The sequence below is a fragment of the Pelodiscus sinensis genome, chromosome 26 (genome assembly GCF_052426305.1).
Source record: "Pelodiscus sinensis isolate ZL-2025 chromosome 26, ASM5242630v1, whole genome shotgun sequence".
Lineage (NCBI taxonomy): Eukaryota > Metazoa > Chordata > Testudines > Trionychidae > Pelodiscus > Pelodiscus sinensis.
In genome coordinates, this window is record NC_143077.1 from 9,302,953 (window position 1) to 9,443,100 (window position 140,148).

The window sequence follows — 140,148 nt, forward strand, 5'->3', positions numbered from 1 at the left end:
GGGGCTGCTCCGGAGCTGACCCATCCGGCCTCAGCCTCAAGGGAGACCTGCACAACGCCCCTGAGAGTTCAGGCACCTCACTTCACTGTATATTAAAAGTCATGGACTGAATAGAGGCTGGGTTTGTGGCTTATTATAAGAATTAGCGTTTCCAGGTGTCCGGTTTTCTATTGGAACGCCGGGTCAAAAAGGGGCCCTGGTGGCTCTGGTCAGCACTGATGGGCGGACTCTTAGAAGTCCAGTTGGTTGGGCGTGTGGGAGGGGGACAGAGACAGAGCTAAGACTCCACTTGGCTCCTGGAAGTGGCTGCCAGATCCCTGGGGTCTGTAGGCTCAGGAGAAGCTCCCTGAGCTGCCCTTGCACGCACAGGTGCTGCTCATGCAACTCCCATCGGCCATGACCAATGGGAGCTGCAGGGACAGCACCTGCGCACACACGAGCAGTGCAAAGAGCCTCCCTGGCTGCCCACCATGAGTTTAGGGGCTTCAGGAACCTTGCAGCTGCTTCCAGGAGCCACAGTAAGCCCCTCCAACACCTCAACCCTCTGTCCAGCCTGAATTCCCCTCCTGTTCCTAAATTTCCTCCAGTGCCTGCATCCCCCACACCTTAACCCCCTGTCCTAGCTCTGAGGTCCCTCTTGCAACCCAAACCCATCATCTCAGGCTCCGTGCCAAATCCCAAACCTCAGCTAGAGTCCCCACCCATCCCTGCACTGAAACCCCCTGCAACAGCATGGACCCTCCTCCTACACTGCAAGTCCCTCATCCCTGGCTCTAACCCAGAGCTGGCATCCCCATCCGGAGCTCTCACCCTACCCTTCTGCCCCAGCCCAGTGAAAGTGAGAGAGGGTGGGGGATAGCGAACAATGGAGGAAGCGGGGATGGAGTGTGCAGAGGTGGGGCCTCAGAAAATTGGCAACCCTAACAACAATTCGTAACCTACTAACTGCCTTTTTTGACCTATGGCTACAGAGATATTAAGGGGCCACTTCGCCATAACTGGTTCCTTAGAACATGTACTAACTAGCTGTGCTAAACTATCTGTTCAATCTGATATTTAGCTGTGTTACCCATACCATCTTCCCCAGAGCTGAGGAAGAGCTCTGTGTAGCTGAAAAGCTTGATCCAATAAAAGATATTACCTCACCCACCTGGTCTCTGTACTAGCCTGAGACTGACATGGCTACCACAACACCATTTACACAGTCAACACATGATTAATTTGGGGAACTCCCTGCCACAGGATCCCAGAGAGGTCAAGAGTTCAGGACGATTGATACAGAGAGCATCCGCAGCCCAACAGCCAGGATTACACACAAATCCCTTCTAGAAGCCTGGGAAGAATCAAGATGTTCCAGCTTCAGAGCCTAGGCCAACCAGGGCTTCTTCCTGTGAACCACCTGCTCGCGACTGCTGTCACAAATGGGATTCCGGGCTAGGTGGGCTAGTGATCCGATCCAGTCTGACAATCCTTGTATTCCTGAACTGCTGTCCGGGCTCCTTGGGCTGGAGCCATGGCCAGTGATTTCGGGGCAACGAGTGCAAGTGGCGGCACATGCATGAATGTTCCCTGGAGGTCCTCCTCCCCCCGCCCTATGTGGACAGTGGGCCTCACTTTGTGATCTCATCTGGCTCCCAGATAGGTGGCGATGGGTGATTCATGTCAGGTGTGGCACCGGAGCAGCCTTTCCTGTGAAGCAGCCTAGTAAGCAGCTCTGCATGCAGCTTGTGTAATCTCTTCCCAGCCTTCGCTCCCTGCCACTCCTCTGGTGAATCAGCTGCACGCAGAGGGAAGCAGCACATGAGCACTGGAAAGCAATTGCATCATGCAGGGTGAATCATGCAACAGGCAGGGTGCCAGCCTCCCTCCCTGCAGCCTCTGCCTCTCAGTTGTCTGAGGGACAACTTCCAAACTCTCAGGAGCATCGGCCAATTGGTCCCCTGCTCCTGATTGCACCAGCCCGCCACGCGCTGCAGGAGAGCTGTGGATGGAACAGAATGAGAAGATGGGCAGAGAAGATGCTCTACTGGATCTGCATTACCCTGGGATATTCCACTGCCCGGTTACGCTACCGCCTCGTACCTGCAGGGGAGCAGAGTGAGATGCCATGTGAGATGCCAGGGCTCACATTAATGAGCGTCAGGAGAGGGTGGCAGAGGAGGGGAAGGAAGCTCTCATCTGTGGCCCAACATGCCGTGTCCTGCTTCAGTCCAGACCAATGTTCCCTCTCACTGTTTCCATCCATGTGCAGAATAAATTTTGCCATGTGCACTGAGGCATGCTTGGATGTGCACCACCAATAGAAACACATGCTACTTGCTGTGGGCAGCTGTGGGTGCTCTGCTAATCAGCTGGGCAGCATTTAAATCTCTCCTGGGTGGACAGCCAAGTGCTCAGCTTACCGAGAACACTGGTCCAGACCCAGCATGGCTAGGGAGACCAACAGCTCCCTCCCTTCGGGCTCTTCCCAGAGCCTTGCAGGGCTGACACCTGGGCTGGCCCTAGCTCTCCCGACAGGGACGTGCCTCTGAGGCTCTCAACGCACTGTACAAAGGCGGAGTAGTGAGGGCCCCTGGGCAGTGGTTACTGTGTTCGTCTCCCTGGTGCACAGGCCCATTCCTGAGAGCAGAAAGCAGATGGGACTGATCTCTGTTTGAAACCCCTTCCTGCATGCAGCTGTCTCTCCGACTGGCCCACAGTCTGCACAAAGAGCACGGCTAGTCATTGCCCTGGCTTGAACGGAACCTAGCCAGCCATGCTGCTGAGAGAAGGGGCTGCTGTCTGTCCTGATGTGGGTCCAACCATCCCTCTTCGTGGGAGCTACCTGGACACGTTGCAAACTGGCTGGAAACGTGCAGGGTCACTGTCTTTTGGAGCTCGGTCCAGAAGGGACCCCAAGGGGACTTGAGACTTGCCGGTGTGTAGGCTGCAGCAGCTCTGGTCTTCCCTGACATCCCATGCTGCCGTCTCAGGTGTTTTTTTCTCGTGCTTCTTTGGGTAGCCCTAACCCCAAGAAAGGCATCCTTCCGCTCACGGCCATGGCTGGCTGCTGTCTCCCCAGCTGAGGCAGGTGCAGAAAGTGAGCTTTGGTGCCTAACTGATCTTGTTCCTGTTGTCCCTGCGGAGAGCTGTTTCTAGACACTGCTGGCCCCAGCATGGGAAGGGACGGTGCCACTTTCAGAGCCTCTCCTTATTCATTCAACAGCAGCATGGCTGGAACGGGAGACGGTGCGGAGGGAACAAATGCATCACTGGTGTCTAGGTTTCTCTTTCTTGGCACACACGGACTGGGAGACACAGGCTCTGTTCACCTGGACACTGACAAAACTGCCACTTGTCCTGAAAATCAGTCTATGCCCATATGCACCTCCTCTGCCCCCAGCCAACTAGCACCCATCTACGCAGCCCAGGCTATAGTTAGGATACAGGGACATTTGTTCTCTTCTTCCTGTGCTGTCCAGAGCTGCCAGGATGTTACATCCCTGATGTCATGGAGTCAGGTTGCTGTGGTGATTGGCTGATGCACCCTGATAGATGTGCTGGGAGGGGGGTAGGTGGGTCTGCAGTGCCAGTGCAATGTTGCAGTGCAAAGCCCCAGCTCCACATAGGCACTCGTGCAAAGGAGTTTCGAGACACACACACTCTCTCCCCCCTTCTCTCTCTGCACATGCTCACACACGCCCATGCTGTCTTGCACCGCCACACACCAGCTCTTGCTGACTCTTGCACACTCATACCTCCAGCACCCCAGATTGCACGACTGGCAGGCTCTGGTCAGAAGACAGCCCGAACTGGAATAGCAGGGGTGCTGCAGGTGGGGACAGAGGTCCCTCCAGAGCATCGGGAGTGGGAGAATTTGCTCTGCTCCTGCCAGTGCTCCACTGAGCACCCAGGACACCAGCTTCTAGCTTCATAAGTGCCAGATTCACATCCAAATCCTTTATTAAGTGTATGAAAAAAGGAGGCTCTCGCCTGGGCCCGGGTGGAACCATCGAGCGAATCGGGACGATTCACATGCAGCTCGTTCTGTTTCACGATCACATCATTAGAAATCAATGCCCCAACCCTGGCCCTGGTGCCTCACTGCTCCGTCGGGATGCCAGCTGGTCCCCCCCTTCCTGGAGCGCACGAGACTGCTCAGCATCTTCAACAGACACAGTGAGCTAAAGAGAGCCAGAGAAACCTAGACACTGGAGGAGGCACCAGCTTCCTCCCCCAGCTCCCGGGAGCCCTTTAACTCAGAGACGTTCCCACTGGCAGCACCAGCCAGCTCTTGAATGGGGTGTCTAAGTTTTCCAAAAATCTGTGATTCCTGCTGAGTCAGGGCATTTTCCATCCGACTCTCACTAGCTGGAGAAAAAAATGAACTGCCACACTGGGTCCGATCAAAGGTCCATCTAGCCCAGTATCCTGTCTGCCAACAGTGGCCAGCGCCAGGTTCCCCAGAGGGAATGAAAAGAACAAGGAATAATCAAGCGATTCCTCTCCTGTCAGCTTCTGACAAACCGGAGGCTAGGGGCACCATCCCTGCCCGTCCTGGCTAATAAGTATTGATGGATCTTTCCTCCATGAATTTCTCCAGCTCGTTTTTGAACCCTTTTATAATCTTGGCCTTCACAACATCCTCCGGCAAGGAGTTCCACAGGGGCATTTTGTGAAGAAAGACTTCCTTTTGTTCATTTTAAACTGCCTATTCATTTCATTTGGTGACCCCCAGTTCTTGCATTATGAGGAGTAAATAATGTGTCCTTATTTACTTTCTCTACACCATAATTGTATAGACATTGATCATATCCCCTCTTAGTTATCTCTCTTCCAAGCTAAAAGTCCCAGTCTTAATAATCTCTGCTCAGATGGCACCCATTCCATACTGCTAATTACTGTTGTTTTTGGAACCTTTTCCAGTTCCAAGCTGTGACGTAGGGGGGGCTGTCTGCTCTGTAACCCGGGGTTCCTCTGCGCTGTGATGTGTGATTCCCACTAACTCACCCACATGTGTATTGGCCCGGACACCTCATCCCAGTCTGAGCAGTTAGCAAAGCTCTTCCTAGGGGGAGAGACAAAGGGAGGGAAGCGGAGACGAACACCTGGCTGGGGGGCAGGGTGTGGGAGTGAGGCAGTTTCTGACTGGGAAACATGAAGGGAACAGACTAAGCTGAGTGCCGGGGGGGCGATGGACCCCCTAACCCAAGGGGGCTGAGGCATCCTGGCCCTGACTCCTGTAGCCACATCAGGTCTATGCTGTGCTGTATCCTGGAGGAGCAATAACCCCTCTTTATTCTACTGGCTGGTGGAGTCTCATCTTGCTGCTCCGGGGGTGCAGGATTGGGGGGTGGGGGCCCGACGTGCCGCCACACAAGCTATCTTTTTTTTTTAAAATGGGTCAAGCACATCTGCACGCAGTATTCAAGATGTGGGCGTACCACGGCTTTACAGAGAGGCCATAAGATATTTTCCGTCTTAGTCTCTATCCCTTTCTTAATGATTCCCAGCATTCTGGTGGCTTTGTTGACTGCCAGCCCGTAGCATAGGGCTTAATGTGTGTGGGAGGGAAGAGGAGGGAGGGGAGGTCAGAGCTGGACAGGGTGCAGCTGGATGTGTCTGGGGCATGGCTTTGCCTGCTGCACAGGGTGAGCCATGACAAGCTATGTCACAGCCTACTCGGGGAACTGCCTTCTAGGGGTCAAGTCTGCTGCTGGCAAGCATTGTGGGGGGCTGGTTACCCTGGGCCATGTGGGTGCAAACACTGCTATGGGGACTGGGCAACGTCTCGCCCTCTGCATGCGCATTCATGGCTGCAGGAGGTGCGGGGTGCTGGGGAATTTGGCCCAGCACATATTCCAGGAGGTGGGATGTAGCCTCCCCTGAAGGCCCAGGAAAAAGCCTCCCATTGCCCATGCTCTGGCTCTGGCATAAAAGGGTCCTTCTATTATTCCCCTCTCCCGTTATAAGCAAGCATCACAGTATCCCACCCACCTGCCAGAAGGAAATAGGCAAGCTCAGCTAGACACTATTGACTTTGGTCTGCGTGTCACTAGAGAGCCAAACCAGGCACTGGGGCACCCAGCCCAGCTGGCCAAGGAGTCACTGTGAACCTCATGCACCTAGCCTTAGTGATGGGCTTGGAGAGCTCCAGGGCTGTCAGCTATTACACAGGGCATAACTATTTCAGCAGCAGCTTCAGTTTGTGCATGAGAGAAGGGGCTTCATCCCACGGAGCTATGAGCAGTCTGTGCTGCCCATGCTCACAGGGAGTTCCTAGGGCACAGAGGAGGAAATCAGAGCGGAGCAAGTTTTCAGCCGCCTAGGATGAAAGTGCGAACCGGGCAAGGGCTGTCCAGGAACCTGGAGTGGATTCAGGCAGATGCCAGGCAGGTGGCTGCCTGAGTCACCACATTCCAGGAAGGAATTCCACCCAAGAAAGCATGCCATCCTGCTGCCAGGCCAACACACTCCAAGAACACAGCTCTAGGAGTGGACTGGAAAAAGCTGGAGGAGGCCCAGACTAGAAGTTCCCTTCTCCATAGGGCCTGCGGGAGGAAAGATTACTAAAGGGGAGTAAGGATACCACATTAAATGGAGGGGAAGCCTGGGCTTTCCAAAGCAGCTTAAGGGCTTGTCTACACTTGAAAGCAATTTTGATGAACACAGGGTGTTAATTTAAAGTGCAGTAGCTGTTTCTGACTATGTGGGGATTCTCTTATTCTAAAGTCTTATATTCCAGGTTATTTTACCACATGTTCAAGGTAGGTTAGGCTAACTAGGAACAAGGCAGTTTTATCCTGAACTAAGGAGCTGTCAGGAACAGAAATTAAAGCAGAATAATTCCATGTGTGGACAAGCTTTTACATTGGTCATTTGCAGGCTAGATGCACACATCCCACATGGTTGCTGTTAATTACATTTTGGTTTGTACCTTCCTCCGTTAGGTGTGTCAGTTCTGTATAACACAGCGACTTTCCCATCCGGTACAACATTCCAACTTCATCTCTCATGGCACCAATCCCCCGTCTCTCCCTTCCCCCAGGATAAGCCACAGACATGTCACTGGATGACCTCAAAACAGTGGGCTCCAGAAATCATGATGGCTCTGTGCTTTCATTTAATCAAGCAGCACATCACTTTTGGCACCTGATTGCTTCCTCCTGCCCTTTGGTCAGAGTGTACAGTCATAACACAAGTTAGTCTGTAACAGGAAAAACTTAAAACACAACAAATGGTCTGGTAGCACTTTAAAGACTAACAAAACATGTAGATGGTATCATGAGCTTTTGTGGGCACAGCCCACTTCTTCAGATGACTGGAGTGTTGGAATAGATAAGGGCGGGGGGGGGGGAAGGGGGGGGGGGGGAAAAAGAGGACATTGGGTAGATACGTTTCAAAGGGATAACCGAGCCAATCTGTAACAGAAAAAACTTAAAAGGTATAACTAGTGGGGTTCCGCTAGGGTCTGTTTTGGGACCGGTTCTGTTCAATATCTTCATCAATGATTTAGATATTGGCATAGAAAGTACGCTTATTAAGTTTGCAGATGATACCAAGCTGGGAGGAGTTGCGACTGCTCTGGAGGATAGGGTCATAATTCAAAATGATCTGGACAAATTGGAGAAATGGTCTGAGGTAAACAGGATAAAGTTTAATAAAGACATATGTAAAGTGCTCCACTCAGGAAGGAACAATCAGTTTTGCACATACAGAATGGGAAGCGACTGTCTGGGAAGGAGTACGGCAGAAAGGAATCTAGGGGTTATAGTGGACCACAAGCTGAATATCAGTCAGCAGTGTGATGCTGTTGCAAAAAAAGCAAACATGATTCTGGGATGCATTAACAGGTGTGTTGTGAGCAAGACACAAGAAGTCATTCTTCCGCTCTACTCTATACTGGTTAGGCCTCAGCTGGAGTATTGTGTTCAGTTCTGGGCACCGCATTTCAAGAAAGACGTGGAGAAATTGTAGAGGGTCCAGAGAAGAGCAACAAGAATGATTAAAGGTCTAGAGAACATGACCTATGAGGGAAGGCTGAAAGAATTGGGTTTGTTTAGTTTAGAAAAGAGAAGACTGAGGGGGGACATGAGAGTCGTTTTCAGGTATCTAAAAGGGTGTCATAAGGAGGAGGGAGAAAACTAGTTCATCTTGGCCTCTAATGATAGAACAAGCAGCAATGGGCTTAAACTGCAGCAAGGGAGGTTTAGGTTGGACATTAGGAGAAAGTTCCTAACTGTCAGGGTGGTCAAACACGGGAATAAATTGCCCAGGGAGGTTGTGGAATCTCCATCTCTGGAGATATTTAAGAGTAGGTTAGATAAATGTCTATCAGGGATGGTCTAGACAGTATTTGGTCCTGCCATGGGGGTAGGGACTGGACTCGATGACCTCTCGAGGTCCCTTCCAGTCCTAGTATTCTATGATTAAAAAACAACAAATAGACTATTAGCACCTTAAAGACTAAATAGTTGAGAGAGACTCCTCCCCATCCTCCACTTTTCCTCCCTCCTCCCCCTTCCCTTATTTATTCTTGGTTCTGGACTTCCAACACTCCGGTCATCTGAAGAAGTGGGCTGTGCCCACAAAAGCTCATGATACCATCTACAGTACATATTTTCTTAGTCTTTAAAGTGTTACCAGACTTTTAAAAGTCATAACACAGTTATCCCTCCAGGACTCGCAGGCTTCATGCTCCGAAAACAAGACAGAAAAGTTCTGAGCTCATCTGCTTGCTCAGCCACGTTCCAAAGGGCCCAGGCAGTGGCCAGTTCCACACAAAAGTAACATCTTTCTCAGCCAGCCACGTGTGTCGTGTCAGGCTGTATTACTTCCCAGGGCCTTGTAGTTGATTGCCTGCCAATTGCACACTAACAGTGGGGGGCAACCTAATGCACTACCAATAAATACACTTCCCATTCGCACAACTGCATACACAGCCCCCCATTGATTTTAGCCTCCCACCCCCAGTAGAGACTGACTTTTCTCTCAAACTCTATTAGGGATGTTGTTAAATTACAGCTGCACCAACAGGACTTTGAATGAACAAATTACAAACAGTCCCACAAGAGCTAAGGCCTTCAAACCACTGGGGAAATTAACAGATAGGGCTTTCGAAATGGAACACTTGTTCTTAAACAACATCTCACTTAAAAAAAGCGGTCAGTTGCACTTGAACAGGTTACAGCATAGACAACTGGAAACATTCCCTGTCTCCAATCCCATTCTAGAATTTAGCTAAATACAGAAGTGTCGGAGCTAAGGATGTAACAGGTTAACCAGTAAGCATTAATCTTACCAGCCTGCTTACCTGGTAACTGGTTAACTGGAGGGGCAGGCCCAGCTGGAGACAGGCTGAGACAGGCTGGCAGGACCTCAGTTGTGGGGGCCTGGAGCAGCTCCTGCCACAGGACCCTACCTGCTCTGCACCAGCCCCCCACAATTAACCAGTTAAATGATTACTAGGGAGCTGTGACACCTGCTCGCTGCACTTGCCAGCCCACAAGATGGGGGAGGCAGGCAACCCTGGCTCTCCCCACAGCTACTGGTGAGAGCCCGGCTGCAGCCATGCCACCATAGGCTGCTTCTCCTCCCCCCTCCCCGGATCTCCCTTTTTCCCTTCCCCCACCCCTGCCACACCAGCCCAAGCCCTCCTCCTCTCTCCGTCCTGCAAGCCTGGGCTCCCCTTCTCCCTCCTTCCAACCCTAACCCCCTGATTCTCCCAGCTGCGGCCAGGCCCAGCCCTCTCCCCCCAGCTGCAGGGCAGTTGGGCCAGGCCAAATCCACGCATGGTCAGGCCCAGCCCTCTCCCCACTGACCTCCGAGCATGGAGGAGGAGAGAGGGGGTAGGACGCAGGCCCCATGGCTCAAAGCTCCCCCAAGCACAGGGGAGGGTGGAGGGAGGAGCTGCAGGACACAGAGTGACGCATGATGTCACTCTGTCGTCCTGCAGGAAAAGTTTTAATATATAGTAAGGAAAATTATATTATTTAACTGGCTAACTTTTTAATGGGTATTTATATCCCTAGTTGGAGCAGAGTTAATGAGGCACTGCCTTGCCATTACTATGGGAATTACAATAGTACCTAAAGGGCCTTAGCAGATGCCAGTAACATCTGGAGTAGCATAGGAGGGCAAGAAATAGAGTGATTTAGACTATCCAGCGGTTGGGATGGGCACTTCTAATCGGGACCTTGGAACACTCAAGCAATATTTCCAAAGCAACCTTTCTTGGCAATGTGGAAGCTGCTGGGAATATCATTGAGCAAGGAGCTCACATTAGTGTTCTGTTTTATTTGCTAACTCTACTTGATCCTTCTGTGCTGTAGCAGCACAAAGCCAGGGGTAGCTGGGGATATGCTGAGCTTCTGAAGCCTGCTATCCAGTGGCCAGAGTATGACTGGGGGATGGATTTCAAGGAGGGGATGGCTAGAGAGTTTTAGCAACAACTCAAGGAGCCCTCTGCATTCGTAGGTGGTAAGACTCCTAGACCACATCGAAACCTACTCAGCTGGGTTGTGACGGACAGAAATGGTCAGGCGTGGAGCTCTCATTGCTTCCCATAGACATGATCACCACCACGCTGCGAAAGCCAGTCAGCGTAACCCATCCCCCGAGGGATTCTGCCACCAGCACTTTCACACCATGTCCCTGCTGCTGTCAGCAGGAAGTGCTGCAGCCCCCTGCACCTGGACGCAGGCCTGAATATGCACAGGGGAGCCAGGCTGCATTCAGTGTCTGGATTATTCCTGTGACATTAATTTTCAATCAGGACACCAGACATTCCAGGGTCCAACTGGCCACGGACAGGTGGCACAGCTACAGTTTTTTTGGCCATGACTTACGGCCTCTCTGACCTTTTCCACTGCAAAGACAGAACCCCATCTAGCATTTGGATAACACAAGATGAGCAAGCCGGGGTCGGTTTATAATCTAATTGTCCCTGGCCCTCTTGCCTATCTCCTGGGCTGAGATTTCCATCTTGCTTTTCCATTCAGAAGTATCTTTTCAGTTTTAACTTCCGAATGGAGAGAGAGTAGTCAGTTCTCACATCTTAGCGGGTGAGCCAAGATAAATGTGATAATGGAAATAATCCACCAGCCATTGATCAAAAGATAAAAATACAGCGATGGCCCAAGCTAGCAGGTTAGTGGGGTTGGCAAAAGGCATCAGAGAGGCATAATAATAACATAGAAGGAACTTGCTGGTTTGTGGAAAAATGTTTTATTTGAAAAAAGTTTTCTGATCAATCTAAGCATGAGAAGGGATCCCAAATAGGGTTTTCCTTGTCTTTTGTTACGAGAGCAGTGGAACACATACCAGGAGGTCTCAAAGGCCTTAAATTTTTTTTAAAAAAATGTACAGATTTCTGCATTTCCTCTCACTCTAACACCAGCATCTGGAAGCTACCTTAAGAAATCAAAACCAAATCTCTATAACTGACAGGAGGAATTTGAAATAACCAACCAAACAGGAGAATCTCTCAGACATGCTTGTTCTTTAAAACCGCAGCAAGAGAGACAGGAAGGTTTCCTGTACCCAAGCGGGAGTGATGTTACAAAGGTGTTGAAATCCCTACTTTGAGGCTGGAGAGTTTACTTGTGCTTTGCTGTAGGGAATTCCTTTCTCCCTTTGTCTCTGCCACCAAAGTAGCGTACTTTGTGGATCAACTGCAGCTGCTTCTCCACTGTGGCCCTGATATCCACTTCATCAGGGATATGGACGTAGCGAACATTCCTGCCCGTCACAAACAGGTCATCCAGCTGGGAGACTCTGCCTTGTCTGTCTGTGAAGGTCACTTCGGACAGGCGAATGTTCATGAAGGCATCCACATTGGTGATGCGGCCCACTGCTGTGCTCTCGTCGCGAAGGTCAACTGTGGTGATATAGCCATGGATGCCTTGGAGTAGGATAACCAGGCTGTTCTCAGCAATGGTGCGCTCTTTGACAGAGTGGCTGATTTCCATTGTATAGCGCTATCCAACTACAAGGAAAAGAGCAAGAGAAGCCTGTGTAACACTTGCCGAATTCACCCCACGTTAATGCTCTCTAACAGGTCCTGCTGCTATCTTCTACAGCCTTCTCTCTTGGCTAGTCCTGAGTTCTACAGATTTTGGGACAGTTTGTAGGTCACACTTTCTATAACAATGGTTTATATCACTAAAGCTTTTAAGATTAACTTAGCACAGGTATATGGGGCTGCCTGACAACCGGATTCTTCTGGTTCTCTCTGCAACAGGGATATCAGGGCATCTGTAGAAGCTTTGGACACACAGCCCTGTTAATGTGCTGCACTCCTGCCCTCTAAAGGCCAAAAGCAAGCTGTCTCTGTCCCATTCATTCCTAAGCCACTCTGCTGAGAAGTCAAGAATGAAGCATTCAGTGCCTCTTTGTGGGATTTTTTTTTGTATGTACATATCAGAAGGCAGCAAGGTCTAGAAGTCAGAGCAGGGGTCTAAGAGTTGTAGTCAGATTCTAAAACCAAAATGGACTACTTCGAGCATCTAGTCCAGGGCTACTCAATTTTAGAAGCTCCGGGAGCCACAACGACGCTCACAGCACATGCTGAGTGCTGCAACTTAAGCATGGTTGCGTATACATGCAAATATATGTAAATAGCTTCTTTCACACTGATGGGCATGAATACAAAGATTAAGGCAAGACTACACAACACGCAGGCCCCATTTAAGTCAGTTCTGCTGATATTAATAAAATGCAATAGTTACTCAATTTCCTCCCATATGACAGCACCTTTAATGAGCAATGACAGTCCAGGAATTTAACTATTAAAATGCATATCAACAGGAGACCATTATATTGACTTCTTTTTTGTTTTGGCTCCCACCCACAGGCCACGTGTTGAGTCCTGTCTAAACCCAAACCGCACCACAGAACGCAAGCAAAGATGCATGCAGCCCATGGGCTGTGTATTGAGTAGCCCTGATATAGTCTGACCTCATGGGTAGCATGGGCCAAAATAATTCCTAGAGTAGCTCTTCTAAGGAAAACATCCAATCTTGATTTAAAGTTTGTCATTGATAGAGATCCCACCACAATCCTTGGTGAACTGGTCCAGTGATTAAAAAAAAAAAATCTAACCCTTATTTCCAGTTTGTTTAGCTTCAAATTTCACCCACTGGATCAGGCTGGCCTTTCTCACTCTCCAGCTGTCATCACCAACCTATCGCCTCACTCTGCAGACACAGTTAGGTCACTAAGCTTGCCTGCATCTCGATTTCTCCACCTATAAAATGCACCTTCCCTCACAAGGAGGATTAACTTTTGCTCAGTGTCCACTAGGAACCGGACCCAGCAACTCAGCTTTTTGCATGCAGGCTGCCGAACAGCCAACAGCGGGTAGTAACAGTCTCTCACCACCAACCCATGATGGATCAGAAACCAGACTTGCTAGTGCTGTGGAAGGGAAGCGGCTGGTACCACATCACCCACCTTGAGCTGCCCCCCCCCCCCCAGTAGTACCACGCTAACACATGGACCCCCTGCTCCGACAATGACCCCGGCACACAATGCTCCATCACAGCAGTGCAGCCCCCCCCCCCAAAGTCTAACTAACCCTGAGTCTCCCAGGCCCCCACTATCCCAGCCTGGGCCACCTGTGCTGCAGGTGCAGGGACCAGGGCCTGGCTAACCCCGCCCAGCCTGCACCCGCTGCACTGGGGGAGGGGGAGGTGCAGGGGCCAGGGCCTGGCTAACCCCGCCCGCCTGCACCCGCTGCACTGGGGGAGGGGGAGGTGCAGGGACCAGGGCCTGGCTAACCCCGCCCAGCCTGCACCCGCTGCACTGGGGGAGGGGGAGGTGCAGGGGCCAGGGCCTGGCTAACCCCGCCCACCTGCACCCGCTGCACTGGGGGAGGGGGAGGTGCAGGGACCAGGGCCTGGCTAACCCCGCCCAGCCTGCACCCGCTGCACTGGGGGAGGGGGAGGTGCAGGGGCCAGGGCCTGGCTAACCCCGCCCAGCCTGCAGCCGCTGCACTGGGGGAGGGGGAAGTGCAGGGGCCAGGGCCTGGCTAACCCCGCCCAGCCTGCAGCCACTGCACTGGGGGAGGGGGAGGTGCAGGGGCCAGGGCCTGGCTAACCCCGCCCAGCCTGCACCCGCTGCACTGGGGGAGGGGGAGGTGCAGGGGCCAGGGCCTGGCTAACCCCGCCCAGCCTGCACCCGCTGCACTGGGGGAGGGGGAGGTGCAGGGGCCAGGGCCTGGCTAACTCCGCCCAGCCTGCACCCGCTGCACTGGGGGAGGGGGAAGTGCAGGGGCCAGGGCCTGGCTAACCCCGCCCAGCCTGCACCCGCTGCACTGGGGGAGGGGAAGGTGCAGGGGCCAGGGCCTGGCTAACCCCGCCCAGCCTGCACCCGCTGCACTGGGGGAGGGGGAGGTGCAGGGGCCAGGGCCTGGCTAACCCCGCCCAGCCTGCACCCGCTGCACTGGGGGAGGGGGAGGTGCAGGGGCCAGGGCCTGGCTAACCCCGCCCAGCCTGCACCCGCTGCACTGGGGGAGGGGGAGGTGCAGGGGCCAGGGCCTGGCTAACCCCGCCCACCTGCACCCGCTGCACGGGGGGGGGGGGTGCAGCTGTGAGCGCCCTGCGCGTGCCAGGAGGAAGCACGCACAGACCGCGCCACGCGCATGCGCCCACCACGCGTCCGGCAGCGCGGCAACTGCCCCTGGCTAAGAAAGCCCCGCCCACTCAAGCCCCGCCCCTGCCTGGGCTCAGATCGCTTTGGCTTTGGCCCTGCCCTCTGAGGCCCCGCCGCTCCCCGGGCTCCGGCCCTCACTCGCCAGGACCCCGGCTCCACACGCTCGGGAGGGGGTGGCCGGCGTCTGTCTTACCCGCCTTCGAACGGACCGCGCGCCCAGCGCGCCTGCGCAGTGAGCAACCGGCGCGAGCCAGGCTTTCAGCCCGCCCCTTTCCACGCGCGCGGGGCTTACTTCCGGGGCGGGGCACCAGAGCAGAGTGCGGAGCTGAGAGCCCGCCTTCCCGAAGCTGCCCCCTTCTCGGCAGCGCCTCCCCCCGGCTTCCGCCATGGAACCTTCCGTACCCCCTCCAGGACGAACCATGGAACCTTCCCATCCCCCACCTCCGGGCATGGAACCTCCCTATCTCCTCTCCTGGCGCTGGCCATGGAGCCTTCCCATCTCTTCTCTGCCATGGAACCTTCCGATCTCCCCCCCCCACGCGCGGGCAATGGACCCTCCGATCTCCCCCCCACGCGTGGGCAATGGACCCTCCGATCTCCCCCCCCACGCGCGGGCAATGGACCCTCCGATCTCCCCCCCACGCGTGGGCAATGGACCCTCCGATCTCCCCCCCCCACGCGTGGGCAATGGACCCTCCGATCTCCCCCCCACGCGCGGGCAATGGACCCTCCGATCTCCCCCCCCACGCGCGGGCAATGGACCCTCCGATCTCCCCCCCACGCGTGGGCAATGGACCCTCCGATCTCCCCCCCACGCGTGGGCAATGGACCCTCCGATCTCCCCCCCCACGCGTGGGCAATGGACCCTCCGATCTCCCCCCCCACGCGCGGGCAATGGACCCTCCGATCTCCCCCCCCACGCGCGGGCAATGGACCCTCCGATCTCCCCCCCCACGCGTGGGCAATGGACCCTCCGATCTCCCCCCCACGCGTGGGCAATGGACCCTCCGATCTCCCCCCCACGCGTGGGCAATGGACCCTCCGATCTCCCCCCCACGCGTGGGCAATGGACCCTCCGATCTCCCCCCCCACGCGTGGGCAATGGACCCTCCGATCTCCCCCCCACGCGCGGGCAATGGACCCTCCGATTTCTCCCCCCCCCACGCGTGGTCAATGGACCCGCCGATCTCCCCCCCCCCCACGCGCGGGCAATGGACCCTCCGATTTCTTCCCCCCCCCACGCGTGGGCAATGGACCCTCCGATCTCTCCCCCCCCCCACGCGTGGGCAATGGACCCTCCGATCTCCCCCCCCACGCGTGGGCAATGGACCCTCCCTTTAGTGTCCCCCTCCCCCAGCACAGATCCTTGACCCTCTTCATCTTTCTTCTCCCCCCCCTGCTGACAGGTCATGGAATCTCCCCATCACCTCCCCACCCCCACCGTGATGGAACGTTCCCCCCCAGGCCACGGTAGCTCCTGCCATCCCTGCATGCTTCCCACGGCTGGCACCGCACCAGCCACGGGGCCCGCGCACGTGACTCCCCACGGCAGGCTTGTTTTACGTGGCTGATCAGAAGAAAGTGCCCCTGCTGCTCTCTCGCCTGGAGGAGTGTGGATCCGCCCACCTGGCTCAAGCCAAACCTTTCCAGGGACCACCACTTGCTAATGGGAACTCCCTGTTAATTACGCCTGAGCCATTTTGCTAGTGCTGCAGCTCGGGAGAACGGTTCCATTTAAATTACGAAACAGACTGCGTTTTAACGTTGTCCTGTTAGTTTATCAAACTTTGTGCTAAAGTAAAATATTAATTTATGTGCAACACAAAAGGTTTCAATATTTAATTATGACGGGTGGGGAACCTTTTTTGTGTCGGGGCCACTGAGCCACAGAAAAAATCAGTTGGGGACCACACAAGTGAGAAGCAAAAAAAAAAAAAAAAAACCCACACCTCCCCAAACCCCCAGCCCTTACTGATGTGGCCTCCAACAGAGACACCTCACTCTTCTGGTGCTCCAGCCCCGCAGGGCGAGGGGAAGGATAGGGGGAACTGAGCTTCAGGGCTTTCCATAGCCCAGATTTACTTTTCTGGGTTCGAGAGTTAGTGGATTGTATGGAACGCTTAGGCTCTCGGGTAGGGACAAAAATGAGGGGTTCACTGTGCAGAACAGGGCTGTCAGTGAGTGGTACAGTGAGTGGGAGGTGGGGTGCCGAAGCAGGCTGGGAATAGGGTGTTTGGCCAGGATAAGGAAGCAAGAGCAGGCTTGGGGTAGGGTGTCTGGCCAGGAGGGAGGGTGCTGGACAGTGCTTGGAGTAGGGTGTCTGGCTGGGAGCAGGGAGTGCCTAGGGATAAAACGGGCACAGTAGCGGAGGTCTTTGAGATTAATTTAGATTAATTGGCTAATTGAATAGTCAATACATTTTGCTGTGGCTACAAATTGCTGCAGGTCTGTTGATAAACTTCAAAGGTGAAAGTGGTGCTGGGAACAGGGGACCAGCGGGGACTCAAGCAGTCCCCCACTGACCCCGTGCTCTCCTTGGAGTTTCAAAGCGGCAGAGCCACATGGAGCTCAGGGTCAGTGGAAGTCCCCAGCTGACCCTGGGCTCCACATGGTGCTGCCACTTTGAAATGCTGCATGCAGCCCGGGGCCACTCCCAGTTAGTCCTGGGCTGCATGCAGCATTTCAATGCAGCAGACCCCGAGCTCCACGTAGTGCTGCCACTTTGAAGCACCCTCTCCTCTCTTCCACCACAGCCCCTTTCTGATAAGAGGCAGCAAGGGAGGGGAAAGCAGCTAGTGTGTTGACTATCTGATAAGCTTTTGTTTATCGGATAGTTGACTAGTTGTTCACATCCCTAAAAGAGGGTACCCCTGGGAATAGGACTGGAGTCAGGGTGGCTGGGGGGGGTGTTCAGGGAAATGGGGGGGCAGGGAGGCTGGATGTGGTGCAGCAATGTGGGGATGGGCAAGTGGGTGACCTTGGGATATCCAGCCCTGCAGGGGGCAGAGTCTTGTAGGGGTCCAGTCCATGGCACCATCAGGGGTTGGGCACTGAGGCAGCTTAGCCCCTCCCTTTAGACCAAGTCCCTATGGGTGCAAAGCCATGAAGGGCCCTGAGCCCTCGCCTGTGTCCTGCAAGGTCCTCAGCCCCAGCCTGGCCTCCTCCCACCATTGCCAGATGCAACACAGCCCATCCTGCAGCCTACCCTGTGGGAGCAAGCGAGGGACACGCCACTCTTACCATGGTGACCACGAACTCGGTGGGGCCTAGGTGAGGTGGATGCTCAGCGGCACATGGGACTTTCCCATGGAGGGGGGCAGGAGGCGCTCCTCCATGTGTAGTTCTGTAGCCCACACGGGGCGTGTGCACGTGTGTTTGCATTCTTCACCTCCCCGCCTACCAGCTGGAGTTTTTACTACAGCCTCATGGCTGTGTGCTGGCCACAGGGCTCCAGCGGCAGCGCGGGCTCTCTGCTCCATGGAGTAGGAGGGGGAGGCTGAGCTCCTGCCACGGACCACCTGGGAGAACCATTGCCCTAAATCTATCAGCATTTCACTGGAACTAAATCCATTCAGTGACAGACTGTTTAATTGGTAGCTAAGAGAGGGTTCCCTATTGCTTGCAAACAACAGACTATACATGTAATCTGACTCAAGTTACTTTCAAGTTGTACATTTATAAAGGGTGTAAGAAAAATGCAAGACATTTAAGGGCTCAGTGCAACAGATTTATTGTCATAGAATTTCTAAAGCAGAAAAGCCTCTGCACCCAGGAAAATATTTCTGAAGAGCTCTTATGCAGAAGTCCCCTGTTTTGTGGTGGGAGCAGAAACAAATAGTGAAGTATGGTACTGCACCTTATTGAAAAGTGAAAAAAATATACATTACATACATAGAAACACAAATAAGACACTTTGATAGCAGGTCATTTCTAGGCCTGAGTGCAGCAAAAAAGAGGCTGCTACTATTTAATGGTGAACAGAGAGCTAGCTACATGAATTCAAGCGAACACAATCTTCTCTGGCCTTGACTGGCATAGAGAAAGGGCTGTTCCTTCCAAGAGTGCTTAAAAACCAAGCACAAACTACTATATATTACACCAAGCTTCACATTTCCCATTATAAATGGTACCAAAAGTATCCAGATTTCCCCTTGCAAAGGGTAAGAGCAGAACACTTCCCCTTTCCTTTAAATTACTCAATCATCTAAGTCTAAGGCATGGAACAATCTAGAGTTTTTACAGAAAATGAAAGTCAAATTTTGAAAAGTCACATTTAACATCAGTGGTTTTGGTAGAACATGTACCAGTGCCACCCAGCCTGTGTTTCTGGGAACTGAGACTGGCCTGTGCAATCAGTCATGACACAAACAGGATTTGTAACAGCTCCATGTGGCAGGAGACTAGCAGCAGGTTTCTGTCTGCGTCAAATTGTGAGCGAGTAAATAAACAGCTTCTTCTTCTGCCTCTGGGAATCAGAGTATCATAATTCATCCATCATAGCCAGTAAATCATCTCCCTTGCTTATGCTCTGACTGGGCTGATCTGCCACCTCAAACTCTCCCATGATTCGAGCCAGCTCCTTATTCTGTTGCTGGTCCTATTTAAAAGTAATAAAAATAATAATAATACATTAAAACAAAAACAAAGGAATATCTAAATCCTTAATTTTACAATGATTATCAGCATAACTCTGTTCAGAGTTCATTTTAAGATTTCAGGTCAAAATTTGACCAAATTTAGAACTGTCATCATAGTCTTAGAAAAGCCCTTAGTGTTCTCAATTGTATATACAGGCAGTCCCCGACTTACGCGGATCCGACTTATGTCGGATCCGCACTTATGAACGGGGCTCTCTCGCCCCGGAGCTCACAGGCAGCGGTCAGCCACCTCGAGCTCCGGGGCGAGAAAAGCTGCTCCCGGTGCCCCTGGTCTGCTGGGGATCGTCTCCAGCAGACCAGGGACACCGCGAGCGAACCCGCAGCAGCGGCGGGGTACCCCGCTTCTGAGGCTTTGCTCTGGCAAAGCCTCAGAAGTACGGGACCCCGCCGCTGCTGCGGGTTTGCTCGCGGTGCCCCTGGTCTGCTGGGGACCGTCTCCAGCAGACCAGGGACACCGGGAGCAAACCCGCAGCAGCGGGGGGTCCCGCGCTTCTGAGGCTTTGCTCTGGCAAAGCCTCAGAAGCGCGGGGACCCCGCCGCGGCTGCGGGTTTGCTCGCGGTGCCCCTGGTCTGCTGGGGACCGTCTCCAGCAAACCAGGGGCACCGCGAGCAAAGCGGTCCGGTGCCAGAGCAAAGCCTCAGAGGCGAGGCACACCGCCGCTGCCGCTTTGCTCCCTGTGTCCCTGGTCTGCTGGGGGGGGCGCAGCTAGTGTGCCCCCCCAGCAGACCAGGCTTTTGTTGTGGACCCTGGGGCAGAGCAGCTGGGGCGCTGCCGGTTGGTCCCGCAGCGCCGGTCTGGGCACTACTGGACCAACCCGGCAGCACCCCAACTGCTCTGCCCCAGGCGTCCTGATTCAGCCGCTGCTGGTCAGTTTCAGCAGCGGCTGAATCAGGACTCCTGGGGCAGAGCAGCTGGGGTGCTGCTGGGTTGGTCCAGTAGTGCCAAGGAGCGGTGCTGCGGGACCAACCGGCAGCGCCCCAGCTGCTCTGCCCCAGACGTCCCCAAGTCAGCCGTTGCTGAAACTGACCAGTGCTGACTACAGGAAGCCCGAGGCACAGTTGCTCTGCCCCAGGCTTCCTGGAATCAGCTGCTGATCAGTTTCAGCAGCAGCTGACTTGGGGTTCTTAAGTTGAATCTGTATGTAAGTCAGAACTGGCGGTCAGTTTCAGCAGCGGCTGAATCTGGACGCCAGTTCCGACTTACATACAGATTCAACTTAAGAACAAACCTACAGTCCCTATCTTGTACGTAACCCGGGGACTGCCTGTACTGTAACAAAAAAAAATGTGTTTAAAAGAAGATGCTGTTCATTTCCTGAGAAATTAACCACTAATAAACCATCAGTTGTGTAAATACCAAAAAGAATAATTGTGCAGCCCTCCCTATCCCTAATTGGTTAATGATAACACTGGCCATTGCCTTTTCCTTAAAACAGCTGTAACCCCCTTTTTTCCTCCCCGGGTTACTGGGGAGCAGGTCACACTCACAGGTGTGCCTGGGTGCCTGGTGTTTTAACCCAAAAGAGATCCTGAGCACCCCAGTGGTGATGGTGTTTAGCTTGGGAAAGCCCTAGCCACCCCCTCACTTCAGTCCCTTGCTGGCAATGAATGTAAAGTGGCGGTGCCTCCACCTGGCTGGCCTTGTACACACACTGGTGCCTTGAGAGCCTCCAGGAATATACTCATTCCAACATAAAGCTGGATCTAATTCCAGAACAACTACAAATCATATACATCTAATAGAATACTTTAAAATAAACCATCTTTACTTAACTAAACAGGGATTAACAGATTAGCAAGGAATAGCATTAACAAAACACATAACAATAACTGAAGCTTATATAGCTAGACAACAGTTACTCCACCCCAGAGTGTGCACACCCCTAGACTCAGTCCCAGACACTTGCTTGCATTGGCACGTTGATGTTGCAGCTGTAGTGAGGATTTGGTCCAGGCTAAACAGCAGCTCTGTCCCAGGCAGCACTCTTCCAGCAAGGCCCAAACTTACTGCCTCATGCTGTGCCTATAGGAAGCAGCCTGCTAACTCCCAGTTCCAACAGGTATGTAGTAGCTGCACTTCAACAGCCCCTGCACTGGGTCAATGTCCTTGGCAGCAGCCTGGCTCCCCCTTTGGTTCCAAACTGCAAGGCAGAGTCCCAGACTGCTAGGCCTCTTCTTCAAGCACATGGAGAGAGCCTCCTCTCTCTCACAAGAGTCCCTCTTACCTCTTTTGTTCCAAGGGCTCATGGGAATTGTAGTCTGGATTGTAGCACACAGGGTCTTTTTAGAATAAAACAGAGGTCCCTTTAGTAAGGGGACTACACAGCTAATGATGGAACCTGCCCTTTCAGTTCTGTCCTGTGCAGTTCACAGGACTGAAATCAGAATACAAACACACAGGTGACATACTTAACCACCTGCTTAAAGTTAAGCATTGGATCTGCAAGTGTAGAGCAGCAGGAGCAGGCAAAAAGTCCATCAGGTCGGTCTTCTCTAGCCTATATATTTAAAAAACTTTGTGCTTTGGCAGATAATGGAGATAGTTGCAAATATTTGCACAAATTCTATTATTTTGTAATTGCTAAGTCTTTGTGATCTTAACTGGATTTTGTCAAATACATGATTATTTTTAAAATTGATCAAATTCATCTTAAGGGTAAAAATATTTTCTCAGAAACAGAGATGATCAACAATCTGAAATGCATTGTGCATACCTGGGTTGCTTGTATGTTGATAACTTTGTAAGATAACTCTTCAGGTCTGGTCAGTGCTGCATATCTGGTTTTGAAAGTATAAAAAAGTGTACTTAATCTCATGTATAATAGATAAGGGAATGAAGGAAGAAAAATCTGGTTGGTTATGAATTTACTGAACATCGGTCTTCGTATAGCAACCACTGCATATCTTTGATTCCTGTGTTAACTATGGAGAGATGCTTGCGTTTCTCTAGTACAAAACATATCTAGTTATCTTTAACTTTAACTAATTAGACAATCGAATGCAGTCTTCCTCTTTCTGTCCCCCTCCCCCAGCAAACAGATCTTTTATCAAAGAGATTAGGATGATTACAGCTGAGAGACTGTATTGATTGAATTGTCATTAAGGATATAATACAGCACTTATCTTGTGAAATGTTTATTTGCCCAAAAGGAACTGGAGGGGATTGGTAATGGAATATAAAGTATTTTGCTTCAGCCACAGGTTCAAATCCTATCAGGTCACTAGTGACCAAAAGTCATTACCATCCAATGGGGAATTTGAGGCCTTAGGCACTTAGGCTACATCTACATTGCAGTGCTATTTCGGGATACCAGAGGTATCCCAAAATAGCTATTCTGCGTCTTTTGAGCGTGCCCGTTATTTCGAAATATAACGTGCTTGCTACTCCAATGTCCCTGTAAACAGCTCTCCATGAGGAGTAAGGGATGTTTCGTAATAGCAATTTATTTTGAAATAAGAGCTATTTAGACAGCACCAAATTTGGAGATAAGCTATTTTGAAATTGACTCGAAATAAGCTATGCAATTTGCGTAGCTCACACTGCGTAGCTTATTTTGAGCTATGGGTGCAGTATAGATGCATCCTTATAGTGGAGAAGAGGAAAAAAACAAAAACAAACCCCCACCCATGCTAACTGAATTCCTGGTTGGTAACTTCAAAAAAGGCCAAGGTGTGAATATTCCAGAAAGACTGAACGCTTCTCTTGTACTTGGAGAGGATGCACCAAGGTCAGGACTGAGCCACAATGGAAAGCTTGCCCTGTGCTATCCCTACTGTGTGGAGAAAGGGCTTCAGGCTCCAGAACTGTCAATGCTGTTTCTTTCCTGAGTACCAAAACCACACACAGAAAATTGCATTGGAACTAAGCATACTCTTCCTCCTCATCTGTTGTGAATAGGTTTAATCGGAATCCTGGCTCACTGCCATTGGGTTTCTTGATCTCCAGGCCTCCCATTAATCTAGCCAAAAAGTTCAGTTCTTCTTTAGCAAGGGGGTTGGGGGCTGCATTTTCCTGCAGAAAACAATACTGGTGTTATTGGATGGAACAAACATGAAAAGAAGGACTATACTTGTTTTGCTGGTTCCTGGTACTCTAAAGGTCAACATTTTTTTCAATTATATTATTATTAAACATTTTATTTTAAAGTAGCAATATTGCAGCTGACCGTTGTTTAAGACAAAATAATTCCTGGCTAAACTAAACAGCTGAGAAATCCGTAAAACCAACTTCCAATGGGTCAAACAACTGGTTAGGGAAAACAATAATAACGATTTTAGCATGCATAAAGATCAGGGCAGAGAATAATAGAGGAAAACATTATAAAACCATGGTGTAAGCCTCTGGTATCCTCCTCTAATATGCTTTGGTCACCTCATGGCATCAAGGATACTACAAAATTCTAGGGGGGTTGAGAGAAGGCTGACAACGTACATGCCTGAAAAATTTCTCCTATACACAGAGTTTAAAGAGACTGGTATTGTTTAGCTGAGAAAAGGAGAAGAATAGGAGAGGATGTGAAAAAAGTATATAAAGTAATAAATGGGTTTAGAAAAGGAAGGTTGGTAGTTTCTGTTCTTCATGTTTCATAAAAGAATAAGCGGAGATGGAATAAAACTAAAAAGGTGGCAAATCTAAAACTGATATGTTTTCTCTTAATGTGTAATTAGACCAAAATACTTTTTGCCACAGGATACCACTAAGGTCAAGAACTTAGCAAAACATAAAGGAGATAGAAGGACATCCGACCTTTGTGTGAGATGCCAAATTCTTGGATGCTCCTGACATATGTGTCTCTACTGGTCGACTAACACTGTACCTAGAGAGAAAAACAAAAGAGTTACTGCATGAATGGAAAAACAGTCCATTCCTGGGCACAGGGTAGAAGCCAAAAGATTTTTCTCTGTCTTCATCGGATCCATATATGTTTTCTGGATGATAAAATTATATCCGTATATTCTTTTATGGTGGCAGCAAATAGTTGGAATGAGGAGTTCTAATTCAGTTTTCTGACATACTCAGTGTGCTAAATGCTTGAATGAAGAAAAGTACAAATGGGCAAAAAGTAATCCTAACTTTTCGTTCCTGAATGGCAAAATTACGTACGTAAATATATGTAATCAAAAGTATTCCCCGAATGCAACCTAAGTGACACTTACATGCTACTCACAGAGCTAGTAGTACTAAGCTAGACCTACTCATTTCTCAATTGTGCTGTGGATGTGTTGATTTTGTTATTTCTTTTCCAGGGAAATTTTTACATATTCTTACATAGTTACTGCTAGTTGTGGTGTTCTCCTCCCAGGAGGAGATCACTAAACTAAAGGGCTGTGTCTAGACTGGCATGATTTTCTGCAAATGCTTTTAATGGAAAAGTTTTTCCATTAAAAGCATTTGTGGAAAAAAACGTCTAGATTGGCACGGACACTTTTCCGCAAAAGCACTTTGTGCGGAAAAGAGTCCGTGCCAATCTAGACGCGGTTTTGCGCAAGAAAGCCCCGATCGCCATTTTCGCCATCGGGGCTTTTTTGCCCAAAACAGTTTTTAGCTGTCTACACTGGCCCTCTTGTGCAAAAACATTTCCGGAAAAGGGCTTTTGTCCGAACAGGAACATCAAAGCATTTGCGCAAGAAGCACTGATTTCAGACAGTAGAACGTCAGTGCTTTTGCACAAAATCAAGCGGCCAGTGTAGACAGCTGGCAAGTTTTTGCGCAAAAGCACTTGCTTTTGCGGAAAAACTTGCCAGTCTAGACGCAGCCAAGCTGTCACGTTGATAAAGAGAAGCAGAAGTGGCATAAACAAGCCAATGAGATACAAAGACAGAAAACTTATTTTCCTCAACAAACCAAGAGCAGTTATTTTCAATAAAATCTCCTGGAGGTTTTATTTAAAATGTTCTATGTAGTTTCTATGCAGGATGGTTTACTTACATGTTTGTTCCCAGTTTAAGCACTCTGTCTCCATAAAGATCAAATGAACCTTCCCTTTGTGGACTGACATAATTTCCACCAGTGGTGAATTCAACTCGTTTAACTTCATCTCCATTGCAATTAAACATCCTTAAAGGAATACAAATAAATAATTGTTATATCAAGATATTTAGTGGTACTCTTTAAAGCTGACTTGCTCTACTCTTCATTCTGGAGGAGGGGGAATAAAGCTCTCTTCTATGAAATGTTTGATACTACTATAAAAAATGACCAAAGTTATAAAGGTGTAATTGATTGATAAGTCAATTACAATTGATAAATAGTGTAATTTTAAAAGAGTAAAGAAGGGGCAGTTTGCTTGAACAAGAGATTAGAGAGAGAATACTTAGCCTGTCACTGCCAGATCACTTGTTCCAAATCCTGAACTATATAAGTAATTAATACCTAACAGATGGCCAGTGATCTATGCAAAATGAAGGATAGTTTTAGTGCACTTCCCACTGAACAAATATTCTCATTGCAGTTGGTACCAACTGCTCCTTTGTGGGCAGCCATGCACACTGGGGGAGCTGCTTACATAATAAGTAAGGGTCTAGAAATCACCTGATGAGTCCTGGAACTTCTGTTCCCCATGGAACAGGACCGGATATTGGCAGCACAAAGCGACCATTCGAGTTTTGTACCTTATCCTTTAGAAAGATGGAGACCTGCAAAGAAACATGCCACCTACAAAAATACCAGTCAAACGTCTCCTAATGTAAATCACTTGGAGCCTGATCCTGCATAGTAATTCCTGTCAAACTCAAAGGCAGGCTGATATGTAAAAGGACTCTGGGACTGGGCCCACAATAGTCATATTCTAGTTATGGCCCACAGACTGGCAGTATTAATCTTATTGTAGGTTAACCGAGCATACTCAAATAAATAAAACAGAACCCTTTATTTTATTTAAGAATGTTGAATTCTTGCTGTCAGCCCTCAGTTTCTCATGGTTTCTTAGTCAAGCCTCTATTTAAAAAGAAAAATATTTTCTGGTAGCGTTCGTACATAAACAGGTAGCTTTGGAAAAACTTAAAAAACAACAAATAGTCTTGCAGCACCTTAACAACTAACAAAACATGTAGATGGTAATATGAACTTTCGTGGGCACAATCCACTTCTTCTGGGTTGTGCCCACGAAAGTTCATGATACCATCTACATGTTTTGTTAGTCGTTAAGGTGCTGCAAGACTATTTGTTGTTTTTAAAATTTTTCCAGTTACAGACTAACTCGGCTACCCCTCTGAGGTATCTTTGGGTTTGTGAAATCTGCCAGTAATGAAAAATCAAAGTTCAGAAATCAGTCAGTTTATTAGTATTTAAAGAATTGCAGCTAAGTATCGGCAGTAGTTGCTTTTCATGCCATTCCAGTGAATGGGATGTTCATTTAGTAAAATTTATTGGAAACGTTTCTATTGTGTTCAGTTTTTAGAGCTACAGAGAAATCAATCACATCAATGTAAGTTACAAGCCCAAGCCACATAATCACACCTATTTAAAAATAATGTAATGATAACAAAATACCTACATTTTATTGCCACAAAACTAAACACACAGTTTTTCTTATGGGCTAATGCAATGGGACACTTACCCTGATGTGCATGTCCTGAAAGAAAATTAGGAGTGTTTGCCTGATCAGTTGAAATTCACCAGCAGAGAGACAAGTGTACATCTAGAGAACAGAAAAAAAATTATAAGTATAATATTTCTCAGCTGTTCTGTGAATGACCTGTCTCATCTAGTCAAGTGTGGCCACAAAAATGTCAAATCTGTGTTGAAGATAAGAGATCAATAAAGGACAGTGTGGTAAGCAGTCTTTGTCAACAAACCAATTCCAAATTCATTTCCTACTGAAATCAATAGGACTTACACTTTAATGGGAATTGGATAGCCCCTAAATAAATACATAGCTTAAAATGTGTCAATATGAAAACACTGGAATTCTAAACTCAGTCTCAAGAAATGTTTTCAAAACACTTCAGAGTCTTCCTTCACCATTATTTGTTAGTATATATCACTACTAAATTCCCTTTCAAAGAAATTCAATTTTAGAGTAAAAAAAATTCCTTTAACCGGGATAGTTATATTAATGGTTCCAAAGAGATTAGGAAATGTTAGTAACTGCAAACCAAATCTATTTCCCTCAGGTTCCAAGAAGCAGCAGAAAAATTTGTGATATTCCCCAAGGTTGTAAGAGAAGTTCCACATTCAATGAGCTACTCATCTGCATGGTATTGAGCATCTCTAAAATTAGCTGAAAAAAGGGAAAAAACAAACAGCTGGGTGGTCCATGGTTCATCCAATAATTGGGCTCTTACATCAATTAGCTGCCGAAATGTTTCATCCACTTGGTTAAGAATGTTAGGGGCGTCCCGTACAAAATCCTTGATAGCATCCAGATGATTGAAAGTGACTAGCAGTATGTCTTTGGGTCGAGGACAGAGCAGAACTTGGTATTTGAAAGCCATAGTCATAAGGTCATATAGCTGTAAAATAATGAGAAATCTAGTGAGATCTAAAAACCTAGGTTAATCATCATCATCTGGTTTAAATTCCACTGTCAAGTCAAGTTTAATCTGGAAAGGGACTTTAAAAACTCATTACAATTCTCATATGGTAAGAGCTGTGATTTTTTTTTCTTTTGTAGGTTTTATACATACAAAATTTAACTGTTAACACCTGAATCCAAAGGGTAAAATGTTCACAGAGGCTTCCCACAACCTCCTTAGTTATAGCCACAATTGTTTGCAAGTAGAAATATTCTTTGCAGGCTCACATTCAGGTATATGCACATACAAATTTGAAGGTATGAATCTGAAGGTGCCCAAACAGTAATAAGCAGACACAGTTAAAAGTAAGACAATACTTAATGAATACCCCAAATCAAACACTTTCATACTGCCAAAGAAGAAACACAGAGCTTTGAATCAGTTGTTTTTCTGAGTTATCTTAATGTGTCTGCTATAACAGAGGTATTTTGTAACATCTTTTCTGGGTTTGGAAAGAAAGCAACTAGGAGGACCTTTGTGAGGAGGATTTCTGTCACAAAATGCTTGATAAATTAGAATGATATACACAAATTTTATTGTGATTAACAGTGAAAAGCAGTATTAAAGGAAGCAACAAATGGCTTATAACATCTATCTACTATATATTTTAGAGAGTTTGTAAGTCCATCTGGTCAAGTACTCCTCCTAAATGGTAAGAGCTAGGACCATGAAATTTGGTATGCATCTTTCTCTTATCATAACTTAAAGGAAGGTCAGGGGTTGGTTGTGCAAGGACAATGGGATGTGTGTGGAATGTGACTGTTTCATATCAAACGAAAGGGAAGGGTGTGATAGGAGGGATAGTTATACTCATGTTGCCACAGTGGGGCAGCAAGCGCCCTAGTCCCAGGGTTGGCAGCATGACCCCCACGATCCTGGGGAACAGCTGCTGGCTGTGTGCAGCTCTGGGCTGACCCCAGGCCACCTTGCCATGTGGGCTCTGCTGCCCTGGGCTGACCCTGGGGAGACACCTGCGGGCAGCCTGCACAGGCTGTCCTGGTTGGCCCCAGCTCCAGGCAGTACTGGGTAATTCTTCTAGTATAGAATAATTATGAGATGAAGACATTCTTTTTACCTTATCCATGCTTGCCTGGTTCAGTCTCATGATAGATGCATGAGCCAGTCGGTCGTACACTGTTCTCAGAGCCTTTTTGGAATAGAGTTCCTGTGGTTTAAACAGTTCTTCCATAAACTTTTTATTGAACATGGTTGTGATGATATCATTCATAACTGTAAAGACAAAAGAACCCATCTGGTTGATTTTCTGTACTGACAGTCTTTGGCAATAGCTAATGCTCTATTCTGTTCCACATGGAGGACAGAGACAGATGTGCAAGGATTCATATGAACGATTATCTATGCAAACCACACAGAGCCACGGGGGGAAAATACTGGTATTCTATACCAGCAAAGCACTTCTAGTGTGGATGCAGCAGCTAAACCAGCAAAGCTGTCCTTTGCTACAGTGTAGTAAAACCACTTCCCACAATAGAAACAAACTATACTGGTCAAAGTGCAGTTCTGCCCATATAAATGCATCTACACTAGGAGTTTCCATTGGCAAGCTCTGTGGGTCAGGGATCACCCCTTTTTAACCCCTACAAATGACAGAACTGAGCTGGCAGAAGTCTACAAAGTAGACAGAGCCATAGGCAACAGTTTTGTTTTCCTGATGGGAATATAACTTTTTTTGGTGTGCTGATTTTAAAGTCATGTCTATCACTTTACTTTTTAAATTTAAATTAGAAATGTCTGGTTCTGTGCATAGGCTGATATTGCCTCCTATGTCTATTTAGCTGTAATTCCGCTCCACAGGGGGAGAACTTTGTGGTTCTGAATTATTAGACTTTCACGGTATCATCTTAAAGCAAATTATGGTCAATGGAATCTTTTTCTCCCTTTAGAAATGTAAGAAATCAATCTCTTTCCTCTTTTTAACAGAAGTCTATCAAAAGATTCAAGGTTCCTTGTCTGGAGTTTTTCTGTTGAACAGATCTGGACTTTTGGGTGTAAGGAAAGCATTTCTAACACGGGCCCCAATGGAAGTTACTGAGCTCTTCCACTGTAATTTTCATGAGCACTTCACAAACATGTATTAAACTTCACTGCCTTATGAGGGGATTAGTACCACTTTATATATGTATACTGAGGCACTAAGCTGTTAAGTGGTTTACTCAAGAGTTGCAGTGACCAAGCAAAGAACAGAACCATGGAGTATTGACGCACAGGGCTTTGCTCTAGCAATCAGATTACACTGTCTTATTGAAAAGTCAGACAATGAGAAGAAAATTAGAAGTGGTACATGTGCATTCCACTGTCTTCAGCAATAAATTTGTCCCTAAACTCTGTATTGCACACTCTCACGCCCCAGTGTGGAAAATGCTAAATAAAAGCTATAGAGAGGTAGCCATGCTTAGTCTGTAACTTTAAAAATAACGAATAGTCCTGTGGCATCTTACAGACTAACAACTATATTATATCATAAGCTTTCGTGGCAACTAAGAACCCCTTCTCTATTAGATGAGTTGGAGTGGAAGTTACAGAATCCATATATATAACAGCAAAAGCAGTTACCTGTCAAATGTAAAATACAGGACTATGTAGCACTTTAAAGACTAACAAGATGGTTTATTAGATGATGAGCTTTCGTGGGCTATCACTGTCAAATGTAGGATTGTAATTGGGTGATAAAATTCCTTTGTATAAGAATGGCTACTTTTAAATCCATTATTGAATGTCCATGGAGGTTAAAATGTCCCCTTGTCTGATGTGTGTCCATTTATCCTTTGTCACAGAGAATATCCCATTTGGCCAATATAAATGGCAGGGGGGAACTGCTGGCACTTGATGGCATATATATCACATAAGAGGATGTGCAGCTGTATGAGCTCCTGATGTTGTGGCTTACATGGTTAGAAGCCACTGTTCAGAACAGCTGGCAGTTCTCTCGGAGAAGGCTCCCCCACTCCCAGACCAATCAGGGATGCACGGATGTGCTCTGGCCCTGTCCCTTCCGCCTGAGGTCCCACCTTGTCTGAGGTGACCTAGGGCAACTTCAAAAATTATTGCTAACCTCGGATTTAAATGGTTGCCTTCTCCCTGCTGCCTACCTTTGGAACATAACTGTCCATAAAACATTTTATTTGTCAGTCCTATCCAGAAAAGTTTAGTTCACAGCAGTACAATAAATCTTAATTCAACATCCTTTAGGAATTAAGAAAATCCAATCCAATGTCAATAAGTATAAATCATTATGTATTTTATTTTGCAACTGGTAGACATGAAAAAAAAGCAAGCCATCTGCTCCTATGGCAATACTGACATGAATATTTTACAGCTATTTGCACATGTTGTACACTTTTTGTGCCCACCAAGATCCATTAAGGTCTTCTGCACCTGTCACCGATGCCTTAGGAAAAACAATGCCATTCAAACAAGTAGCAGACCAATCTGATTTAGAGTTGCAACACTGAAAATCTCTTTGTTTCACAATAGAATGCAATGCAGAATGGGACTTGTATATTAACCACACACCACTCCTTAATTTCTGCTATTAAAACCATTCATACTTGTGAAAGCAACAAATATTCAATGTAAAAAGGTCACAGCTGACCCCGGTATCATTTAAATAAATGTAACCATTGACAACATATTCCTGACAGTGAAATGTGGCATTAATTTCTTTGTAGGAACTAAAGAAAATAGCTTTGGATCAAGCAACGGGATCACAGTGTGTAGGTTCTCCCAGAGAGAACATGTTATCCATTTGAGTGTAGGAAAATAATTACAAAAAAAAGCAGAGGTGTGTCAGCACAGGGATAAGGAGACTCCAAGCAATGCAGCATAAAGACAACTAAGTACAGCAAGCAGGACCAGGGAAAGGGATTCAAGTGCAGACAGGAGACATCCCCACAAGAAGAATATGCTATGGATGAGAGAAAAGACAAAGGATTCACAGATGTTTTACATGGTCATGTCACATCATTTATGATGCACACATCTCCATTTCTAATTTAGTTTAACACCACAACATGGCTCACATGCATGACAGGAGGCGAATAACTTTCTGTTTGGATAAAGCTCATGCTTCCCAGATTACATTCAAGTCTGCCAAAGGAATAACCCAAGACCCAAACAGTTACACATTTTTATCTGCAACAAGTTTCCATTTAAAACAAAATGCAGGTACACAACTGCTGACAACCAAGGTTATAACTGATTGTAGGTGTGAACAACAAACATACACACACGTGTTCACATCACAGTCTGCCAACTACTAATTATTGCTTCACACACCAGTCACATTTTACACAGCTCCAACAGCTTCTTTAACTACTCACTGTGAAAACATGAACAATTTTATATTAATGATAAATAACTGAGGTCAATGGAGTAGATAGGATGGGTGAAGCTTGAATCATCATGATATCAATCAACAACAGAATATTGCGATTTTGGACTGCTGACTCCTTGGGGATCATTGTTTTTAAGAGCCGCATCCAGCAATTGATACTCATGTTTTTACTGCATAGTCCTGACACGATGAAAGAATTAAAGCTTGAGCTACATGGAATCCACATTTGTGCTTTAACCATATAAATAAAAAAAGCAGGTGCTTTTATTCTCTGCATCCCATTTTCGAATGCGTTACAACAGAATGCAACAGAGCCTTTTGATAGGCTAGTACATTTGAAATGCTGTAAGAACATGTAACAAGGACATGCTCTCCACAAAAGCACATTATGGAGTCACAGGGAAGAACGGAAACAAACTCTAGGATATTCACACATTAATATGACTTGGACACTGAGATATCATAGTGATAAGCATCTTGGCTAAATGTATACAGAACCCTGAAGGCTTTATTCTGAAAACTGCTAATTGTAACTATTAAAAGGAAGCTGCTTAAAGAGATGTTGGGCCCAGGGAACTGGAGACTAATTAAGATTAGGAAAGGTAGGGGATTAGGGAATTGGGAATAATCTTACAAAAATACAGCTATGCAGAATACATGATCACTGCCTGCATTTTACACATGAATAATGCTCACAGAATTCTTGTAGTCATATGCTTGTATTTCTATAAGGTTAATCAACAAAGACATTCAGATTTGGCTAGAAAACTCTCTAGTGAAGATACCATCTATTGTTATACATTATCTGGATTATAATTAATTTTAAATAAGATACTTTTAAGTGTTGCATGATTATAAGATAATTATTGTTAAAGGACATTGGATTTATTTGTATTTTAGATCTAAAATTATTAACGTATCTTTTAAATAGAAAGTCTTGGTTGAAGAATCACTTGTTTGTGTTCTTGACAATTAACAGAACTACAGCACTGCAGCAACAGGGTTTGGAGTGTATATGTGGCATATGGGTTTGAAGTGCATATGTGCATATGGTTGTGCTGGTCTATTGCATGCAGCTAAAAGATTACAGTACCTCGTTTCCTGTCCACATCTGTCCATTCATCTACATGAAGCATATAAAACAAAAACATTGGTTCAAGTAGTAAGAACAATACTTGCAAGGAGATTAAAATAAAGAAATTGGAAAAATCTAGCTAATGGACTTTATTTTTCACATCAGCATTCAATGATTAACAAAAAGAGGCTGCCTGCCATTTTTACCTTTCACTCACAAACACCAGTGGTGAAATCCAGGCCCTTTTGAGGTCAAAGGCAAAAATCCTACTGACTTCACTAAAGCCAGAATTTTACCCCAAGCAAATGCTCAGCACTTTTTACATGAAGCTGGGAAAGCAAAGGGCTGATGTGTCTGGTTGTTTTAAGTACAACTATATTTATTACTCACAAATGAACAATATCGCATCAACAGTTCTAACTAATGATACCACAATATAGCTGTAACCACATCTCAAACCTAAATAAAGCCCAACTCTTCTGGAACTCAAAATACAGATTCAGCAGTTCCAGTCCTATGTTCTCATTGAGATATATAAGAACTTGCTCTATTGAGTCACTAATTCACACCCGGTGTGTCATTATATTTACCAGTTTTTTTTTTTACACTTACAGCATTGCAGCTGCACCAGTGAAGAACCTGTAGCTCCAGTGAAAATGCTATTTATGCCAACAAGAGACAATCTCCTGTTAGCATAGTTACACTCAGAGGTGGTAGCTATGTAGTGGGAGAATGCCCCACGTCAACACAGTGCTGTCTACATTAGGAGTTAGTTTGGTATGACTATGTTGCTGAGGGGTGTGGATTTTCCAACCAAGCTGGGAGCGGTTGCAAGTACTTTGGAGGATAGGGTCAAAATTCAAAATGTTCTAGACAAACTAGATAAATGGTCTGAGGTAAACAGCATGATGTTTAATAAGGACAAATGCAAAGTGCTTCACTTAGGAAGGATCAGTCAGTTTCACACATACAGAATGGGAAGTGATTGTCTAGGAAGGAGTACTGACACCTTCCAAAAAAGTTTGAAGAAAGCTGTAAACCCAAGTCAAAGGCCAACTCTAATTTGAAGCTTATACATTAAAGAAGGACAGCTGTTTAGGGTAAGAATTTGTACGTAATAAGTTTCTTAGTGAATTAGAATTAGATATGCATTTTCTATTCATTTTAATTTAGCAACTTATTTTTATATGACTGTTTTCACTAGAAACCACTTAAATCCTACTTTTTATACTTAATAAAAACTTGTTTATTATCAAGCCCAGTGTAAATAATTGTTAGGCACAGTGGTTGCTCCCCCAGATATCTATCTTTCATTGATAAAGATGGCTGACCATATCAGCTGTCTTTGTGCAAAACTTTTACACAGAGAATGATGGATTTATTTGGGGTTTTGATCCCTCTTGGAGGGTGGTTTCCTGGGGGCTAAGCCCTTATAGCTGAGCCCTCCCAGAACTGAAGTGATTCAGTATCTGTATTGCTCTGCACGTGAGCGATAACCTCAACTCTGTGCTTTGTTTGGGGGGGACCAGAGGATCTTGCCAAGCAGGACAAGGTAGTGGGGAGTCCTAGAAAGCAGAAAGGTGGGTGTCAGTGGTGTGATCAGCACACTAGAGGGACAATCCAAGGGGACTTTATGATGCACCCCATCACACTAAGTTTTTACTTCCGCTATAGACTCCCACCCATATCAATTCTTTACTGTAATAAATGTAGCAATATACAGTATGTAAAGAAGTGATGATTTTTCTGGAGATGTAGACAAACATGACAATAGCCTTATACAGTCATTACCAGAGAAGTACTTAATATAAGACAGCATACATTTATAATGGTGAGCATAATTAACCAATGGAACAAGTGTCATGGTAGATTTTCCACTACTGACCATTTTAAAATCAAGACTGGATGCTTTTCTAAAAGATATGCTATAATAATTATTCTCAGGAAGTTCTATGGCCTGTGTTATACATGTGAAACTAGATTATCACAATGGTTCTTTCTGGCCTTGGAATCTATTAATCTATTACTGTAATGCTCTGATTAGGGATGTCAGAGTTTAATGGGTTAACTGCTAAACGGGTGCTTATTGGTTAATGATACTTGTTAAATGCTGCCCACCTGGGGAATCGGCTGTCCCCATCCCCCCCCCCCCCTCCCCGCTGCACCTCTGCATTTAAATTTGGAGTCAGCAGGCAGGCTCAGTCCTAGCACAGGCTGGATCTCAGCAGCTGACCCGGTTCTTGGACTGCCTCCATTGCAGCTCTGCATTTGAACTTGGTGTCAACACATGCACTGGGACTGAGCGCGCCTGCCAGCTCTAAGTTCAAATGCAGAACCTGCAGCGGGCTGTAGTACATCCCCAGGCTCAAACTAATGGTTAACTGTGTAACCGATAGGATATTTAATGGTTACATGGTTACAATTTTAAACAATTTTTAACATTGCTAGCTCTGGTTTGGAAATGCTTGTTATGACTATGTTGTCTTTGCGTATCCTTCTGGTATGATATGAAGTATATTCATAAATCCCCTATATAAACGTAACACGGGGAAATGTTACCCAATAAAAATGACTGCATGAGACTAGCTTCCTACTAAACTGTAGATCACTTTGCAGCAGGAAAAGTGACTGATCATTTTCAAAGTGAAATAGCTAAAAACAGAATACTGCCATAAATAAGCATCTTTCAAGTCCATTTTTATGTTGCCGCAATGTCACTTCCTGGCAAATGATATCACTAGGAGAAGAATATTTCACCTTATTTTATACATCCATGACTCATATTTTTTCTCAGAGTACTTGCTTCATGGTCTTCTGGAATTCCTTCAGTTTTCTTTTTTTTTTTATTCCCACCCTCCTCTTCTCCACTTCACAGAGGCCAAAAGCAGAGATATAGATGGTGCCCTCTACATCCTGTTTGGGATGTTCCTGTATTCGCTGGAGGAGCCATTCCCTCCCCCAAAGCAGCAAAGAATGTGTCCTCTGCACACCCAGTAAAGTCTTCCACCTGGGCACATTTTCTCTTAGAACTGTTGATTTCAAGGACTCCATAAAAGATGTGACAGTTGGAAGAAACCTAGATATATAGGTAATGGCTTAGAGCATGACTGTTCCCTATAGTATGGGAACCGAGTATAGAGAAATGGAGTATAACTCTGATCCGCATTCAACAATATCCCACACATCACACTTACATTAGCCAAAAAGTGTTCAGTCCAAAATGTAATTTCTCATCATTTACATCTAGAAGCATAAGTATCTAGTAGTGCTGTGTCTAAAGCTCCATGAAAGCCAAATTTAAATCTGGTTCCAGAAATGACAGCTTGGCAAAATGCATTTGTCACAAGCTATTTTAAAATCAGTTTAATACAAAATTTGCTCATGGAGCCATAGCTATTTAGAGGGCAGTGTACAAAGCCAAAGCAGATATCCTTTTGTACAGAAAGCCAAAGACACAGGATCAAAAAGAGTGTGTGAATTATTTGTTGACTCTCTTAAGGGATGAAGCTAATGAATAACACTCTAGAAATGTCAGACATGTAAAGGAAACTGAGTCTTCAGCCAGACATCCATCATCAGAATTTGGAGATGTGATGCTTCCCTATCAAGGCTCTGGATCTTAGGGTATGTCTACACTACACACTTATTTCAGAACTAGCCAAAAGACGGGATTTTCAGGTCTCTTCTCCATGTCGGTCTTCTCTCCTGAGCCTCCGGTCTCTCTCTCTCTCTCTCTCTCTCTCTCCTCCTCCTCCCCTCTCTCTCTCTCAGCTCTCCTCCGCCTTCTGCCTCTCTCTCTCTCTCTCTTCTCCTCCCCCTCCTGCCTCTCACTCGGGGGACCGCGGAGCCCAAACGGCTGCTTTCTCTCTCGCGACGGCCCAGCTGAGTGGCGCAGAAGTCAGCCAAGCGCCATGGTGCAAGGCGAAGGGGGGCAGGGCAGGGCAGTGACGTCTGGCGTGACAGCTGCTCCAGGCCCCACCCCCTGGCTGTGATCGTCACCGCCCCGCCCCCCCTTCACCTCCCGCCGTGGCGCTCGGCTGACTTCTCCACCACTCAGCCGGGCCGCCGCGGGGGAGCAAGTGGCACAAGCGGCCATTTGGGCCCCGCGCTCCCCATGCAGCACAGCACATTGCTGTGTAGGCACACCCTTAGACCTAGCATCTGATCTACTAGCCAATGGCCAACAAAAAAGCAAGGAGAGGGCGGGCTGAGGTCACCAAGGAGGAGCAAGAATAACACAAGTGAGAACTGCACCTCCCCTATTCCCAAGTACTCAGATTCTCATTAGGTGTTTATATAGCACTTATCAACCTAGCATCTGAGTACCATGATGCTGTCTTCAAATTGCTCAATTTTTCTATTCTGTAGATAAGTAGATATTTTATACATTTGAAGCCCTAGCTCTCCTGGATTCTGGAGGGGAAAGTGTTGGTTCACTTCTCTGCAGTGCCTCCTGACTTGTGGGCTTCCTGCTTCATCTCACTTACAGTCTCTGGTGTTCATGTCCCCCTTTTCAGTGAGCAGTGCCAGCCCTACCTCTGTGGCACAAAGGGCAAGTCTACACTAAAGGGGAAGGTCAACTTAAGATATGCAACGTCAGCTATGTAAATTACATCGCCTACAGCTAGGTATCTTAAATCACTGTCCACACAGCCGAAGGTTGACTGGAGCAAATGCTCCTGTCAGCTCCCTTTACTCCTTGTGAGGAGCCGGAGTATCAGTGCCAATCGAAGCACCCTCACTTCAAATTAGCGGGTTGTCACTAGACCTGCTAAATCGAAACCAGGAAGATCGATTGTGGTAACATTGCTCTTCCACGTAGTATAGACATGGCCAAAGACTGCTAATTAATTGTTTGCTATCTACAGGAGTATAAACAGCTGCTGTACATTTGGGTCAGAAGTAGGGATGTAAAATCCCATTCAATCAGTTAACGGGTTAAACGATACATTTAACGGGTTAACCACTTAAATAGGGGCAGGCAGGTGGTTGCTCTGGCCAGGCTGGAGCACCCGACGGGCCCAGTCAGGCTGCAGTGGCCCCCCCACAGCAGGTGGGGGCTGCTCTGGCTGGGCTGGAGCACCCTCCATCTGCGGCACTGGGCTGGGCTGCTGGTTAACCACTGACATCCCTAGTCACAAGCAAAACGTGCCCCTTTCAAATCATGGGGGAAAGATCTGGGGCTTTAATAAAGCCCAAACAAGCATCTAATTTCCGCCCACGGGTCTCAAGCTCTTCGCGAAAGCTTCCTACTGGCCCCTGGAGAGAGGATTGTGAAGTCTGACTGGGATGTAACTCACATTAAGTCAGCATATAAAAGTTGCCTCCTCTATAGACCTTTGATCTTCCCACATGCTCCATTCCCTAGCCCCTCTCCCAGTTTCTGCTTAGGCTATGAGGCATAGAAACAGCCTCATCAGTCTGCAATACTGGGAATGGACATAGCAGCACCAGGGCAGTTTTTCCAATGGCCTCACTTTTGTGGCACTTCTCCTTGGGACTGATGTGGGTGGTGGTGGGGACGACTCCCCAGGATGCTGTAATGGAGTGGCAGGATGTAGGCCCCCTCAGGAATGCTGTGGGCAAGCAGAGGCCCTCTAGGGATGCTGCAGCAGAGGGGGTGGGAATGCTCCTCTGAGGCGTCTGTCGCAGAAGGGGTAGCCCCCACAGATGCTGTGGGGGGAAAAGGGCTGCGGGGAGGGTTTGGAACCGTCCCTCAGGGACCCTATTGAGAGGGGCAGGAGCAGGGCCGACTTATCCATTAGGCACAGTGCCTAGGGCCCACGATACTTTTAGGGGCCCATGAAAATGTTTTAATTTCTTTTAAAATCAGAAGAAAAAAAAATGAACCTTTAGGGTCAAAGAAAATGTTTTAATATTTTTCTCACATCAGAAAAAAATGAAACTTCTAGGGCCCGCGAAAATCTATTACATTTTGCCGAAAACAGAAAAAAAAAAAAAACTGTTGAAGTATTTAAAGTGATACCAAAAATAATTTTAATATTTTTTTTTAATGGAAGAAGGGGCCCACGAAGGCGAAAGTGCCTCGGGACCACGAAAGCCATCATGCGGCCCTGGGCAGGAGGCGCCCTCCAGGGATGCTGTAGGGAGGGGGCAGTCCTGAGGATGCTGTGTGTGGGGGGGGTGCCACCCCCGGGCTGCTGTGGGAGGAAAGGGGCCTATGGGGCGGGGTGGGAGAGGCCCCCAGGGACGCTGTGTCGAGGGGCAGGAGATGGTCCCCTGTGCTCGCTGTGGGGAAGGGGCAGCCCCGGGGATTCTGGGGGGGGAGGAGCCTGTAGAGGGGAGGAGTGCCCTCCGGGGATGCTGGGGGGGAAGGAGCCTGTGGGGCGGGGGGGAGTGGCCCCCCCGGGGACGCTAGGGGGGGAAGGAGCCTGTGGGGGGGAGCGGCCCCCTCGAGGATGCTGGGGGGAGAAGGAGCCTGTGGGGGAGCGGCCCCCTCGAGGATGCTGGGGGAAGGAGCCTGTGGGGGGGGGGCGGCCCCCTCGGGGATGCTGGGGGGGAAGGAGCCTGTGGGGGGGAGCGGCCCCCTCGGGGATGCTGGGGGGAGAAGGAGCCGGGGGGGGGGGAGCGGCCCCCTCGGGGATGCTGGGGGGGAAGGAGCCTGTGGGGGGGGGAGCGGCCCCCTCGGGGATGCTGGGGGAGAAGGAGCCTGTGGGGGGGAGCGGCCCCCTCGGGGATGCTGGGGGGAGAAGGAGCCTGGGGGGGGGGGAGCGGCCCCCCCGGGGATGCCAGGGGGGGAAGGAGCCTGTGGGGCGGGGGGGAGCGGCCCCCTCGGGGATGCTGGGGGGGAAGGAGCCTGTGGGGCGGGGGGGGGAGCGGCCCCCTCGGGGATGCTGGGGGGAGAAGGAGCCTGGGGGGGGGGGGAGCGGCCCCCCCGGGGATGCCAGGGGGGAAGGAGCCTGTGGGGGGGGGGGAGCGGCCCCCTCGGGGATGCTGGGGGGGAAGGAGCCTGTGGGGCGGGGGGGGGGAGCGGCCCCCCCGGGGTTGCTGGGGGGAGGGGCGGCCCCCCGGCTCTCACCTTTGCGGGCCTTCTCGCCGGGGATGCTCTGGGCCCGCAGCCGCTGGTCCAGGATGTAGAGCATCTCCCCGCCCAGGTTGAGGAAGAGCAGGGGCAGCGTGCGGGCCGACATGGCCCAGGCCGGACAAGGCCGCCCTTCCCCAGGCGGCCAGAAACGCCGACTCCGTTGCCAGGGCACCGCGGCGGGAGCAAGGACCAATCAGGGGGCGACTTATTGACAGCGTCGGCTTCTTAAAGGGGAAGGGGCGGATTTGGCCGACAAGAATCCTCGCGCGGCTCTCCCCCCCCCCCCCAGCGTATAGACACGTATCTGCCCCCCAGGTGTCCCTTGGGCCTGGCCTGCGACACAGAGGCACGAGTTAGAGCGGGAGTGGGGGGGGGGCTTTCCCTGCCCCCACCCCAAATCTTCTCCACGTACCCCTCTGTCCCACCCCTCCCCCACATACCTTCTGCTCACACCCCATTCCCCTCCCATACCCGCCCTCTTGCCCCCCACTCCCCCCATACACCTTCCCTTCCCCCCCACCCACACTGCTCCTCTTGTCCCCATCAGCCCCCCCCCCCCCCCACGGCTCCAATCCCTCTTTACTGCCCACAAAATCCATGTCAGCTACTATAGATCCCCCCCCCCCAGCCTGCCCACCCCTGAACTTCACATGCCCAGCCAGCCCCTCCACCAGTCAACAATAAACACGGGCTAGTTTTATTCTCTCAGCTATGTCCTTTAATGGAAATAGGGCACCCCAATCATCAGAACTGCACTAGGGGCTCTGGGTCTTCGACCATGAAGCGAGATCTTTTGGGCAGTCACACTACAGTTGATGTCCTTTACTAGGGAAGCGGAAATGGTGTGCCTGGGATTTCATCCACTGAGTGACCTCTTCGCAGTGCTCTTTAATGCGGACAGCGGATGTTCATTTCACGAGCCATTCTGCATAGCTCACAGGGGCCACAAAAGCACATTGCCAGTACATCTCTGCAGATAGTTCCCTGTATAAGTCAGAGAAAATGAGAGGGTTATCAGCCATACCCTAAATCCAATATTTTGTAATGTTGATTTGAAATGGTCACAGATTTATGCAGTTGTGTGCTGCAGCTAGGAATTTTGTTTTAATATAAGCAGCTATTTCCCCTTGATGAAGCGTTGTCTGATGCATACCCTTTCCTCAAAATTTGCATCATTTTTAAAATCTACCATCATAACCTAATTAATGTACCATGTACAGACTTGTCCCAAGTGGACTGGAGACGTTTTTCCCAGCCATGAGCCACGTGAGCAGTCTGGTAGAAGGCTGACGGCCAGTAGTAACTGGATTGAGACCACTAAAACTCATTTTGCATCTAAGACAAAGTGCTATCAGACATTAATGACTTTTCATCATTAACAACCTTGACAATTCTCATCTAGGGATTCGGAGGCAAGAGGCTCCAAACCCCAGTTCTCACTCAATTCCTTAACAGATTTTATTTAAATGTGTTAATTGAAGATGGCATCAACCATCTCTCCCAATCCCTGGCTTCCACAGTGAAGCCACAAATAATGAAAGAACAGCTGCATTCCTCACTACCATATATTACTCTACAGTCAGAGAGGGATTCTAGATTTTGTATTTTAAGGACATGGATGGTAGTGTATTATTTTCTGAGGTGTCATGAGTATTTGTTGTCTGACACGAAGCGAAAGGGAAGCAGTTTGTGTGGGCTGATAACAGAACTGAAGACCAACAGTTCTAACTGCAGCCTCCAATTCAGGGAGAGAGTGTGCTACTGTCTTCCAGCCACAGAACATCTCCCCACTTCCTCAACAAGATAACAAAGGGTTTTGTAATGTAACGATTTGTGGGAGAAAAAGAGAAACTGTAGTGTTGGGGGGAGGGGAGGGGAGCGAGAGATCTGCTTATCCCTCTCCACAGGAGATCAGTTATTTGTGATGTTGCATAATAGAACAAACTCATTTATGTTGGCAGGTAAGGAATTAACAGAAGATATTAAACTCTGTTCTGAAGTCAAGGATTGTAACATCGTTCTCTAACAAAGTTCCTAGCAAAGGAGTTAAAATGATTAAGCTGCTGGTCCAAAGCTGGATGAAGTGTGTCGTTTCATAATCAGTTCTGTTCTAGAAACTGAAATGTAAATCTCCACCAAGAAGATGGACTAAGGATTTAACCATCTCTAACCTCTGATTCTCTCATCTGATTGAGCCATTACAAAGGAGTTTCCAATGAGGGTTGAGTTGTTCACTGTGATCAGATAGGGCTTTACTATAGGAAGCATTTCTACATTATGGGTTTAGAACTACATGCTCACTGGGTAATAAGTAGCCTACAGGCTGGACATGGTTCATCCACTTATTGCCCACCCCTGGCTGAGAATTTGGCTATTTAACTTGGAAAACAAGTCAAGGGGTGGTGATTCAATTAATCAAGTGATGGATAATTTTAGAACAAATGAAAGGAATTATATATCACAAAGTATGTGGTGGACTATGGAAATTATTGCTCACAGGAAGGCTGTTTCAAATACCATAGCTGGTTATGTTGCAAGCAATAACATTTGATGTTCTCCAATTATCCATGGTGAGAAAAGCGAAATGATAACCTCAAAACTGAGGGTGCAAGGGAATCACCACAGGGATCAGTACTGGAGGGTCTCTCTCCTTCCCACGTACTGCACTGTGTAATTGCTGAACTTTGTAACGGGGTGGGAGTGGCCTCCTCTGAGAGCACTTTAATCTGCCTGGACACTCATTAATGGATCTCCAAGTCACCATGTTGTTTCAGACCAGTCCCACAAACCAAATACACAGGGAAGGATTGGAACTTAACTTCATTTGCAAGTTAAATTCTTATGCAAATGGTATGAACAGGGACATCAGCTGGCTCGCACACTACCTTCCACATCCCAATGACTTAGCACTTCCACTTTTGGATTGGTTGGTTAATTGTTCTTATCAGCCTCCTGTAAATATTTAAACCATCTACTCACTGACTTTTTTTTCCTCCTCCTTTCCCCTTCTTCCCCCCCTTCCCTTATTTATTCTTGATCTGGACTTCTTACACTCAATTCATCTGAAGAATGGGTTGCGCCCATGAAACCATCTACATATTTTGTAAGTCTTTAAGGTGCTACTAGTCTATTTGTTGTTTTCTGAAACATCAGACATTGCTGGCTAGCTGACTAGGGTGCAAAACTTTATAGTCTTAAACTTTCACCCAGTATAGCAGATATATTTATTCTCAGACAATGTTAGGCATCTCCACAGCAAAGATTACCCTGTGTCAGTTCACATTCAGTGCTGTTAATGCTTTCTTGATCCATTTATGTCCATTTCACAGACTACATAGAGTCCTGCTGCTCCAATACCCCAACTTAATTTAAACATTGCTCAAAAGACAGACAATCCCTATTGAAATTTTCCAAAAAGCATTGCTACCTGGATGCCATAAGAGAGGCGCATGTGTGTTCGCATTGCTGTCATGCCTCCAGGAGTGATCCCAAGGCAGCAATTCTCTCCATACTTGTTTGCCATGTAACATGCCAGAATTGTTGGGCAAAAAGTCCCCAAGCAGCCTTCAAAACAAGAATATTCACAAACAGTGCACTGGATGCGTCATTCCCATGCAGTTTCAAAAAAACAGGGTAGTGACTCCTTAGGAAAGGAACTATATTCTTCCTCCCTCCCTGCACTCCTACTTCTTCCCCTTAACATGTAGTCAGGTCTCAGCCTTTTCCATTTTCCTGTTTAATATTTTCACAGAAATTTTTATCCAATACATTCTGCAATTCAAATGGTCTTGGCAGTTGGCAGACCAGTTAATTGAAAAATCACTTGGTTTGCCTCAAAAAATGCATTACAACTGCAGCAACTGTTATACTTACATGTGGCACAATCCGCAAAACATTCATACCTCCCGGTGCTCCAGTCACCTGTTGGGGACATGACGGCAGAACCCATGGAGGCAGGTTGCTGGACGATCACTGTCTGGGACATTGTCTAATGTTTCAATGCAGCTTCTGCAAACAAAGCCCAGGGTGCAGCTACAGGTCACGTTTGTTTCTTGAAGAACCTATAATCCTAAGCACTTATAAGAGAGTCATGTTAGCCCTCTGCTTCTTATGTGAAATAACTCCACATTCTATTTTAAATTGGGAAATGGAGACAAAGTGAGTGACCTTATTTGGTTTGTGTTATCTGAAGTCAGCACACAAGAGTCATCCTAAGTAGGAGCAGCGAGGAGTCCTGTGGCACCTTATAGACTAACCGAAGTGTTGGAGCATAAGCTTTCATGGGCAAAGACCCACTTCGTCAGATGCATGTCACTTGACATCATAAGTAGGGTTAAGATATTGTCATGGTTATTTTTAATAAAAGCCAAAACAGGTCACTGGAACTAAATACAAATGTACAGAAGCTTGCAACTTGTCTGTGACTTTTACTAAAAATAATGGGGAGGGTTTGACCAGGCCGGGGTGAGGAAAGAGGAGTGAAGCCTGAGGGGCTGGAGAAGGAGAAAGGAGAACCTGAATCCTGCTGTAGCATGCGGGGATGGGAGGAAGTCCAGCACCCACTGCTGCTATAGTGATTCAGTGATCTGGGGCCTCCCACTGCAGGTCAGAGCTGGTGTTTGGGTGCTGCAGGCCCCCTCTGCCGGCTGATAGTTGCAGCCCCACCACCTGAGGGCTGTCATGGAGATCTCAGAAAGCCACGGAATCCATGACAACCTAATTCTTAATTATGAGTTTACAATTGCAGGCAGTTATCTACAGGTGCTAGTTTACCACACCTCAGTTACTACCACTCAAACTCATCTGATTAAGTCGGTGTTACCCATGAAAAGCTCATGATGATACTATATATTTTTAGTTAGTCTCTAAGGTGCCACAGAACTGCTCATTGCTTTTACAAAATTGTTTGCTAGAAATTCAACTGAATATTTAAAAATAGAACCCCCTTCCCAAATCTGTCCTCTTTTTTTTTTTAAACATACACACACCCCTCTGTCAATGCTTGGCCATAGTGATTATCCTAGAGACTGTTTCCAAAATACTAAACTGAGGGTTTTTTTTTAAAATCCCTCTGTATTAAAATATAGAATATGAACATTTTCAGCTAGTTCTTGGAAGTATCAGGACACTTTCCAATCAGATTGTTGACAGGGAAACTAGATATATTTGCAGTAAGTAAACAGAGCATTCCCCCTAGAATGCTTCTCAAAAAGCAGCTTTAAAAGTTCTGGAGGCATGACAAAGTAATAGGCACACACTATACTTGGTTAATATGTACTAGAAATCGTTTAATAATGAAGAGTAATTTATCATGCAATTTATGCATATGTTGAAATGAAAAAAGATCTCCTTACCTCAAAGCTTTGTCTTCCCTCTTTCAAGAGAGCCAGAAGGGTAAATGTATTGAAAGAGAACTTGCAGGAGGGTTGGTGGCTAGTCACGAGTTGGCTAACTTCCTGCAACTGCTTGTTTATGACATTTCTATGGATAATGCAATTTCAATGGACATGTGCAACTATTGGCTAATCCAAACTAGAGGTGGGCAATAATTTTGGAAGGGGGGCTACTTCATAAATTTTGGAAGTGGCTGCAGGCCAACCTGGAAGAGGTGGGGCCTCAGGCAGAAGGGGCGGGGTTGAGAGCTATCCCACCAGGAACTTTGCTTGGCCTGCTCCCTAACTTCTTGTCAATGGAAGGGACCTGGAGCAGATGGGAGGGTGCTGGGGGCCAGCCTCTTCCCACAGTAGTCTGGGGTGGAGGCTTAGAATTCACATAACATGGCTGGCCGCTCCCGCTGCTAACCTGTTGCCTGGCAGCCGCCTGGCAGGCACAAGCCCTTTAATAAAAGCCATTGAAAGGGCTCACGCCTCCTGGGCAGTTCCCAGGCAACGGGCCAATGGGACCAAGAGCTGCGAGTCCTTTCAATTGCTTCTGTTTAAAGGGCTTGCGCCTGCCAGGTGACTGCCAGGCAATGCATCTGCCCAGCAAATGCGAGTCCTTTCAATAGAAGCAACTGAAAGGGCTCGCCGCTAGTGCGTTGCAAGAGAGCCAGAGACACGTGAGCCCGTTCAACTGCTTCTATTTAAAGGGCTCGCACCTTCCCCATGGATGCTACGCAAGGTGTGGGGAAGACGCAAGCCCTTTAAATAGAAGCAGATAAAAGGGTTTGTGCATCGCCGGCTCCCAGGCAACACGCTAGAGCAGGGGTCAGCAACCTTTCAGAAGTGGCGTGCCGAGATGTGACTTATTCACCTCTTTGTACGGGTCCGAGTGCCACTGATACTTTAGAGAGTCAAAAATAGTGGCATGTATGCCATAGGTTGCTGACCCCTGCATTAGGGGGTGGGGCCTGGAACTGCTTTGCAGGCTGGATCCGGCCCCGAGAGGCTTTTGCCACCCTGATCTAAACTGGCACTAGCAAAACTGGATAGTGAGTTGTCACGGCGGAATTGCCCAACCTGGCACTTCGAGTGTAGATATGAGGGCTGGCTAGCAGAATAAACTCTGTAAGAACCTGTCTCTCTAACTCCCAGAGACAAACTTGTCCGGTTTCAGTTTCCCTGAGACCCAAAAAGACAGACAAACTAGTTTTCTGCTACCATCAAGTGTATTTAAAAAAAAGCAAGCCCATTTCCAGGGAAGAGGTCACTTGAACCGCACTCCCTGAGGCAAAACTCTCCTCCCTACCCTAACCTCCGTTTTGCTTGGAGTTGGAAAACAAACGCAAATCAGCAGAGAACAACGTGGTTCTGCTTCTCCCTGGTAACATAGATTTAAGGACACAGACACGCAATATTGGTTAACTAAAACCAAAAGAAAACACTTTTATTATTAAAACAAGACTACTGTTGCAAGCATAGTAAATGACTGGGTGTTAAGAGCAATGGATTGAAATAGACTCAGGGAGAATCCCTGGGCTCTAATTCTTAGTTACAAAAGACAAAAACAATTAACCAGCTCAGACATGATTTCCAAACAAGGAAAACAATAAAACCTGATGGACTGTCTAAAGTTTTCCCTACTTAACACATTTCAAGGAGTCCGTTCCTGGGAAAGTCTGTCTCCCCTGCTACTTGGAGAAAAACTGCTCTGATCTGAAAACAAAGGAAGAGAGGAAAAAAACCCTCTCTGTTTGAAATTCCTATCTTCATTTCATTGGCTGAATGCCCGAAGCCCCCTCCCTCAGGTGTCTCTCCAGAATTGCTTAACCCTTTCCTCACTCTCCAGCTAAGTCAGACTCTTCTTAGCAGCTCCTATTCATGACAGGAGTTCTCCAGCCAAACCATGCATTGTGTAATGAGAAGTACTAGATGCCTCTCAAAAGGGATCATTTCACCCACTGGGTATTTTCGTTGCATCCTCAGGTTTTTTAATCACACACAATAGAAAGGACAAACTACACATACCTTCCTCACATACCAAGACACTGGAAATAGTAGCTTTAAAATCATTTATTGCATTTTGGAGGGAGAAATTATTTTTCACATTCAGCCACAGAACATAAGATCTGCTCAGAGTGCTGCTACACTGGGGTCCCTTCACTCTGCAGCGCCTGCTCCTTGGCGGCCCTTGCTTTTGCTTGCCATTCTCGCCTCTGCTTTAGCCTCTCTGGTGCTTTCCGTTTCTGTACCTCATTGAAAACCTGCAGGACAGAGGCATAGGGCATGGAGAAAAAGAAGACTGTGTAGCCTTGTTGAAAACCATTCCAACATCAAGCTGGGGTCATGCAAGAACTTACGGGATTTAATAGATCATCCTTAACCTCAAGGTTTAGAAAGGATATTGCATGTCTCAGTGCAGCAACCCACACAGCTTAGTGTATTAGTTTTCAGGGTTTTTTGCTTCCATTCTCAGTTACACTAATGTAGATCGGGGTTCTCAACCTTTTTCTTGCTGAAGCCCCCCTTTGACATACTATAAAAACTCCAGGGTCTGGCTGGGGAAGAAGGCGGCAGGGGTGCTCTGGCTCCAGGCTGGGGGTGTACCCTTGGGCATAGGCAGTTTTACTTCCATTTTTGGGGGTGGGGGAAAGGGCTGGTGGGGCTCAAGCAAGCTCGGCATGGCAGAGTTCAGGGAGGGAGCACCACCTCCACCCCTCGTTCACTCAGGGGGTTACCTAGCCTGCCCGGACTAGGAGGGGGACACAACCAAAAATATATAACCCAAAGGGGGGAACCCATTCAAAAACTCTGAAAACCACTTAGGATGCAGTGGGGTAGCTAGGGGCTGCATGCAGGCGGGGGTAGCTGGAGGCTGTGTGGGTTGTGCGTGTCTCAGCTTCAACAGGAGGGACAGGGCATGCTGGAGCTCCCCGCTTCAGCCCTCCACTGCTCCTGGCTTGGGTGTGTGTGTGGGGGGGGGGTGTTAAAGCTGCTGGCTTCAGCCCCACGGCATTCCTGACTTTGGTGAATTGGGGGAGGGGGTGCTGGCATCAGCCCCGCACTGCTCCCCGCTTGAGGGGGGGGGAGCAGCACACTTCAATCCCACGCTGCTCTTGGCTGGGGAGGGTAGAGGAGGGCAAGCTGGCTTCACCTCCATGCCTCTGGTGCCCCACCACCACCCTGACAGCACTTGTGAACCCATTACTGAAAACTGCGGATGTAGCTGACAAGTTAGACTCTGACCCTCAGCTGAGGCCCACATCCCTTTTTCAGCAAATAACAGAAGTTCTCACACTTTCATTTTTAAATCTTCAATCTCCAGGCCAGACTCTGAAAAAGTGGATTTGTCCCAAGCTTGCAACTGAAAGTCAAATTTCTCATTCATAGCAATTCAGCACCATCACCAGATCGTTAAAAAGCAAGATGTAATTGTATCCCACTCAGCCCTGGTGTACACTAGGGCGTTATTTCGAAATAACCCCCTTTATGTCAAATTTAAGAGCATCCACACTTCCAAGCAATTATTTCTAAATAACTGATCCAGTATTTCGAACTCCATACTCCTGCTTTCCTCAGGGACACTCCGGTGCTGCTATTTTGAAATAACGATTCCCCAGAGTAATTCAAACTAATTACTCCCCAAGCTTCCTGGGGCTCTAAGTTGAGGTAGCTCGTCCATGTTAACGGAGCCTGCTTTGGATTAATTTTGAGGCTTTCCTCATAGTGGGAACGTGCTATTTCAATTGTGTAAAATTGGGAGTTAAGTCAAATTTAGTTATTTAAAAATAATTTCCTAGAGTAGACACATCCTCAGTGACTCCTGCACCTCCAGCTCCTAACTCACCTTCCATGGCACTGTTTGGAGAGCTCCTCTCTCTTACTGACTCTTCAAACTCAAATCCTATGCCAGTGTGATCCTCAAACCTGCCTCACTAAATCCAGTGAGCAGTGATCCAAACTTTGGCAGGAAGATCTGCTCTCGCTGTGCAAGCAGGTCCCCAGCCTGCTCCCCTTGAAATGACACCCAGCTGAGCTGGCTAATTGCACTTCATACCTTGAGGCAGAAAGCCTTCTTAGCAACCCATCGCCGGGTCATTCTCCTGCAATAGGGTGGCGGTAACATGTACTCGATACCCAGCACCTTGCACGTGCGCTCAAAGATGTCATACCGGGTGCGGCGCAGGTACTTGAGCAATTTCTTCCGCTGATCTATGGCCATCAGCATGACACGCCGGTTTCTTTTGTCCTGCACAGGATTCAATATACGTTAGTTGCAATCAGACTGTAACTCCATCCCAGCCAGTAATTCACAATGGTTCCACTTATTGCTGATGGGGAGAGTTAAGAGTAACATTTTAAGAACAGTTTTCTTTAGAATATATAATGGGCACTAGGGATATTAAAATGGGGTTAATTTACTAATTGAGTAGTCAACAGAATTTTTTTTATCGACCGCTTGATTAGTCGATAGGGGAAGGCAGCCTGGTTCGTGCCAGGTCTGGAACCAAACCTTGCTGTGGCACTGCAATTTAAAATGTAGGAGGAGCTGGGGGGCAGGTTTGGTCCCAGACCGAGCCAGGCTGCCTGCCCAGGTGAAGTAGAATCATAGAATACTAGAACAGGACGGGATCTTGAGAGATCAAGTCTAGTCCCCTTCCCTCACGGCGGAACCAAGCACCATCTAGAACAGGGCTACTCAACTTTGGAAGCCCCCGCAGGCCACAATGATACTCACAGCACATGCTGAGGGCTGCAGCTTAAGTGTGATTGCATATACATGTAAATATATATATGCAAATGGCTTATTTCACACTGACGGGCATGAATACAAGGATTAAGGCAAGTCTACAACATGTAGGCTCCATTTAAGTCAGTTCCGCTGATATTAATAAAATGCAATATTTACCCGATTTCCACCCATATGACAGCACTTTTAATGAGCATTGACAGTCCAGAATTTAACTACTAAAACGTATCTCAACAGAACACCAATATATTGACTTGCCGTTGTGGAGTATGTTCCCAGTGGAAGCCATGTTCAAAGGATCCCACCTGTGGGCTGTGGGCCACAAACAAATGGGTCGCATGTTGAGTAGCCCTGGTCTAGAACCATGCCTGATAGAGGTCCGTCCAACCTGCTCTTAAGTATCTCCAGTGATGGAGATTCCACAGCCTCCCTGGCAATTTATCCCAGTGTTTAACCACCCTGACTGTTAGGAAGTTTTTCCTAATGTCCATCCTGAAGCTCCCTTGCTGCAGTTTAAGCCCATAGCTTCTTGTCCTACCCTCACAGGCCAAGGGGAACAATTTTTCTCCCTCTTCTTGACACCCTTTTAGATACTTGAAAACCGCTATCATGTCCCCTCTCAGTTTACTCTTTTCCAAACTAAAAAAGCCCAATCCCTTCACTCTTCCCTCATAGGTCATGTTTTTTAGATCTATAATTATTATTGTTGCTCTTCTCTGGACCCTCTCCAATTTCTCCACAACATTTTTGTGTCCAGAACTGGACACAATACTCCAATTGAGGCCGAATCAGTGCAGACTAGAGTGGAAGAATGACTTTGTGTGTCTTGCTCATAACACTCCTGTTAGTGCATCCCAGAATCATGTTTGCTTTTTTTGCAGCAGTGTCACTCTGTTGACTCATATTTAGCGTGTGGTCCACTATGACCACTGGATCCCTTTCTGCAGTATTCCTTCCTAGGCGGTCGCTTCCCATTCTGTATGTGTTAAACTGATTGTTTCTTCCTAAGTGAAGCACTTTGCATTTGTCCTGATTAAACTGCATCCTATTTACCTCAGATCATTTCTCCAGTTTGTCCAGATAATTTTGTATTACAACCCTATTCTCCAAAGAAGTTGCAACCCCTCCCAGCTTGGTATCATCTGCAAACTTAATAAGTGTACTCTCTATGCCATCATCTAAATTGTTGATGAAGATATTGAATAGAACCATTCCCAAAATAAACCCCACTTATGTCCTTCCAGCATGATTGTGAACCGTTAATAACTACTCTCTGAGAATGGTTATCCAGCCAGTTATGCACCCACCTTATAGTAGCCCCATCTAAGTTGTATTTGCCTAGTTTATTGATAAGAAGGTCACGTGAGACCATATCAAATGCCTTATTAAAGTCTACGTATACCACATCCACCGCTTCCCCCTTATCCACAAGGTAAGAAGTAGCCCATGTCTGCAGTGGCCCAGGGTCGAGGCTGCTCTGGCAGCGACCCTTCCCCTGCTATCTCGTGCTACTGCATCTCGTAGGTTGGGGTGAGGGAAGCAGCACCACAGAGACGATGCTGGGGGGAACCAGCTTCTGACACAGAGGCAGCAACGGGGGGTGCGAGTAGCCTAGGCGTATCATTTAGTCAAGTAGTCACTTACATCCCTAACTGGCACCTCAGATTCTTATAAGAAAATATGAAAAATTTAATCAATTCATATATTCCCTTTTTCTACTCAATTTCATTCTCATGTTCCTTTGCCCTAGCATAAGCTGCAATGGCCAGGAGCCAAAGATGAAAGGGGAAGTCTGATTGGCTAAAAGCTCTGCTTCCACTGATATGTATTGTTCCAAGAATCCTACAGAAAGCATTTAGCTGTGTTTTCACCAAGGCTAAATTTGGGACCTGTTCAACCTGATAGGCTCTATTTGGTTCATCATTGGCAAAAGAGTTTAGATAGGCGGTGGACAGTTCAACCATGCTATTAGGGGAATTGCCAGCTTCCGGGCATAAACACCGCCTGTAGGAGTCAGACGCAATCCCTTCCCGACACCCTATGCACAATTCTTGCTCTTTTAGCCAACTGCATTTCAAGGGTTTCTGTTTTTTGCTGAAAGAGAAGGTATAAGTGCTGGTATAGGCTGGAGACTGGAATAGCTGGACCCCAGTCCAGTAATAACAACCCCGACCTTATGTACACTACAAAATTAAGTTGATCTGATTTAGGATGGCAATCACAGTAGTTACATTACTGGGGTGTATCAACACTTTGCTCCTCATGTCAGTATTGTGTGCCCTCATCAAGAGCACTTGTATTGGACTGTCAGTATGGGTGAACTGTGGGATGGCTCCTGAAAGCCTGTAACAGTAACACAAGCAATGCAGTGTCTACTCTGACACTGCATCAACCTAACTACATCAACCATGACTCCGCACCACTCTTAGAGATGAAGTTATTAAATCAGTGTAAGGTGGCAGTCACGTTGTTGGGAGGAAAACTGAAGAGTAGACACTTTTATAACTGTTGACAAACTGCTTTGCATCGACCTAACTCTGTAGCGTAGATGAGACCTTAAAGATTTTAATTCCAAAACCGTAAGGATAAATGGTGAACAATTTTAATGTAAGAAACTGAAGCACAATGTCGGGGCATATCGTGTTACTACATTTCCAAGCTGGTACAACTTCATCAAGTTAAGGGCATCTTGTCCACAAACTCATTTTTGCTGATGCTCAAAGTTTGGACTTTAAACCTAGGAGTCTTGAAACAGCAGAACTAGATTTTAAGTCATCGTGGCACTGAAATAAATCCTGTCTGGTAAAAGTGTTTGATAACCAGAAGTGAATGGATTTCTAGCAGATATATATATATATAAATATAAAATGTTAAATAATGAACATTTGAAAAGCCTATCTGTACTAGGAATGTTAGATACTGTGTAATTGAATAATTATGTAACTGTACTAAATATGATTGGTTACACAATTATTCAATAGACCCTGGGGGGAGGCCAGCAGCCAGTGCATTCCTGCAAGCACCAAGCCACCCCACATTGTATTTAAAAACAGGCTCCCCGCACAGACTAGCTGTCAAGGCTGGCACTCTGAGTGCAGAAGCTGAGGGCCCGCAAGAGAGCTTAAAAAACTTGCCTCTATAGGCACTGGTTACAACCCCCCCCCCAATCACAATACACTGATTTTGGGAGGTCTTTGCCACCATCAAGTAATTTTTATCCCTAAAAACCAGAGGTGAACACTTGAAACCACCCCCAGGGGTACCCCAAGCTCTTTTGCCCTAAAAGAGCTTGGAAACAGAAAAACAAGCTGCAGTCTCTGGTAGCTGACCTCTCAGCCTGAGACATGCAGACCTCCTGTTCCTTCAGAACACAAGAATCTGATCACCGCCTTAAAAAGAGTTATTTTTATTACAAAACAAAAGATAAACTTGAGAAAGCATATTTGGTGGGTAGAGGTTACAGGGCAACTACGGAAAACAAATTAAAAACACAGAGAAAAGCCTCTGGGCACAATGCTAGATGGTAAATGGGGAGGGGAGGCAGAGATTCACAGAGAACAGTTCAAACCAAACCACAAAATAAACCACAAAATAAAGAAAAAAAAAACACTCTGAACAAGACTAGATTCACTTTTCTATTTATTTACTTCTAATTTTCTCTTTGTCCAATCCTGCGCTCTGAATTTCTTGGAGGCATGGTAGTCCTGACTGGGTTTAAATCATTCTGTGTCTCTCAACTCCTGATCTCTCTCTCTCCCACACAAAAAAAGCAGGCAAGGAATCTATATCCAATTCAAATTTCAATCCTTTATCGCAGTGCATCTACACTGCAGCGTTTTCCGGAAAACGACCATCTTTCTGGAAAAACAATATTTGCGTCCGCACTGCCATTGAATGCTTTCGACAGAAAGTCAAAAGAACGGAGGGGTTTTTCTGATGGCGGTAAACCTCGTTCTACGAGGAAGAAGCCGTTTTCCAAAAAAGTTTTTCGGAAAAAGGCATGTGTGGATGCAGAAGAGGGAGTTCTTTTGAAAGATGAGGCCTCCAGGAAACAACACAGGTGCCCTGGTGGCCACTCCATCCAGACTAATCACAACTTAAATGCAAGATAACGTCCCACAAATGTGGCGCTTTTGCTGTGTGGAAGATCTCTTCCAGAAAAGCTTCTTTCGAAAGAAGCTTGCAGTCTAGACATAGCCTCAGTTGATTCTCTTGGCCTCCACCATAACTAGTTACCTGAGTTTAACCCCGTAGGCTATATCTACACTGCACAGTTATTTCAGAATAAGCTACTCCAGAATAGTTATTCAGAAATAGTTTATTTCAAAATAGAATGTCTACACCGCAGGGAAGTCTCAAAATTAGTCCGAGGCAGTGTGTCTCCATTAGGTAAGCCTATCTCGATTTAGAGCCCCAGGAGGAATAACTTAGAAAGTCCCTCGTGAGGGACTATTTCGAAATAGCAGAAGTGGAGCATTTACACACGCCTTATTTCAACATAGCTATTTCAGAACAGGTGGTATTCTTCATGGAATGAGGTTTACAGAAGTTGGAATAAGCCGTCTGTTATTTAGAAATAACGGAATTGCTGTGTAGACGCTCACATAGTTATTTCGAAATAACGGCCATTATTCTGAAATAATTTTGCTGTGTAGACACACCCTTTGTCAGTGGGTACTGGTCAGCACTCCCCCTACCCATTACACTGGCTCTTGCCTGCTGCCCTGTGGGGAAGAAGCAGCCCCTGTCTGCTCCCCATAGACAGAGGCTGTGCTGGCACCCCACAGAGCAGCCTCTGTTTGTGATGAGCCTGGACCTGCTGCGGACAGAGACTGCTCCGCGGCAGCCTCTCCTGCCCTGACAGAGGCAGCAGCAGGGCCGAGGCAGGGCAGAGGCCAGGCGGCTCCTGCCTGCCCCTCCCGTCTCTGTGAGAGGCAGCAAGGCGGGTGGGTAGCGGCTGCATGGAGAGCTGGCTTAAAAGCTGGCTCCCCACGTGTATTGGCTCCTGCCTTCCCCTCCTCTTTGCTGGTGCCTCTGATAGAGAAGCAGCAGCACAGGAGGCAGAGGCAAGCTTCAAACCCTACCAGTGACCTCACTGCTTTAGAAGGGAGGAGAAACAAACATTTCTAAAACTGAATTAGGATCTCCCACACCATTAAAATCCTCTAATTCTGAATCAAAGTACAAGACTCTCTGGCTGGTCTCAAGTTTGTAGATTACATCTCTCATGAGAATTACCTTGGGGTGCATGTGAAGGTGCTCCTGATACGTTTGAATCTTGGCAGTCAAAACAGCAGCTGTAAGAGACAAACAAGAGACTGCATCAAAGCAGCTATGCATTCTCTGCCACGGATGTTTTTTCAAGCTTCTGACATGCTACAACAGATACACTTTGGTACCAGATTTGTACAGAACATTGAACATCTGCACAGAATTTATAAATAAAATGCAAAATATGCCTTCAAAATTCAAATACCCCATAAACCTAGATGTCAGTTTTAAAGTTATTGTGAAATTGTCTATTATGTATTTTTAATAACAGTTGAGAGCCTGCCTTTCCAGATTACATGTTTGCTGCTCTGCTTAACTGACAGCTTTATATTCACTCACTCTGCTTGGGTTGAAGAGGAATAGGAAAAAGCCCACCCTTGACTATAGTTAAATAGCACATCCAGACCCAGCAGTACCTATCACCCCCTACCAAGGCACCTCAGCCTTGGCCTGGAGGAATTGCCTCTGATGGCGAGAAGTTCGATTTCCGTGGCCAATTCAGCCATTGTGCTGAAACTGCCAGCTGCGGTGGTTTGTGCAACATGGATGCTTGGAACTGGTTAATCCACACACTGCCTTTGGGGTGTGACACTTCAGCACTGCCACTGGAAAGACTCCTAGCAGACAACTGTAATGGAAAGCACTAGAAGGAAGGCTGACTGTTCTCAAACTTTCTAGCACTTTGACTAAGCCCAGAATAAAAAACAAGGAGCGCCGCTGGACTCCTTGTAGTTTTTGCTGAAACAGACTAACACGGCTGCCTCTCTAAACCCGGAGAAGCAAATCTCTGTTTTCCTGATGCAGAAAGGGGTGACAATGGCTGCCAGTTTCAGCATGGAGCTTTAACACAGGGTCATGTTGTTTAGAGGAATTCACCTCTCCAGGGCCATTTTGGCACCTGAGGTGGGGAGCTCAAATGATGCCTCTCTTGGGCCAAAACTTTGAAAGGTCTCAATTCTGCCTTCTTCCTGTTCTACTCCTCTCATGGTACTGCTCTGCTACCTACATACGCACCAGCAGCAGACACAATTTTCTACACTTTGGGTCCTACTGCGCCCCCCCTAACACGGTCTGGCACTTGAGGCGGCCGCCTCAGTTCGCCTCATGGTAGGGCCAGCCTTGCACCTCTCCCTCCCTCCCATACAAAATCCTGGGCAAGGTTACACCCTGCCAAATGAATTGTCATGCAGCAGCCTGGCCCCCACCTCTGCGCTCATCCTTTGGGGTTTCATTAAACCATTGGTATGTGCACAGAAAGGGGTTTTATTTCCAAACCTCATGATGAACTTTCAAAAGCCACAATTCCTACCATGCACTCCCTCCCCATAGTATTGCTTCATGCTGACAAGCATGAGACATAACAGTTGCAGAAACAGTGGAGGAAAAACCAGAAGAGACATTTACTGTGAAAGTATTACCGCAACATCAAGCTCAGGCTCATGCAGAACTGCATGGCTCCCCGCAGCACAGCTACGAAAGTCCTTCATTTCCAGTGCTAAACAAAGCCCACAGTCTGAACTCTTCTGTTGTGGGACAGAGAGGCCCTGTTCCCACTCTTCCTAACAGATCTCATCAGTCTCTCTCTATGCAGCAGTAGCAGACAATCATCAGAAAAGTTCAAACTGCACCCTTTGCGAGTGGAAAAGCACCTTCCCAGTGCTCCCACAACGGTGGCGCTTGTAGCTCTCACAAAAGCCTTGTAAGGGCATCAACCAGTTAACTGGTAAACTTACTGGTAAGCATAAGGCTTACTTGTATACTTATGAATTAACTGGCCCTTGCCACTTAACTTCAGTGATAGCCAGCTGTGGGACCCCATGGCCGTAGTGGGGTCAAATGGTGGGCCAGACAGTAGAACCGTGTTGCAACAGTTAACTGATTAACCATTTTAACATCCCCAAAGCCTTGGTGAAATGATAGGAGAAACTGCTGGATAAAAGCAGAGGGTTTTTTTATATATATATATATATATATATATAAATAAAAAATGGAGATTGCCTATCTCCTAGAACTGGAAGGGACCTTGAAAGGTCATCGAGTCCAGTCCCCTGCCTTCTCAGCAGGACCAAGTACCATCCCTGATGAATTTTTGCCCCAAATCCCTAAATGGCCTCCACAAGGATTGAACTCATAACCCTGGGTTTAGCAGGCCAATGCTCAAACCACTGAGCTATCCCTCCCCCTCAATGGATGTTTTCCATTGAGGATTTCCCTCTGGCTCTTGGACTTACTTTGTACCTCGCAGGAACCTCTGTCACTGGGACTCCTCCTGACTTTATCTGCCAACTGCTGCATCTTTATCTTCACTCTTTCCCTCTGTGGGCAGACAGACAGAAATCAGGGATCTCAGCTTTTTATTTTACTTGGGATTATTGTAGATGCAAGACACCCCAATGCGTCAAAGCACTGACACCAATCCAACATGCCCAAAGGAAGCATGGGGGAAAAGCCAACTATTTCATGAATGGTTTTGCTCAATGCATGAGCTCCTTCAGACAGCAAAGTGCGTAGGGAAAGGCAGCCACTCAGTGTGAGATTGTGATAGCACCAGAGTATGGCAGAAAACAACACAGGAAGTTCTCAGCTGTAAGCCCTAGAAAGACCATTTTTAGGCCCAAAGTCAAGGAATGCCCTTTTTTTAAGGCACACACAGATGGGGAAACTCAAACCCCTTTGTGCCCTTTAACTGAGATGCCCAAAGATTCATCCAGGCCTGTCTCCCCTTCAGAATCTTGGCAGTTTCTCTCCTTAATAAGAGAAATTTGTTATTAAGCAACATCAGCCTTAGTGTGAAAGGAATTAGATAAAGGTTGATTTCACTGCACATACACGCACACAGATGAAAAAATATTCCATTGATAACAATCAAAATTTACAGATAGGCAAGATAAGTTTTCATACAGCATTATTCTTATTAAGAGTCTGACTTAAGAATACTTACTTTGTATATTTTGACATGTGGTGTTTACAATTTGTATTTTAAAGGTTAAACAGCTTGATCTTTTTGACTCTCAATGTGTACAGTTGTTAAATAATTATCGTACCCTCCCATAAGTTCCCACAACTATGAAAATGTAAATAGTAACGCTTAAAAATAAACATTGGTAATATCTGTAAAATTATAAAATAATTAAATTCCTCCAAGTCTAACTACAAGTTATGTATTCTGCCACATAAGGGTAGTATTATTAAGTGTTTCCCTTGTATTAATATCTGAACAGCACTCAGACATTTAACGGTTTGTAGGCTGGACCATGACTGCACCAAAGTGTTCCAAGCTCCCACTAACATGCTGAAGGAAGGAGCAGAAACTGGACCTGGTCTCTTTTAGTGCACTTGGAGGACTCCATTATCCACATGTTTCCTATTCTTGTACAATTTTAATATAGATAGGAAGCAGCTTCATGGAATGAGTGCCTTCTCTTGGCTTTTATATGCCTGCATTTTTGGGGCATTCAAGAATAGCAATAAAATCAGTTTTAAAAATTAAATGTTGACCATGAATTATTTTCTAGAATTTCCTGTCACTCAACAGCCCTATGGCATAGCGTTTTCTCACTTATTTTTAGATTTTTATTCATATAAAATGACAGTTTTTTGGTGAATTTTAGGTATATTTTCAGCTAATTACCATCGATCAGGGTGCTTTAACCACCAGGTGCGAAGTCACTTGGCAAAACTAACAAACCCAAAGAAGTAATTTATAAAATAAATGTCAGTGTATAGTCAGATCTTACAGCGACATTGCCAACCAAATTCCCAGCGTTTGCACAACTAGAGGTACTAACCTGGCTTGCCATTTCCAGAGACAATAATCTTTTCACCACATCATCAACCCTGTAGAGATTTCAGATATTTGATTTATAAAACAAAGCAACACATGTAATGTATTTATTTTAACTCTGAAGGTTGATTTACATTTTCAGAACAGATTAACATTTCTGTAAGCGTTTCTAAAGAGCTTTAAAATAGAGTAGGCTTTTTACCAATGTAAAATAATAATCAAATCAAACCATCTCTTCTGCTCATGAAAAGAAATCATTTCTAAAAGTTACTATGTAGATTTTGTTTTAATTGGATAGTAGGACTGAAATGTTTCCTTTCACCACAGAGTACTGATACTTCCAAAACCTGCCTGATGTGCACTTCTGGTGCTGAAGATTAGCTTTCAGCGAACATTCAAAGACAAAACGATTCCTCTTAAGGCCATGATCTGTGCACCTTCCGGTAGAAGTCAGTAGGGGTTCACAAATGCAGGCTGGGCCCAAATTGCAGAAGTGACTACTAATTTTGGATTCTCAGCTTGTTCTTATAATTAGTAGTCACTTCTGCAAATTTCAGACTCCAGAGCCATTATTTCAAAACTTCTGCAATTCTCTCTAAGGATGTAAGCGACTAGTCAACTACCCGATAAGCATATGATTATCGGACAGTCGAGTAGTAGTAACTTGACTAGTTGCTTTTCCCCCACCCCCGCTGGCTCTATCAGAGAAAGGCAGCAAGGGGGGAGCAGGAGCCAGTGATCTGAGGGGCTGGCTTAAAAGTCAGACCCCCCCAGAACCATCTTGGGGGTAGGGGAGGCAGAGGCACAGTGTGGGGGACCGGGTGTCAACCGGGAAACAGCTGATTCCCGGCTCACTCCCAGTCCCTCCCACTGCTGCTTTTCAAATGTATTAAGAATCTGGCAGCTGTTAATACATTGAAAACGTATTAACATAGCATCTGGGACCAGGCAGAAGCCAGGAATCAGCTGATTCCTGGCTCACACCTGGTCCCCCTGCTACACCTCTGCCTTTTAAAAGTATTAAGAGACACCAGGGGGAGGTCAGGAGAGAGAGAGAGCCAGCCCACGACCATGTAGCAAAATTCATTAAGTGGCCCCCTGCAAAAATTATTGCCCACTGTTGTTCTAGACAGCAAGTGAATGACTGTACAGTGTTATGTAAGTGCTAGTAGTACTACAACTATCACTTTCTGTGGTTAGGTCTATAATAATTAAACCTCTGAGATAATTAAGCATTCCCCCTTCCCTTGCTTCTGTCACATACTTATCTATTATTGGGACATTAGCATAATCTTTCTTCAGCATGGTAGGAGGAATATCATCCAGATGGCTGAGGAGTGCTAGAAAGGAAAGATCAACATGTGAGGAAGGGCACATCAGATCAGGGCTTGTCTCACACCGCAGAGAATTTGGGAGGGGAATGGATCAGAGGGAGAAAATTCAAAAGCAAAGAAGGGAACGTCTCAACTGTGGAAGAGAAAACCAAGAGAGCAGTTTAGAACTGAACTTGAAGAGGGACAAGAAACCAATTGATGGGAATTGATATGGTCCTGCTTGCTGTCCATAGTATTATGGATTTAAGGTCTGACCCACTGACTTCAGCAAGCATTCCCTGTATATTTGCAAAATGACTGCCCAATTAAGATTTCTGATCAACCCAGCACGCTTGCTGTCTAAAAATGGTTTTTTAAGAGTTCTGCAGCATGACTTAAATGACTCAAACATTCCCCCTTTCCCCCAGATCAAGTGGCTAATAACATATTTAGGATGTAACCCTTTTCCTCTTCCTCTACCATCAAATTGGTGACAATGTTAATGTTATTAACAACAAAACATTTTGAAATATGGTAAAAATCCAGTCTCTACCATACCTTGCTGCTTCTTTTTGGCAGGCCTGGCATAACATCTGGCTGTCTGAACAAGTGGGCTATAAACTTAATGGGAGAAAGCAAAGATTAACTAGACACCTTTCATCTATATACTTCTGACATTTGGAAAGAAACTCAATAGAACATATTGGCACAGACGCTTATCTTGGAGGTTGAGGTGGGAATCAGCTAAAGGAGCTGGCAACCAAGAAAGTGGTATTGGTGCTTGGGGTTGAAATGCATGGACTACCACAGTGCTCGGGGATCAAGCATGGCCAGCAGCCAACTAAGAAACAACTGACCCAGTGTTACCCCTGCACACAAGACTCTTGGCCCCGCAGGCCCTCACCTACCCCAACCTGTTAACACCCAAGTACTCGCTGCATTTTGGGATCTCGCATTCACTCTGTCCTGTGGCCTCAAGTACCTCTGACCTCTCCTCCGCCTCCCAGGGATCAGCACCATCCCTTGGGCCCAATCTCCCAGTTGTGGGACCCCTGGGATTTCCCACATCACCTTAGAGTGGACAGGGAGCCTATATGCTGCACCCCCCCCCCCCTCCTGCAAGCACCGCTGGCCTAGAACTCCACCAGCAACCACGCCCCCCCCCCCCCCCTGCCCTCAGACAACTGCACCAGAATCTCCCCTTACGCCCAAGGCCCTTAACTCCCCCTCCAGTTCCCTGCCCCTCCTTGATCTCCCTCTTTCTTTCCGCAGCTCCTCCCTCCCTTCTCCTCCAGTTTCCAACCCCCTCCCCGCCCCTTCCCTAGCCCCCCCTCCAGTTTCCAACCCCCTCCCCGCCCCCCCTTCCCTAGCCCCCCCCTCCAGTTTCCAACCCCCTCCCCGCCCCCCCTTTTCCCTTCCCCCCCCCCTCCAGTTTCCAACCCCCTCCCCGCCCCCTTCCCTAGCCCCCCCCTCCAGTTTCCAACCCCCTCCCCGCCCCCCCAGTTTCCCTTCCCCCCCCCCTCCAGTTTCCAACCCCCTCCCCGCCCCCCCTTTTCCCTTCCCCCCCCCCTCCAGTTTCCAACCCCCTCCCCGCCCCCTTCCCTAGCCCCCCCCCTCCAGTTTCCAACCCCCTCCCCGCCCCCTTCCCTAGCCCCCCCTCCAGTTTCCAACCCCCTCCCCGCCCCCTTCCCTAGCCCCCCCCTCCAGTTTCCAACCCCCTCCCCGCCCCCTTCCCTAGCCCCCCCTCCAGTTTCCAACCCCCCCGCCCCCTTCCCTAGCCCCCCCTCCAGTTTCCAACCCCCCCGCCCCCTTCCCTAGCCCCCCCTCCAGTTTCCAACCCCCCCCCCCCCCACGTGCGGGCCTTTCCTCTCGAGCCGCGCTGGCCGCCTCACCCGCGCGCCCCTCTCCCGCCTCCTGCAGGCGCAGGGCCCCGCCGGCCCCCCTGCTCCAGCCGGGGCCTGGCAGGCGGCAGCTCAGGGCCCAGCCCAGCGCCCCGCGGAGTCCCCGCAGCAGCATCTCCGCCGCCCTAGCGACTGGCGGACATGGGCGCCGCCATCTTGAGACAGACCCGGCCAATCGATCGCTGAGCGGCGGCGCCGAGCTAATCGATAGAGGGCGGAGAAGGGGCGGGCAGTGGCTGGGTTGGCTTTAACCGGGCTGGGCTGGGCTGGGCGTGGCTGGGTTAGCCTGGCCTGGCCTGGCTCAGATCAGGATGGTTTAGCTGGCTCGGCCCGGCGTGGCACAGCTGCTGGGCTCAGCTCAGGGTGGGTTAGTCTGACCCAGCCTGGCTTATTTTAGCATGATTTAGCCTGTGCTAACTTGGGTCAGGATAGTTTAGCCTGGCTCAGCTCAGGATGGTTTAGCTCGGCTCGGCTTGGCACAGCTGCTGGGCTCAGCTCAGGGTGGGTTAGCTTGGCTCAGCTTAGCATGATTTAGCCTGTGCTAACTTGGCTCAGGATAGTTTAGCCTGGCCCGGCTTGGCTCATCTCAGGGTGGTGTAGTTGGCCAGGCTTGGCACAGCTGCTGGACTCAGCTCAGGGTGGGTTAGCTAGCTGGCTCAGAAATAAGGGTTTTGTTTTACTCCATCACATTTAGATTCAGGGAGTTCAGAGAAGGTGCCAGCCTGGCAGGGCTGCTGCTTTCAAAGATCATGTGACAATGAGACAGGCAGGGTCCCAAAGGAACGAGGGGCAGGAACCGGGTTCCAACTCCCAGAGGAGCATTCCCATGGGAGAATCTGAGCAGAGAGCCCTGAGCAAGAGAGGAGCCCAACAAGGGATGGAATGAGTAGAGCCTTGCACCTCTGCAAATATCTGCTTTATATCTGCAGGCACTTGCAGGGGAAGTGGAGCAAGGCAGCCCCAGCTACTTTGCTCTCCTGGCCATGCTGCTGTGGGGAAGTGGGCAAGACGGCCCCTGCACTCCCTTGTGGGAAGCGGAGCAAAGCATCTGGGGCCACCTTGCTCTGCTTTCCTGGCCACTGCCAGTGAATGTTGGGAGGTGGGGCAGACCCCTATTTCCTGATGCCTCAGTTGGGGGCAGAGCAAGGGTGGGGAAGAGGTGGGGAGCAAGGACAGGGATGGGAAGGGACAGAGCAAGGGGAGGGGAGGGGCAGGGCCTGGGGTGGAGGGAGGTTGTCCTGGCCCTTCCCTGGGCTGCCCCCCTCTCCTGGAACCAGCTCACCAGTCACCTCTGTCTGCAGGTATCCTCCCCCCCGCCTAGTTAATCAGTGAAATGGGATTTTACATCCTTTTACTGGAGTGAGACTCCCTCCTAATTCATTTGCCCAGAGGGCTGCTGAAGAGCCCCCAGATTGTACCAACGCTCGGTCACTGTGGAATTGGCTTGAACTAGAACTGACCCAGAGGTTTCACACCCCACCCCAGGACCTCTGAGCTGGGAAAGCCGTTGAAAGCATGGCCTGTAAACCCTGGCACTCAAATAGAGATTGCTCCCAGGCTACACCGGGGCCCTCGCAGCCAGCAAGAATTCAGGGTTCAGAGCTGCATTGGAGTCACAGAGAATTCCACCTGATCTGGCAGGACGAAGACCTCAGCTTGGCTGACAACCACTTGTCCCTTCTCCTGAGTACGCTACGTCCCCCACCATCGCCCTGGTCAGTTCCGCTTTGAGGCTCATGGTGCAAACAATCGCAAAGCAAACCTTAGTGACGAGCAGCCAAAATTCACATTGAAATGTGAGTGTCACTTGGTTTCAACACCAAACGTTTTAACCTCCCTAGGGTTACGCAAAGCTGGGAGAGTGCCATCTGTAACGGGACCCGAGGCAGTGGGTTTTGCATGGCTTCAACTTTCCCAATGTGAGTTTCACAGAAGCAAATACAAAGCTGATTTCCTGCTGCCCTGTGTCTTGTGCAGCCGTTTACCTCCATGCACAGTGGGTGTGAATTGTTACTATTCTGATTTGTGTTTCACACTCCCTTTGCGTGTGGGTGATTGATGGCATGTGGAGCAGAGCAACAGAGAGCCCTGGAGCTCAGCCAGCCCATCTCTTTCCTCTCACCACTAGTATCTTCCTAATATTGATATTTAAAGTCAGGTGTCTCTGGCGATGGGTCCCCATTCACATTTGGGTGTAATGTCCCTTCTCAGACCCTTCGTGATGACATAGTACTTTGAAGGCTGAGCTGTCACCTGCCTGCTAGGGCACAGAATTGCGGCTGGCCTGCACAGTGTGAACGTACAGGGGCCTGGCTCGCTTGCCTCTAGTGCCCCTTTCAGAAAACCAGCCTTTTGCAAGAACGCTGGACTTTGACCATCACATCATGCCTGACTGATAGCATGCTGAACACTCACTGCTTGCACTGACTTCAGCCGGGTTTGGGGGCTCTCAGGGGAGCCGGTCCATGCTGCGTTGCACGCCTGTCCTTTCCAGCAGCTAGATCAGGTCTGGCTTGGAGAGTAAAAACACCAATCACAGACAAGGCCAATGCGTCACTTTTGCAGCAGGACCGGAGGGAACAGAACCTCCCGGGTCCTGTCCATCTGCCCGTAAGAGGAGCGCAAGAAGTGACAAACCCATTGTAGCAAACACAGAAAGAAATAAACACACCTGGCAAACACTGACGTTTCAGAACGTTACAATGATAGTTCAAAGGAAACAAATCAAGATAATATTAAAAAAAAATCCCTATAGGCACATCTTCTCTATGAAGCATATACTACAAAGAGAGCCGGCGTCGTAGCAGCCGCTGGGGCAACATGGACAGGTCTGGCATGGTTACATGACTGTACAAAACCTTACCTGCAAAGTTTCTCCTGTTCCTGCCACCATGTAACTCCAGTCTGGTGGCAGCCTAGCCCACCGCACCCAACAATGCCATCCGGTGCAATATCGACAGCATCCGAGAGAACTGGCCACACGCCGAGGCCTAGCATGCCCAGCGAATGGCCTGGAGAAGATTCAAAACCCTCAAGGGAAATAACCCAACTGCTAATGAGCGGAATTCAGGTGCAGCTTGACAAGCTGTTGCCTTGCAGGGTGACCAGGGATCGCTGCTGGCTGTATTAATGCTTGACAGGAGCTAATGCTGTCGGGGGGTAAGCCGACTAATAACTTCTGGAGTTGTCACTCAGGGTGAGCAAACTGGCTCAGCATAAAGAAGGATCTAGTGTAATTGTTGCCCTCACCCCAACACTGTGGGGAGTTTTGCCTGAGGCCTTAGGAAGTTGCATTTCATCTCCTGGGTTTCTCAGGGTGAGCTGGGGTGGGTTTCCTGCAGTGCAGCTTCTGCTGCGGCCCCCAGCTTTCTCCTTCCAAAGCTACAGAAAATTGCCAGCTCCAGCGCTGAAGCCAGCCCGGTTGATTATAAAAATACTGTTTCCAAATGCCAATGGTCTAGCGGCGGTTCCAGTGCTGGGCTGGCAGGCCAGGAGACTCAACCTCAAGCCTTAATTAGCTTGTCCTCTATGGTACTTCCTCTCTAACGCTGTAACATTTGATCACCTCACAATCCTTAAGGCATTGATCCAAATAACACCCTGGCAGGCTGGATGGTGCTTTCCTATGGGAGCCACGGCCTGGAGAGACACAGGCTGTGTCTAGACTGGCAAGTTTTTCCGCAAAATCATCTGCTTTTGCGGAAAAACTTGCCAGCTGTCTACACTGGCCGCTTGAATTTCCGCAAAAGCACTGACAGTCTCATGTAAGATTGTCAGTGCTTTTGCGGAAATACTATGCTGCTCCCGTTCGGGCAAAAGTCTTTTTCTGAAAGACTTTTGCGCAAAAGGGCCAGTGTAGACAGCAGAGATTTCTTTTCCGCAAAAAAGCCCTGATTGTGAAAATGGTGATCGGGGCTTTTTTGCGGAAAAGCGCGTCTAGATTGGCCATGGACGTTTTTCCGCAAAAAGTGCTTTTGCAGAAAAGCGTCCATGCCAATCTAGACGCTCTTTTCCAAAAATGCTTTTAACGGAAAACTTTTCCGTTAAAAGCATTTCCGAAAATCATGCCAGTGTGGGCGTAGCCAAAGGGTATGTCTACATTGCACACACACTGTCTGATTCTGATTTCAGCCCAACACCTCCATCAGTCCACGCACAACTCAGTCTGAGGTGGGTGTCAGCGGGCACTCAGGACCTGGATCAGAGCCCGAGTCCCGGATCCAAGCCCTGTCCTTTTGCAGAGTGAATGCAGGTCAAGCCACACCCGAGCTAGAAGGTCTGTGCAGTGTGGACCCTCTAGCATGGCTGGGAGACCTGGAGCCAGCTATTGTAAACCCAGCTTTGCAATGCAGCATGGCTGCCCAAGTGAGGGACGCCCCAAGGCCACACAGGAGTGTGGCTGGGAACCTAGCCCAGGTCTATTCCTCCCAGGCTAGCACTGGATCGGCCTGCCCCTCAGTGACCAGGCCCAGTCTGAGGGCAAACATACCTCACAACACCCCACACCCTTGGCTGGAGCGCCACCTCACGGGCTGACTGGTGAGTTCATGAGCCCTTTTGGTGACGCGGCCCCACTGGGTTCATGTCCTGCGCTGTCACCTAGAGACGCCTCCAAGGGCCTGGCATCTGGTCACTACAGACCCGAGTCAGGTCTGCGCTGGCCACCTTGCAGGGAACAGCTCAGCAGCTTAATTCCAGGCCCCGGGCCTCAGCTCTCGCTGGGCTGACTCTTTGCAAATGGCCCAGGGTAACAAGTGACATGTGGAGAAACAAATAAATAGCATAACGTTCACGTGGGGTTTCGAAAGTGCAGTGAAATCTCTCCCCTACCCAACTCTGCGAGGGCCGTGGAAAGCCATGGCTTGGTCCTTGCCAGAGAACCCCCGGTAGCAGGATAATGAGCTTAGAAGACTGTTCCTTGACATTCCCTGAGCTTATAGGGAACTTGATAAAGTCTTTAGCTGAGTCTGCAGGGCGCTCCACCAGAGGCAGGAGCCGCAGAACACGTTCGGACCCCAGAGCCGGCAGCCTCTGCATGGACCCTGCGCGCAGCTGGTGCTGTTTTCAGGCATCCCCTCATCCTTCGTGTCTGTAGCACAGCCACCTCCTCCCCCCCCCCGCCGCAGATGGCAGCAGCTGCCTGAAGAAAACAGCATGGCCCTGAGCACCGGCCAGTGGGGCTGCCTGGGATACTCCCCCTCTGCAGCATTCCCAGCCCTGCCGGCCTTGGCAGAAAGAGACTAGAGGAGGTTTCAGGGAAGGGCCCGATTCTGCGGGCTACAGCGCTCACAGGGGAGCAGAGCAGACAGCACCCAGCTCCTTACTCCCCTGAGCAGGATCTGGCTGAGAGCCCCTGCCGGCCTGGGAGCCAGACTCAGGTTTCCTGCAGGGCAGCGGGGCAGTGCTCTGCCTCCCCCAGGCTCTGGTCATGCCAATGCTTTGAGAGTATGTGGTGCAAATGCAAACAGCAGCTTGATGCATGTTCCATGGAGATTTGGGGGCTGAAGGATCCAGCCAGGAGAGACGCACACCCGCGCCGCCTGTTCTCCTGGCCTCTGAAAGGCACTAGAATCTCTGGAAGTCCTGTAGGCCCTCAGTCCCGCCAATTTTCAGGCCCTGCAGCAGGGGGAAGTCGATCAGCGGCTCCTCGAGGAAGTCCCCGTCCTCCTGGGAACTGTGGCTGCCCAGCCCCACCTGCGGGGCTCCATGGAACCACATGTTCTCGTAAGGCTTGGGGCTGGGCGACGGCTCGCTCAGCAGGGGCTGCGTGGAGTCGGAGCGGATGTACAGGGGAGAGGGGACGTGCTGCTGCTGCTGCTGCTGGCCCCGGTAGCCGTCTGCGACCACCTTGGCGTACTGGACAGTCCCCGCACCATTCACGTAGGAGCCCGGCCTCGCCTCTCCCAGAGCTGTGCTGCCACTTGGTAGGCCGGAGCTGCTGGGGAGGATGTAGGATTTGGGGAGGGCCGGGAAGGGGCCAGCAGCTGCTGGGAGGGAGTCTGTCTTCCCCCAGAGCGGTGCCTTCTTCTCGGCTGCCTTTTCCAGCACGGTGATGTCAGAAATGGTCACCAGGCCAGGCTCCCTCGCGCTGGCTGTCGGGAGAGTCTCCTGGGAAACAGAAGCGGGCTCAGGGAAGGCCGGACTGATAGTGGGTGAGGCGTGTCATTTCAGCTTCCGTTTCCCCCCTCCCCCAACCCACTGCAGAGCACAGGCCGGTCCTGACACCCCAAATGCCCCTCCTCAGTCCCACCATGGGGGGGACATTCTCTGCACTACCTGCTCACCCCAACCTTCCCCCCCCCCCGCCATCCCTCTCCTGCCAGGCTCTGAGTTCTCAGCTCCACTGCAGGGCACAGGCCTCTCTCACTGCTACCTCCTTCCTATTGCCCCTTTGGGACGTTCTGCACCATCTGCATATCCCAACCTTTCCCAGCCCCATGGCTGTATCCCCCTCCCCGCCCACCCGCCTGCCCGCCCGCCTGCCCGCCATCCCTCTCCTGCCAGGCTCTGTGTTCTCAGCCCTACTGCAGGGCCCTAAAGTGACCCTCCTTTCTACCTGGCTTTAGGGCCCGGCTGCAATCTCACCTGAGGGCCTAATCCTACAGGGTGCTGAGTTGAGCATTTTGCAGGATCAGGCCCCATGCTTTGCCAGCTGGGCTGTGCACTAGATCTGACTGCCGAACATGGCTGAGCTTGCTACCAGACCCCCCTGGCCGATCCTTCTGCTTCTGATCCAGCTGCTAGGAGGGCAGGGCTAGTTCCTATTCTACTCGGGTGCTCGATCCCTGCCCCTCACTGTGGCGTCTGGCCTTCTCACCGGGACACTCTACAACTTCCCAGAGCTTTGCTCAGAGGGGGACTCAGTCTTTTGCTGTGGAGCCAGCAGTAATGGGGGAGGACTGGCCTCTGCTGGACCCTTACCTGCTGTAGGTCAGCCGGCACCCACTTGCCCAGGCTGCTGTTAGCTGGGTCTGGGACGCTGGGCCAGAATTGATTCTTCACCCTGTTGGTCGCACATCAGAGAAGCTCAGTGAGAGGCCGGGGGGCTGCTTATTGACAGGGCTGCTGGCTGGGCTTGGGTTCTTGGCAGAGACTCAGCTGGCAGGGTGAGATTTGGGGCTTGGGGCTGTGTTTGTGCAGCACCCAGCATCAGGGGGCCCTGATCCCTGGCAGAGGCCTCTGGGGGCTGCCATAGCACAAAATGACTGGAGGCAGCACAGATGCCCCAAGTGGGGGGAGGGAGGGGCGAGGGAGGTGTGATTGGCTCAGTGCCCTTTGCTGCTCCTGTCTGAGCCTGCCGGACCCGCCTCTGCTCACACAATGAAGAGGGACAGCGCGTCTCTGGGGCCGAGTCCATGGAGTGCCACCGATTCGCCCCAGCCGAGAATTGGACCCGGTGGGAAAAGTGCAAAACTCCCAGACTGGTGCGTGTCCCAGAGCGTAAGGGGGAGGAAATGTCGGCTTAGCCCTTTGACGCCAGCCCCTCCCTTGGGTGGGCAGAGCTCGGTGCCCATGCATGGCACGGAAGAGCAGCACAGGTGTCGGCTGCATCTGGGGAGGTGAAGGGGTTAACAACACGCTGCCAAACCCGGGGGGGGGGGTCTGCTGATCCGCCCACTCACCTCCTGTTCTTCAGGAAGCAGACGATAAACACAATGAGCAAAACGCACAAGAGGCCAAGGGACAGCAGCAGGTACTGGGTTTCTGTCTCGTCTGGAAAAGAGACGGGAAACGGGTTATTCCAAAAGCCCAGCCCCGGGGTAGCATGGCAGGACCTGCGGATTCCTCCTAGGCAGGTGGGGGCTGGAGCCCAGGGTGCTTTGTGCTAAGCAGGAGTGGACCCAGGCTTAGTCCCAGTGCCCCAGCAAACCCCATGTGCTCCTCTGCCACCTTGGGATGGGCTATGGTCACATGCACCTTGCGAGTCAGCTGTCCCTAGAGTTCACGTGTGTACATGTGCGTGTACATGTGTGCACGTGCATGCTTGTCTGTGTGCACGAGTGGGTGCGTGGGCATGTGCCTGTCTGTGTGCATGTATGTGTGTGTGTGCATGTACGCATGCGTGTGCATGTACATGTACGCATGTGTGTGTGAGTGTGTGCGTGCGTGTGCATGTATGCATGTGTGTGTGTGTGTGTGTGCGCGTGTGTATATGTGTATGTGTGTGTGTGTGAGTGCCTGTCTGTGTGCATGAGTGGGTATGTGAGCTCATTTGCCTGTCTGTGCATGCTGAGGGTGTGGCTCCCAGGCTGTCTCCCCGCCCCGACTTCTGCCACACAGCCCACGTAGCATCTCTGATCACTGCTTTAGGCCCACCCCAAGAACCACGGGGTTCCCCAGCAGACCCAGGACACAGACTTACTCAGTGCCGGGGTCACCAGCGACAGGGTGGTGCTGTTGGTGCTGCCGGCTGCTGTGGATGCCATTATGTGAACTTTGTACATCGTCAAAGGCACCAGGCCCCGGATGGTGAAGGCAGTGAAGGAGGAGTTCACAACAGCACCTAGAAAGCAGGTCTGGCTGTTAGTGACTGTGGGATCTCATGCACTCATACCATTTACACACTCGTTCCTAGGCCTGGCATCATCTCCGGCAGCTAAATCCACAGACCGGTGCCTAGACAAAGAATGGACTAGCCTGGGAGGCAGGAGAGCTGGGATCAATTCGCTGCTCTGTTAGAGCTCGCTTGTGTGACCATGCACAGGTCATTCAGTCTCTCCGGGCCAGATGTAAAAGGGATTTGGGCACCATACGATGCAGGCAAGTGCCTACTGGGATGTTCATAGACTGATCGATTCCAAGGCCAGAAGGGACCTTTATAATCATCTAGTCTGACCCCCTGGATAACACAGGCCAGAGACCTTCCTGCAATCATTCCTAGGAGAGAGCGGTTAGAAAAACCATCCATCTTGATTTAACAACTGCCTGGGATGGTGAATCCACCATGACCCTCGATAAATAGACTGAACAGCTAATTACACTCACTGGGGTAACGTGCACCTTATCCCCATGCCTGAATTTGTCTAGCTTCAATTCCAGGCTTTGGAGTGTGTTCGACTCTTTCTCTGCTAGACTGGAAAGCCCGTTATCCAATAGGTATTTATAAACTGTAATCAAGTCCCCTCCAATCAAGTCCACCTCCACCCCCACCCCCACCCCCACCTTCTCTTTGTTAAGATAAATAGAGTAAATTCCTGGAATCTGTCATCGTGAGGCAGGTTTTCCAGTCACTCTTGTGACTCTTTGCTGAACCCTCTCCAGCATATCAATATCTCATTAATATACTAGGGAAATATGGCCTAGATGGGGCTCTTATAAGGTGGGTGCATAACTGGCTAGATATCTGTTCTCAGAGAGTAGTTATTAATGGTTCACAGTCATGCTGGAAGGGCAAAACAAATGGGGTTTTGCAGGGATCAGTTTTGGGACCGGTTCTGTTCAGTATCTTTATCAACGATTTAGAAAATGGCATAGAAAGGACGCTTATTAAGTTTGCAGATGATACCAAACTGGGAGGGGTTGCGAGTGCTTTGGAGGAGAGGGTCATAATTCAAAATGATCTGGATAATCCAGGGAAATGTCAGAGGTAAATAGGTTGAAATTCAATAAGTACAAATACAAAGCACTCCATGTAGGAAGGTACAATCTGTTACATGCGTGCAAAATGGGAAGTGATTGCCTAGGGAGGAGCACTGCAGAAAGAGATCCAGGAGTCAAAGTGGACCACAAGCTAATTATGAGTCAACAGTGTGACAATGTTGCAAAAAAAGCAAACCTCATTCTGAGCCTAGTAGGTGTTGTAAGCAAGTCATGAAAAGTCAGTCTTCCTCTCTACTCCATGCTGATCAGGCCACAGCTGGAGTATTGCATCCAGTTCTGGGCACCACATTTCAGGGAAGATGTGGACAAATTGGAGCACGTCCAGAGAAGAGGAACAAAAATTATTAAAGGTCTAAAAACATGAGTTGTGAGGGAAGACTGAAAGAATTAGGTTTGTTTAATCTGAAGAAGAGAAGACTGAGAGGGGACAGGATAGCAGCTTTCGAGTACCTAAAAGGGTGTTACAAGGAGGAGGGAGAAAATGATTCTCCTTTATCTCTGAGGATAGAACAAGAAGCAACGGGCTTAAATTGCAGCAAGGGAGGTTTAGGTTGGACTAGGGATGTAAGCGACTGGACAACGATCTGATAAGCAAATGCTCAATTAATCGCTTCGCCTCCCCTTGCTGCCTCTATCAGAGAGAGGCATCACGGGGGGAGGGGGGGGGAGAAGCAGGAGCCAGTGCATATGAACCGGCTCCCCTCAGCACTGGCTCCGCGGAGGGGAAGGGAGGCGGAGGCACAGCGTGGAAACGGTGTGAGCAGGGTCTGCTTCAAGTCCCCGTTTGCACCGGTTCCCACTACGGGCACTTCTGCTTTTGAAATGTACAGGAGCCCTGCGGAGCTCTTGTGCATTGAAAAGCAGAAGTGCTGCGGGGAGCACTTGGCAAGCCCCTTGCCCCGTGCTGTCTGTGGGTCCGTCTAGACTACAGGTTTTTTTCGACAGAGGCTTTTTAGACAAAGCCTCTGTCGAAAAAGAGCATCTAGACTACAACCAGTTCTGTCAAAAAAGCAAACCTATGAGAGGCAGCAAGGCGGCCGGGGGGGGGGGGGGGAGGGGAGGAGGAGGGAGGGACAAAAACTGAAGCTGGGGGGGGGCAGGCCTGGTCTTAGGACAAGGCGAGCAAGGGCCATGCACTTCCCGGCGCCTGCCTGCCTGGCTACTCGCTTGCTGCCCTGGCTGGGAGCTGCCCGGCCACACAGTACAGCCAACCGCCACATGCCGCCTTGGGCCCTGCAAACTCTTTGGCCAGGCCTGCTGGGGGGAACCGGCTTAAAAGCTCGTTCCCCCCAGCACTGTCTCCGGGGTGCCTCCTGCCCTCCGTCCCCCACTGCCTCTCATAGAGTGGGCTGGCCCAAGGCTCCCTGCGGCTCCCTGCGGCTCCCTGCGGCCCTGCAGGACTCTTGTACATTTCAAAAGCAGAGGCGCCGGGGTGATGGAAGCTCTGTAATACCTTAGGCAGAGATAGAATCATAGAATCACAGAATACCAGGACTGGAAGGACCTCGAGAGGTCATCGAGTCCAGTCCCCTGCCCTCATGGCAGGACCAAATACTGTCTAGACCATCCCTGATAGACATTTATCTAACCTACTCTTAAATATCTTCAGAGATGGGGATTCCACAACCTCCCTGGGCAATTTATTCCAGTGTTTAACCATCCTGACAGTTAGAAACTTTTTCCTAATGTCCAACCTAAGCCTCCCTTGCTGCAGTTTAAGCCCATTGCTTCTTGTTCTATTCTCAGAGGCCAAGATGAACAAGTTTTCTCCCTTCTCCTTATGACACCCTTTTAAATACCTGAAAACGACTCTATGTCCCCCCTCAGTCTTCTCTTTTCTAAACTAAACAAACCCAATTCTTTCAGCCTTCCTTCATAGGTCATGTTCTCTAGACCTTTAATCATTCTTGTTGCTCTTCTCTGGACCCTCTCCAATTTCTCCTCATTTTTCTTGAAATGTGGTGCCCAGACCTGTACTCAATACTCCAACTGAGGCCTAACCAGCGCAGAGTAGAGTGGAAGATGTAGTTTCACAGGACCATATCCTGAGAAGTCAGTGGGGGTGACACTGAATTACACCAGCTGAGGATCTGGCTGCATAGATTTTAAAGCCACAAGAGACAGCACATTATAATACTCTGATCTGACCCTTGCAACACCCAGGTGAGAGACCCTCCGGCAGGGATTCCCACGTTGTGCCCGATCACTTGGGGCTGACAAACACAACCTGCACACCTGTCACAAGCAAGCTCTTAGCAGTCTCGAGGGCTACCATATACCTGCAGTCTGCGCCCACCACAGAAATAGCCCTTCTCTACCCCTCCCCCTGCTGTTTGTTCCCTTTAAATCCATATTTCAGAGGGCTTTGTTTTAAAGGCCTGTCATGCTGCTTCTGGGTAAATAAACACAATAGAGATCAATTCTAATGTGTCCCAGACCCACCCAGCCCTGTCATCAGACAGAACGTGTCCTAGACAGATCCCCACCCATTTCATCACAAACCTGTATCCAGAGGTGCATAGGGGGTGGGTATGTTCTTATGTATAAGAGGCAGGAAAAGGCAATGCCTTCCCAAACTGCCAGCCTGGCCCCACTCACACTCTGCCCCCAGTGCCTGACCCCCTTCCGTGCGATTCAGCCCCAGCCTTGGCTTGTTCCCCCCAGTGCTAGGTTCACCTGCCGCCCAGGAAAAGGTGTCAGAAAAGGCCACATTTATAATGAGGTCCTCCAGCATCCTGGCTCCTGCCTTAAGCTTCCTTGCTGCTGACAGGCCCTTGTGCTGGGGCGAGCATTGTTCTCCATCCAGCCCACAGACAACAGGGTGCTGCAAAGTACTGGGCAGGTGGACAAGCGCTGAGGTGCTGTGCCGCGGAGGCAGGGACACAGGCAGGACTTACGGAGCTCATCCCTGGTGGTGCTTGCCCAGAAGATGGTGTAGTTGGTGATGAAACCATTCTGCATCGCCACGGGAATGGGGTCCCAGTGGAGCTCGGCGTGGGACTTGCTGACGCTCATTAGGTGGAGTTTAGGGGAGCACGATGGAGCTGAAGTGGGAGAAGAACACAAAAGATACAAAAAAGCAGCCAAGGGCACTGCAGTGCAGATTCCAATAGGGCCCCCAAAGAGCCGTGGAGAAGAGCAGATATTCGTGACACTTCTGACTGCTTGCAGGTCGAGGAGCCCGGGGCCTGCGCCCCTCTGCCACTGAACACCCAGTGAGCAGTGGCCAGCTCCTCCGTGGGTGCAGGTCTGTGCAGTTCCAGCTGACCACACTGGGGTTACACTGATTTGCACCCCGTCTTGTGGCTCTCGCATGAAGATCTCTTGCAGAAGATCATTCTGCAGAGTGAACTCTCTCTTCTGCCAGATTCCACAGAATCCAGGAGACATTTTTCATCAGAACAGGGGCTTGGCCCACTGCCCGGGACTGAACTTTCAGCATCTCCATCCCGTGTACAGCTGGGCTGCCAAGCACCGCCCCAGAGATAGCTGCATTTCAGTCATGCTGCCTGGACCTAATTGGTGAAGCAGTCTGGGGTCATTCCAGGTGAGAGATGCTACAGAAACACATACCCTTCTCTTTGGAATATGCTGCTGTGTGCAGGGGCAGCCCCACTGTGTCCGCATACAGGGGGTACACAGAGATATTGTACCGCTGGAAAGGCTCAATGTTTTCTGGAAGGGAAAACAAGAGGAGGTGATAGAATCAGTGTGACTACAAGTACTGAGAATCCTTTACTCTGTCATCTGAAACAGCCAGGACCCCCTCTGCACTGCCAACCTCCCTTGCATCTCTAGTCAATCCGACATAGCCGGCCAGCTGACGTACCAAATGTCTGTGTCTCAGCATGGAGCTAGTCCATGAGGCAGGATCCCAGGGGTTAAGTGGCACAGTTACTGGCCTTACGTTCACGAAAGCAGAGCTTGGAATGCACATGGACAATGGAAGGATGGATTGCAGAATGGACAGAGCAGAGATGGCATGTGTGTGTCTGGCAGGATGGATTCCCAGCAGCAATGGGGGGTTTGTGGGATGGATATAGCACAGAGATGGGGGATCATGAGATAGATGCAGGGCAGAGATGGGGTGTCCTGAGATGGATACAGGGCAGAGATGGGGTGTCCCGGGATGGATACAGGGCAGAGATGGGGATCACAGGATGGATACAAGGCAGAGATGGCGGCGGGGGGGTGGTGTCACAGGATGGATACAAGGCAGAGATGGCGGCGGGGGGGGGGGAGGGGGGGGGGAGGGTCACAGGATGGATACAAGGCAGAGATGGCGGCGGGGGGGGGGGAGGGTCACAGGATGGATACAGGGCAGAGTCCTGTAAAATCCAGGGACAGCTCAGAACATGGAGAGGCAGAAGACACACCCAGCAATGCTGCCCTCTGTCAGCCTAGGCAGAGATCTGCCCTTTTCTCTTGGCAGGTGTCCAGCCGCCGATCTGTGGACTGATCTTGGAGCAGAAAACCCTCCTTTTGCTGCCCCAGCCTCCCAAGCTCCTGCCCAAACCCTGCCCCTTCGCGCTCTACCTCGGAGCAGTGCCTTGGTGGCACTCCTGTTCCGCTGCAGCTGCCAGCTCACGCTGCGGCCGGCTGGCCCCGGCAGGGATGTTTGGTGCCACTCAACTATGTACCCAGTGGCTGCGGCTTTGGGCGCCTCCCACTGCACCCAGAGGCTGTGCTCATCACAGGGCGACGCGTGGATCCTGGCCAGAGGCTGACCTGCACACAGCACGGAGGAACACCATCAGGCCCAGACCGCCCCAGGCCCCGGAGGCAGGAGAGGTGAGACAAGCTGTGCGCTGGACATGGGGGAGGCCCAGGGGCTAGGGGGGGACAGGCATCAGAACTGGAGATACTGCGCTTTGAGCGGCCATGGCCCCTTCTGCAGCCTCCTTGGCTAGCCAAGACGGTACGGAGCCCGTGAGCCAAGCTGCCACGGGAACATCAGGATGTTTGGCCTGGGCTGGGGTTTCACATGGTCCCCTTGCTCAGCGCACAGGACTGGCCATTCTCTGCTCTCTTGCAGTTCCAAAGGATGGTTCATAAGTGACAGTCCAGCTCCTCTGCTGATGAAAACTAGTGTCACTCCATTGGCTCCTCCGCTGCTTCACACCAGCTGGTCACTCTCCAGAGCAGGGGTGGGCAAAAGGCCCTCCACGGGCCGGATCCGGCCTGCCAAGCGGGTGGATCTGTCCCGTGGAGGCCCTGCTGCTCCCCCCCACAGGCCAATTAGGCCAGGAGCACGTGGGGCTTTTAAGTGCCACGCACTGCTTGCAAGGTGGAGGCAGAGCGGAGGAGGTTTTGCACGCTCCCCCACCCCCAGGCCCTAATTGGCTTGGGGCAGGGGAGTGCAGGAAATCGCCTCCCACGCCAGGGGTATGAGCACCTAGGGGAAACATGGAGGGGGGCAAAGGCAATCATTGTCTGGGGGTGGGGAACCCGGAAGTATCTTGGCCCCGCCCCCTCTGCTTGATGCCCCGCCCCTTCCTGTGTGGCCCCCCCCGGCAAAAAATGATTGCCCACCCCTGCTCCATAGCCTAGAGATGCTGCTAGTGCTTTTGACAGACAAGCAAGGAGGTCTAGCGCGCGCCTACCTTTCTGCTCAAGGAAGAGGACTTCTGTGGTGGCAGACTCGCCTGCTGAGTTATAGGCGGAGAGATAAACTCTCCTGACCCCAGCTGGCACTGAGAAATTGCACTGCATGTCGGTCGTGTTGCAAATGGCTGTGAGTGCCCCATTCCTCCGCCTGGGATTCAGGGAGACCCAGTACCCCAGGATCCTGCCGTTTGTCTCGTTCCGCTTCGGAGCCTACAGAGGGGAGAACAGCGACCAGGTTGGTACAGGGAACCTGGCCTGAGACCAGATGCTGCTGGGGAAAGCCCCATGCAGGGGTGATTTCCGCTGCTCAGCGCTTAGCTCCTAGGTAGGGGGATCCTATAGAAATCTCAGTGGCAGGGAAGGGAAGCATGAGGCAGGACACCGATAGGGTGTCAGAAAGGGGGGCTGTGGTAATCTCAGCGTGTCCTGTGATGAATGCCCACGTGTCTCTTCTCCCTCGGACAAGCCACGTCTGGGAGCCTTCGTACAATGAGCCACATGTGCATTCTGCTTCTGGGGTCTGGGCCAGTGTTACCTTCCACAGCAGCTGAACCTCTGCTCTCTTCCCAGAGTCCACGGGCGTCGTCTTCCACCAAACGTCGAGCTTCCCCACAGGAGCTAGGGATAAAAGAGGAGGGGGAAGAGGAGGGGTCTCTTTCATCCTGCTTCCCAGCTGTCCTTTACGAGGCCTTCGAGAACGGCTGCAAATGCCGATATGGCCCTGGGCCTTTCCCTTTGCCCTGCCTGGTGCTGCGTCCCCAAGCTCTGTGTGCGTTGCTTTGCCCTCCCATCCTGCCCTGGTCACTCAGCAAAGCCACAGGCCCGAGTTCGCGGTGGGATCCCAATGTGGGGTCACAGCCCTCAGGCTCGGCCTGTGGTCTCTCTGCTGGGGCTGCCCAGTGGGTGTTTGGGGGGCAGCAGTGAGAGGGGCCAGGTGTGGGAAGGGCCCTCAGTCAGGCCCTGAGCCTGAGCCAATCCGACCCTGGCTGTGTGGTGGTACCCGGGCACGGCCGATCCCCCGGCCAGGACCCACCTTTCTCGTGGGTGGTGAAGTTCCACCGCTGGCTCCACTCGCTCCAGTAGCCCATCCCTGTGATCCGCCTGCAGCGCATCTGGAAGTGATACTCGGCCCCAAAGAGGAAGCCACAGTGCTGGGTCTTCAGATTGGGGCTGACGATGTCGGGGACCTGGTAGAAAAGCAAAGCCACGTCTCTCAGAGGCAACCCCAGCTGGGCTCTTACTCAGACCTGGCGGGATCAAGGCCCCGCTCCTCCCCTGGCCTGCGCCCCGTGCGTGGACCACCCCAGGGCAAAGTGCTCCGAAGTGGGCGTGCAATGCTCCCTGGGGTAGCCCCTGGCAGCCCGGTCTGCCGGGGCAGCAGTATGAGGCGGTAACTGAGGCATGAGGGGCCAGGCCCGGGGGAAGCTGACCCTATTCCTCTCTGGCTCCTTCCCAGGAAAAGCTTTTCACCCCCTGTGACATAGCGTTCCCTCTGTTTGCTTTGTTATGTCGTATGTGGTTTGAGGATGTTAAAATGCGATTATTGGGTGACTCGTATCGTCGATACAGTTTGTATCGACTGTACGGTTCGTTGATAAGGCCTCTGCAGAGCCGCAGTGGGGATAGCTCCAGAGGCGCCGACTCGAGCCGGGACTGAGCAGTCCTGGCTCATGCCGGCTCCAGAGCTGCTCTCGCTGCAGCGCTGCATTGTAAATGTAGGAAGAGCCGCTGGGCTCTCAGTACATTTAAAATGCAGAGGTGCAGCGATCAATGCAAGCCGGGACTGCTTGGTCCCGGCTCCCACTGGGTCCAGCAGCCCCTGTTTGCGGAGGACAGCCCTAGCCACTGGGATCCCTCTGGACAGGGGCTGCTTCGCAGCAGTGTCCCCTATCCCTCCCTTATAGAAGCAGCGGGGGGAGGAGAGCAGGTGGCACTCTGGAGACAGTGCTGAGGGGAACCAGCTTTTAAGCAGGCTCCCCCCAGCACCGGCTCCTGCCCCCCCTTCCTGTGCCCACGAAAGCTCATGATACCATCGACCTGTTTTTTGTTCGTCTATAAAGTGCTACCAGACCATTCGTTGTTTTTTAAGTTTAACGATCGCGCAGGCTGTTTTGTAACCTGAGTCTAGGTGACACCTTTTGAAGCTAGACAAAGGAGGAGGCGGGGTGGCCTGCATGGCAGGGACTGGTTGCTGAGTGTCTGAGTCCTCTCAGCTGGCTTAGGATGCAGGGAGGGGGCCCAAGGCCCCCCTCTCCCTAAGCTGGATTGTACTGACTGCTTCTGGTTCCTGTGTTAACAACATGTCTGTGCTACACTGTACCCCTGTGAACCAATACACCTTCTGATCTACGTGCTGGCTGAGGGTGACATCTGTGTGTGTGGGGAGGAGGGGAGGGCCTGGTGTCTCCCCCACACTCTGTGACACCCTCTTGTGGAAAAAGCTGCAGAACCCACTGGAGACAGGCCAGAAAGAAGAGTCACACGTGCAGTGTGAGCCACGGAGGGCAAACTCCATTGTTGCCAGCAGATGGGTCCAGTGCAGACAAAGGGGAAGCCATCCCACCTTCAGACGTGGGGTGAATTGGTGCCTGAAAGTGCTGCTGGGGAGCCCCCAGCCTTTTTTTCCCCCCTCAACAAAAAATCCTTGGTGTTCCTCATAAAAAATATTATTGTTTGGTGTTCCTCTGTCTTAAAAGGTTTAAGAAACACTGATCTAGGCAACTGGCCCGATGGTTCAAAGAGCCCAGGATGCTGGTCATGAGCTCTGGAAAATCTGGTCAGTGTCACAGTGGGAGACACTGAGGGTGGTGGGGTTGCTATTTGACCCCTTCGAGGGGGTGCCATGCACTTGGAGATCCAGCCTTGAGGCCAGCAAGCTGCCCTCTTCCCTGCCCCAGCAGCAGTGGGCCCCGAGTGTGTGGCGAACCAGATGCGAATGCAGGGGAAGGGGTTTGATGGGACTGAGGGCACAGAGTAAACCTCTGCACTACCTGTGCGGTGCCTGAGGGGCAGGGGCTGGAGGGTTACGATCGAAGAGCAGCTGGCACAGTTCGGGAGTGGGGGCTTGAGAGGGACAGGAGAGGTTTCCTCTCCTCCTTGCAAACAGGAGAAAGAAGCCAATGACACTCTTCTCTCCCCTAAGGCGCTGGGTGGAAAAGCAGCTGGAATCTCCCAATTCACAGATGGGGAAACTGAGGGGCCGACAGCGCAGAAACTGAGGCAGGGACAGATCCCGGGAGACCTGGCCACTAGACCACATGTCCGTCCAAGGACACAGCTCAGTCCCCCTTCCCTGGCGCCAGTGTCACTCACCAGAGTCCATCCAGGGTCCCCTGGGGTCCAGTAGCGGAGCTCACATTGCTGCTCTATATGGGAGCTGGTGTGAGCCACCTCCCAGGCCACGGAGACGCAGTTGGTCTGGAAAGGGACTGACTGGACGCTCTTTAGGACAGGGGGATCCAGTTTGGCTGCAAGGAAAAGACAGATTGTGAGATCGGGCTCTGGCAAAGCACAAAACAGTCAGGGTTTGACTCCCTAGGCCTTCTCCTGCAGTCAATGAGAGAGCCCCAAACCTCGGGAGATTCACATGGGGGAGGGGGGTGGTCCCAGCCCTCTCTCTGATCTATATTAGGGTGAGCCTTAATCTGGCTTTAAGCTCCAGTGAGAGGCTTAAGAAAAATAAATGGTTAAAAAAAGGCACCATGACGAGAGCTGGGGAAACAGAACCAATCCGACATGGAAGAGCTGGGTTCACTTTGCAAACGTAGTGGAATACTGTAAGCCGGGAGAGTGAAGCATCTTTACAATAGTGGGAACGGGGCCAATCAGAGACTGAGGGAAATGTCTGAGTATTAATAATTGACAACTCATTAATGAATCATGGGTTTGATGTTCCTCTTGTGCCTCTCCTTCCTGAAACCTCACAGAGCACTTTACCCCCCCCTCCCCCCCGAGAGGAATTGCCCCACCTAGCGCTGTCACGCTGAGGGGAAATGCCACAGCTGGGCTGCCGCTCACAACAGGAAGGGATGCCTCATCCCGCATCAGCCCAACCTGCCTGGTGTGAGGGATGCTAGCGGGGGTGCGGAGAGCTCTTGGACCAAAGAGTAAACCCTGGATAGGCTGGAAACCACTTCAGGCTTGTGGGGAGAGGGGCGGTAGCCCCCAGCATACTGAGTTCCAGTAGCGAGCCAATTCTAACAACTGCCAGGCCAATATTTGCAGGGTTAACTCCTACCTAGTAACCTCCCCCTAGCATGGGGGTCTCAAACACATTTTATCTTAGGGCACGGCCAGTCCTCAAATCCCTCTACTGGGCCACTCTCTGGAGAACACAAGGAGGCCGTCTCCTGGCCCTGCCTGCTGGCCCACATGCCCCCCTCTCCCCGTGCATCCCCTGGCCCTGCTTGCCACCCCTGGGCGATTTAACTCACCCCAGGGAACCCCTGCTGCCCACACCAGTAGCACAGAGGGGCTAGAGTGGCTTCTGGCTGCTAGGTCTGGGCCACTGCTGGCAGAGCCGGCCTGTCCATCGGGCAGTTTGGTGTGGCTGCCCCGGACCCCAGGCTTGCGGGGCTCCACGGCTGCCATCCCAACCAACTGATGGACAGGATGGTCCCCCATACTCAATTAGCCCACGGGGCCCTGGGTGGGCTGGGTCCAGCGACTCACCATGGCAGCAGGAGCCGCGAGGAAGGCTGCTGTGCTCTGCCAACCATCTCCCAAGCCAGCCCGCTCTGGGACTGGGGCGCGCTGCTTCCCGCTGCCCCGGGGAAGTGGAGCAACCAGGCTGGCCGGGGAGGTGGTGGCGGAGCAGAGCAGCGGCTGCTTCATTACTCCGCTTCCCCACGGCTCCTGCCATCGTGGTGAGTACAGACCCCTCCCCCCCACCAGCGCTGCAGGGACTCACACATCAGCAGCTTTGTCATGGGCCGGCTTCACCATCCAAAGGGGTGTGGCCAGTGGTGGAAGGGGAGGGGCTGGGGATTAGCCCCCCCCCAAGACTTTTCTGGGGACAGAGGCTTTGAATTAAAAACACAGCGAAGGGCTTCTGGCTCCGCCGTTATTGCATTGCCTGGCAGCCTCCGGGGGGTGCTACCGCTATTGAAAGGGCTCGCGGCTCCAGCACCTGCCAGGGTAGCACCACAAGGGGGAGCTATTTAAATAGGATCTTGCTGCCTGAGCCACGACCTGGAAATTCGGTGGCATTGGGCAGCAGGATATAAATAGAAAGTGGCCAGATGCAGGCCGTGGGCCGGATCAGAGTTAGGTGGGCCGGATCCACCCCTGGGCCTCATCTTGCCCAGCCCTGACCTAGGGGCTCTGGTAACAGAAATCCCAGGTGCTTATACACTATATCAGAGTTTTGCCAGTGGCTTCAATCAGGCCAGGATTTCACCTGAAGAATTGAGCACTTAGGAGCTGCTGACTCAATGGAAAGACTTGTCCTGACTTTGATGGGCTTCGAGTAGGGTTGCCAGATGGTTTCAACAAAAATACCGGACACACTTGACATTACATCACAATCTACATGACATCTTATTTAGAAAATACCGGACATTTCTATTTTCTCATTTCTATTTTCCTCAATTTGTTTTCTGAACAGAAAGCTCAGCTACTGGACTGTCCGGTTCAAAACTGGACATCTGGCAACCCTAGCTTTAAGTCAGGCCCTTAAATGGCAAAATAATTGCACTAATGATACGTCACATTTGATAAGAAGGTTCCAGGGATCAGTAGTTTCCCAAGGGTTAATAAATGACTCGCTGATGTTTCAGTACCAGAGAGACACAAGATAGGTGAGGTCATATCGTTGACTGGATTGGCTGCTGCTGATGGGCGGGACAGACGTCCAAGCTACACACAGCTCAGTGAATGGGAGACCAGGCAGTCAACAGGTTGCTTATAATCCTCCATAACATTTTGTGCTGAGAGGCATGGAACCTACTTTAACACACCCGGCCCACATGTTTAGAACAGCTAGGAATTCCTTGTTAACCTTTTGCAAGCCATTTGTAAATGGAACCGTACCTTAAAGTGTGACCTAGTGAACTCACTCACTCTCTCTGCTCTGATTTCGGAGGCTACAAAGGAAGCCCCCAGCCCAGTTACACACCTACATCTGTAGGGTCGATGCAGAGATGCTCAGACTCGGCTGTGCCCAGGGCATTCTGGACTGACACCCAGATGTCCATTTTCTGGTACAGCTGGAGGAACTTGCGGGAAATGGTGCAGTAGTTCTGTCCGGCTTGCGGGGTACAGTTTTGGGGCGCCTCCTGGGAAACTTCACACTGGCCTCTGCTCCTGCAGCACAAGGAGACAGGGTCAGTTTGTAGGTGCCACCACCAGTTCTGCATGTGCTCCTTGGAGAGCCATCAGCCCGAGGTACCTTCCTCTCTTTCCTCTCGACTTGTGGCCAGTGGACACACCCACACAGGGCCATCCTTAGGATTTCTGGGGCCTATGCAGGGCTATTTAACTGGTGCCCTTGTGCCTGATGGCAGAGGGCGAAGTGTTTATGATTTTAGAGATGTGATTTTATCATCTTTAGCGACACACTAATGAAATATTTTTAAAGCAAATTTTAAACTCAAATCCTGTTGACTAACACATTTGGAAATTGACAGTATGTACCTGGGGTTGGCAAATGCCTCTTAAATGGCTTCATTACCACTTGAATGGCTCTTTCACAGGTTTGATGTTCTGCTAATAGCTCTGGCCCAGCTTTTTCACTGTTAGGTTAATGAGATTCTCTCCGGAGGGAGCAGAGCCATAGAACAGGGCTAGGAAGAGGCAGGTGGGTGGACATTAAGACCCAGGGGTGCCCCAGATTTTTAGGTGCCCTACGCAGCTGCGTATTCTGCATATGGATAAAGACAGCCTTGCAGCCAGGGACTTGGCAATCCAGGGCAGATTCTGTGCAGGTTCAGAAGCACCCTCTGAGCGATGTCCATGGCTAAGCTAGAGGCAGGGGAAATACAGTTCTTGAAGGAAGATCTAAGCTGAGCAGACTGCTTGCAAGGAATCAAAGCTGGCCTCAGGAAGAGAAGGGCGCTTCCCGGCAGCAGCTTTCCGAGGTGCAGTCCCAGAGGCTGGGTGTCAAGGGGAGGTGGGGATAAGTCCCAGTGGCTCTGAGTTTGCTCTACGCAGGGTGCCTAGAATCCAGTTTGCCATGTGGTATCTGGAGTTCTCCAACGGGCTTCTAGTGAGTGCGGTAATCTGGTCCCAGGGAGCTGGTTACAGTACACAGTGTGGAGCTGTTATTGTTGCACAAGGTACCAACAGGCGATGCTGAACCCTGGGACTCTGTGGCCATAGGACACCTCCGAGGCCACACCGCAAGGGGCTGGTACCGAGTGGTATCTACCTTGGCACTGGATGCCCCCAGACAGTCTCAGAGGGCGTGCTGGAGGCCTCTTGTGCGGGGCTTTTAAAAGCAAACTGGACTCCGCCCTAGACAATCTACTTCTCAGGAACACGCTTTGCTGAAGCGATGGAGAGGATCCAGATGGGTCCTTCTCCCTCTAATTTCGTGGGTTCTCCATGCCAACAGCTCGTGCTCCATGAGTGGCATGCTGTGGGCAAACAGGCCTGACTCACAGACGGAGAGGAGGCCATGCACGAGTCTAAGGCTCGTCTCTTACCTGGAGCTCATCAGAACCACTTTGGTCGGAAGGTGTCCATCCAGCCCGGGGTCCCAGCGGCACGTCAGGCTGTTATCAGTGAGGTTCATCATACAGGTCAGATTGTCAGGCTTTGATGGGGGATCTAGGCAGAAAGCGATGGAGGGAAAGGATCTGAGATGTGCTGGGCAGACCTTCCAGGTTTGAATGGCTTAGGTATGGCATGCTAGCACCCGTCACTGAGCTCCTCTTGACCTTGGAATATATTTATCCCCCCCACCACCCACGGGAGAGAACTGAGAGGCTAAGTGACCCACCCAAGGTCCTACAGGCAGTCTGTGGCAGAGTAGGGTCTCCCCAAGGGAGGCAGTGCACCAGCCACTGTTCCGTGCCTGGGTCAGAGTAGCTGCATAGCAGGGTGCTGTTCAGGCATGGGGGGGGGGATCATGTGGCAGAGGGCATGTTCCAGCCTGTGCCCAAGGCCACAAACACCCTCCCCATCTCCCCATCATGTTAGCAGCACTGACCCCACCGTGCCTTGGATCTGGGCAAGAGGAATGGCATTGGCCAGGGCGACCGCAGGGTCTCGTTTTTCCCTGCACTGCCCCTGCTCTCTGTCGCATCGAGTTATTGTCTCTTGTCCTGGACTGTGAGCTCCATGGGGCAGGAACCTCAGTTTGGCACCAGGGGGCTCTGGCCCCAGCACTGTATCTCAGTGCTGATCATAAATGATCCTGTACAAATGCCAACTGGGCTTTAATGGGAGCCCGGGGCTGACACCCTGCTAAGAGCTGATGTAAAGAGCCGGACAGAAGACTGGGCCTGATAAACCCAGCAGTGAAGCTGCCTATCCTGGAACACCATTTGCCAGTGTCTGTTAACTATTTACCTACCTATTTCCTGGAACATGTCTAAAGGAGCCCTAGGCAAGCCCCCAGCCCTGCCCCAGCCCTGCGCCTTCTGTCCAGGCCTCACCCCCCACCCGGGAGCCATGCCCCCCCACCTGGAACACAGGGAAGTGGGGTGGGGTGTGGCCCCAGCCTCCCTGGTCCTGGAGCACACGGAGGGTGGAATCTGGGTGGGGTCAGGCCTTCCCCGGTCTCTTTTACCTGTTGCCCCTGCTAGGCAGGCAGCAACGGCACAAACTTCTCCCACGTGCCATCCCTCCCTGGCGGCTGTGCTTTGCCAAACGGGTCTCCCCTCCCCCACGCGCCAAGCAACAGGCACCCCCAGGCTGTCTCTCCCTCCCTGGCCAAAGCAAGAGAGAAGTGATACGTATTCAGGGCCAGATCTACGCAGCACCTAATTACCTGCCCCGATTGGGAGGTCAGAGGAACCCCATGTGCATGCGCAGACGCAGGAGTTTTGGTGTGCAGAAAGGGAGGCAAATAGCAAGGGGGAGGGGGGAGGAGGAGGGGTTATTTGCCCCATCCGGAAAAGGTCCCGATGTAACCGTGGACTGTACACGATTCCCTCTGGGGCAAGGCAAGAGGCAGGGGAGACTCACAGCCTGCGCGGATCTCCGCCATGCCGACGCGCTGCGGGGTGCTGTTCCACACCACGTAGCACCACAGCTTGGCCCTGGTCCGGTTGAAATGGGGGATGGTGAGATTGGACACGTCTGCTCCGTCCACGTTCTTGTGCTGGCTCCCTGGCACGGCCTGGCTGTCGAGCCTCCATGTGATCTGGATTTCCTCATCTTCCAAGCTCTGGCAGCGGTTGCTTTGGATGGTGCAAGAGGCCATGACGGTGGAGCCCAGCAGAACGGTGGACGAGTTCACTGTTACCCAGCCGCAGGCGCGAGCCCCTGCAGAGGGAGAGAGACCATCACGTTAGCGCGGCAGGCGGTGTTGCCTGAGCACTTGGGCGGCCGCCCAGGAGAAATTCAGGTGCCGCCCTGCTGGTTGGCAGAGCACCCACAGCTGTGGGACATGGCTGGACTCTGCTCAGCCCACCATCACGTCAGTGGGGAGCGTCCCTTTCAAAGCCCCGAGACGCTGCCCTGTTGCTTTTATTTGTTGCTGAGGAACTTCCCAAGGTGGGGAATTCTCCACTTATCGACAGAGCAGGTCCGGTACAGCCAGCGCAGGGAAACGCCCCACCCCTCTTCTCCGACCTGAGGCGGATTAACCATCCCTCGGACAGGCTGGTCCCCTGCGGCCGCTGTCGGTCCGATATGGACGCTGGCCACAGAAGTGACTTCGTGTGTGTCCGGGGCGGAGTTCGGGAGTCAGGGATTTCCCATCTGGGAACTTGCTTCCTTTTGAAACTCACCTGCCAGGAGCAGAAGGAAGAGTGTGGAGTACCCCAGCAGCATCTCAGACTTGCCGTGCACAGCCATGATCGGATCCTGCACTTCGGTATCACCTGCAATTCACACACCGAGTCACCTTGACAGGCCCAGGAGAATGGCTGTGGAAACAGGAGAATGCTCAGATGAACCTTGCCTGATACAGTCATACATGATAGATGGATGAACCCAGTACATACATCTATCTATCTATCTATCTATCTATCTATCTATCTATCTATCTATCTATCTATCTATCTATCTATCTATCTATCTATCTATCTATCTATCCCCATACACCCCCTCTATCTATCTATCTATCTATCTATCTATCTATCTATCTATCTATCTATCTATCTATCTATCTATCTATCTATCTATCCCCATACACCCCCTCTATCTATCTATCTATCTATCTATCTATCTATCTATCTATCTATCTATCTATCTATCTATCTATCTATCTATCCCCATACACCCCCTCTATCTATCTATCTATCTATCTATCTATCTATCTATCTATCTATCTATCTATCTATCTATCCCCATACACCCCCTCTATCTATCTATCTATCTATCTATCTATCTATCTATCTATCTATCTATCTATCTATCTATCTATCTATCTCCAGAGCCCCCTCAACCCATATACACCTCTTTCTGTCTCTCACTGGCACACACACATACACACATGCGCTAACAGGGATAATCTGACACCTCCACTCCAGGACTGAGGCGGTTGGTCAATTGCAGGAAAGCGTTTCCACGCTGTTCGGATCAGGGGAGAGCAACACGGAGCACCAATCGCTTGGTGCCGACCTGTGTCCCCTCCAGACGTGGCACAGGAGGGCGTTCCCAGAGCTTCCAGCGGCAGGTTGGCTCAGGTTTAGACTAGGGGCCGCGCTCCAGTGGCTGGCTCTGCTCTCTGCCAGAGCCACGATGCCCAGGCTGCTGTTTTTAACGTGCTAGCTCGAGCCTCACAAGTGCGAGTCTCCATCCAGGCAAGGAGCTTGCACCCAGCTGCAGGGTAGGCACACCCTTAGTAAGAGCCTGTCCCTGCTGCTGCAAGGAGTTGGCAGCCTCTACAACCAAATCTCTGCCCTGCCAGACTGCAGGGAGCAACCCCTCCCACCTCCTGAAACCCTGGTGCTGCCACCCTGAGCCGGCAAAGAGCACAGAGAGGGGGCAAGCACTCCAGAGGAAACCAAAGCCTGAGGCATGAGCATGTGTGGGGAGAAGCAAGCACGATCTCTGGCCGTCAGCCCGACCCCCACGGCCAGCTCAGAGCTCTGCTCAGCCACGCACAAGGCAGGCAGATCCCCTGGTTCCGGCAGAGACGGGACGGCCGCCCTTGTGTCCAGATGTGGTTCCACCTCCGGTGCCACGCGCCGGGTGGATTTAAAGGTGGCTCCAGGGGGGACTGGGGCTGTTCTCATGAAAGAATGAATGAGGAAATTCCTCCCCACTTGACAAGCCACATCTGCAGGCCACGGGGGTCTGGCCTCTGTGGTCTAGTTCGCCTCTTGGCTGTTTTCAGTTTTTTCTTCCCAGTTGCCACCATCCCCACTGCTCCCTGCTGGGCTCTGGGTTCCGACTCACTCACCGTCTCCTGGCTGCTGATCCCCACCAGTTTGGGTGTGGGGCTGGCTATCTGGCAGCCCCACTGACTCCCACAAAAGGAAACCCCGGGGCGGGGTCCAAGGGGGTGCAAAGCCTGGTGTGGGAGAACAGATTATTCCATCTCCACAGCCCGGCTCTTGGACTAGCCCCTGTTTCAGGGATCGCACGTCACCGCTCCGAAGGACCCGGCAGACTCCAAGCGGCTGCGGAACAGCGGTGAGCCGCAGCAGCAGGAAGGCAGGCGTTCGATACCAGGATGCCTGGATTCACAAGACAGCATCGTTCGCCACCTCGTTAAAGGGGGACGAGCCGCTCGGAGCCGCTCTGGCCAAGGACGGAGCCCACCTCAGCGCATCGGGATCCTGGCGGACGTTCCAGGCGACGGGCGTTTGAGTCGGCACCCAGCCGGCAGGCTCTCGCTCCCTTACCTCATTGCAGCGCTTCGTGCTGCACAACCTGGCTCACTGCTCCTTTGTGGGACCGGCCCCTGGCTCCCAGGAGAGCAGAGTGTTCCAGCGCTTCACGAACATGTTGCTTTCACCGTTAGTTCCTCAAAAAAGAAAGGAAGGAGGAAAAAAAAAAGACCCAAGCCACCAACCAGTGCCGTTAATTGCTCTGACTTTCAGAAAAGGTGATTGCAAAACGCTTCCCCGCAGGCTGTCTCTGCCTGGCTTTCGGGCAGGAAGGAAGGAGCACAGCACAGGCAGCCAGCGGCCGGAGAAAGGGCTCCTGGCTCCTCATCCTCCCCTGCCCCCCGCACTTGTCAGGGAGCTCACGAGTGGCTGGGTTGGGGCAATACTGAACCGGTTTTCTGTGACTTGCTAGAGCCAGCCAGGTTGGCCTCGCCTCTAAGAGGCTGGCCGGAGGCATACAGCTACAAAGGGGCTCTGGAGCACAGCACAGACTTTGGAAGGGGGCTGGACATGTGCGTTTAGTGTCCCTGTTTGTACAGCCCCGTGCACCGCTCAACGCAGCATCACATGCGGAGAGCTCACGGCCGCCCTGCTCACCAGCCGGTGTCATGTCGGGGAGTGCCCGGCCATCCCCCAGACTCCACCTTTGTTCCCAGGCTCATGCCCATCCAGAGCTCTTGGTGCCAGCTCTCCCTTCACCCCACACTGGAGAATAGCCTTGCAAGGTCCCTACTGGAGAGCTGCCCCTCCCTGCCCTGGGTGACTCTCCCGATCCCCCTCGGTTCTGCTCCCGGGTCTTTTCCAGACTGAATGGGGAAGGCCTACATTCAGGATTCTCCAGAAAGAGCTGGTGGAGCAGCCGTGGGCTGGGACACCTGGAGGCAAGTCATAGAGCCACAGAGTCTAAGGCCAGGGTGGGGAACCTTTTTTGGGTCGGAGGCCACATGCAAGTGAGAAGCAAAACAAAACAAAACAAGAAACCCCTCACTGATGTGGACCCTGACAGAGAAGGAGAAACACTCCCCCTGTTCTCCTCGGACGCCAGCGCCTAGGGGGGCCTGGGCTGGTAGATTTTGTGGGCTCCAGCCACACGGTGGGCGGTGGAGAGGCTGAAGCGCCCTCACGGGCTCCCTAATGCTGGATGGGAGCCCTGAGCCTCGGGGGCTGGACCTAAGCAAGTCCTGGGCCTTAGGTTCCCTACCCCTGGTCTACGGGGAGAAGGGACAATCGGATCATCTGGTCTGACCTCCCATGTATCAGGGCCACCCAGCCCACTCAGCCCCCACCCGCTAAGCTCAGCTCGTGTTTTCCAAACACCCAGCATTTCCTGCACCATGGTGAGGAGCGCGCGGCCCTAGGAAAGGCTGCTGAGAAAAGAGGAGAGCCAGCCTGTGGGTTTGAGACCACATCTCCTCGGCACAGCGTGTGCTCAGCCAGCTCTGTGGCAACATCCCCAAGAGCTCGGGAGAGCCGGCTGATGACTTGGACTTAGGATGATAACGGGAGGGCAGTTCAGGTGCCACTCACGTGGAAATCAAGTGGCTGCTGGGATGGCTCCAGAATTCACCACTCCACATCCTAGCACAGATCTTCAAGGCTTCCTAGTGCCAGTCTTTGGCCATGGTGACATCCTTCATGTCCCACCTCTTTGCCAGTGTCTGAGCCATGACAATAGTCAGTCTCTCCTCCCAGGTTTTGATTTCGTCTCCTTAACAGCCACTTGTGAGGGGCTTTATCAACAGCTGTTTAAAGTCCAAATCAACCGCATGACCTGGTTTGCTCTCTCCAAGAACGCCAGTGGATTGGAGAGGTATAGATTTCTTTTTGCGCTGGTCTACACTAGGGGTGTGTCTAGACTACATGGCTCCTGCTACATGGTTTACAGGAGCGGTCGACAAAGGCTTCCCTTGTCGACCGGTCCGCGTCTAGACTGCCGCTCTGTGCAGGATCAGCTGATCGTCGGCACAGCGCGGCGGCGGCCATTTTTATTTTAATGAAGCGGGGATTATTTAAATCCCCGCTTCATTGACTATGTTGGGTAAACTAGTTTACATGGCTCCGTCGATGGAGCCATGTAGTCTAGACCAGTAGTCTCCAATCTTTTTAAGCACAAGATCACTTTTTGAATTTAAGTTAGTCCAGGATCTACCTCAAACCCAAATACCCCTGCCCCGCCCCTTTGCTGAGGATCCATTCTCCTCACTCTATGAATATGGGGTACAGGTGAGAAGGACAGAGTGACATCAATGCCCCCTGCCTCAGTTTCCCCCACCCTGCACAACAAGCAGGCAGCTACCAGGGGCGGCTCTGAGGCTCTGAGCAGGAGCAGCGGGGCAGTGGTAGGAGGGGCAGCTGAAGTGCCAGCGCTTGATAGTCTCCCAGCCAAACCAATCAGGGTCACCTGTCAGAGGCTCTAAGATCTACCGGTAGACCCTGATCTACTCATTAGTGACCACTGGTCTAGACACACCCTAGGACTTTATTTTGAAGTAAGCCCCCTCAGGTCGAATTTATAAGTGGACTGTCCACACTACTAACTGGCCGCTTAATTCAAAATCTGTACTCCTGCTTTTCATCAGGAGTAATGCTAATTCCGAAATCGGTATTTCAAAATAGCAGCAGTGTGGATGCTCCAGGACTGCTATTTTGAAATAACGACTCCCCAGAGTAGTTTGAACTAATTACTCCCCAGTGCTTCCTGGGGCTCCAAGTCTGAGGTAGCACATCCACATTAATGGAGCCTGCCTCAGACTAATTTCGAGGCTTCTCTGTTGCGTGGACACACTATTTCGATTTTGTAAAACCGGGAGTTACTAAGTCGAATTTAGTAATTTTGAAATAATTTCCTAGTGTAGACATGGCCTTACAGAGCGGGGCTGGTTTGTCCCTGTTGGATCTGTCCATTCTAGGCCTTTCTGAATTCCATTTAATTACAGTTCCGACTAGTTTTCCGGGCATAGTGGGAGGATTTTCTGCTCAATAGTTCTTCTTGGGTGAATCTCACTTCCCCTTGGTGTGAACTGGAGATAACACTGATTCTCCAAACAGTCTGCACTTAGAATCATAGACTCATAGGGCGGCAAGAGACCTCAAGAGGTCATCAAGTCTAGCCGTGTGCCCCAAGCAGGACCAATCCCAACTAAACCATCCCAGCCAGGGCTTTGTCAAGCTGAGACTTAAAACACGTGCGCTGTGTCTAGACTGGCCAGTTCTTCCGGAAAATCAGCCGCTTTTCCGGAAAAACTTACCAGCTGTCTACACTGGCCGCTTGAATTTCCACAAAAGCACTGACTTCCTACTGTAAGAAATCGGTGCTTTTTGTGGAAATACTATGCTGCTCCCATTAGGGCAAAAGTCCTTTTTGCGCAAAACAGTGTAGACAGCTGAGATTTGTTTTCTGCAAAAAAGCCCTGATCGCGAAAATGGCCATTAGGGCTTTTTTTGCGCAAAAGCGCGTCTAGATTGGCCATGGATGCTTTTCTGCTTTTGCGTAAAAGCGTCCGTGCCAATCTAGACGCTCTGTTCCAAAAATGTTTTGACTGAAAACTTTTCCGTTAAAAGCATTTCCGGAAAATCATGCCAGTCTAGACGTATCTTTAAACTGTTTCTGAGGGGTTCTGGAAGTGATAAGACAGAAACAGATTTAAATAAATAATCCTTAAATCTTCTTTAGCACAGGCTCTCCAGCACTCCGAGAGGTGTTATCTTCTGGGCCCTTTCAAAGCTTTGCTAGTCTCTGAGACAGTCAGCTGAGGTATATTGAAAATTGTCAGGGGTCACTTTAAATTTCAGGTTTTTTTCCTTGGTCCTGCTTGCAGGCTAGCAGGTTCTGTAATGAAGTGCGCAATTGGAGTCAGTCTGGAAGGAACCAACCTGGTGTAAAATGGAGTGAGTTGGGCCTCTCTGGTTTGGGGAGCAGTCTGCTTTGTCTCTTCCTGGATTGGGTTCCAGGGTATTACTGTTCTGAATTCTGAAACATTAAGTTGTGGTATGTTGCAACCTTCCGGCAAGAGGCTGACTTCTCTGTGTGTGGGCGGGACTGTGTTCTGTGCCAATGAGGGTACCAGTTTATGGTGACTTTGGTGATACAAATGCTAGAAACAAATCTTCACTGATTTGTAGCCAGTGACCTACTCTGGATGCTGACGGCCTCTCGGGCAGTGTTTCTCAACCTTTTTTTATAAAGTACCCCTTTACAAAAATTATAAGTACCCCACTACCTATAGTTTTCAGACACACAATTTTTTTTCTACCATTGCAACACAGTTGTTTAAACAACTCAATTGTAGCCAGGCAGGCGATGAAATTTTTGGGTGTAAAAAGTACAAAAATAATAAACAAAAATTCAGTTTTCTCCAAATTTCAGTGGTGTTGACATACCCCCAAGACGTCTCTCAAGTACCCCTGAGGGTACTCGTACCGTTGGTTGAGAAACACTGTTCTAGGGAACAGCCACGCTTGAGACAGGTAATTGCTGAGGGCTCCCCCACCCTAACATCTCCCCTTTAAACATCTCTGGTGTTTCAGCCACACGTCCTAGGGCAGCGTTACATCCCTGAGTCTGCCTCACCAGTGCTTTGCATTTCCTGAGCTGGAGTACGGGAGCAATTGTGTAAACAGAGCGTTGCTCAATCCCATGATGCACCGGTGACCTTTCCAGGGGTGGTGTGTATTGTGCAAACAGCTGTTTACTACGGGATTTGTACTGTGTTTGTTTACTTGACACGCGTTAGCAGCGCATTACTCATGGCCCCTCCACCACCCCGCCGCAAAACCGCTGTTGTCTGCCTCCCCAAGCCCAGCAGCCTCATGCTAGCGCACCGCTGCTCCCTGGGCCCTGTGTGCAAGGGGAGCCAAAACCTTGATTGCCTACATAACCTCACATCGGCTCCCCTTCTCTCCGGGGGGGTAGGGTGGAGCATCCCTCTCACTTAGGGCCCGAAGCCCAGGCAGTAGCAAGAGAAATAATGCCCGTCTGAAGTCACATTGGGTCTGGAGAACGACTGAGCACCCGTATGCCCACTGGCACAAAGACCGTATAGGCAGAGACGGTCTTAGGGGCGGGCAAGCTGGGCGGTTACCCAGGGCTGCCAATTGGTTAGGACCGGCTCTGCGTATAGGCTGGAAAGCACTCCACTGACTTCATTGGGCTCTGGGTCAGGTCAGAGTGACCAATCTGCTGACTGATACATCAGCCAGTATCCAGTGAATTGGGTGATACAGTGATGACAGCGACAGTTTCTAGCTTGGGTTATGCTTGTTTTTTAAACCCTTCTCTTCTCCTCCCATCCCTCCCCAGAGGTGGTCGCGTTGTTTTGCAAGTGTGAAGCCACTGTGGCTCTGGACATCTTGAAGCCTGCAATACTTGCCTCCAAGTGACTCACGAGGAAATGCAACAGACAACGCCCCTTTCTGCCAGCATTGCTTGCTCCCCACACAGGAGCTGGTAGAAGAGCTGGTAGAAGAGCTACCAGGCTGGTAGAAGAGCTCTTGCCGGCCTGGCGAAATTCACTGGTGAGACACTGGAACTTCAGCATTAGAGCAGAGTTTGAGTTAAAGGGAGCAGGAGGTTAAAGCAGCTCCCACCGCTTAGTGCCATGCCAGTGCATAGAAAGGATGTTAAGGTTTAACTGGTTCACTGGTAAGAGTTGCCTTACTGGCATGCTTACCAGGGTAACGGGTTAACCGGTGCCCACCTTGGGTGGCTGCTTCCGCCCATCCAGGCCCACCGCAGCGCAGGCAGGAGGCTGCTCCTGCACTTCCCTGCCTGGGCTGCGGTGGGCGGTTAACCGGTTAAATGTATAATTTAACCAGTTAACAAATTACATGGGATTTTACTTCCCCTGTGCACAGCTGTGGTCAGTGCATTAGAGTGCACGAGGTTCCAAAGCCAGTTCTCCCTCACTGTCAATGTTAACGGTGACTGTGCCCTGCCTTGAGGGACTTGGTGGGCTAAAGATAAACACTTGTGGGGTTTGGCAAACCCCATTGGGGTGGAACCGACCCTGTGGGGGAGAAGGGTCAGCAAAAGGCCTTAGTCCAAGACCTTTTGGAGTACTAGAGAGGCTGTGCTGAAGCAGATGAATGAGCAGCTTTTCCACTGTCAGCTCTGACGGGCAGCTCCCAGGAAGAGCAGCGGGATCCTGTATGTGCTGCATTGATTTCTCTCTCGTATCTCCTGAGCGAGTGGGCTCGGAACGGGCCCTCCTGGGAAGCTGCTTGCGGACAGCTGTCGGAGCAATCGCTCTGTGCTATCTTGCTCAGCGTCTGCCGGCTTCCACTCTCTAGGGCTGTTATCCCAGGCGGGAGTGTGCCGAGGGGCTGAGCCAGAGCGATAAGGCTGGTGCTCTCAGATGCTTATCTTCTGCCGGAGGAAGTCCTGGTCTGGGCACCCGCAATCCTGCCCTACATTCACTGGCCTCCTTTGTTTCCTCCCTGTTGCTTTGCTTTGCTTCCCACCCATTAGCTGGGGAACATCACAGCCTACGCTGGGGCTTCCGTCACCGGAACTCCCACCTGCACCCCTACCCCACCGAAAATCCATTCCCTGCTAGTGTGAGCTTAGCCCGGGTGCTAGCCTGGCAGACGGGTCTCTAAATAAACCTTCTGATAAATGACCCTTCCCCAGCCCTGCTTTGCTGCTGCCTCTCGCGGCGTTGGCTTTATTTTGAGCGGGCTGAGCACCGACCGTGCCTGTAGGAAGGGACTGCCCTGCTGGCTGCTGTAGAACCTACCCCTGCTAGCCCACCCGGGTGGAGCTGAGCTGCTCCCATCAGCTGAGGGACAGGCATGGGGCTTCCAAAAGAAAACCCTCCCTCCAGATGTCAGCAGTTGGTCCCAGTCCCTGAACACCCAGGCTACGTCTAGATTGGCATGGACGCTTTTCCGCAAAAGCACTTTTCGCGATCGGGGCTTTTTTGCGGAAAACAAATCTGGGCCGTCTACACTGGCCCTTTTGCGCAAAAGGACTTTTGCCTGAACAGGAGCAGCATAGTATTTCCACAAGAACACTGACAATCTTACATGCGATCGTCAGTGCTTTTGCGGAAATTCAAGCGGCCAGTGTAGACAGCTGGCAAGTTTTTCCGGAAAAGTGGCTGATTTTCCGGAAAAACTGGCCAGTCTAGACATAGCCCCAGTGTGTCTTTGGATGCCCCGGAGGCCACGATGATACTCACAGCACATGCCGAGGGCGGCAACTTAAGTGTAGTTGCATAGACATGCAAATATAGATGCAAATAGCTTCTTTCACACTGACGGGCATGAATACAAAGATTAAGGCAAGACTACACAACATGCAGGCCCCATTTAAGTCAGTTCTGCTGATATTAATACAATGCAATATTTACCCAATTTCCACCCATCTGACAGTACTTTTAATGAGCAATGGCAGTCCAGGAATGTAACTACTAAAACGCATCTCAACAGAAGACCATTCTATTGACTCCTTTTTTGTTTTGGCTGCACACAAACCGGCTGCAGGATGCATATGGCCCACAGGCTGCGTGTTGAGTAGCCCTGGTCTAGTGCATGGTGCACCTTGGGAAGGCAGGTCTGCAGCGAGGTCTCTGCTCTGTCTGATTTCCACCAGCCAAGCCCTGCCCGAGTCATCCCTTATGGACCCCGGCTCACATTTCTAGCCACATTTAAATGGCCATCAGGCTGTCTTCCTGTGCTGTTGGGAGCTGCCTGCTGCCACTTTGCACCGTTCAAACCAGGATCTTGGCGCACGTGTGCCCTGTCACTGGGTGGAAATTCTTTGGGGTTCGAATGGGCAATGCCATGGTAAATGTAACTGCTTCAAGATGGAAATGCCAAGACCCTCTCAGCACCTGCTCTGTGTGCTGATTGTCTGTTAGAGCGAGGCAATTGGACCAGCCTCAGCTTGTACGGGTTAAAAGTTTCAAATGTAACGTTGCAGTCATCGTATCAAAGAATTGTAGGACTGGAAGGGGCTTTGTGAGGTCAGCTAGTCCGGTCCCTTGAACTCCAGGGAACACTAAGCATTATAATGGGCCCCAGAAGGTTCATTTCTGTCCATTTTCAGTCCTTATAGCATGTCTGTCACTGCGGGCACTGATCCCTTGAGCGCCTGCGTTCCAAGAAAGTCGTTCATGACATGCCTGGCTAAAAATGGAAAAATACATGGACAGCCTTGTACACAGAAGGATCAGCCCTTTGCTGTAAGCTGGAGGGTTCCAGAACCAATCCGGGACAAGTTTCCGAGGGGTTGCCGTTGTTAGGCCCTAGAGAATTGGGCCCAGAGCAGTTATGTTAAGACAAATCAAGGAAAGAGGTTAACAAAGGTTTCTGGGTAGTCCCTGAGCAGAACTAGAGACATAGTTCAAGCAAGGAGGCGCTCCCTACATACTTGCTTGAGTTGCAGAAGTAAAATAAGTAAAAGGCTGCATTCCTATACCGGTTGTGATAGGAACAGCTAGTTTAAGAACTGATAAAGTAACTCCCTGTTTCTGTTCTCACCCTGATCTTAACGAACTGTCTCTGCCCTCTGTTGTTTTAACTCCCTGTCTCTTTGTTGTTTGGTACTTGCCTTCTGGGCTGATAAGAAAGCTGTTGACGTATTATGAATTGCTTAAGGCCATGAAGTATACACATTAACACTAGAAGCTTCTAACTAATTAAGAGGGGGCTGAGATGCTTAGGCAAATGTTTTATGACGCGACGGAACAGTCTATATAATCTTACTTGTTACTAAAATCGTGGCTAGTTCACTTGGGAGACAGGCCGCTCTCTATTGTAGTGCGCACTATTCAATAAAGAGCTCGTGATTGGATCTTGCTGGTGTTGCCTGTCTCTTTGCGGTCAGACAACGAACGGAGGCCGTCCGGGTTAAAGTCCCCGACACCGTGTTAGTCGACTTCAAACAATGAGGAGTCCTTAAAACAGAGACGGGCAAAATCAGGCCGGGGCTGGATCCAGCCTGCCAAGCTTTTCTCTCCAGCCCGCCCAGCTGATTAGCAGAAGTACATACTTCCAACCAGCAACATGTGTTCAGCTGCCCCTCACGCCAGCCTTGGTCCGACCAGCAGCCTTGGTCCAAGCTGCTCCCAGGATTCTCCTGCTAGCTATGCAGATCGGGGGGAGGGGAGGGAGAAGGAGAGCTGAAGTCAGGGTATGCGACTGCCCCTATCCCCCATCTCTGCAGAGCAAGGGTTGGGGAGAGAGACACACACAGTGGAGCTGCTCCAATCTGAAGCATGGATAGCGAGTGACTCAGAGGAGTGTCTGTCTTAAGATGTGACACACGCACACCCACCCACCCACACACACACCCCGTCTCTGCAGAGTGGTGGTGGGGGTGATAGAGCAGGACAGCTTTCCCTCTCCTAAATAGTGATAGAAATGTAGCCGTGTTAGTCTGGGGTAGTCTTTAAAGTGCTACATTGTCCTGCATTTTGCTTCACCTCTCCTAAATAGACAGCCCTGGCTTCTCTCAGAAATCTACCCAGCCGCAGCCCGCACACACACTCTGTGGCTCTGTTACACACACCCAGTCTGCGCCACACTGTCTCTGTGCCACACACACACACTGCCCCACATGCTTGTCTGTCTCTGGGCCCCATGCTCTCCCAGGCTCAGTGTCATGACTCACTCAATCTGTGTCACAAAGTCTGTCTCTCGCACAGAGTGTCTCTCTTTCACACTCACACTCTTTCTCTCTTTCCGTAGCCCCCAGCCCCATCCCTCCCGCCCAAGGTCCCTCCCCTGCTGAGGGGCCTAGAGCCGGCCCATGACCATGTACCAAAATTCATGAGGTGGCCCCCCTGTGAAAATTACTGCCCACCCCCAGCCTTAAAGACTCAGTGTAGTCTCTTATTACACGGGAGGACTGGCACATCACTGAGCAATGGCGTGTATTGCTTGGCAAGTATTTACCCGACCGGCAGCTGTCACTGCTAGTAGTTTTGCCAGGTGCTAGTATTTATGTTGTGGTAGGCATGGGACACCCCGGTGTGAGTATACTGAGAGCCACCAGCGGGCATGCAGATGGCTATGTATGGCTGTGGGGCGTGTGGGTTTGCTGCACGGTGAGGGGACGCTTTGGCAGGTCTGATCAAAATCAGAAACCCTCTTTCCTCCCCTGGTGTGGGGGGTTTCCTTCCGGCCTCCCTGATTGATGCATGTCTCACCCCACGCCCGTCCGACAGCGATTTCCCGCAGATAAGTGATGGGCGCAGAAGCAGGGGTGGATGGGGAGGAGCGGCTGCTGTTGCAACATCTTCCCTGGGGTGTCGCAACCCGAGCATCTCACCACGGAAACCTGACCTCTTGCAGCCTGTTTACTGCAGGGAGTGGGAGCGCCTTTTCTTGTAACTATGGCGACACGTGTGCCCCGTGGGAACCTCTAAAGCAACAAACAAAACATCGGGATTCAGAACAAACGGGGCCGCCCCTCCCCTGCTGCCACAGGGCTGTGAGGGGGGAACCGAGCCCGGCCAAGCCCCAGTGCTGGCAAACCCTGTGTGATGTCCCCTGATGGGCAGGCCCAAGGCCTCCTGGACACCCTGGGTGTGAGGGGGAGCTGCAGCTAGCAGTGATCCAGAAAGGTGCAGAGCCCTCTGAGTCCAGTGGCAATAGCCTGGCTGCTTCGCCGGGTGCTGGGAGGCCAAACACACCTCTGGCATGTGTAGGGGCTGGCTTGGGGACCCGATGGGACTTTGGATGCCCAGCAAAAGATGGACCTTAGCTTTGGACTTGGTTGGCGCCAGTGGGTGCTGGATCTAACATCCTGCTGGAGCCGCTCAGCCCTTGTCTTGCTTGGAGCCAGCAGGGCCCCGCTCCCTCCTTCTGCCACCCTGGGGCAAAGTGCTAATACTTGAGCTGCCCAATGGTCCTTGATACCCTCCTCTCTCCCTCTCCTGGCTAATTCATGTGGCCTCCTCCCATTGGTCTTGCCTGGCCCCCAGCTCTGGCAGTAGGTCGGGATGGATCCAGGAGGATGCTCTGCTCAAATATTGCATGCTCTGGGGTGCTGCCCCTTTGTTCTGTGGTCCATCCATTGAGCTGGGTCTTGGTGCCAGACATGAGCGCTCTCAGCTCTGCCACTGATGGCCTGAGAGTTCTTGGGCATGTCCCCTTATCTCTCTGCACCTCAGATCCCCATCTGTAAAAGAGGGACAATTCTTCTTTTGCTTGGTCCGTTCAGACCGGGAGCTCTTTGGGACAGGCTTGTCTCTGGCCGACTCTCTTGTTTGTATTGAAAGTCCAGAGGCTGGTGCTAAAAGGTGCGCTGGAAAACCCAAGGCCAAATGAGTGGGGTTCAGCTGGTACAAGCTTTCCCATAGATCCCTGGTAATACCCCAGCAGCTCCAGCGGGGCAGGTACAGATGGGGGCAGAATGGCACAGTGACTGGCTGCCACAGGGAAGGGACCGTGGCAGAGACTGTGTGCGCTCCTGAGAATCCCCCTGCTCCCTCCAATAGGGCAGCGTAGGGCCCTGTACCAGGCACTATGCAGCTCCCTGATTGTGGGGTGCAGCCTGGCGAGGGCTCTGGGTCTAGTTTGTTTCCCATCCCAGATGCTGTCAGAGCCTGGCTGGCTTTAGTGGGGCCTACATTAGAACAGCCAGACTGGATCAGGCCAAAGGTCCATCTAGCCCAGTATCCTGTCTGCCGACAGTGGCCAATGCCAGGGCCCCAGAGGGAGTGAACAGATCACGGAGTCATCAAGTGATCCCTCCCCTGTCATCCATTTCCAGCCTCTGACAGACAGAGGTTAGGGACACCATCCCGGCCCATCCTGGCTAATAAGTACCGATGGACCTAACCTCCATCAATTTATCTAGTTCTTTTTGGAACCCTGTTAAAGTCCTGGCCTTTACCACATCCTCTGGCAAGGAGTTCCACAGATTGACTGTGCGCGGCGTGAAGAAATACTTCCTTTGGCTTGTTTTAAACCTGCTACCTATCCATTTCATTTGGTGACCCCTCGTTCTTGTGTTATGGGAACAAATAAATAATGTTTCCTTATTCACTTTCTCCACACCTGTCATGATTTTATGGGATTTTATAGGCCTAGGAGTGAGAACTGTGTGACATGGCTTGAGAATCAAGCTGGCTCGGAGTAGACAGGGGCCCTTTGGGAACCAGCAGACCAGGGCATGGCAGGCACCGACCGTGTCCTCACGGGGTGCCTGAGCGTGAAGGGGAGGGACAGAGCTGGCTCTGAGACGGGAAGCTGAGCGCCGGTGGCCGGGGCTGACTGGCACACGTCGGGGGGTGCTGGGCGCTGTGGGGCGCACAGGGCTGCCCCGTGAAATTGGAGAAGTGAGGGTGAGCATTGGTGGGAACGGCTGGCTCCTGGTCTGTGACACCACAATGCCCTCGCTCCCCGCCCCATGACACAATCAGAGCGGGAACCCCAAATGGGGAAGTGGCCACGGCTGCTCCTCTGGGCTTTTCCAGAGTTACCACGCGTGGGCCGTCTGGTAACGGGGCCTGAAAGCTTCCAGGGAAGGGCAGACGTGCACAGCCCGGCCCTGCTCAGAGCACAGGGGGAGCTTCCTGTAGGGGAAGTGCCACTACCCCACCCTCCTCGCCCTGCCCTCCTGATCCCAGAGGCCCCTGGGAAACAGAGACCCCACAGCTACTGCCTGTGCTGCCCCTCCATCCCCAGGGCCCGTCACCGCCCTGCAGGGCTCCTTTCCTGGCCCAGCTTCGCAGAGGACACAGGCTGGGCCTTCCCCTTCCCTCCAGATAGCCAGAACCTCTTCTGCCCAGGCCTCTGCCCATCAGTCTGTGCCTGGATGCCTAGGCCAGCCCCATGCCCAGCAACCCCTCTGGGCCCTTTCCCACACCCCTGCCAGGCTCCCCTCAGGGGGCCCACGGCTCCTCGTGACACATCCCCAGGTTGGCAGAGTTGTGAGGGAGTCCCGGGTCCCCTGGCAACTGTCCCACCCCCCTGCAGGGGACACTGAGGTGCAGGGCACAGACCCAGCATTGTGCCAGCCCCAGGCAGAGCCCTGAGGTGCCCCCGTGGGTAGCACAGCATGGGAATGCTGAGGGAGGAGGCGTGGGCGCTGTCATGCTGAGACCCCGGATGCAAAAGAAGCACAAATCTCCTCAGAGAGTAGGAGATACCCCAGGGAGAGCAAAACACAGGGCCTGGCTGGCACACTGGGTATGACAGCTGGTGTCTCTGGGATGCTGTTATGATCATGAGAGCTGGCCAGCAGCATGGGGACTAAGGGGTTAACTATACCTAACTCAGGTAGAGTTGGCCAATAGGAATGTAGGTAGGAATTTCAAACTGGGACAAAGGAATTTTTGTTTTTTCCCTCTCCCTTTTCCCTGGGCAGTTTCTCTCCAGCTATTGAAGGGAACAGGATGTCACCCTCTAAGAAAATACTCTTCACAGTCTGTAAGTAGGATAAAGTTTAGATACATCCGTTAGGTTTTATTGTTTTATGGTTTGGGAAATAGGATCCTGTGTCTGTGCATTTAAAAATGGCTTTTGCTCTCCTTTCTAACTAAGTTCCTGACCCATGGTAAATTTCTCCTCCATGAGCAGGGCTCGACAAATCGCTGTTTCTACTTGCCCGTGGCGAGTAGATTTCAGCCGGTCGCTCTGTGCGCCCCACTCACCGGCGCTGCACACATGTGCAGTACCAGTCTGGCGCGTGCGCGGTGCGGGGCTGGCGAGTAGCTCTCGCCATGGTTTGTCAAGCCTTGGTGGTAATAATAAAAGTTCTTTCTCTTTCCTTTTTATTAACCTGGTATTGGTAAATGGTTGTGTCCCGGTTTATACTTTGGGGTGAAATTTCCCAAGTGATCTTTCCCCTGACTTTTGTATCAATACTTGGGGGTGGCAGTGGAGTTTTTATTCCCAAAATCTACATTGTTAAGATTTTGGGGCGAAGTTTTATACCAAAGCCTGGTAGATAAGGTTTTGGGGTACTTTTGCTGGCCCCCACTTCGGCATTTATTGTGCCAGAGTGGGGAAGGAGCCATGACAGATGCACAAGGACAGGAGCTTAATGCTGCAGAAGGGAGGCATGAGAGGTGACACGTGGAAGGGGCCGTACAGGCGAGGAGCCGGCTGGGCCCCTGGCCAGGGCAGAGCCTGTGAGCCACATCGCTCAGTGCTAAGCAGGTAATTAAATCCCCATCATGTCTGCCCTGCGCCCCTGCCGCCCTCGCTGCGAGCGTGCGGCCGACAGACTTTGATCTAGTAAAGTTTTATCCTGCCCGCCCGGCACGGGCAGCACCATTAATAACATCTCGACGTCCAGGAGCCTGGACTCCTGCCGTTCCTGCGCAGAGGGGGCTGGCGGCGCAGCCAGTCCGCTCAAGCCAGAGGCCTCCCAGCTGCAGGCTCCTGTGCTGGGAACAGGATCTTCCCCCCGTGTGCCCTGGCCGCCATGGGGAAATGCCGAGAGAAGGAAAGGGAAGAAAGATCCGGGGGCTTGGGTGGCCAGGGGGAGTCATGGCCCAAGTCCCCAACTCCCACTGACCCAGTTGAGCTGGAGCCCCAGAGACTGGTCTGGCCTGGGATTCTAGGAGCCTCTTAGGAGCCACAGCACGCTAAGCAGACCATCTGCTCTGGCCCCCAAAGGGCCTTGGTGCAGCAAGCTCTCCTCCAGCCAAGGGGTCCTGAGCAGGCCAGGCAGGAATCAGGAGCAAGGATTGGGCATGCTCTTCCCTTGCAGCTCATTGCACCATCCGCCCTCCTCCACTGCAGAACCCAGCACAGACCCTGCCTTGTGCGGACAAAGAGGGGGTCTTCCCTGAGCACCCCCTCATGGCCTGAGCTAACCCTGGAGGCTCCCTGCCCTCAGGTTTCTCTTGGTTCCTCGCCACGACTTAAGGGCTGGAATCTTTCAAACAAAATCCTCCCTGTGTGGGGTCTGGGGGATTTAGTCCTTTCCCAAACACAGCACCCTTTTAGCCTACGCCCCCTTATCTGCAGCTCTCCCACTAAGTCAGGCTCCTGGCTGGCTCAGACCCGCCCACTCGGCTCCCCAGCACATTGGTACTGAGTTCTGCCCACCCATCTCCCCCAGTCGCTGGGAGCTTCTGAAAATCTAGCCTGGCAGTGGGTACTTGAAGAGGAACTGTGCTTTGGAGACTCAGGGCTGTGGGAGAGAGCTCAGCATGGCTCTCAGGTGAGCGTTTGGCCCTGCGGACATCCAGCTGTCCTTGCGTGTTATCAGCCGGGGGAAAAGCTGTGGAGAAACTCCTTCCAAATGTTCCTTAATCTTTTCCTTCCTCAGGCGTGCTCTTCAACCTCTCAGATGGAAGTCCTGTGGGGTGGCTCCATGCTGTTCAGATGCATCAAGTACATTTGCCTGCTCATCTCAGCTTCGCTGCCCGCGAGAATCTGGCTCCCAAAAGAGGGTGGTTTTGTTTTTAAATCCCATAAAAAATTAAAATATTGCCAGTCACTTAACATGGAAAAGCAACGTCTAAAATCTGGTGCCTCTCCTAGTACACACGCGCTAATGTACTGGGAGGTGTGTTTAATTGCCACCCGACATGATTAATTCAAACAAACCATATTGCTCCAGCCCTTCAGCAAAAGAGAGCGCTGTCATTGCAGACAACAGGGTCCACACAGTAGCCGGTTCCTCTCTGCAAACATAGCGGCGGGGACGTAGTGGGGGTGCTGTCTGCTTCTGTGAGCCTGTGCTGCTCTGTGTCTGTGTCTGTGCAGGGCCCAGTGCGGAATGGGGTTCTCCTGAGCCAAGACAGGTAGACAATGGCCAGCAGCTTCACATCTGGCCTGAGGAAGGAGTTTGAACAAAGGAAGGGGTGTGGCTGCCTGGGGGGAGTGAGCCGCTGGGAAAAGGGGCAGTGTGGGCTGGAGGAAGCATGAAGAAAGACTAAGTCCAGGACATGGGGGTTCAGGGGCCTGTAAACCCCTTCCCCCCAAGAGACCGAAGGATGTCTGCCCTGGTTCCTATGTCAACATTGAGCCTGTGTTGCGCTGTATCTCCGAGAACCAATAAAACCTCCTACTCTGCTGGCTGACTCAGAGTCACACCTGGCTGCAGATGGGGGTGCAGGGTCGGGGGCTCCCCGACATGTCATCACAGGAGCAACTTCAAAGGCCACGCAGCAAAGCATGGGCCATAAATCAAACCCAACAGGAGGACAATTGATGTGAATTGGCCTCTGGAAAGGGCAGCAAAACAAGTGGTGTTACAAAGCCATGCAATTTGCTGTGCTCACTGGAGGGGTCTCTCCAACACCACAGATGGGAGAGAAAGAGGCTCCATGAAGGAGGGAGATAAAAATAAAATCCGCTGCAAGGAACTGCTAAAGAAAAAAGCCCACTGCATTTAGAGATGGCTAGGAGGCCATCTGAGAAGTCGGCTCTTGGTTCCAGCCCCCAATCTCAGCAGACACAGCAGGGGTGACTTCCATGCACCTCCCCGACAGACACTTTGGTAATTCTTCATCATCTGCTGAAAAGCAGGAGATAAATAGACCTCGATATGTGTTTGTGTCGGGCACTTTCCAGGCACAAATTGCCTCAGTTACTCAGAGGTTCTGTGCCGCAGTGACAGTGCTAATGATTGTAGGTTTGTACATCAACTCTCCTCCGGATGGCTCACAAGGGTCTTTCGAAATGCTCCTAAATGACGGTAGTAATGAAAAACAGAGACTGGTTCACTTGGCCCTGAGACGCAACGTAGCAATGCTGCATGCAAGAAGAGAACAGAAAATGAAGCTGGATGTTAGGAATCATTAAAAAAGGGATAGAGAATAAGACAGAGATTATCTTACTGCTTCTGTATAAATCCATGGTACACCCATGTCTTGAATACTGCATACAGATGTGGTCACCTCATCTCAAAAAAGAGATATTGGCATTGGAAAAAGTTCAGAAAAGGGCAACAAAAATGTTGGAACAGGTGCCATATAAAGAGAGATTAAAAAGACTGGGACTTTTCAGCTTAGAAAAGAGGAGATTAAGGGGACATATGATAGAGGTCTATAAAATCATGACAGGTATGGAGAAAGTAAATAAGGAAATGTTATTTACTTGTTCCCATAGCATAAGAACTAGAGGTCAGCAAATGAAATTAATAGGTGGCAGGTTTAAAACAAACCAAAGGAAGTTTTTTTTCACACAACGTACAGTCCACCTGTGGAACTCCTTGCTAGAGGATGGGTGAAGACCAGGACTTCAACAGGGTTCCAGAACGAACTAGATCAATTCATGGAGGTTAGGTCCTTCAATGCTACTAGCCAGGATGGGCAGAGATGGTGTCCCTAGCCTCTATTTATCTGAGGCTGGAAATGGGTCACTGGAGAGGGATCAATGATAATTCCCTGTTCTGTGCACTCCCTCTGTGGCATCTAGTATTGGCCACTGCCAGAAGACAGGATATTGGGCTAGATGGACCTTTGGTCTGACCCAGTATGTCCATTATGATACTATATCCAACTGAAGGAAACAGTATCTATCTATCTATCTATCTATCTATCTATCTATCTATCTATCTATCTATCTATCTGTCTGTCTGTCTGTCTGTCTGTCTGTCTGTTGCAAAATCTGGTTCTTTAGCTCCAACTCTAGAGACTCCAGCTGCCCGCTCTCCAGCTAAGATGGAAACTGGTACAATTCTATGTGGTTATGCTTGAAAAGCCCGTCTTGAATGAAGATGCCCCAGGGACCCCCTCGGTAAGTATCCAGCCAACATGTGGGGGGAGGAAAACATCGCACCTCCCTCCATTTTGTCTTCTGTGTCTGGCCCCCTTGTCTACTCCAGTGTCATTATCCTACTCGACAAGGGTGCCAGAGTCTTGCTCGGTTGTTGGCAGGCATGTCCTGATCAATGGGAGCAGCTCAGACCTCTAGAGAGGTGCTGAAAGGAGAAGAGCATGCCAGGGCCCACCTCCGGGGGGCTGGGAGCCTGTCTGTGGCTCTCCAGTGTTGCCAGGCAAGGTGACCTCCCCACAGAGGGGCTGCTCGCTAGAATGGAGCTGCATTGCTTGATGAGCTATTGTTCTGCTCCCAACCTGTCCGCAACCCGCTGGGTTTGGGATCTACATGAGCTCCTTGGAAAATCTGGCTCCAAGGGTCTGATTTTCAGGTGGGCTGAGCCCCTGCCATGCCCGTTGACTCCAGCTGGAGTTGTGGGTTTCCTGGCACCTCTCAAAACCAGCCCCATTACACACAACATAAGAATATAAGAGCGCCCATACTGGGTGAGACCAAAAGTCCATCTAGCCCAGGATCCCATCTGCCGACAGTGGCCAATGCCAGATGCCCCAGAAGGAGTGAACAGAAACAGGGAATCATCAAGTGATCCCTCCCCTGTCATCCATTCCAGCCTCTGACAAACAGAGGCTAGAGACACCTTTCTTACTCATCCTGGCTAATAAGTATGGATGGATCTACCCTCCATGAATTTATCCAGTTCTTTTTTGAACTCTGTTAAAGTCCTGGTCTTCACCACATCCTCTGGCAAGGAGTTCCACAGGTGGACTGTGCACTGTGTGAAGAAATACTTCCTTCTGTTTGTTTTAAACAGCTGTGCCTCAGTTTCCCCATTTATAAGGCCAGCATAATGATTCTTCCTTTTGCCCATCCTCTGTTAGGCTGAGTGTCCTTTGGGATAGGCAGCATCGCATAGGGTGTGTCTAGACTACATGGTTTTTTCGAAAATTGGTCTTTTTCGAAAAAGCTTCCCCTGCATCTAGACTGCTGCCGTGTTCTTTTGAAAGTAAATCGAAAGAACGTGGCCGTTTTTTGACCACGGAGAACCTCGTTTTACGAGGAAGAACGCCTTTTTTCGAAAGTGCTATGTCATGCAAACTGTGCTTTTTCGAAAGAGAGCATCCAGACTGCCTGGGTGCTCTCTTTTGAAAAAGCGGCTTGCTTTTTCAAAAGTACGGGTGGTAGTCTAGATGCTCTGTTTCAAAAGAGGCTTTTTCAAAAGTATCTTTCAAAAAAGCCTCTTTCGACAGGCTTGCAGTCTAGAAGTAGCCATACGGTGTCTGTGCAGCACCTTGCACAGAGAGCCCCAATCTCAGCCAAGGTTCCTGCAAGAAGAAATGGCACTCGCTGGTTAATGTGGGAGGGAAGCTGTATTGTGCTTTATTTGGATGTTGCTTTTTCCAGGCCTCAATTACTTTAGCTCCTATTGTGATCTACACAAAACATGACAGATTTGAAATGGCCTTTGATTTGCAAAGAGATAATTATGTTCCCTGCAGCAGGGAAGATCTTTGTCTGTTCCAATCAGGGAGCAGTTTCAACTTCGCTAGGCAGGCAACGTGTTTGTTTCTTCACATCCAGAGCTATTTGCAAAATAAGAAAATTTCATCCAGGCCCTTTAAAGATGAAAATCACAGATCAAGTCAAAGAGACTCTGAGCAGCGGAGGCTTTGCTAATCTGCCTTTGTCCGAGGCTGGCAGCTGCTAATTTCCTCGTCCAGCCCTAGCTGCTTGTGGTAACACAGCCTACAGCACCAGCCTGGCTGGCAGTTTTCATTCACACTGCATGGCTCTGTGCTCTGCAGAGACAAACAATCCAGCTGCAAAGGCGGAAAGGAAAACAACAGGAGGAGCTAAAGGAGATTTTTGCAGGAGAGGGACAGTGCTAAGGGAGGAGGCTGGCTCTGCCGGGCCAAAGAGCAGCAGCAAAGAAGATGCAGCTTTTGATATGGCTCCAGTTAAAAAGAGACTTTGTTTGTATCTACGGATTCTTATGCACAGCAGGGCTGACAGCCACCATGGGCCTGGGGATAAGGGGTAGGGTTGCCAGGTGTCCTGTTTTCGCCTGGACAGTCTGGTCTTCTGGATACCAGAGGGCCGGTGGGGACATTCTTCCTCTGCCGCATTTGACAGGGGAGCGAGGAGTTATTTAAAGGCGCAGTGACCTTTTTTTTTTGCACAACCAATTTTCCCCCCACCATATTTGATATATATTTTTTTAAAGTATCTGGCAATCCTTCTTAAGGGGTGAGGGTACCCGGTTCTGTACTCTGGAAGGGGCGGAGCCTCAGGCAGAAGGGGCAGGACCAAAGGCAGTCAGTCCTTAGCACTGCTTGGAGCATGGCTCTGGGGCTTCTCTCCAGCCCTCAGAGCCCCATGGAGTGGGGGAACGGCGCTCCTGCGGTGTTTCAAGAGGGCACAGAGCTCCAGGCTGCTGCTGCTGCTACGGCCCCTGTGAAATTGTCCCCTTAATCCTCCATTGGTGGGCTTGCTTGTGGACCAGCTGTGGTGTGACACATGCACACATGCACACACTCACTTCCTCCCCTCATGCCCCTGCCCTAGAAACACCCTTCTGGAGAGCTCTCCCGTTCTCCCCAGCACCTTACAACTTTCCAGCTGGGCCAAGCTGGACTAGAGATGCAGTGTGGTCAGGGGTTCTTCCCCTCGTCCCATCGGAGGACAGCATCCCCCTCTGCTGGGCACTGAGTGACCCTGGGGTATGCAGCTGGTGGCGTCTGCAGTTTGGGTGTGTTGCCCTGGGGAGCTCTGTGGCATTGACTGACCCCAGTTATATGTGGGGAGAGCTGAGAGGTGTGGGAGGAACAATGGACTTGTGTTTGTCCTGTTGTAACTTGGCTTTGAACCCAGTTAAAGGCCGGTTTGCCTTCCTGGGGGCCATTCCACTGGGGCTTTTAATAGTAGCCTGGGCAAACTGCTGGTGGGAACAATTCTGCACTAGACCTGCAGAATGGGGACTGTCTCTAGCATCCCACGTCTCTGTGGGCTTTTGGTCCCGGAGGGGGAGATGCAGGTGGGCAGACCGCATGGCTGGCACATCCTGCCCACTCTGCCTTCTGCCGGGTTGAACCGGTGGGCTCTGTGGGGGGCCGTTCAGCCATTCACTGCCTTGGCTGGGCCCGATTTACTGCCTGCTCCGCAGAGAGGGCCCCGGCCTGCCCCGTTCCAACTGGCCGACAGCACGGCACAGAAAATACAGCAGAGCTAAGTGGCTGAGCAAACAGGGGGGAAGGAGGGAGGGGCACATCCAGTACAGCTGGGGGTTGAGGGCCACCCTGCCACGCTTTGCTGTTGCTTTAATTGCCAGTGACACCCACGCCTGCTACTGGGGGATGCGACAGCGCAGGGCGAAGGGAGCTGAAATCCTGCGGCCGAACCGGCCTTCCACGGAGCCTCCGCCGTGGCCCACTAGATGGCACTGTTCCCCCGGCTTTGCCACCCCAGGCGCTCTCACTGAACTGGTGTGTTGTGGCCCCACTGCAGCATGCTCCCCATGGAGTCTTTCCGCTGTCGGAAATAACAGTGCAGGCTCCATAGATGCAACACCCGGCTGCCCCGGCCTCTGACGCCTCTGCAGCGTGCCGGAGGGTCGCTGGGCGTGCAGGGGGCTGGGCTGCCGGGATGACGGCCGGCGGGTTGGTGTGACGGATGGGTGTTTATGTGCTCTTTGGCCTTGCCTGTCAAATGCAATAGAAAGGCTGCCCAGCTAATACCGCCTGGCATTGCCAGGACCTCGAGGGGCTGAGCTCCTGCAATGGTGCCATCAATGAATGCTCCTGGGAGGTGGGTGGAGGTGGAAAGTGACTCCCCCATCCAGAGATACGGGGAGCTCGATGCCAGATGGAAAGCCAGGTGGCCACATTCTGACACCCTCACTTGGGCAAAACTCTTGGTGAACCCAAGGGGAGCTTGGCCGGAGTCAGGATGAAGGGCAGGTCTCCCTAACTGGCGATACCGTGGCACTGCTGTAGTGTAGATCCAGGGCTTTGTCCAGCTCCCCGAGAGGTGGTACTGGGCTGACAGAAGAATTCACCTTTCACGCAAGAGGCATCCACACTGGAGGTTAGGCCGGCGTAACTACCGTGCTCAGGAGCAACGGGGAAGCTGAGTCAATGTGAATGTTAAGTGCAGACCAGGGCTCAGTAAAATCCAGGGAAGGCTCTTAGGGCTGAGCATAAGGATTGAAGGCCCCGAGTGCCAGAAAGAACAAACCAGAGTCCGACAGGAGGCTAATTATGGCTGGCTGATGAATGCATTCGTCTCCCACTCCTGGCTGCAAGGTGGAGTGACACCGGCAATGGCCGATTCAAAGACCTTTCCAGGGCCAGGTGTTTGCGTTACTCCTGGGACATCGCCGGCACCTAAACTCAGCCAGGAGCTGGAATCCAGCTCAGGCTGGGGGCCTTGCTCCGGAGCTGCTCTTTGCCAGAGGCTCTGCCCCCCTGGGCTATGCAGCTCTTCCAGAGGGGCTTAAGCTAAGATCCCTCTAACCTGTGCGGCGGTGCAGCTGCCTAACAGGGTTCAGGGCTGCCACACAGAGTGCCTCTTCTGCCCACCGGCCCTACCACAGCAGCTCAGTGCTGGGGCTGAGGGGAGGGCTGCCATGGTGCCCAACGCAGAGCTGCCCCAGAGCTGCTGCTGCTGAGGGATAGGCGCCCCTCCCCTGGCTGTGCCTGCTGAAGCTGCTGCTTGTCAAGCTGCTGCCGTGAGCGAGGGCCGGGGTAGTCCTCTCTCGCAGGGGCAGCCTGCCTACTGAACCCCTCTCCCCCAGCCTGTACCCTCAGCCAGAGCCTTCGCCCCCCACCCCAACCCTATGCCCCAGCCCCCTCCCACACTCCAGCCCCTCGGCGTCACCCCAGCCACGCATCGTGCATGTGCGGAATGCTTTTTGTTATGCGACACGGCCCCTCCACACTGGGGCACCACAAAAGCCATTCCGCACACGGACAGAGAACCCGAGAGGGAGCGCTGGTCTCGGGGTGAGCGCCTCCTGGTTCCCAGGGTTCGTGGAGTTCGCGCTCAGCTCCAGAGCTAGAGCAGCTGGTCCCCCTAAGCAAAGCGGGGATGGTACCACTTGCTTGTGCTTCGGCTGGCCGGGTGCCCAGGCCCTGAGCGGGCACAGCCAGCCCACATGCAGGCAGGGGCGACTGAGTGCAGAGAAAGGCTGGACACTGCACTGCTCCATGCAAACCGTCATCCTCTTGGCCAGACCTGACTTGCTGGGGCAGCTGGGCTGATGGAGGCGCAACTCACACAGTGCCTGGTGCGGCATCTCTCGCTGCAGGGCAGAGGGCACATTAGCCAGGGGCTTTGGGTAACAATGCTCAACAAGGGAGGTAGCGCTAGGTCCCCAGCCCCAGGGTCCCTGCCTGCCCTGCTCAGTCCTCAGGCAGGTAGAATTCTCTTTGGCACTGATGAATAAGGGCATCAGGATGGACCCGTCAGTGACAATGGAACCAGAACCGACCTCAGGCTGAATCTTCTGGGAGTAACTTTAAAGTGTCCATGGCTCCTACTGCGTCTCCTGGCTCTTCCTTGTGGGGCCCAGCTTTTGCAATACTCAGCCTCACAGGAGAATCATAGAATCCCAGGGCTGGAAGAGCCCTCAGGAGTCATTGAGTCCAGCTGCCTGCCCAAAGCAGGAGCAACCCCAACTCAATCATCCCAGCCAGGGCTTGGTCAATCCGGGACACAAAAACCTCTAGGGATGGAGAGTCCACCCCCACCCTATGGGACCCATTCCAGTGCGTCTCCACCCTCCGGGGGAAATAGTTTTTTTTCTAATATCCAACCTAGACACCCCCCCCCCCACACTGCGACAGAGCCATCCTCCTCTCTCTGCAGCCATCCAGTCCTATTGCACGGGGTGGGGGGGATTTTAATGGACCAGTAACAGGGCCAGGGACCACTTGCCATAGTGTAATTGTCTCAAACAGAACCCAAAGTAGCAGGGCTCTGCAAGGGCTTAGCATGACTAAGCCAGGAGGGAAGGGAACTCTTATTCAGCTTTTGCCTGACCCTGAGTCCCCTTGGGAGGAAGTCTCTGTTGGACGTGCTGGGGTTGAGGAGAAAAGCCAGAGGTGTATCTATATTTGCCTTCTGGGCTGTGTCTGTCTGGGCCCAACGGCATGCAGACCCTGCAGGAATACAGCTGGCCAAGGAGTATCCTGAGGAGACATCAGGCTTTGCTTTGGAAACCGCTTGCCTAGCAAGTGTTTTTCTTGACGTGTTGTTGCCTACTCCCAAGGGTAAATAAGAGGAAAGTTTTGGATTAGTGGGATCTCTTCCTGGACACAGTGGGTATGTCTAGACTACATCTCTCTGTCGACAGAGAGATGTATATTAGGCACATCGAAATTGCTAATGAAGCAGGGATTTAAATATCCTGCACTTCATTAGCATAAACATGGCCGCCGTTTTTTTCGAAACGGAGCTTTTTTGAAAAAAAACCAACAACCCGGCAGTCTAGACGTGGCTCTGTTGGAAAATAAGCCCTTTTTCGAAAGATCCTGTATTCCTCAAAAAATGAGGTTTACAGGATCTTTCAAAAAAGGGTTTCCATTTTTTTAAAAAAGCTCCATTTCGAAAAATAAGCGGTGGCCATGTTTATGCTAATGAAGCACAGGATATTTAAATCCCTGCTTCATTAGCAATTTCGACGTGCCTAATCTGCATCTCTCTGTCGACAGAGAGGTGTAGTCTAGACACAGCCAGTGTGGGCTCCCCAGTGGCAGGTAAAAGACCAGAGGCTGCAGTGGTGTCACTCGAGAGCCACACCAAACTTCTGTCAGCACTGACGGTTGGAAGAGTTGCAGACATATATAAGCACTTGAGGGTACGGCTAAATTGAGAGTTCTTTTCGGGATACCTCTGGTATCCCGAAAAAACACTGCTGCATCCAGGGAAGGCGTTTGCTCTTCCACTTTTTTTTGTGGAAGAGCAAACGTGCTCTTTCGGAAGTCCTTATATCCCTTGTTCTATGTGGTAGAAGGGGGCTTACAAAAGAGGGTTTTTTTCCTGACATTTGGCCCAGTGTGTAGCACATTTTGCATGCATTTTTCTATCTGAAACTTGTAGTCTAGCCATACTTTGAGACTACATCTAGCTTTAGGTGAGTGTGCTCTTGTTGTGTTATGCTGGTTGTGACAACCACCGCTTGGTCGGATGGCCATGTCTCCACTGAGGAATTTCTTGACACCACCTTGTAACCTACCCAAGAGTTTTGGCTTGAAAGAATGAGGAGTAACACCATGGGGGTGAGCAAAACTGTTCTCAGGAGAACGCCAGGCCCTGCCTCATGCAGGGAGAAGGGGCCCAGCACCATCTTGAAGGCACCACATACATGGAGCAGGAAGAGCAGGTGCAAATGAGGTGAGGGAGCAGGTACGGGCTCCCACAGAGAAACTCACTTCAGTTTCTGTGTCAGTTTTTGACACAATGGTGGTCTCCACAATAGGAGTGATGTTCATCTGGGCAGGAGACAGACCATGAGATGATACATCATCCCACAAACCTGCTACCAGTGCGAGAGGCATTTCTTTGAGGTGTTTTCTCTAATAGAACCACAGAGCAACAGGGATAACTAACCCTCTCCAAACAAGACTCTCCTCTGAGCTCGCTTCTTCCCCCCGGAGAGGAAGGGAGAACAAACAACGCTGCCCAGTGAGTCACGTTGTTTAATGCACCCCTAGAAGCTGCTTAGACCCTTCAGCGAGATCTTGGGATAAAACTCCACACAGAACAGAATTTTATCCATTACCTCTAGATTTGGTCAAACATTTTCTGCTGCCTTTTTTTTTTTTTTTTTTGCTTTTTGATTAGATGGAAATGCTTGAGAAAAATTCCATTTTTGTGAAAAAATTCCATTTTTATAGAAAACCTCCAGGTTTTGTAAAAAAATGACAATCTTATTTTTTTTTGGAGGGGGGGAAGGTTTAAAATGGAAAAAAAACATTGAGTAGAAGAGTTCTGTGAAAACCGGAATGATTCAAAAGAAAAATGGTCATTTTCACTAGGAAAAAAGTTGCTTCCTGCCCATCCCTCATCCCATGCTCAGCATGATGGTATAATAGTGGCAACTCTCTGAAAGCCGAGCCCCTGGGTTCCCCCAAGGGCCCCGAGAGGGACTGATTTTGAACATTACAAGTTGTTTAACTCAGGGCATTTGTTTGTTTACTGTGATGGGCATTTTAAGAGCAAATTTAGCTGTGGCTAAGGGGTGAGCATGACAGCCCTGCATTCGAGTGCCTTCTGTTTGCTCACAGACAGCGAGATTCCTCCCACTGCCTCCCCACACCGTGCCCCAAAAGCATCCTGCCCAAGGAGCCTCGACCTGGTCCTCATCCTCACTCCCTTCTGGACACGGGGAAGAGGAAGCTGCACCCATTGCCAGGGAGCGGTACCGAATGCACAGGTCTTGAGAGCAAATCTCTTGTCTGCGCTGCTCCAGAACACCCAGTCTAGCCTCTGCCGTGCTCATCCATTAAGCCACTGACTCATTACGGAAGCCTAGACATTAGGAATGTTTTCAGTGACATGGTAATGTTGTGCCCAGAGCCTATGTTGCAGTCGGTTAGCAATCTCATTAAGAAGAGTTTATTGCTCTATTAAATTGATTTCCATATGGCAGCAATGAATGCTGGAGAACTGCTGGCAGCGAGCCACCTGAGTGGCGCAACTCGCCCTGCACCTCTCGCAGGCAAGACAGGACGGCGGTGGCTGACCTGCCCAACGCAGTGCGAGGCTGGAAAGAAGAGGGGCGCATTGGCAGCTGAAAGCTTAAACTTCCCCTCGGGAGGCTGCAGGGAAACCAGGCATGGCCTGTGACAATCAAGGGGGCCCAGAACGTCTGCCCACAGACACCCCCAAAACCTCTGGTGGTGGCTTTTGCGAACGAGCGCGGGGTAAAGGTCTCACAATTTACATCTGGCACCTACCTCGGAGCGCACAGGCTGCCAACAAATACCTGCCCGCCACAGAGTCACCTGCAACCTGGCACAACAATTTACCAGGCAGATCCACCCACCCGGCTTTCTGTGTGGGGAGCTTGGCTAGGCCTCCAGCTCTACAACTGGTTGCTAGCAACAACGTCGCCCTCACAGCCTCTAAGGCCAGGCTGCGCCTGTGCTCCCTTTTGCTTTTTGTAATCTAATTTAGACTTGAAAGATCAGGTTCAGACGGTGCAAACGTAAGGTGAGCGACTCCACAGCGCTCTGGTCTATAAGCAGGGAGATGCGTAGCGTTGCCAGGTGTCTGGTTTTGAACTGGACAGTCCAGTATTTGAGCTTTCTGTTCGGGAAAAAAAATTGAGAAAATATAAATGAAAAAATATAAATGTCCGGTATTTTCTAAAATATAGTAGCCCAATGTCTGTGACTGTGTAACGCTGAAACGCTGGCTGTTCCCTCTGGGCAGCGCTGTTGCCTCCCGCCGTGGTGCTTGGCTGACATCTGCACCACTCTGCCGGGCCGTCGCGCGGGAGCAAGCAGTGCAAGTGGCTGTTTGGGGTCTGCGCTCCCCATGCAGTACAGGGATGCTGCATGGGGAGCACGGGGCCCAAACGGCCTCTTGTGCCACTTGCTTTCGCGCGGCGGCCCGGCTGAGCAGCGCAGAAGTCAGCTGAGTACCACGGCGGGAGGCAACAGCGCCACCCAGAGGGAACAGCCAGGGGATGGGGCCTGGATGAGCGTGCGTCTCTGATGTCAGGAAAGGGTGCCGGATTCAAAAGGAGGAAAGTGGAGCAGACACAGAGGACGTGGAGGAGCCAGAGAGAATGGAGGAGGTGGAGGACAGTGAGAGAGAGAGAGTGAGAGAGACGCAGCAGGAGGAAGAGAAGAGAAACACAGAGTGAGAGGTGGGAGGGGGAGAAGAGAAAGAGAGAGAGACGGAGAGAGAGGCAGGAGGTGGACAAGAGCTGAGAGAGAGAGAGGGCGAGGCAGTAGGAGGAGAAGAGAGACAGAGAGGCCGTTTGCACTGCTTGCTCCCACACGGCAGCCCGGCTCAGCAGCGCAGAAGTCAGCCGAGCGCCACGGCGGGAGGCAAAGGGGGTCGGGGCGGTGACGTACACACCCATGGGGTGGGGCCTGGATGAGCGTGCATCCCCGACGGAGACAGAGGAGAGCGGAGAGAGAGTGAGAGAGAGGAGGGGGAGAAAAGAAAGAGAGAGGCAGAAGGCGGAGGAGAGCTGAGAGAGAGGGGGAGGCAGTAGGAGGAGGAGAGAGAGAAGAAGAGACACGGAGCGAGAGACCGGAGGTTCAGGAGAGAAAACCTGCTTGGAGGAGAGACCTGAAAATCCCGTCTTATGATGGGCTAATTGGCTAGTTTTCTAAATAAGCTGTAATGTCAAATGTGTCCGGTATTTTTGTTGAAACCATATGGCAACCCTCAGGATGAGCCAGCTGGAAAGGCGTCTTTCCCCTCCAGCTCCTGTCCCATCTGGCTGGACTGAAAAATGCCACATGAGCTGTGGATTTTGGCTGTTTCTCCTCCCAGACCCAGGCAGGACCAGCAGTGCTGGGATAAACCTCTCCCCAAAGGTGCAGGATTTGCTCTGTTTTTGGGCCCAGAGTGCAGGGTTTAGCCTGATCTCCTGGCTCCTCCAAACACCTTGTTTTGGGTGCAGGGCACTGTGCGGCTGTGACCTCCAGAGCCACTGCTCCAATGCTTGAGCAGACTGGCTGAGAGTCTGGTTCAAGAGGAAGGTGGGGAAAGTTACAGTCTCTGAGGGCCTTCGAGCTGGGAGAGAACTGTCTGAAATGGGCCATTTGAGGAGGCTTCGAACGGACTCAGCCAACAGCGAAGAGTTTCTCTGAAGCAGGGTTAATCCACCACGGAGGGGAGGTCTGGGGGCCACTGGTATCACAAGGCAGAAGAGTTAAATGGAGACTCCGGGCTTGATTCTATCAAAACCGACTTTGCACGCCCCCCTCAGAACCGGTCCCAGGTCTCCGGTCTCTGGGTGGGGCCTTTGTTCCCCTTCCCTTCTGACGAGGGGCCAGGGTGTGTCCAGGAGCAGCCTGGAGGCTGGCAGCCCCGCATGGAGCCAGGAACCCTGGGTGTGGCTGGCAGAGTCAACGGCAGCCGGGACCAAAGAGGCTGGCAGAAGCCCCACAGGCTAGGAGCTGCTCCGGTCCTGTCCCCCCATCCCGCTTAATCGGTTAACTGGTGAAACCTAAGGTTTGACAGGTTAACTGATTAAACGGGATTTTACATCACTAGACCCCGGTAGGCCAAAGTCTTCCCAATCCTTCCTCAAGGATTGGGCCCTTGGACAGGAGGTGCCGTTTGCTTGCTGGGTCAGAAAGGAGGCCCTGAGCCAGTTTCAACCTTTTTACCTCAAAGGTTTGTGTGTTGGCCTCTGGAAAACTCAGTTTGGCCCATGGAAGGCACGTTTCTCCGGGAGCCGTACCCAGGGCTATCCCTAGGGAGACATGGGGCCTGGGGCAGGCCCTACCCCATGCAGACCCTACCCCGTTCTGCTCCACCCCCGCTCCATCCCCACTATACCCCTTTCCCCAAGTCCCGCTCCTGCTCCATCCCTTCCTGCCCCTGCTCTGCCCCCTTTCCCAAAGCCCCCTTTCCTGAGCGACATCTGCTGGGGGATTACGGAGAGCCTGGTGCCTCACTGCAGCAGCGGAAGCTGGAGCGACCCGACAGCCTGCTCCGCTCCACCCCACTGCCCGTCTCCCAGTAATCCCCCATCCGGATCCTGTACCCCAATCCCTTGCCTTTGGTCACAACCCCCTCCTTCACCCAAAGTCCCTCTCAGACCCCATGCCCTCTCCTGCACCCTAGTCCTCTACTCTGAACTCCCTTCTGCACCCAACGTCCATTCCAGACCCTGCACCCCCTCCACAGAAAAGTACAGCCCTTGACTACTTACCAAAATCTTGGCTTGCCCCCCCCATCAAAAATTATTGCCCACCCCTGAGCTACACCATCCCTGACAGATGACAGTCATACAGTTCAGTCCCCCAGAGATACTACCCAATGTGTCATAGCACCTCCCCATCAGCAAAGCTTCTGCACATGACACTGGCAAGTAGATCTTTAGCTCAGGGACCCAAGCAGACACTGATGGTGGGTAGCAGGAAGCCGGACCTCCCAACCCTAACCCTGATCCGAACCTTGCTCCCCCAGGCTCAGAGAAGATCAAACTCTTTAGCGTGTCTCTCTGAGAGGTGGAGTATTTCAAGGGAGCAATCAGGATGGGCTCTCAAGCGAGCCCTAAATGCTGGTCTCAGGGGTGAAAGGTCAGACTGCCCTTTGCATCACCTCCAGGAATATGATTTGCCCACTTGCAGTTTTCTGTGAAGCCACTAGATGTCCCTGTTTGCTGGACTGAGTTCCATAGGTTCAGAGTTCCAGAGGTCTATAAAATCATGACTGGTGTGGAGAAAGTGAATAGGGAAAAGTTGTTTATTTGTTCCCATAACACAAGGACTAGGAGTCACCAGATGAAATTAATAGGTAGCAGGTTTTAAACAAACAAAAGCAAGTACTTCTTCATGCAACACACAGTCAACCTGTGCAACTCCTTGCCAGAGGATGTTGTGAAGGCTAAGATTTTAACAGGGTTCAAAAAACAACTAGATACAGTCAAGGAGGAAAGGTCCATCAACGGCCATTAGCCAAGATGGATAGGAATGGTGTCCATAGATGTTTATCAGAACCTGGGAATGGGTGACAAGAGCGGGATCATTTGATGATTCCCTGTTCTGCTCATTCCTCCGGGGCAACTGGCATTGGATACTGTCAGAGGACAGGATACTGGGCTAGATGAATCTTTGGTCTGACCCAGTATGGCCGTTCTTATGTTCAGGCCTGATTTAATGCCTGGTGAACAATGGAAACAAAACTGGGGCTCAAGTTGTGCAGAAACATTTTTGTTTCTCTATGATTGTAGCTTTTTTTCTGTAAGTCTCAGAAGGACCAGGACTCTGTATAGTATGATGCCCTCTCTTTAGTTTTCCCCTTTCCCTTTAATGGCTGGTTTTGTCTTTGGTGTAAGGAGTCTGGAAGCGAGTAAGAGATGTGTTGTTTGGAAAGAGTGATTCAGTACCACAAGCAGGGGAGATGATGTTAGTTCCAGAAACTCTACCCCCAGAAAGGTGTGCCTTAAGGCAATGCTGAGAGCAAGGCACCTCTGAGAGGGGTCACGGGAAGGTAGTTTGCTGCTGGAATTTTTTCTCTCTCTCAGAATGCAGCGTCCCTGGTATTGGTGTGGGCCTCTCCTGCTCACTCTGCTTGGTGAGGGGGGTATGACGGGGCTTCCCTGCCAGTGTGTCCTGCCACCTTCCCCTTTCAGTTTCTCCCCTGGAACCTCCGGGTGACAGCAATTTATCCTGCCGTAGCTTTTTACACACACATTTGCCCTCTCCTCAAATCCAAGGTGGTTTTGCTGCCATGTATCACTGTCAGCCACTCCCGCAGCCCTGGCGGTCCCTGGGCAGAGGGCTGGTGCAGCATAACCCCTGCCAGGCCTCGTGCCCTCAGCAGAAGGACAGACACAGGCACCAGGAGAGAAGGGGAACAATATTAGTGACTGATGGGAAACACCTGAACTGGCAGTGGCTGGAGCCTGCTGCACTGATCCTCCCCTGACTTGCTGGGTTTGGACTTTAATATCCTAGGGAAGGAGCCAGATCTCTGGAGGGAGGCTTTGAAAAAGGCCCTGCCTCGCCCAGATATAGGCGCTAGAGCCGGGAACAGCTGTCACAACGGCCCTGCGGGTAGGCCTGGCAGTGGTGGCCTGGGGACCGGACTGATGTTCCCGGCTCTACCATGATCTGCTGTGTGACGGACCTCGGCCAAGCCACTTCCTTGTTCTGGCTGCCCTTTCCCCTCTGTCTGTCTGGCCTATTGGTCGGTGCGTTCATTGGGGCAGAGAGTGTGTGTCACCCTGGACCGGGCAGGCTGCTGTGTGCTACTGCCATGCAAATCATACACATGCCCCTTGGCCTGGTCCTCTCAGGTGCCGTGTGCTAACAGCGTTGGAGCTCTTCCCAGCCTCCCCTGACCCCGTTACAGGAGCTAATCACCTGCGAGCTGCAGCAAGGCTCCCTTTGCCCAGCGATGCATATGTAAATGAGGCATGAATTGATTACACGGGGTCTATGAGGCTGACCTTGAACAAGGCTCCCAACATGGTACTGTAATTAACCAGGAAGGAATATTAATTTTCCTTGTTGCTGGGCCCCAGGGAATCCCTCCTGGAGGCCAGGCGGCAGGTGGTTGTCTGGGGTTGGATTATCCGTCGCTAATCTGAGCAATGAAAAGGATGCAACGGAACTTCAGCTTGTTCTGGGGCTGAGCATCCTCTGCATTGCCCCTGCTGCAGGACTATGCTGAGAATGGGAGGGAGGGGGGAGAAAGCAAGGGGGGGCGTTCTTCGCTGCCAGCAAACAGGCCCTTAAGTGACCAGTATGAAGGTCCCTGATATGGGAACCCAGCAGAATTCCCCCACTGCCACCTCTTCCTCCAAAGATGCTGCTAAGACTTCTGCCAGCTGTAGAGAGTTAATCCTTCCACCCCCATCCTAGCCACGCACAGCAGCGCTCCATCCAACCCAGCTCGGCACCACACGACCGTGCATGTTTGGTAGGTTGTTTCCGTGGTGGTGATGAGGGTGGGAAATCTATGAAGAGGCAGAGCGAGGCCTTCCCAGCGCATTTCACAGCTGGGTACCCCGGCTGCAGCAGAGCAAGAGTGGCACACAGCCCCATCCCCCCCCAGACAGAACCAGAGACTCCTCCCATGGCAGGGCACAGTGTCCCTCTCTAGGCCACTGCTCCAGCCTTGGAGGAAGAAGGAGGCGCTGCCAGGCCATAGAGAGTTTCTGTGTTTGGCTACGGGCTCATTGCTTCATCCTGTGGCAATGAGTTCCGCTGGCTAAGTGTGTGGAAAAAGTATTGTCTTCCACGGGGTCCAATGTAAATTCCCTTTTTAGTTCAAAGGGATATTTGTGGTCACATCCCTGCTTCCTCCAGGGCAGACAAACAGCTCCCAGGGCTGTCATCAAGGGCGCTTAACATGAGCTATGTCAGCAGCCGTCAATCAGCACCACATGTCATTAGACAGTACAAGGCTTCCACTTTGTTTAGACGGAGGGAGAGGTAACACGATCGCTGGTGTGTTCCCCTTATCAGTATAAAGAGAAATGCCACTGGCAATTTTTCCTACCTGCTACTAGCCAGGTAATGAAAGCTGGCAGGCATCTGAGCTAGTTGCTGCTATGATGTTATCTCCAAAGAGAAATTGCATCTAGTGTACAATGGGAGGCTGGGGATCAGTCATCCAGCTCCAAGCGCCGCGCTGTTAACTCCTTGGAACCGGGAGTTGGGGTGACATGGGCAGTACCAGCCCCGGGAGGGTTAAAGCAAAACAGCCAGTGACGGAGGGAGGCCCCAGGAGCAGAGCTGGGCAGAGCTGGGAAACAGAGAGAGCACCTCTCCCCGGAGCAGGGTGGGGAAGTTGGGGGGAGGGTCAGACCTTTCCTCGTGTTCCCGCCCCACTCAAAATCAAGTCCTGCAGCTGCTGAGTCCCTGTGGGGACAGGGCGAGTCCGGGGAATGCGGCTCATGGGAGCAGGGAGTTTGGGACATGGTCTTCCCTGGTCTGAGGGGCCCAGGTGCCACCGGGAGGGAGCCCAAAGTGGCCTGATGTGTCCCTTGCAGCATTCCCATGGCCAGGAGCGGCCCTAGATGAGCTGCTGGCAACTGGCGCCCTCGGCAAAACGCGCGATTGGTGCGCGATCAGCACCCCCGCCTCCAAAGCCCTCAACAGCTGGAGGGCTTTATCTTGGCTCCCTAGGCGACCGCCTAGTTTGCGCCTATGGATGGGCCGCCACTGCCCACGGCTGCTGCTCGCTGACCCTGGAGAGCTATGATGCTGCCCTTTCGGAGAAGTCAGACCCAGCAAGCAGGCGCTCTGCAGCAGCAGCACCGACCGCAGCCCAGCAAGACGGATCTCCCCTCCTTGCAAGACCCCATCCCCCGTGCATTCTGTCTGCTGCTCGAGAGCCAGGCCAGGTGGCTCCAAAAATCCACCTGCCAGATTTTCCTTCCACCCAAGAGGTCAGCGCAGTCCCACATGGCCTCTTTGAAGCTACTGGGGGAGACAGATTTGTACTAACTTCCTCCATTCCCCCCCCCCAATCTTTTCCCTTTTGACAAAGGCACAAAAAGGCACCTTTCCTTGCCAAAGTGCCAGTCGGCGCTTGTCTGATTTCTGACATTTCCAGGCAATCACGCTGCAAGTGCAGTGCTATTATTTTTCTGCTCTAATAAACACCCCCAACTACAATAGAGAAATTCTGCTTTTATGGGGGGGGGGGGGAATATCTATCCAAAGATTATTTACTCTTAGTCGATAGCTGCAGAGCGAGGCTGTTAGCCCCAGCCAGTGCCTGACGGGGGTTCTCTTTTGAAGGAACAGAACCATTTCGCAGAAGCGCTTTAGAAATCTCACAATAGCGGTGGCTATATATACACACAATCACTATTGCTTTCTGCACGGGGCTATCAATATTTGCATCCTGTGGAGAATACTTCACTTGGTAAACTGGCTCCTGGAAGCGCCTGTTGAATAGTCCCCTGGAATCAGCCGCGGGAGCTTTCAGGCCCACGTTCTGCATTAGCCCAGCGAGCAGAGTGGGCTGCAGAAATTAATTAACCCCCCAGTGGCTCAGACGGGCTCCAAATGCATTTAGCAAAGCCCTCAAGCCCTTGCTGAATCTGAAGCGTGCAGGTGGTTGCACTGGCTTCTCTTCATTGGCTTCTGGGCACTGCAGGCACCCAGCACTTTGTCTGTGCTAGGGGAAGAGGGTCTCACAGTCTGCAGTTATTTACCTCTCCCGCCCCCCCCCCCCCCCGGCACTTCTGTGAGGCAGAGCACGATCCTGTCCCTCCCCCAATGTCTCACAGAGACTGTGGCTTGAACCCTAGTTCCTGCATCTAGGGCCATAATCACGAGACCATCCAACGGCCTGCATTAAAATACAGGCGGCCCCCGACTTACAACCACTTGACTTACAACCCCCTTCATTTACAACCATTTTTTCATGCGAGGTAGCTCCTACCCTCCCACCCCCGATTTACGTCTGCAGCTCACATTTACAACGGTGTATGACGCAGATTTCACACGTCATCCCAAAACAGGAAACGTACAGTCAGACTCGCCAGTCTGCAGCTGCTGCTTGAACTGCGCGCGTCTCCACCACATGGGTCTTCACTTTTTAGTTATTTTTGTGCATTACTTGAACTATTTCGTTTAGTTTTCCTCCATTTCCGAAGTCAGTTTTGGTATTTGTAGGGTATGAAATGGATTTCCAGGAATGGAACCGCCATTTATAACATTGCGCCTATGGGAAATGAGGGTTCGATTTACTACGGCTTGACTTACGACAGTTCTCCAGGAACTAATTAGATCATAAGTGTGGGGGTTGCCTGTACATCCTACTTCTAATGATACTCATGTGCCATCCGGCATGAACTGCAGAGACCTTTTGGCTGACCTCTGTGGATCCTCCCTTGGATTAAACCATCTTTATAAATATCTTATGTTGATCGGACCGCCCGGTAAGCACCAAAGGCTGCTGAAATCAAGAGCCAGAGAATTGCTCCTGACAAAACACTGGAAACTGTTTAGAAGGGGATGAATAAAACATGCCTCAGCCAAGCGCCAATTACACATTGGCTACACTGGGTCTAATGCTATTCATCCTGTGAAGTTCACTTTTTGTTACTTGTCAAAATACTTTGCTCTGACAACCCAAGGCTGGGTTTTCCCTTTGTGCCACAGGAGACTGGTTTGGATTTTCACAACTCCGTCATGCAACAAGACTTGCCTTTAACAGGTGCTGGCATAGGGTGGGAGCCGCTGGGGGTACCTGGGAAGCAGGTGCCTGATGAACCTGCCACCCATCCCGTGAGGTGTGGATCAAACCCAGCCCACCGTCACTAGCAGCAGGTAGCACAACCTGTGGAACCTTGGTGCATCAGCTGGCTGCTTGTGCTCCTGGTGTGTTGCTGGGTTAGGACCCAGGGCTAGCTCAGGTTTCTCACAGGATGTAAATTAAACCCCTCTCCAGTTGGGGATTTGCTCGGCGGGGGATAAGGGAAAGGGGGCTGCCCAGATGCCTGATAAGGAAATTAATAAATGTTAATGATAGCTGAAATTGGCCATGTGCTGAGCATGGCCGAGCTGGCCAGGGGATGCCACCCACTGCTAGGGGGCCCCAGATACAAACAAAAGGTGGTTGTTACAAGTGCCAGATGGTGTGCTGTGTGTTAGATCAGATGCTGGGGTACATTACCAGCATGAGAATGGCCATACTGGGTCAGACCAAAGGTCTATCTAACCAATGTCCTGTCTTCTAACAGTGGCCAATGCCAAGTGCCCCAGAGAGAATGAACAGAACAGGGAATTATCAAGTGATCAGTCTCCTATCGCTGATTCCCGGTTTATGGCACATCGAGGTGAGGGTCACCATTCCCACCTATCCTGATCTAATAGCCATTGATTAACTTTTTCTCTGTGAATTTATCTAGGGGTATGTCTAGACTACCTAGTTTTGTCGACAAAAGCCATGCACGGCGCCTTCCATGATGCTGGTTTTGGGAACCGTTCAAAGGAGGCGCTTTCCGCCCTGCCTTGCTTCTGCCACAGCTCCCTCTGGCGTCCTGGCCCACATCCCCTTCCTCAGCCAAAGCAGCTGCCAGTGTCCCAGGCTGCATGCGAGCTGGGGCGTTTATTTGTGGTGTGTGTGGGAAGCCAGGGGAGTCTCCCTCCTCAAAGCCGTTCGGCCCCTTTCCAGTTGGAACGTGTATCCTTTCCCTCCTCCCCCAAGACCCTCTCTTGAGTTCTGGGAGCTGCTTTATCTTCCGCTCCGTTCAGGACGTCGGGGATTCTGGTTGTCAGAGCGAAGGACACTCTCTCGGCCCACGCCCCAACTGCTGGCACCCACCCGGCTCCTCCAGGCCCTTGCGGCTGCTCTAAAAAACACACATTCTGTGCTGCCGAGTTTCCAATCGTCTACATTTGCCTCTGGTGGGGGCCCAGGTGAAGGAAGTATTCTAGGCGGCCTGCATTTATGGAGCTTGCTAGGCCAGGAGCAGCCGATCTGGGCTCGTCTTGACCTGAGCAAGTTTCTCTGCCATGTCCTGGGCTCCGCTGTGAGTTGTGTGGAGGCCTGTCTGCCCTGCGTCCAGCACTAACGGCACAGCCCAGCAGCCAGCTGTGAGACTGCAGGGGAATCCCAGCCAAGATCGGGTCTTATCTCCCCTCCACATGCCCGGTAGCAGAGAGCGCTCCAGTCACTCCCCAGCTGCGGCTGAGCTGGAGAATTTAATTCCTGGTACTCTGAGCAAGGGGCACTGGCAGTGACAAGGTGAGCGACGTGAGCAAAGACAGGGATTTGTGGATGACCCCAGAGTCCTGCCATGAACCTCTGGGGCCAGATCCTGCCCCCCACCTTTGCAGAGAGGGAGCCCAAGGCAGAGCTGGGATAGGACCCAGGAGTCCTGATGCCCCGGCCCACACTCACTCCTCCAGAGCATGCTATTTTAGCTTCTAGCATTTTCCAGGGTTTTCTCCATTCAGTCAGGGGGCCGAGGTGCCCTGGTGGTGGTGGTGCGAGGAGGGGGGGTTGAGTTTGTCTCTGTTCCATTCAGTAGGGATGTAAAACAGGTTTTAAAGCCGTAACCATTAAAAATCCTAGTGGTTAGATGGTTATCCGTTTTTGGGGGGATCTACAGCTGGGTGGGACTGGGGAGGGAAAGAAGGTGAGGAGTGCCCCCATAGCTCCCAGGGAGCCGGTTGCTGCCCTGTGTTGCGGGCTCTGTACTGTAAGTGGGGCTGGCAGCTGGAGGAGTGGGGCTGGCAGAGCCTGTGGTGCTCAGCCAGACTCATTTCCAGGGCGCAGGCCGTGCTCTCAGCCGGGAGCTGGATGTCCCGCACTGCAGGTTCTGCAGCATAACAGCCCACAAGGTAGGGCGACAGCCACTCCCAAGGAGCAGGGCCGGCAGCCAGGAGCCGGTGCATGATGGGTCCTGGCTTTACTCACACAACAAGCACCTAACTCGGACTGACAGCTTGGTTTGTGTCAAAAACACAATTGCTCCATAACAATAACTTGCCTCAATTAGCAGTTAATTAATTGGCCCCGCTGGCCCTTTGAAACCATCCCTCTGTGTGAGCCTGTCTGTGCCACATTGGGGGAACTCGTATGGCCGATCCGCAAAGAAAAAAACCTACTTAGATGAAGGAAAGTGATGCAGGAAGCAAATTAATTCTAGAAATCTGAGCAGTGTGTGTGTGATTGTGCACATACACTGGTATGCTTGTAAGAGTGTACACCTGTGTGAACCTGTCGCTACCCATGTGTTTGTGTGATCACACGTGTGTAGAGGTGAGTGTGTGTCTGCATGTGTACAAGCATTCATGTGTAGTGCACTTGTGACTTTGCGAGGGACTCGCATGCCTCTTTCCTTCAGCTAAGCCCTCGTTTGACCTAAACATGCTGGAGGCGCTTGGCACAGCCTGGAGGCTCTTACAGATATTTTTAGAGAGCAGAGAACTCCCTCCCCCCACTTGCAAACGGTGACTTGCAAAAAGCATTAGCAGATTCCCAAAATGTTCAGTGATTTGCTGCTGCTGTCTGGGATGTTCCCTTAAGCTCCTTATGGGAAACTGTGCAGATTTCCTGGGAGTCGTTTCACTGCAGAGCCACAGGATGTGGGAAGCAAAGGAGCCAGGGTGATACAACAGCTAATCCAGGCAATACGGCTCAGGAATGCAGCAGCAACATGGCACTGGTAAAAGAAACTGAAATGCTATGGGAGATTAGAGAGGCTATCAAAGTAAAAAACTCGATAATAGTGGGGGATTTCAACTATCCCCTTTTTGACTGGGTACATGTCACCTCAGAACGGGATGCAGAGATAAAATGTCTTGATACCTTAAATGACTGCTTCTTGGAGCAGCTGGTTCTGGAACCCACAAGGGGAGAGGCAATTCTTGATTTAGTGCTGAGTGGAGCACAGGATCTTGTTCAAGAAGTAAATATGTAATTGGATCGTTTGGAAATAGTGACCATAATGTAATAAAATTTGACATCTCCGTGGTGGGAAAAACTCCTCAGCAGCCCAACACTATAGCATTTAATTTCAGAAAGAGGAACTACACAAAAATGAGGAAGATAGTTAAACAGAAATTAAAAGGTACAGTGACAAAAGTAAAATCTCTGCAAGCTGCATGGAAACATTTCAAAGATACCAGAACAGAGGTCCAACTTAAATGTATACCCCAAATTAAAAAACACAGTAAGAGAACCAGAAGAGTGCCACAGTGGCTTAACAACCAAGTAAAAAAAGCAGTGACCGATAAAAAGACATCTTTTAAAAAGTAGAAGTCAAATCCTAGTGAAGAAAGTAGAAAGGAGCGTAAACTTTGTCAAATTAAGTGTAAAAATATAATAAAAAATAGTAGCCCATTATCTGTGCGTCTGTAACGCTGACGTACACGGCCATGCCCCCTGGCCATGTACGTCAGCGCCCTGCCCCCCTTCCCCTCCCTCCGTGGCGCGCTGCTCCGCTCAGCTGGGCCCTGGGCGGCAAGCGGCCAGGGAGCACGAACCCCAAATGGCCGCTTGCCGCCACTTGCTCCCTTGCCGTGGCCCAGCTGAGTGGCGCTGGCGCTGCGCCGCTCATCTGAGCCCCAGTGTGATGGAAAGGGGGGCGGGGCGGTGACGTACACGGCCGGGGGCAGGGCCCTGTACGTCACCACCCCCTCTTCCTCCTCCCGCCATGGCGCTGAGTGGTGTGTCCCTCAGCCGGGCCACCACAGGAGAGGGGAAGGCGGGGCAGTGATGTAGACAGCCCCGCCCGCTGGCCGTGTACTTCACCGCCCCACCCCTTCTCCTCTGCGGCGGCCTGGGAGAGAGGAGGAGGGGGAGAAGAGAAAGAAAGAGATGGAGAAAGAGGCAGGAGGCGGAGGAGAGCTGGTGGGAGGGAGGCAGTAGGAGGAGAGAGAGAGAGGAGAGAGAGAGAGAGACACGGAGCGAGTGCTCAGGAGAGAAGACCTGAAAATTCTGTCTTATGACGGGCCAATTGGCTAGTATAATAAGAAAAGCCAAAAAGGAGTTTGAAGAGCAGCTAGCCAAAAAAATCAAAAAGTAATAGCAAAATGTTTTTTAAGTACATCAGAAGCAGGAAGTCTGCTAAACAACCAGTGGGGTCCCTGGACGATTGAGATGCTAAAGGAGCACTCAAAGATGATTAAGTCATTGCAGAGAAGTGAAATGAATTCTTTGATTTAATCTTCATGGCTGAGGATGTTGGGGAGATTCCCAAACCGGAGCCATTCTTTTTAGGTGACAAATCTGTGGAATTGTCCCAGATTGAGGTGTCATTAGAGGAGGTTGTGGAATAAATTGATAAACTTAACAGTAACAGGACCTAACCAGATCAGCCACACCATCAGTGGTTCATTCACCTGCACATCTACCAATATAACATGTGCCATCATGCGCCAGCAATGCCCCTCTGCTATATACATCGGCCAAACTGGACAGTCCCTATGTAAAAAAATAAATGGACACAAATCAGATATTAGGAATGGCAATATACAAAAACCTGTAGGAGAACACTTCAATCTCCCTGGACATACAGTAGCAGATTTAAAGGTAGCCATTCTGCAGCAAAAAAACTTCAAGACCAGACTTCAAAGAAAAATTGCTGAGCTAAAGTTCATCTGCAAATTTGACACCGTCAGTTTAGGATTAAACAAAGACTGTGAATGGCTAGCCAAGTACAAAAGCAGTTTCTCCTCTCTTGGTGTTCACACCTCCACATCAGCTGTTAGAAGTGGGCCTCACTCACCCTCCTTGACTGAATTAATCTTGTTATCTCTAGCCTTATTCTGGCCTGCATATTTATACCTGCCTCTGGAAATTTCCACTACATGCATCTGACGAAGTGGGCCTTTGCCCACAAAAGCTTATGCTCCCATATATCTGTTAGTCTATAAGGTGCCACAGGACTCCTTGTCGCTTTTGCAGATCCAGACTAACACAGCTACCTCTCTGATACTTAACAGTAACAAGTCACTGGGACCAGATGGCATTCACCCAAGAGTTCTGAAAGAACTCAAATGGAAAATTGTTGAATTATTAACCGTGGTTTGTAACCTATCCTTTAAATCAGCTTCCGTACCTAACGACTGGAAGATAGCGAACGTGATGCCAATATGTAAAAAGGGCTCTAGAGGTGATCCTGAGTATTACAGACCGGTAAGTCTAATGTCAATACCAGGCAAATTAGTTGAAACCATAGTAAAGAATAAAATTGTCAGACGCATAGATGAAAATAATTTGCTGGGGGAAAGTCAACATGGTTTCTGTAAAGGGAAATCTTGCCTTACTAATCTGCTAGAGTTCTTTGAGGGGGTCAACAAACATGTGGACAAGGGGGATCCAGTGGATATAGCATACTTAGATTTCCAGAAAGCCTTTGACAAGGTCCCTCACCAAAAGCTCTTAAGCAAAGTAAGTTGCCATGGGATAAGAGGGAAGTCCTTTCATGGACTAATAAGTGGTTAAAAGATGGGAAACAAAGGGTAGGAATAAATGGTAAGTTTTCAGAGTGGAGAGAGGTAATTAGTGGGGTGCCCCAAGGGTCTGTCCTGGAACCAAACCTATTCAATTTATTTATAAATGATCTAGAGAAAGAGGTAAACAGCGAGGTGGCAAAATTTGCAGATGATACCAAACTGCTCAAGATAGTTAAGACCAAAGCAGTCTGTGAAGAGCTTCAAAGATATCTCACCAAACTAAGGGTATGTCTAGACTACAAAGTTTTGTTGACAGATACTGTTGACAAAGCTTCTGTTGACAAAGAGCGTCTAGACTACATCCAGTTCTGTCGACAAAGCAAGCCGCTTTGTCGACATAACAGTGTGGACGCAAAGGACAGTGTAGATGCAATAATGCCTTCTATCGACAGAACTCTGTCAACAAAAGGCGTTATTCCTCGTAGAATGAGGTTTGCATACGTCGACAAAACTGCTGAGTTTTGTCGACGTTATGTCTACATAACTCAAAGGCAGTGTGGACGCAGGTATAGTTTTGTCGACAAAAGTCCACTTTTGTTGACAAAACCCTGTAGTCTAGACACACCCAAGTGATTGGGCAACAAAATGGCAAAAGGCCCAGAACTGCTGTTGGAGCACCCGGCAGTGCTGAGGGCTGGGGGCAGAGGGGCACGTGCTGTGGTCCAGGCGGTCCTGAGGGCTGGCTACCCCCAACCCCACCTCTTCTGCTTTAGACCCGCCCCTTTCAGGGGGCGCAGAGCTGGGCCCTCCTGTCTTGCCTTGGGGCCTAGCGAGGCTTTTGATCCCACTGGAGCCAGACAACCCCATGCATGTAATATGACCAGGCTTTCTCTCCGCCATACAATTAAAAAGGGGGAAAAAAAATCCCAACCCACATACCTTGGTATCCGACTGCAAGGCCCTGGCTTGTGTCAGGTGGGCAAGTCTGCTCCTTTAAACCGCTGAAAGCTATAAATCAGCCAAAGGGACGCCTCATCCATTTTGCAGACACAGCTGTGGCAGGCCTTATCCCAGTAACACAATGCTTCGAACACTTATCACTGCTCCCATTGTTACATGCCTGGGCTGGTTTGTTGTCTGCAAATTCCAATTAATTTCACCATCCTTTTCTGACAAGACAGATTAAGGACTCTCCTCTTCAATCGCCTCTCTGCTGCGGAAGGCGCCAGAGTCAATGCTGGGCGGATCTCCCCGCCAGCCTGTTTCCTTCTATCCTTTTCCCCAGCCTGTCCCCTCTGTGGCCATTTCATCTGAAGGAAGTTGAGCAAACTGGGATTTCACTAGGTGGCTCCATTCCACCACGGTGAGTGGAAAGTGCTGCAGGACTCAGCAAGGCCATTCCCCTGGTGACGGTAGCTCCGTGGGAGAACATCTCTGCAGCTTTGCAAAGGGGTTGGGTTTTCTGCAGCCCCGGTCACTGCCACACCCTAGATCTTGATCTTGCCACCAGATTTCCTGCCCTGTCAGTCTTTGAGTAGCCCGGTGTGCTTTATGAAGCACTGTGTTTTGCCCACTAGACTTCCAGGCCAAGGAGATCTTCGGATCTTCGGCTTAAACTCCCAAAACACTTCCCCAAATATGTGGCATCAATGTACCCTTCCCAACAACTGCCCATACACCAGAGGTGGCTGCATTTCAGCTGCAGAGCTAGCAATTCCCCAGTATATATACTTGGTATAATTGCAAAGCAGTTTGGGGAGCACAATGCTGCCAAGTGTGGAATTGCTGTTATCATCCTTGTTCCAGATGTCTGGATGCTTGTACAAGTCCACGACCTTGCTCAGGTTTACCCGCCATTATCTGTAATGTCCTTGAGAGCTGTCTGGCTGCATAGGGGCATTTTTGCAAATGCAGAGAAAGGCAAACTGGCGGTGTGTGTTCCACCAGAAATTAATTCTCTCTGTCCCTCTTTCTCTCTCCCCCTTTTTTAAATTTAAAGGTACTTTTGAACGAGGCCGAGTTGTTAGGTGACAAAAGAAAAATGATTTTTGCCCGCCAGGGTTATTAAAATCATGTTCTACAATTTAGCAGCTACAAGGAAGCCCAGATAATGACAGATGATGATAATACATCTCCAGCACAGTGTGGAGTATAATGATACTGCCCATATCTCTTGTATTGCCAACAATTACTCAGCACCTAAGTAGAAAGGAAATGTGCATCTTCTCACGGGCATTGTCGTCTGTTTCCCTGGATCCAGTTTCTTCCTCTTCCATGTAGAGCAAGGGACTCAGGGTGGGCAATAAGCAAGCCATGGGCCAGACATGGGTTGCCAGAATTAGTCCCTGGCAGCCTGCCCGATGCTTTATTTACTTGTGCGTCCACAGATATGGCTGTTCTTGGCTCCTGTTGGCCGAAGATTACCGTTCCCAGCCAATAGGAGTGGCAGGAAGCAGCATGGACCAGGACACCACTTCCAGCAGCTCCCATTGGCTGGTAACAATGATCCGCAGCCAATGGGAGCTGAGAGCAGTCGTACCTGCAAACATGCAGGTAAATAAACATGTGAAGGCCTGCTAGGCCATCCTCTGGCAGGGAGGTGGTACAGAGTCTCAGGAGAGTTTTCCTGCCTATGAATTCTCTTTGCCTATTTGTCTTGCCATGTCCAGAGCAGCCAGGGATCTTCAGAGGTGGGACCTGGGATTCCTCAGAGAAGGTCCTGTTCAAAGACATGTGTGTCCATGGGAGATGGTGATCCTCCAGTGTGTGGCAAACTCCCAACCTGGGGCACTTATCTTAAACCCCAAGGGAACGATCCTGGCACCACCAAAGTCAATGGGAGTTGTGGCATGGTTCTGAGTGGGGACAGGTTACACCCCCCCTCCAACAGCGTAAACTGGAATGTACATGGTAGGAAAGGGTGAGGACTGCTGTGACGGGTTATGCTTCACTCTGAGGTGCTACCTGATGTACCGAGATACCACTGAGTCTGCCTGTTCCACCTTACAGTGCCCAACTGAGCCAGGCCCTCAGCACACACACAGGTAGGGACGCACCCAGCTGCAGAAAGACACAGACACTGAAATCAGCTCTGCATGGGAAGACTCAGCTAGAGAACAGCCTGTCACTCACGTGTATGTCCCTTCTGTGGTGCAAACCTCAAATTGTCTTGTCTTCTGCTGCACAGAGGATGGTACAGCCTAAGCTAATTGAAATGTGCCTCCTCCCTCAATGTGGAGGAGGATATGCAAAACTTTTTGTTCCCCCAGTTATGAATTCCACAAACTGGTTTTAGAGACAACAAAAACAAGTTTATTAACTATAAAAGATTGATCTGTTTGCTATCCCTCATAATCACATAAAAATCTAACTAGATTGCTAAGCAAATAAAGCAAACATGAAAACTAAGCTTAATACATTAAGATAACTGGTTACACGTAAATGTTGTTTTGCTTTTGCTTTCAGCTTAAAACTTATGATATTCCTTTTCTAGCCCAGGTTTGTCTTTCTTTCTTAGATGTTTCCAACAGTCATCCTGGGTGGGAATTCAATGAAGAATGAACCATGATTAAATCACTTCCCTGGCTTAAATAAGATTTATATATAGCAGGAATACTTGGTTTCCCAGGTTGATCCCCACCTCCTATTAGCGGCAAAATACTAGCAGTCCAAGATGGAGTCCTGGACCAGGTGATCTAATCACATGATCCTTCAGCGTCAGAGCAGCCATAAGTCAAAGGTTGCTTGCAGGATAGCATCTGGTCTGTCCTATCAATCAGGAAAGTTGATAACCCAAGTAGCATCCCAAGAAGGTGAGAGATTAGCATCTTCAAAGTCCAATTGTTTTCTCCAGTGGCTTATCCAGGCTGATTGCATTCTGTCTGGTGGGCATTTTCAAGTGATGAACACAGTTGTAACAGGTATATAGACAAGAGTCCCTACTTCAGATACAAAAATGAGACATGCCTACAAGTAGGATAATCATGGTCAGTACATCATAACCCTTTTAATGGTACGACATAAACATATCTTGTTACGCCATATTCATATCATACCAGCATCTTTATGAAGAATATGGGGTGTAGTTTCACACCCAGCAATGGAGTGGAGATGTGAAGCGAGATGGGCGAGGCTGTAAGATCTACAGAGAGCATCCACTCTACCTCAAAGCTGTCCTGGCAGCACTACACCGCACGCAAGCAGAGAGTAGGAAGACTGGCTGCATATGTCCCAAATGGCTAGTGAATTGGGGCATGTGGTTTGCACCACGTTCCAGGAACCTGATTTTCCGGGGGCTGGCCATCAGCACACCGTGATCCTCCAGCATCCTGAAGGCATCTGATTTCTGATCCGGCTAGTCCTGGGACCTGCCTCTGCCAGGGACTAGCACTCGCTGCTGTGGAGGAAGGCAGGACAATCTGGAGCCGTGTGTGTGTGTGTGTGTGTGTGTGTGTGTGTGTGTGTGTGTGTGTGTGAGAAGCTGGGTTGCTCCCAAGGGGCTGCAGGCAGCATACAGCTGGGGCTGAGGTGAGGAACTGGGGAGGGTTTAGAGGTCCTCTCTGCTGGACAGGAAGGCGGTGGGGTCCCACCCTTCCTCCTGCAGCATTGGCCTCAAAGGAGCAGAGGCTGGGGAATCATCCCATCTCCAGATGAGGTGGATTCAAGGGAAATGGCTGAAGCAGGGTGTTTGAGGAGCAGTGCAGCAGCATCTACCCTTTGCTGCCCCGGTGTGCTCTGCAGCTGGAACCAGAGCGCTTTCTCTTTATCCTGCCCCGTTCCCCTGGGTGTGCAAATGGCACATCTCAGCTTATCACTGGGCCTCATTGCTCTTGCTCAAGTAGCAGGGCTGCAGCTCTGTCTCTGCACACGTGGGGTGTGAGTGGGGGAGGTAGGGGGTGGGGGATGACACAGCTCTAAGGTTTAAGCTCCCTTCCTATCTGAACCCGAGATTGTCTTTCCAGGGCTATGCTATTAGCACAGAAAGCACATCTCAGTGGCGAGGCGGCTGCATCGCACACATGCATCGACTCCCGTTAAAGCAGCATGGAAATTACACAGCTAAAGGTCGCTGTCTGATTACATGCTGGATCCACTCCCTGCGCTCCACCTTCGGTGTAGGGAAGACACTCTCTGTACAAGATTAATGCGCGTGTATATTTCATCTGGATTCTATTATCTTTCAGTTTATTCAGGTCAAGAAGCAGGAGACAACATCTTTTGAGACGAAAACATAATCCGATGGAAAATTGAAAGTATAGAGCATTGTTGTTTAGGCTAGAAGCATAAGTGTGTGCCTGTGTGTGTGTATCCTTCTCCCAAAGAATATCTTATTCTCAGTGCATTCATCTCTGACTACATCCCCGCTTTCGAGACCTTCATTTCGGATGTGTCAAACACAAGAGTGTGCATCGCTCACAGACAGCTACCAGAATAAAGAAATGTCTCATGTCGATAGCAAGGAGCGGAGGGTATAAAAGGCGCCTTATAAGCTTGTCTTGGCTCCAGCAAAGAGGAAGCAGGTTAATTATGGCACAGAGGAAGGTGAACAGCTTTTCAGTGAGGAAAGTGAGGGCAGTTTCCTTCTTTCTGGGGAGCTCCGTGCAAGTCACACCTGCAATTTTCAAAGGTGCCAGCCATGTGGTGCCTGTTAAAATGAAAAGGAATGGTGAAGCATCAACACCCGCAGCAGAAGGGTGGGATGGCTCTGGGGGCTGGAAATATGGAATGACGCCTCTTCTCCCTGGTGAGGTCATGCATGCACATCCCACCAAGTTTAGCAGCAATCAAAATTCATAACTGCCTGGTGGCTTGTTAACAGCCCCTGTGAAACATGTTTGTCTCATGCCTCTTGATGTCACTGGGGGTGTGTCTAGACTACAAGGATTTTTCGAAAAAAGTGGGATTTTTTCAAAAAATCTTTACCTGCGTCTAGACTGCTGCCTCATTCTGTTGACAGTAAATCGAAAGAATGCGGCAGCAATCTGTGTCAGTGGCCTCCAACCTTTTTAAGCATGAGATCACTTTTTAATTTAAGTTCAATCCAGGAACTACCTCAAACCCAAACACCCTTGCCCCGTTTCCTTCCCGCCCCTTCTCCAAGGCCCTGCCCCTGCTCACTCCATCCTCCCTACCCCATCCTCTCTCACTTTTATCAGGCTGAGGGAAGGGGTTTGAGATGCAGGAAGGGTTCAGGAATGAGGCTGGGGTTCAGAATGTGGGCTCCAGCTGGGCACTGCTCAGGGTGGTGGTACAGGGGGTTAAGGCAGGATAATCCCTACCCTGGCCCTGCACCAAATCCAAAAGCAGCCAGCAAACTCTCTCCATCCCTGCCCTCCTCTGCTCTGTGGAGATGGGGTACAGGGTAGAGGGAGTGTCACACTGACATCAGCATCCCCCCTTCCTCTTCTTCTCATGCCATGCACAGCAAGCAGGAGGCTCCTGGAGTGAGGGGTACCTCCAAAGCAGAGGGCAGGAACAGCACAGCAGTGCTAAGAGGGGTAGATGAAGTGCCGGCCCTTGACAGCCTCCCGGCCAAACCTCTCAGGATCACCTATCAAAGGTTCCAAGATCTACCACTAGATCCCCATCTCCTGGTTGGTGACCACTGTCCTCGGCTGAGAAGTTCCCCTCTGAGGTCACATCCCCCTCTAGTGCTAACACAATTTATTTTTTTATCTAGAAAATCCTTCCAGCTGAGCCCCGCTTGGCAGATAGTCCCATTTGCTGTGTGATCAGGGATGGCCCATGACTATAGGCGGACTCGGCCGTCGCTTAGGGTGCTGCCTTCAACAGGGTGCACGGGGCACCCGATGATGACGTCATGGGGCGCCCGGGGTGCCCGATGATGATGTCAGTCCATTGATGGCCGTACAGGCAGGGGTGCAGGTTCTGCCTGGGGCGCCAGCTGCTGCAGCCTGCCTCGGGCTGCTCCTGTGTGTGATGTGGGAGTCCTATAAGCATAAGCTGGAGTCTTTGGCCTCCTGAAACTGACCAGGGATTTCTGGCTGAGGCCGCAGATGCCTGTAGTCTGAAATTCTGGAGTCAGCAGCCATGCGGAGAGCTGTGGCCTCATGGCATTCTGGTCCCCCTGCCTCTGCAGGGAGCTGCCTCTGAAGCCCCACTTCAGTCCCTGCCCACCAGGCAGATTTCTATGGAAACAAGCGGCTCGTGTCGGGCTGCCTTGCACATCAGGATCAAAACGTCCTCTCACACGGCCTGTTCTCTCATTTAATGGCAGCCGGGTTGCTTGCGCTGCCAGGGACGCTCACCACGTCTGCCAGTGGATTGGAAGCACATTTGCGCGAATCGCCCCATCAGATAATGCATGTTTTATTTAAGAGACAAATTATTTTAATGGGAAATATTGGTGGGATGAAAGGAGACGCTGCTGAGAGCCACAGCGGGTAGGGAAAAAGCCGGAACCGTATGGATGGCTCACTCTCCCAGGAGACCAGCTCCGGGGTGAAAAGCAGCGTTGCTCCATTCACCTTGCTGCAGCAACATTGTTTTATGCCAGCTGAGGATCTGGCCCTCATTTGGATCATCCCATGAGCTTTTGCTCCTGAGGAGATGTAGCTTTTGCACCGAAAAGGTAGGAAGGATAATGCAATTGGGCACGTTTTTGGTGCAAAAGCTGGCTGCCCTTAAAAGAGGGACATGTTTCTGGCCATCTGTGCCCCAGACAGCCTTGGTTTTGCTCAGACAAGGGGCTGGCCTTTGCAAAAGTTCCTGGGAAAAGTAGGGTAAATGCAAGGAGGAAAGATGGCATGTGAATAAAACAACAGGTTAGGAGTCGGGGAATTTGCACTCGGGCCCTGGCTCATTATCACACATTATCCTTGTGTGATAATGGACAAGTCTCTGAGGCTTCATCTACGCTGCAGGGTTTTTGCACAAGAAGCCTTTTGTGGAAGAGTTCAAAGCTCATTGCAAAAGCGATGTGTTCTTGTGCAAGAGAGCATCCAGACTGCATGGACACTCTTGTGCAAGAAAGCTCTGAATGGCCATCGGAGCACCTGTGCTTTTTTGGATAGGGGTTTCTTGTGCAAGAAACTCCTGCTGAGCGTGCACACTTGCCTTTTTGAGCAAGAACTCTTGCGCAAAAAGGAGTTATTGCTCGTGGGCAAAGGAATAACTCTACTGCCAAAAGCCTTCTTTTCTGCCGATTTACTTTGTGCTTGAAGTGTGGATGCTCCACTGGTTTTTGCGCCAAAACCTTGGGCTGTGCTTATACACTGGCACGATCTTGCACAAAAGCGGCCACTCTTGCGCCAAAACTTGCTGCCTGTCTACACTGGCTGCGTGTTCTTGTGCAAGTAAACTGATGTTCTAATGTATGAAATCAGGGCTTCTTGTGTCAGAACTCTGATGCTTCCGCTCAGGAATAAGCCCTTTTGCGCAACTGTTCTTGTGCAAGAGGCCAGTGTAGACAGGCAACATGAATTTCTTGCGCAAGAAAGCCCTATGGTTAAAATGGCCATCGGAGCTTTCTTGCTCAAGAGAGCATCTGACACTGGTATGATGCTCTTGCGCAAAAGCACATCTCTTGCACAAAAGCACATGCCAGTGTAGACGCTCTCTTCTGGAAGAGTTTTTGCACAAGATCACACCAGTGTAGATGTATCCTTGTAGTGTAGATGTATGTCTATACAGCAGGGCTACGTCTACACTGGCGAGATCTTGCAAAAAAACTCTTTTGCGGAAGAGTTCTTCTGTTAAAACTCTTCCAGAAGAGAGAGTCTACACTGGAATGTGTTTTTGCACAAGACAGGCAGCAAGTTTTTGCACAAGAGCAGCCGCTTTTGTGCAAGATCGCACCAATGTAGACACAGCCCAGGGCTAAAGTCGAATTAAGCTATACAGGCAGTCCCCGGGTTACATGGATCCGACTTACATCGGATCCCTACTTACAAACGGGGTGAGGCAATCCCACACTAGCTGCTTCCCCCCAGCAGACCAGGGAGACGCGAAGCTAGCGCCCCCCTCAGCAGACCAGGGAGACGTGGAGCGGCTTTTCTCAGCAGACACCTCAGCTTGAGAATAAAGGACTGAGGGAAGTGAGGTG

General features: G+C 50.7%; 5 protein-coding genes across 13 annotated transcripts; all 5 read right to left on the bottom strand.

Annotated features, from left to right (window-relative positions):
* Positions 1–11,136: 11,136 nt before the first annotated feature.
* Positions 11,137–14,954, bottom strand: LSM10 (LSM10, U7 small nuclear RNA associated). 7 transcript variants are annotated; one of them, XM_075908774.2, is made up of 2 exons: positions 14,631–14,751; positions 11,137–11,965 (listed from the first exon to the last, which is right to left on the bottom strand). In XM_075908774.2, the coding sequence occupies exon 2, from the start codon at positions 11,946–11,948 to the stop codon at positions 11,577–11,579; it is 372 nt and encodes a 123-aa protein (XP_075764889.1). In that variant the 5' UTR covers positions 11,949–11,965; positions 14,631–14,751; the 3' UTR covers positions 11,137–11,576. The 7 variants fall into 7 exon arrangements, with proteins under 7 accessions (XP_075764889.1, XP_075764893.1, XP_075764891.1 ...); XM_075908778.2 differs by lacking the exon at positions 14,631–14,751 and adding an exon at positions 13,556–14,205; XM_075908776.2 differs by lacking the exon at positions 14,631–14,751 and adding an exon at positions 13,357–13,440.
* A 3,391-nt stretch (positions 14,955–18,345) lies between these two features.
* On the bottom strand, positions 18,346–40,466 carry OSCP1 (organic solute carrier partner 1). The gene is made up of 10 exons (XM_075908634.2): positions 40,275–40,466; positions 28,882–29,036; positions 27,576–27,743; positions 26,849–26,929; positions 25,822–25,925; positions 25,219–25,347; positions 24,037–24,106; positions 23,162–23,301; positions 22,004–22,067; positions 18,346–19,228 (listed from the first exon to the last, which is right to left on the bottom strand). Exons 1-10 carry the CDS (start codon positions 40,384–40,386, stop codon positions 19,112–19,114), a joined length of 1,140 nt encoding a protein of 379 aa, XP_075764749.2. The 5' UTR covers positions 40,387–40,466; the 3' UTR covers positions 18,346–19,111.
* Positions 40,467–40,975: 509 nt separating this feature from the next.
* LOC102453360 (cornifelin-like) lies at positions 40,976–45,776 on the bottom strand. Of its 2 annotated transcripts, none has more exons than XM_075909128.2 (4): positions 45,635–45,776; positions 44,154–44,288; positions 43,708–43,844; positions 40,976–41,264 (listed from the first exon to the last, which is right to left on the bottom strand). In XM_075909128.2, exons 2-4 carry the CDS (start codon positions 44,263–44,265, stop codon positions 41,169–41,171), a joined length of 345 nt encoding a protein of 114 aa, XP_075765243.1. In that variant the 5' UTR covers positions 44,266–44,288; positions 45,635–45,776; the 3' UTR covers positions 40,976–41,168. The 2 variants fall into 2 exon arrangements, with proteins under 2 accessions (XP_075765243.1, XP_025046030.1); XM_025190245.3 differs by lacking the exon at positions 45,635–45,776 and adding an exon at positions 44,796–44,955.
* Positions 45,777–47,716: 1,940 nt separating this feature from the next.
* MRPS15 (mitochondrial ribosomal protein S15) lies at positions 47,717–62,873 on the bottom strand. Its single transcript, XM_075909127.2, has 8 exons — positions 62,669–62,873; positions 61,335–61,397; positions 60,728–60,803; positions 59,468–59,516; positions 57,911–57,995; positions 55,647–55,705; positions 49,716–49,907; positions 47,717–47,922 (listed from the first exon to the last, which is right to left on the bottom strand). The coding sequence occupies exons 1-8, from the start codon at positions 62,790–62,792 to the stop codon at positions 47,803–47,805; spliced, it is 768 nt and encodes a 255-aa protein (XP_075765242.1). The 5' UTR covers positions 62,793–62,873; the 3' UTR covers positions 47,717–47,802.
* Positions 62,874–63,203: 330 nt separating this feature from the next.
* CSF3R (colony stimulating factor 3 receptor) lies at positions 63,204–90,219 on the bottom strand. 2 transcript variants are annotated; one of them, XM_025190244.3, is made up of 16 exons: positions 89,400–89,824; positions 87,781–87,918; positions 87,014–87,313; positions 85,528–85,651; positions 84,000–84,187; positions 81,197–81,351; positions 78,918–79,071; positions 78,420–78,502; positions 77,881–78,094; positions 76,814–77,005; positions 75,851–75,952; positions 75,175–75,321; positions 71,040–71,180; positions 70,300–70,390; positions 69,599–69,680; positions 63,204–68,785 (listed from the first exon to the last, which is right to left on the bottom strand). In XM_025190244.3, exons 2-16 carry the CDS (start codon positions 87,845–87,847, stop codon positions 68,243–68,245), a joined length of 2,583 nt encoding a protein of 860 aa, XP_025046029.3. In that variant the 5' UTR covers positions 87,848–87,918; positions 89,400–89,824; the 3' UTR covers positions 63,204–68,242. The 2 variants fall into 2 exon arrangements, with proteins under 2 accessions (XP_025046029.3, XP_006134344.4); XM_006134282.5 differs by lacking the exon at positions 89,400–89,824 and adding an exon at positions 89,845–90,219 and having other exon boundaries at positions 63,206–68,785.
* Between the last annotated feature and the right edge of the window lie 49,929 nt (positions 90,220–140,148).

What these genes read in the sequence shown, in the direction of transcription:
- CSF3R (XM_025190244.3), bottom strand. Translation starts at nt 87,847, where the DNA reads ATGGCTGTGCACGGCAAGTCTGAGATGCTGCTGGGGTACTCCACACTC. An exon ending in CATCGACCCTACAGATGTAG is followed by an intron (nt 81,352 to 83,999) that starts GTGTGTAACTGG and finishes TTTTCCTTGCAG; the next exon opens with CCAAACTGGATCCCCCTGTC. An exon ending in AGGTTCAGCTGCTGTGGAAG is followed by an intron (nt 78,095 to 78,419) that starts GTAACACTGGCC and finishes TCCCCTCTGTAG; the next exon opens with GCTCCGAAGCGGAACGAGAC.
- MRPS15 (XM_075909127.2), bottom strand. Translation starts at nt 62,792, where the DNA reads ATGCTGCTGCGGGGACTCCGCGGGGCGCTGGGCTGGGCCCTGAGCTGC. An exon ending in CTCTGGAAATGGCAAGCCAG is followed by an intron (nt 57,996 to 59,467) that starts GTTAGTACCTCT and finishes GTCTGCCCACAG; the next exon opens with AGGGAAAGAGTGAAGATAAA. An exon ending in AGAAGGCTTTCTGCCTCAAG is followed by an intron (nt 47,923 to 49,715) that starts GTATGAAGTGCA and finishes TCTGTCCTGCAG; the next exon opens with GTTTTCAATGAGGTACAGAA.
- OSCP1 (XM_075908634.2), bottom strand. Translation starts at nt 40,386, where the DNA reads ATGTCGGCCCGCACGCTGCCCCTGCTCTTCCTCAACCTGGGCGGGGAG. An exon ending in CGGCGAGAAGGCCCGCAAAG is followed by an intron (nt 29,037 to 40,274) that starts GTGAGAGCCGGG and finishes TTGTCTTTACAG; the next exon opens with TTATGAATGATATCATCACA. An exon ending in TCAACATACAAGCAACCCAG is followed by an intron (nt 19,229 to 22,003) that starts GTATGCACAATG and finishes ACTTTTAAATAG; the next exon opens with GACCAGCAACAGAATAAGGA.
- LSM10 (XM_075908774.2), bottom strand. Translation starts at nt 11,948, where the DNA reads ATGGAAATCAGCCACTCTGTCAAAGAGCGCACCATTGCTGAGAACAGC.
- LOC102453360 (XM_075909128.2), bottom strand. Translation starts at nt 44,265, where the DNA reads ATGTCCCAGACAGTGATCGTCCAGCAACCTGCCTCCATGGGTTCTGCC. An exon ending in TTTTGCGGATTGTGCCACAT is followed by an intron (nt 43,845 to 44,153) that starts GTAAGTATAACA and finishes CTTGTTTTGAAG; the next exon opens with GCTGCTTGGGGACTTTTTGC. An exon ending in GCCTCTCTTATGGCATCCAG is followed by an intron (nt 41,265 to 43,707) that starts GTAGCAATGCTT and finishes TGACTTATACAG; the next exon opens with GGAACTATCTGCAGAGATGT.